Raw genomic sequence first — 144,179 nt, 5'->3', positions numbered from 1 at the left:
ACTTGAAAGTCCTCCTTTCTGGAGGCCCCTTGGGTGGGTACACTCATCTCCCTGCAGAACTCTTTTAGCTGTTTGAAAGTAATGTCTCCAACAGGGCTAGGTCAAAATCTACTGCTTGAGACCCAGCCAGAGACATGTTGAGTGAGGATTTAGGTTTAGAAAATTGTCAGGAAAAACAACTTTGCAAAAGAGATAAAAATCAAGTTGACCTTCGACTGTGGGTAGGTAGTGAAATACTTAGCTACTGTATGTCACTGCACAAATACAAGTCCTATCCTCACTGCTGATCACCAATGTTAGAAATGGGGTCTTTGGTTGGCAGTCAGGTTACCCCCTGTCCAAGCAAGGACCTTCACTCTAATCAGGATAAGTCACACACAATCCAAATTATCCTGTGCCCACCCTCTGGTAGCTTGGCACTGAGCAATCAGGATTAACTTAGAAGGCAATGTGTAAAGTATTTGTGCAATAAATCATACAATAACACAATATAGCACCACAAAAATACACCACACAGTGAATAGAAAAATATATAATATTTATCTGGATATTTGCAGGTCAAAACGATAAAAGATGCAATAAGAAATTGTAGAGATATCACATAAAAGTGATAAGAAGTGTCTTAAGTCTTTAAAAAGCAAACAAAGGGGGTTATTACAACTTTGGAGGAGGTGTTAATCTGTCCCAAAAGTGACGGTAAAGTGACGGATATACCACCAGCCGTATTACGAGTCCATTATATCCTATGGAACTCGCAATACGGCTGGTGGTATATCCGTCACTTTACCGTCACTTTTGGGACGGATTAACACCTCCTCCAAAAGTGTAATAACCCCCAAGGTCTCTTTCAAGCACAAAGTACCTGGTTTGGAGTGAAAAATCTCCACAGAGGGCCGCAGAGGACGAGATGCGTGGAAAATGGTGTGTGCGTCAGTTTTGCCCCTTCACACACGGACTTGCGTCGTTATTTTTCATGCGGGGATGACGTTGCATCGATTTCCGGCACGCGGACAGTCTCCTCTGTGGGTCACGGGGTTTTCAGACACCCTGGGGTCTATGTGTGGAATCCTGGGCTTGCTGTCCAGCTGCACGTCATTCCGGTGGGTTGTGCGTTGAATTTTTTCCTTCACAGCAGGCGCTGCGTCGATTTCCTCTCTGGAACTCGGGCGGAGTTGTCCAGGCGGGCCGTGCGTCGAAGTTCCGGTTGCACCGCAGGCGCCGCGTCGATCTTTTCCTTGCTAAGTCGAGCCGCGGCGTCCCGGGTCGGCGTTGTTCTGCCTTCCTACTTATCTCGTATCAGAGCTTACAGAACCTCTCTGGAATGCACTTATGAGTTCAAAGAAGACCTTTATTGTTGTTAATTCTTCCCCACCCACAAGTTCTTGAGAGACGAACTAATAGATTTCAAGCACACATTCAAAAGAGTAAAAGTAGTTGCAGCAATGAAAACAAAATATATCACAGTACTTCTCAGATGCAATGTACACAGCAGATTATATATCTTTATATGATTACATTAGCAAAGCAAAAAAATTTAATTCATCACCGTTTGAGCAAGGCGGCAGGGCCTAACTCAGCTTCATCTTTCTGGGGTCTGCAAGTTGATGACTCCGGTCAACTGCGAGAAAGAGATTATCTACCCAAACGGGAGACTGGCAACTGGCGCCTAGTTCCAGCCTGAAGTCAAGCAGATTTGAATCTAACTTACTGTAGCCCAGAGTCATCCTTACAAAAGCGTGCCCCCTCCTCTCAGACTTGGGAAAACTATGCAAGCCTTTGGAGACTGGCCAGATCTCATAGACTTCTCCTCTTCCCAAGCCTGTGCAGAAAGGAAAATACCAAATGTACTCTCTCTTATCAGGTCTAGTCTGGTGCGAAGAAAACAGCTTGGTTCATCTTGTGGAAAAACATAGCTTGGAAAAATACAGCTTGGATTCTCAACTGCAATGTCTAACACCACGTTAAAGGCAATAGGCAGCTAACCTAAATATCAAATGTAATGTCTAATGTCATGTCAAAGCCAATAGGCAGCTGAGCTGAATACAAAATGTAATGTCTAATATCATGTCAAAGCCAATAGGCAGCTGAGCTGAATACAAAATGTAATGTCTAATATCATGTCAAAGCCAATAGGCGGCTAGGCTGAACAGAACATACAATGTGCTACTGGTGAACATTGAGCAACTAATATGCGCAGTGGTGAAACACAAAGTCATTGGTCAAACACAATTAATAGCATCACATTCCACCCTATGACCAATGAATTTTTGTTTCACATATCTCTTGTTTCAAACAAAAACAAAAAACAAAACAGAAACATCAACACAAAAAAAAACATCAGCAAGTCAGATTTGAATGATCAAAGCAATCACTGTAAAGCAATGGAAGTGGATTAACATATAGATCTCATAACCTTTCACATCAGATACATCTACACAGAAAAGACTGAAACTTTTATACTCTGAATGAGATTATAGTGTCTCTAAAATAGCAATTTGATGTAGCATGAGTACTACTCATGTAAAGGTGCACGGTCCACCTGAAAGGTTTGCTGGAATGTAAGCGAAAGTCAGAGTTCCATACGAAAAAACACAGACAGTTAACTGTTAAGGTTGCTTAGTTCCAGTGGAAGAATGTAATCAAACAAGTTGAACTTGAACTGAAGGCGCCATTTGCGCAAAATAGATCCATGGTGCTTGCACTTTACTCAGTCAGGTTCAGGTTGGGGGTTCGGTCCCTTCCCCGACCCCACACGCACACACCCGAAGGGGGACCACACAGCACACTCAGGGTCAGTGGTGAAACGTGGTAGGATCTGCAAAAGAAAAAAGTATGACTTTTCTTGCAAATAACATTTGTCATTTGAAATGTACCCTTCCTCTTCCTTTCCCTGTTTTATAATCAGCAGGATGTTTTTGGGGCCCTTTGTTATCATTTCTGCAGATTCAGGAGGGTCACTTGGGGCTTTAACCCACACCTCAGCACAGAGGTTTTTATCTGCTGCACCACAGCTTCCCTTTTCTTGCACTGTCAGAAGGGCTGGGGCAGACTCCTTCTTTACCAAACCTCCATTCACTGCATTTTTGACAATTTGGGCCATTCTGTCTCCAATTTGTGTGAATGAATCAGATTATTTTCTAGTTATCAGCATCATTTTGATTTCTCCTTGGTAATCTGCAGCACTCACTCCCCCTAAAACCTGATCAATTTGCCATATCTGTCCTGGTAACTTTCCTCTCCCCAACTGCTCTGTGACGGCTTGTGGGACAAATTTCTCTTGTGCATGCTGCACAGTTTTTATCAAATCTAGGGGAATGTGCATCTCTCTCATCTCTGCCCACCTGTAAGTGGATTTTTCTCCCAGCTTTTCACATTTCTGGTGCACCCACTTAGCCATCCCCACTAAGTCAGAATTCTGGGTGAACACTTCTCTTTCTGAATTTTTCGCTTTAACATCTGCAAGGGAATTGAACCAGTTATGTACAAGCCATGTGAAAAACCAAACGGCTAAACCATTGGCAATGAACCAAGAATCAGTCTAAAAATGACACATCTCAAGCAGCTCTTGCTTTAAAGTCTGACACACATTGTACAATGCTGTTCCTTCTCCTGTGCTAGAAACCAACATTTCAGTCAATGAATCATTAGTCAAACAAAAATGCTTTTTATCTTCAGGGGACACGAATTCAAATGGTGCACTCAATTTCACTAGTGACTCTTTTACCTGTGGTACTCTAGCCCTGTCTTGCATGTACCAGATCCAGTGTATGATCCTAGCTAGGGGCACTCTTTTCTTCCCCTGTTCCTGATTTACATGTAAATCAGTGTTTCCCTCTTGCACTGCGCAAAAACCTAAAGTCTGAATTATTTCATGTGCCAAATCACAAGCGCGCAGCTGCTTATAATTTTTCCTAGTGACCATATACCAAAGTGTTAGGATTTCACTCAGATGAGGGCTATTCTGTTTCCAAAAATCAAACAAGCTAATGAAACTTGGTGTCTCCTGCTTAGTGAAAACAGAAAGAAACTCTAAAATATTTCGTTTTACTTGTGCATTTTGCGATGGTACCTCGTAAATCACATTCTGAGCTCCGTTCTCCGTGTTATCAGTTGAGGAATGCACTTCGACTGCCAAAAAACCTGGCTCACACAGAGGCTCAGACTGGCTCACAGCTGTCTTAACCCCCTCATTACTGGAATGGGAAAAGACAGATTCTTCTAAAACAGCATTTTCATACATTTCAGCATTATCTTGCATTAATGTATTCTGGCTAATTTGCTCACGTAAATTCTTATTTTCATGTTCCAACTGCCTACATTTCTCCTGCATTTTTCTGTAAGCAGATAACAGTATCCAAACCTTTCTGTCAAAAACAAAAGGAACTTCATTTCTTCCAAAAGGCACATTTTCTAAATATGCTTTATCACAGAAAGAAATCATGTTTCTCACAGCACCATCAGGCAGTTTAACTACAAATGCATTTTCAAACATGGTCTGCCGTGCTTCTGTAATTCTCCAAACAACAAACAACAATGCACTTTTAAATTGTGCATGTAGAAATCTATAATTCGGCCCCACTCCTGGTACCAAAATGTTCTGCCTTCCTACTTATCTCGTATCAGAGCTTACAGAACCTCTCTGGAATGCACTTCTGAGTTCAAAGAAGACCTTTATTGTTGTTAATTCTTCCCCACACACAAGTTCTTGAGAGACGAACTAATAGATTTCAAGCACACATTCAAAAGAGTAAAAGTAGTTGCAGCAATGAAAACAAAATATATCACAGTACTTCTCAGTTGCAATGTACACAGCAGATTATATATCTTTATATGATTACATTAGCAAAGCAAAAAAAAAAAAATTCATCACCGTTTGAGCAAGGCGTCAGGGCCTAACTCAGATTCATCTTTCTGGGGTCTGCAAGTTGATGACTCCGGTCAACTGCGAGAAAGAGATTATCTACCCAAACGGGAGACTGGCAACTGGCGCCTAGTTCCAGCCTGAAGTCTAGCAGATTCGAATCTAACTCACTGTAGCCCAGAGTCATCCTTACAAAAGCGTGCCCCCTCCTCTCAGACTCGGGAAAACTACGCAAGCCTTTGGAGACTGGCCAGATCTCATAGACTTCTCCTCTTCCCAAGCCTGAGAAGAAAGGAAAACACCAAATGTACTCTCTCTTATCAGGTCTAGTCTGGTGTGAAGAAAACAGCTTGGTTCATCTTGTGGAAAAACATAGCTTGGAAAAATACAGCTTGGATTCTCAACTGCAATGTCTAACTCCACGTTAAAGGCAATAGGCAGCTAACCTAAATATCAAATGTAATGTCTAATGTCATGTCAAAGCCAATAGGCAGCTGAGCTGAATACAAAATGTAATGTCTAATATCATGTCAAAGCCAATAGGCAGCTGAGCTGAATACAAAATGTAATGTCTAATATCATGTCAAAGCCAATAGGCGGCTAGGCTGAACAAAACATACAATGTGCTACTGGTGAACATTGAGCAACTAATATGCGCAGTGGTGAAACACAAAGTCATTGGTCAAACACAATTAATAGCATCACAGGCGTGCAGTGAATTGTTCACTGCGGAGCAAGTTGTGTGTCAAATTTTTCGCCGCACAAGGAGTCCAGTTGAAAGAGAGAAATCTTTTTGGTCCTGAGACTTCAGGGAACAGGAGGCAAGCTCTGTCCAAGCCCTTGGAGAGCACTTCTGCAGCAGCGCAAGAGTTCAGCAAGGCAGCAGGGCAACAGCAAGGCAGCAGTCCTCTGTAGAAAGCAGTCATGTGAGTCCTTTAGGCAGCCAGGCAGTTCTTCTTGTCAGGGTGCAGGTTCTGGTTCAGGTTTCTTCTCCAGCAAGTGTCTGAGGTGGCAGGGCAGAGGCCCTGTTTTATACCCAAATGTGCCTTTGAAGTGGGGGAGACTTCAAAGATTGGCTTAGAAGTGCACCAGGTCCCCTTTTAGTTCAATCCTGTCTGCCAGGGTCCCAGTAGGGGGTGTGGCAGTCCTTTGTGTCAGAGCAGGCCCTCCACCCTCCCAGGCCCAGGAAGACCCATTCAAAATGCAGATGTATGCAAGTGAGGCTGATTACCCTGTGTTTAAGGTGTGTCTGAGTGAATGCACAAGGTGCTGTCAACTAAACCCAGCCGGACGTGGATTGTAAGGCACAGAAAGATTTAAGTGCAGAGAAATGCTCACTTTCTAAAAGTGGCATTTCTAAAATAGTAATATTAAATCCAACTTCACCAGTCAGCAGGATTGTGTATTATCATTCTGGCCATACTAACTATGACCTTCCTACTCCTTTCAGATCAGCAGCTACCACTTCAACAATGTGTGAGGGCAGCCCCAATTTTAGCCTATGTAGGGAGCAGGCCTCACAGTAGTGTAAAAACGGATTTAGGAGTTTTACACTACTAGGACATGTAAACTACACAGGTACGTGTCCTGCCTTTTACCCACACAGCACCCTGCTCTAGGGGTTACCTAGGGCGCACATTAGAGGTGACTTATATGTAGAGAAGGGGGAGGTTTAGGCTTGGCAAGTACTTTTAAATGCCAAGTCGAAGTGGCAGTGAAACTGCACACACAGGCCTTGCAATGGCAGGCCTGCGACAAGGTAAAGGGGCTACTTAAGTGGGTGGCACAACCAGTGCTGCAGGCCCACTAGTAGCATTTAATCTACAGGCCCTAGGCACATACAGTGCACTTTACTAGGGACTTATAAGTAAATTAAATAGTCCAATTAGGTGTGATCCAAGGTTACCATGTTTAAAGGGAGAGAACATATGCACTATAGCACAGGTTAGCAGTGGTAAAGTGCGCAGAGTCTAGAAGCCAGCAAAAACAGTGTCTAAAAAAATGGAGGGAGGCAGGCAAAAGGTTAGGGGTGACCAGCGTAAGGCTGTCGGGTCTAACACCCAGGATACTTAGCATTGACATGGGAGATGTACTGGTCCGCCAGACACACTATCTGCACATTCATCGAGTGAAAGCTCTTTCGATTTCAGAACACCTGTTCGTTTCTACCAGGGGGGACAAATGCAATATGTGTACCATCAATAGCCCCAATAATGTTGGGGATATGTCCCATTGCATAGAAATCAGCTTTCACTGTGGCCAAATCCTCCACTTGGGGGAAAACAAAGTAGCTGCACATGTGTTTAATCAGGGTAGACAACACCCTGGTCAGCACTATTGAGAACATTGGCTGAGACATTCCTGCTGCCAAGCCCGCTGTCATTTGGAAGGAGCCAGTTGCCAAGAAATGGAGCACAGTTAGGACTTGCACAAGAAGAGTGACACCAGTGGGGTGACGGATATAAGATATCAGGTCAGACTCCAATTGGGCACACAGCTCTGTGACTGTGGCATGGCAAGTCCATAGGTGAGGATAACGTGCCTGTCCTACATTGTTGCCAAGTCCACCAGGGGTCTATACATGGGGGGATGTCTCCATCTCCTATTCATTCACAGCGGTTGTCATCTAGGGGGCAAAACGGTGAGCAGCTGGTCAGTATTCCACATTTCCAAACACTAAACTGCATTGCATGTTGAGACTGTAACAGTATGTTGTTGGATAGGCCCAAATGATGCCTAGGTGTACTGTGACGCAGTTCAGTGCCATGGCGTGCCCCCCCGAAATGGCATCCACCTGTCCTATGTGGAAGGACATGTGGAAATGAGGTAATGCTGCTGACATTGTGCGCCATTGAGGGAGGCGGTCGAGTACCACCGTGCAACTCCTCATTGGTTGTCATTGGGCCCTATCGGTTACAGTGGTCAATGGTGATGCACGCTGACGGTGACGGTACTCACCGCTGTGGACATGATCACCATTTTCTATCTGTTCACTCACTTGCTACCTGACCTTCAACAGGAGAGGACCTACACCGCAAGCGCTGCTGTGACCTGTGTCTGGAACTGACCGTGGCTCGTGACACTGGTGAAATTGCCCCTGCCTTCACAGCTGGGGAGTTGGAGTGATTGGTGGATGGGGTCCTACCCCAGTACCAAATGCTGTATGGGCCTCCAGACCAGCAGGTGAGTACACTGTGAGCACGATGCATAGGGCTTGCATGCATGGAGTGCTGCGTGTGAGGGCCTCGAGTAGAGCAGGTTGGTGGAAGGGCCCTGGGCAGCATGCTGCATGTATGGTTGGCAATATCTGTGCATAAGGGGATGTAAGGGCTATGGTGGGCCATGAGTGCAACAGGCAGGATGGTCTGACTGATACCTTTTCCTATGTGTATTTCTCTGCAGGTCAGCGCCCATAAAAAAAAGTGTATATGGCGTGCCATCGCCAAGGATGTGCGGACCCTGGGGGCCTACGGCAGGTGGATCACCCACTGTCACAAACGGTGGGAGGACCGAGACGCTGGGTAAGGAAGATGGCGGAGACCCAGCTGGGGATGGCATCCCAATGAGGAAGGTGCGCTTGTTGAACCCTGACCCCCCCTGATGGCCCACATACTGGTGGTGGCCTATCCGGAGCTAGATGGGTGCTTGAGGGCATCACAGCTGCCACAAGGAGGTGAATACAGTTTCCCAATATACTACTTACGTGTGGTGGGGTCGTCTCCAGGTGGGGGATGTGGGCCTGTGGGCTGTGGGTGCCCCTAGGCCAGGCCAGACATTGCAGAGTAGGTCCCATGTTGGACAGGGGCTGATGAACACCACCTGCTACCAAGCTAGTACGCATCCAGTACTGGGCAGGGGTCTGTGGGTCTCAGGTATGCTGCTAATGGCGTTAGGTATTCCTGTCCATGGCCTGGTGACTACCATTGTGACTGGTAGTGCTTTGCCTAGTGCGTAGGGCTGTTCCCTATGTGTGTGTGTGTGTGTGTGTGTGTGTCGTGTACGCCAATGGTGGTGTTGTTGCTGCCACTGACCAAGTGTATCCTTTGTCTCTGCCCCCCTTTTTGTTTTGTCACCCTGTCCTTATGTGCATTAGCATCATCTGGCGGAGGAGCAGAGGCACCGGCGACAGATGGAGCTGCATCCCACAGGGCCCAGGAGGCCAAATCCACTGACGGTGAGGGCACCAGTGGGACAGAGGGTGAGTGGAGCACTACGGCAGAGACAGGAGGGTACAGTTCGGACAGTGATACCTCCTCCGATGGGAGCTATCTGGTGGTAGTGGACACCTCTGTGCCCACCCCAACTATAGGTACAGCCGTCAACCCCCCTACCAGGACCGCCCTCCCAGCAGCCCCTCAGCGGGTTTCCCGTGCCCGCTCACCCCGGAGGGTGGGCATCTCCTTTGCCCCAGGCACCTCAGGCCCTGCCCCAGTTAGCCCTGCTGCCCTAAGTGAGGAGGCTATTGACCTCCTGCGATCCATCTCTGTTGGGCAATCAACCATAGTGAATGCTATCCAGGGGCTGGCAGGCCATTTGCATCAAACAAATACATTCCTGGAGGGCATTCACTCTGGCATGGTGGCCCAAGAGAGATCAATCCAGGCTCTGGCTTCCTCCCTGATGGCAGCCAGCCATTGTCCCTGTTTCTAGCCTGCCCCCTCCAACTTCCTCTACCCTGTCCCATTCCCCTCAACCCCAACCTATCCCAAGCACACATTCAGACCAGCATGCACCCAAGACAGCACACAGGAGTGGCTCAGGCAAACACAAGCACCACACATCGTCCCACAGGCACTCACACAAACACCATTCAGATGCAGACATACCAACATCCACTGCCTCCACTGTGTCCCCCTCCTCATCATCGTCCACCACCCTCCCAGTAGCGTCTCCACTCACACCTGCATGCACTACATCCTCATTCACTACCACCATCATGCCTATTACTACACACTCCTCACTGGCAGTCACTACCCCCACATCTATGCACACCTCCCATGTGTCCTCTCCCACTGTGTCAGTGCCCCATCCTCCCAAAGTACACAAACGCAAGAACTCAGACACCTAACAACAACATCCAGCGCATTCGCCTGCACCCAAACACAGTAGACAGATGCCTCCTACAACCACTCCCTCTTCCTCCACTACCAAACCTTCTCCCTCTTCCCTCCCCAGTGTCCCAAGAATGTTTTCCTCTCCACTGTTGACCTCTTCCCTACCCCTCCCCGTCCCTCACGTCGGGCCAGGGTGGTCAGAACCCAGCCGAGCACCTCAGCCACCCAGTCCACGGCCACAGCAATGTCGACCGCTACTGCAGGTGGGAGAGGCTCCAGGGAACCAGCCAACAGCACTGAAAGTGTGCCTGCACCAGCTGCCAAAGGGAGGGGCAAGGAGGCACCACCAGCTGCCAAGGGGAAGGTCAAGGCGGCACCACCAGCTGCCAAGGGAAAGGCCAAGGAGGCACCACCAGCTGCCAAGGGGAAGGCCAAGGAGGCACCACCAGCTGCCAACGGGAAGGGCAAGGGGCCTGCACCTGCAGGCAGGAAGGACAGGAGGCCTGGTGCTGGGACAGATTCTGACCCCCCACCACCAACCATGGCGGTTCAGCCGTCTGAGGCTGCAGGGGAAGGGCTGCATCCTTCCCCCACCACTGCCTGCACTGCCACCAGCACCACCACCAGCAGCAAAAGCCCCTGTGCGCAGCCATCCAAGGCTGTAGGGGATGGGCTAGAGCCTCCCCCACCACTGCCTGCATCGCCACCATCACCGTCACCAGCACCGCCAGCATCACCATTGCCAGCATCAGCATCCCCAGTGGGCAGCCGTCCGAGGCTGCAGGGGAAGGGCTGAAGCCTCCCCCCACCACTGCTTGCACCGCCACCAGCACTGCTACCAGTACCGCCAGCATCACCACTGCCAGCATGAGCAGCCCCATTGGGCAGCTGTCCAAAGCTGCAGGGGAAGGGCTGGACCCTCCCCCACTACTGCCTGCACCGCCACCAGCACCGCCAGAATCACCACTGCTAGCATCAGCAGCCCCAGGGGGCAGTCGTCTGAGGCTGCAGGGGATGGGCTGGAGCCTCCCCCCACCACTGCCAGCCCCGGCACCAGCCCCGCTACCACCACCACTGCCAGCGGGCAGTGTGTAGTCCTGCCTCCATGGGCTGTAGTGAGTCCTAGACCCTGCAAATCCTGTAGGTGTGACACCCAGGTGAGAGACGCACTCCCCAAGTGCTGCATCACAGGGCACAAGGCCCCCTCCAGAACCAGTGGAAGAAGCCATTCACTCACCCCCTTCTTGCCAGGATGAAGCACACTGGGCACAAGGCCCTCTTCTGAACCAGTGGAAGAAGCCATCCACTCACCCCCTCCTTGTCAGGATGAAGCACACTGGGCACAAGGCCCCCTCCAGAATCAGTGGAAGAAGCCATCCACTCACCCCCTCCTTGCCAGCATGAAGCACACTGGGTACAAGGCCCCCTCCAGAACCAGTGGAAGAAGCCATCCACTCACCCCTTCCTTGCCAGGATGAATCACACTGCGCACAAGGCCCCCTCTGGAACCAGTGGAAGTAGCCATCCACTCACCTCCTCCTTGCCAGGATGAAGCACACTGGGTACAAGGCCCCCTCCAGAACCAGTGGAAGAAGCCATCCACTCACCCCATCCAAGCACACTGGGCACAAGGCCCCCTCCAGAACCAGTGGAGAAGCCATCCACTAGAGAGACTGTGGCTTGCGCTCCCCAGGACAAAGCAGTGGGCAAACCCCCCACTTGAGAGACTGTGGCCTTGCACTCTCCAGGACCAAGCAGTGGGCAAACCACCCTCTTGAGAGACTTTGGCCTTGCACTCCCCAGGGCCAAGCAGGGGGCAAACCACCCACTTGAAAGACTGTGGCTTTGCACTCCCCAGGACCAAGCAGTGGGCAACCCACCCACTTGAAAGACTGTGGCTTTGCACTCCCCAGGACCAAACAGTGGGCAACACACCCACTTGAGCGTCTGTGGTCTTACACTCCCCAGGACAGCGTACATGGAATGTAGCCCCCTCCAGAACCAATGGCGTTGTACCATCTTCTGGCTGAGGTGCCCTCCCAATTCCCCGTCCCCCTGAGGTGCCTGTGTATTTTCAACCTGATGCCCCTGCAGTGTTCTCTCCGTGTTGTTGCAGGAGTGAGGTGGGGCCTTGGACTATGTGAGGTGGCCCTGTAGCCCACGGACATTGAGGACTGGGCAGTGTCCCTCCATTTGTATATATGTATATACTGTTTTGATTTTGAGCATGTATTTCTACTTATTTATCTTATTACACTCACTTTAATCAATTCCTTTTGTCCTTGCATTATTCCTGAGGGGAATGTGGTAGATATGTGATGTTATTGCATCTGTTTGTGTGTACCAATGATGGTTCAGCACAACCAGCTGTAGGTACTAAACATCAGTACTCAGCCATTTGCACAGCCATGAGCAGAGTGATGAAGGATGCTATATTTTACCCTCACAATACCTACACACAGCCCCTGTGATACTGCCCAGCTCCGCTGGCTGAAGTCAAAGCCCTTATCGTAGCAATGGAGCATACTAATCCAGGACAACTCACGTTGATTGTGTGTGATTCATATTATTGTGTCCAGCCTTACAATGTTTATCTTAATCATTGACAATTAAACAGGTTCAGAGACTCAAAGGGGAACACCATAAAACACAGAACTCTACGGGGGAGGGTGGCTGATCTTAAGGATAAGCAACCCAGTGCTCATGCAGTTCATACCTAGGGCCACCAACATGTAGGAGAACGTGTTATTGGCAACACTTTGGCTGATGTGCAGCCAATCCCACAGTAGCTAGAGCTTCTGTTGCTGCAGTGACTCGTTCTCAGACACGTTTCGATAACGAAATTCTGGCTGCCGTGAAAACTTCGGCTGAAGGCAAGCCTCTCCCAAAAGCATACCGTACAAAATATTCATACCACATCAGTGCACAGAATGTTGCCTATGCCACAATTACTGGGATCAGAGATTGAGTGATCTCCAAACAAGACTAGAGATTAGATCTAATCAAAGCAGCACATGCAAGTGTCACCTCTGCAAATGCTGGTGTTGCAGCCACAATAATATTCTTATAGAAATGTTTCTCGTGGCCCGGTCTGTATAACCAGACCAAGCAATATGTCCTTTGTTGTGTCATTTGCTGGCAGATAAAGGTCTCAAACATTTAGGGGGTCATTCTAACCCTGGCGGTAAAAACCGTCAGGGCGAATGACCGCGGTAGCACCGCCAACAGGCTGGCAGTGCACCGCTGGGCATTCTGACCGCGGCAGTTCAGCCGCGGCCAGAAACGGAAAGTCGGCGGTGTACCGCCGACTTTCCGCTGCCCCTGAGAATCCTCCATGGCGGCGGAGCGTGCTCCGCCGCCATGGGGATTCTGACACCCCCTACCGCCATCCTGTTCCTGGCGGGTCTCCCGCCAGGAACAGGATGGCGGTAGGGGGTGCCGTGGGGCCCCTGGGGGCCCCTGCAGTGCCCATGCCAATGGCATGGGCACTGCAGGGGCCCCCGTTAGAGGGCCCCAAAAAGAATTTCAGTGTCTGCCTAGCAGACACTGAAATTCGCGACGGGTGCTACTGTACCCGTCGCACTCCAGCAACTCCGCCGGCTCCATTTGGAGCCGGCTTCATCGTTGCTGGGTCTTTCCCGCTGTGCTGGCGGGCGGCCTTTTGGCGGTCACCCGCCAGCACAGCGGGAAAGCCAGAATGGTCGCCGCGGTCTTCTGACCGCGGTGCGGTCATCTGGCGGTAACCGCATGGCGGTTAGAATCACCGCCTTAATGCCTACCGCAGACATCCCTCTTAGTGTCCAATGGACCACTGCAATGTGTGTACCTGGACCACAGTGGTTCCCTTTAACCTGATGGTGCATACAAATACATCTTAGTCACTGTAGATTCTTGTTCTAGATTCCTGTGGTTATGGCCTCAGCGGTCAGCTGACACTCAAATTGTTATAAAAGACTTGCTGAACTTTATCGGTACATATGCGGTTGCAGCATTCCATTTGGACCAGGGCCTTGCCTCTGCCTCTAAGGCATTCAGGGCCACCATGAGAACGACGGGTGTTGAACGCCATTACTCCTCACCCTACCATCCCGAGGGAAATTTGGTTGTCGAGAGGAAGAAAGGAGATACAAAGCAGTCCTTACCAACTAGAGTATTAGGTTTTGGCCGCAGCTGGCTTCAACACCTATATGGGGTCAGGAGAGCAGTGAATAATCTGCCAAGACAGTCCTTGAGAGGGCGCACTCCTTATCAGGTTCTCTTTGGGGTACCTATGTATGTCCCAGATCTAGATGGCCCTGGTTTGGTGGCAGCAGATACACCTTTTGACATAAATGAACATCTCACTGTCTTACAGGAGCTTCAGCAATTTCATGATGATAATTCATCCACCAGTGCTGCCACCTTACGAATAAGGTATTTGCCAAACAACTTCTACAGGCTGGATTTCTAAAGTCGGGGATCTGGTTAGTGAGAAGATTGCTATGAAGAAGGTATTTGGCCCATCGTAAAGAGCATTGATACAAGTACTGGGAATACAAGGTACCAGAACTGTCATCCTACCACTGCTGCCTGGTCCCAAAGCAAACAGATAAGTCTCCATTGACAGCATCAAACTACAAACTACATCATGTGGCTGATCCTGCACAGTAGACCCAGAGGTCCCTTGTGTAGTTCCCGGTCTTCTCTTACTGCTCAACAGGACAAACCTCTTCAGAGAAGAAATAACTCATGTGACCACAACAGCATGTACAACAATGCTACAAATGCCTCCTTGAGCATGGGATGGCGTAAAATGAGCTTTTGCTGATTCATATTACCACTTCACTGAAAACAACAGTCGAAGATGTGTCTGACTTCTACTCCAACCCCACACAGACAGACAACATTGTCTACTATGAGCCACTATGCGAAGTGGATCCATCCACCAGTAATGCACTGGCTTCTGTGTTTGCAGAGACTGCTTCTGGTTATTTCATCAACCTTGATGAGTTTTCCTTGACTTCATCCGCACCTGCAACTGAAACTGTTTAAAAAACATGTAAGATGTACATATGGCTTAAAAATAACTATTTAATTTATCCATGGAACTATCTGTGGGATATTTCTGACATTGCTTGCCTTCCTATTATGGATTGGTTTTGTGACTGTTTTCTTTCTCCTTATAAATGGTCATTATCTTCCTGAATGTTCTTCTGTTGAGCCTGTGGATTAAGTTTTAACTCCATATCTTTCCTCACATAAGGGCTGAAGAGACTTGTCCCTTGTGAGCATTTCAGCAATACAAATTCCAAATGGCACTGTGAGGGATAAAGTTCCATTTTATATCTACAGGCCTACTGAGATCATTCATATTCCACATCTCATCAAAATTTCAGTGACTGATGTAATTACACCTGGTGTTGTTTCTGATGACAGGGATGGTCATACAGCTTATTCCATGCTAGCTGAATTGCAGGATTACACTGTATTTGAAAGTGATGATGTGTACACTAACACAATGAATTATGGGGAAATGTTCTGTTATAATAACTGGGGACATTACTACCTACACAGAGCAATTATACACAGTTCAGTATTTAATTACACACAGTGGGAACACTGTTCAACTCCACCTGTGGGGAGCCCAAAACATTATTCAGATAAATTCACATATTTTTCTTGGCATGATATTAAGAACGCAGAATCATATTATTTCAAGTTACTACCTTTTAAAATTAGGAAATTTTTGCTAACAAACACAAAATTTATCTATTTACATTCCTTTGTTTCCTGAGTTGAACTTGAAGGATATGAATACTGGAAGATCACTACTGATGTAAAGAGTGCAAGGGGAATGCAAGATTGCCAAATACGGAGTAGGGAAGTGTGGTTTAGAGTATGCCTTATTGCTGCTCAAATGATCTTTTTGAATGATACAATCCAACAGACATCCTGTCTAGGGTTACCAAAAATAAAAGAAATGAATGCACCCAGTATCCCCACACTGGCAAAATTCACCAGTTGATAGTCCTTCCTAAATATCACTGAGGAAGAATTAGATGCAAAGGTTCAGTCTGGTACCCATAATTATTAATTTCTAGTCCAGGCAGGTGGTTATTGTGGCCAATAGACGCAAATGGGTGTCAGGCACGTTTTGTGAATTCCTCAGGGGGTCTCAAGATTAGCCTGTTTGAACCTCGCTTTGTCTCGGGTCAACACTTGGCTATAGTTACTACATAAAGTGTGGGTAAACTGTGCCAATAATGGTTTCAGACTAACACCTTAGCAGCAGTTAAAGAACATCTTAATACTCTCTCTGAAGATATAGACTTTCAGGGCTTCTTGTTAGGTCCAAGAAAGCCACACTCTAAAAGATTAATCTATTCCATTTACAATGAGATTTGGAAGCTTTCTCAAATGGAAGCAGCTGCGTGTTGAAGGAAGATAAAGAAAATTTGGAAAAGGCATTAGCTGTTGTCGATAATGGCATGAACACTCTGTCCAACAGAATATACTCCCTTAATAACATAGTGTCATCTGCGATAAACATTATTCAGAATGACATGTCCTTTTTACACCATGAGCAAAGTCAACTGAGTTCCATCATGCAGTTAGGATGGACACTACAGATTCTGAAAAATGGCCGCGTTCCATGGAGATACATTAACAGTATTGACCTGTTTGCTGATTTTATTTTATCCATGGAACAACAGACAATGGCTAAAAGGGTTTCACCAAGCTTCACATAGAAAAGTTAGAAAAGTTGAGTTTCACGGTTGCAGAAAGTCCATCTTCAGTATAGTTCATGCATGTCTTTATAAATCCGCCCATTTCCACCTTTTGTTTTTTTAAATGCTTGAAACATCTTGCAGTAGGCAGATACGAGCGGCTAGGTGATAGCTATATTAAAGAAGAGTGGGACTTACCCTTTGAATATAACTGTCTGAATGGCGAATCAAAGGTCTTTCTCAGTGGAAGAGAATGTGAGACTACTGTTAGTCATTCAGTGATTTGCAAACAGGTGTCCCTTCATGGCCTTTGCAATGTGGGGTTCAATAATTTGGCCTGTTTTCTGAAGGTTACTCCTGTCCCTTTGATTCATCCAGCATTTCATATACTTTCAAATGGAAGTTATGTTTTTCTGAGTGAACAAAGCTGTTGCGGTATGATTCCAGGAATTGCTTATGCAATTTCAGTCTCTGAGATTGTGACATGTTGCAGACATGTTTTATCCCCCCAACATAAGAGATAAGAGTAGCAGAAATATGGCCTCACGTTGATACTACTAATGTAAATTATGACAAGCTGAGCAGACTGAAGGCACTACTGATCCAGAAAAAAATTGCATTGACATTGGCTAGAGAGATGTATGTTCTCCAGATAGTAAGATCATCAGCCAAGATACAACCATATTAGATACCAACTTCCCCAAGCACTTTGGATAGCTGGTATACGGAATATTTAACGCTTCGAGCAGTACATGGATTTTGCACTTCTTTAAGGCTCTCAGGTCTGGATGCATGACCATCTTCCAGAATGTCTTTGGAGTCATTCCTTCAGCCGTCCATTCACTCTTTTCAAGTGTGTTTGGCGGCTTCCCTGTGACTTCGGCATTGAGCGGTGAGATACTACTGCTGTTGTTCGTGATACATAGTGGTTGTGCCATCCCAGCTAAGTGGAGTGATGGAGACACTACCACCAACCCATCTGTGCTGTGATCGTATGGTGCAGTTCTTTGGTACTCCGTTGATTGAGGAATTGGAACATGATTGGTTACTGTCATTCTGACCAGTCTTATGGTGTGTGCAACCAGTCTTTCATTGCACCTGGTGCCTCTTTGAACATATACCTTTGTTGTGCCTTGCTGTTCCGCCAGTGCCTCCTGTGGACCAGGACCTGCTGGTGTTCCTGATGAAGGTTCATTCATGGTCGTGCTTCATGAGACTGATTCGCGAGGCCACTTACAAGCTGCCCTTGGAGGACTATCTGACTCCGTTAGGCACTTTGGGTGGTGCTGCCTTCACGGGTGATCCTGTGCACTACTGCTCCTTGGATCTGTCTGCAAAGCCTGTCATCGATCTGACATCTGACGATGTGGTTTCTTTCCTGGGTACCCTTCCTTTCAATGGCTTTGGAGACGTTCTTCAAGATCATGAATACTGCTAAATGAATTTGACCATTGGCTTATTCTAAAAGTTTCAAAGTTTTGCCAAGCATTGCCTTTAACTTTGGCTTGCTGGGCTTGTCATGGTCGACATTGTGTCACTTTGTATGTTTTAGCTATTTTTAACTAATTTTAATTAGATTTTAATAGTTTTTATTATTTTTAGCTTGTTTTAATCCAGAGCATTTTAACTTGGGTACATGCACCTTCTCTGGTGTCATAAGTACGGTGCCATACTTGTTCCAGCAATAGGGAGGGTGTAGCGGATCCTATTTGGTTTTTATAGGGAATCAGGAGTTTAGCTTAGCCTTCTGGCTTGCTGGCCTGAGCTCCCGTCACCTAGTGACTTTTAACCTACTTAGCCTGCTCTGTTTTAGAACATTTATTTATTTCTTCCAAGATGGCTGCTATGTTTATAGTTAGGAAGATGTTTTCATTTTACGTTGTCAGTTCCACTCTGTAAAGGCGTCACTATCAGCATCAAAGATAAGTTATATACGTAGATAGTCACATCATGTCCTATCCCACTTTCGTGTGACAGTAACATAATGTATGTTTTCAGGGAATTGTTTACATAATTGCCACCCAAGCATGCCTTCTTATTTATTGCTTGGGAACAAACCTGCGTCAGGAGTTCTACAATATTTGTATAAATATATCACACACATGAGATTATCAGAGCGATTCCTACCAGATGTCATCAATACTATCTATGCTACACATCTCCTTGATGCAGACCCAGCCTCCGTGTCCCCACAGAATCTGATCTAGAGACCTAATTTCGAGGTAATAAGGGTTGAGGGGCTCTTCTCATGGACATGGTACTGGCAGGGTAGGTTTAACACACCTAGCTCTCTTTAGGTTAGAGATTACGTTCATCTTTCTATGAAATTAGGGTCTATTTCACATTTCATGTTATTGAAAGATGGTGGGGTCTTTATATTCATGACTCTTATCTTTACAATTCTGCTTCTTGCATTGTTGATTATCTTACTCATTGCAGCCCATGCATTTTACAGTAAATTGCAGTCTTGTTAGTAAAACTTACTGAAAACTTTACTGCATCTTCCTCATTGCCTGTGCGTGACTGAGGCTTGTTGTTCATGTGAGAAAGGGGGAATCTCCATTTAACCATGACTCCCCTGAGATGTTGCACTCTTGAGTTCCTGTGTAAAAGCTGCCACAAATCAGCTTTTACGGTTTGGGTTTTTGGTGAGGTACTGCTTCTGAGCCAGGAGGGTTGGGCTGAAAGTTGCGAATTGTTGTAGGACTGGCCTTGTCACCTACAAACAAAAGTGCTGTCATCCCTAAATCAGCAGTCTTGCCTAGAACAAGAGTCCAGCTACAACAGTGCCACCTTAGCGCCACCACAGATTCATTTTTTGGCACTAAGGTTTTGCTAAAGTGGCTTTTCTGCCACGCCATATTTACAAAGTGGCACAGTGCATGCATTACACCACTTTGTAACCCTTTGCACTACATTATGCCTGCGCCAGGTATAAGGTATGCAAGGGGGCATTCCAGCACTAGGAGGCCTGCACAAATGGGGCAGTGAAATCTAAAAGATATCACTGCACCATTTGTGGCATCATTTTTAACACCTGCTCGAGGGCAGGCATTAAAATGTCACTCCCATAGAAACCTATGAGCCTCCTTACACTTTGCTGCACTAGCATCAACATTTTTTGTGCTAGTGTAGCAAAGCGCCACAATAGCATGAAAAATGTCAAAGCTATTGTGCTAACAACCGCCATGGCGTGCTGTATCATAAATACGGTGCAAACATGGTGTCGCTAGGTGCTGGTAAGGGTGGGACGCAGGAAAAGTGGAGCATCATAGCTGATGACCCACTTTTTCTTAAATATTGATCCACTCTCTGTGGTCTGACCATAGTGAATGGGTTCAGGTGGTGCTAGTCTGAGATGCTGCCTGGTTGTCCTGCAGCAGCTCAGAACGCTGGCCAGGCCTTCTCCCCTGTATCTCACTCAAGCAGTGCCATCTCCTCAGCCAAAGCCTACTTGGTTATGCACAAACTTGCAAAGAGCAAGCTTGCAGGTACTGGCACCTGGTATGAGTTGCTGTGCAACCATTTGACCCAGGAATTAATCACTGGCTTTTTCGGAAAACGCAATGCAGATTATCCGAAGGCGACTAGCAGCTTAGTTCAGAGATTGGTTATAAATCAATCTTTGAGAACAGCAAGCTTTAAAAGAATGTCAATTTTTCTAGATGGATGTCGTATTATACTCCTAAAGTCCTTCATAAAATGTTTGTCAGTTCTAGGTCAATGATTTGTTGTTAACACAAAGGTATGGGTGACTGGCTTCATGTATTTTATACATGTCCAAAATATTTTCTGTTTTGGGAGGGGCTATTTGCAGCTATTAGCAGAGGTGTAGAGATCAAGATAGCTCCTGAAGCGAATTTGCTGATATTGGGTGTTTCTAAGGAGATTCGGAAAATTAATGAGCATATATGGCGCCATTCAGAGCTCCTTGAAAACAGGTAGGGTATGAATTCTATTAATAGGGTAACTCTAAGTTTAATGTAAGTTCTCAATATATATTAGTTTTGCAAGGTTTTCACCCTTCCTGGGCAACAGGCCCCATGCTGCTTCTATACCGATTTTGTATCCTCCAGCCATTAGACTTTATCTTGCTACCTTGTGCAAATATATATATATATATATATATATATATATATATATATATATATATAACAGGAAGGGGTTTATTTTTAATGTATGCTCTATTTGCACTTTTTATGGGCTTGCAGCTCAAGATAAGGCCATAGGTTTACTTTGTCAAGGCTCATTGGGGTTATTAACTTTTATAGGCTGTGATACTTTTAGCATTACTTTAGGTGTGTTCTTCAGGTTTATCATTGCTTTAAATGATCATGATGAGCTACTGTGAATTCTCAGGAGGCAATTTATGAACTAATTGATACAACACTTTGCATTGACACTTTTTTAGGATTTCTTCATTAATTTCTCTTATGAATGATGAAAAATGTGTATATCAAGAAAGAATTACTTGATCAATTGGTATGCCAGGGATTTTGCTCACTGTATATGTTTTTCACACACTTTTATTACTTCTAAAAGAGATATGATGAGCAGCTTTCAATGTTTAGGTGGGCAATAGCAACGTTTATTATAACTACCCTCACACTTTCAATATTTTTTTAAAATTCTATTTGTCTTCACTTTGCCCAGATATGTATGCTTATGCTGCTTACCTGGATTATCAGGAACTAAGCACTGTGTCACTTTAAGGTTGTTATCTTCACTTAATGTACATTGTTATCTTTTATCTTGTCAGCCTACATTTAACAAATAGTGTTTGTTGGTTATTTCTGCTCAGTAAAAAGAAATTTTAAAAAGTAGTGCCTCAGCCTACCACTTCCTTCCATTGGCACATAGCAGGTTGGTCCCTTCAGTGCCTGTATGACTTCTCTGTACCTCCAGAACCCTACGGGCAAGCTGGGGCTCCCATAGCACGCTCCAGATGGTGCGATGGGCAGCCTGGGATGGTTATATGGCTCAGCCTTCCATCTAGCAGGTGCGGCTGCCTGGGTGATCCTGCCAGTAGCAGATGCTTGTCTCAAAGTTTAAGCAGTGCACATGAAAGTACAAAGAGCTGGTACGGTGAAACTGTGAAATGGCTTATTAAATCAGTTATGATTCCTTTGATCACTCCAGCTGTTACTTGGTGAACTGTGCTAACATTAGAGCAAATTCCGATGAGCGCTCATGCATGCATTTATCAGAACAAGACCAATCGAGGCTCACCAGGCCATTTTGGTGTCTCTCTGTAACCTACGGCTGATGTCTCGGTAATGGTGGTTACTTTCAGATGTCTACCCTATTACATTTCAGTGGATTCTGTGCCTATCAAGGTGACCATGGGTAACAGGAAATCAGAGTTCCATCTCGGAGAAAGAGCCTGAAAAATAACTACCACGTCCAAGGAAGGAAGCTGGTGTGCACATTAGCTATCCCTGACTCAGGTGGTAGTGTTGAAAAATAACAATACAGTAATCTTTCATAGCCCTGTAATTGGAAATAAGTACACTTTAAATCATTTAACCAGGATCCATTGCAGAGCACACCTGGTGCCAGCAGCCATGGTAATTCCAGCACCAGTAGCATATATTAAAGATGCTGCAGTTAAAAACTTGTAGTTGGATCTGGGGATTGAACTGCAGGTCTGCCTCAAGGTGAGCTACCTACTGTCCTAGCCCTGCCACTCAGCGCACTCTTGATTCCCTCGTGTCCTGTGGGCCCAAAGCATTTACTTTGAAAAAAATGAGTGTTCAACTAGGAATAATGGAATAGGACTCTGGCTCTCTTGTCAGTTTTCGCAACTGGGGCCATGAACTCAGTTTGTGAAAGGGATTGGGCACTGCAACTATTTCACATAAAGAAGGAATTCCTGGTAAGTGTGGATCATATGAGTTAATTAAGTTTTTGCCCCTTGTACACACCGCCCATTGCAATACTGATTGGATGATTTAGTGAGGTCGTTGAATAGAGACCATCAGGGTCAGCAATGGCTCGGTGGTGCACAAAAAAGACCATCAAACTTGACTATCTGTCTAGAATAGCGAGTGCTTGCTTCTGGATGGTCAGGATGGTTTTTAAAGTCCTACCTTTTGTACCTAAAGAGCTTAGGGTACTGGTGGTCCTAGCCCTCATTTTTTCGAGACTTGATTACTGTAATGCCATGTATTCAAACATCAACCAATCTTCCTTGAATAAGCTCCAGCTCATCCAGAATATGGCCGCACGCCTGGTTCTATGATTACCCAATTACTCCTCAGTCAGGGAGGGACTGAAACAACTTCATTGGTTACCAATGAGGAAACAAGTATATGTTAAACCACTGTGCCTGACGTATAAAGCTCTGCATTCTCAGGGATCTGGGTATCTACAGTCTGCCATGAACTGGTACATACCGAGCCAATCATTAAGATCTGCAGGTCACTTCAAGGTAGTTGTGCCTCACTGGAAAAAATGTAGGCGGCGTGACCGGGCTTTCACAGTTGTTGCAGCTAGGTTGTGAATTCCCTCCCGGAACACATTAGGAGTCTGAACTTGTATTTATGGGTCTGCAAGCAACTGAAAACTTGGCTCTTTGTACTTTAGTCGTGTTGTGGCTCTTTGTCCGGTTTCTGCTGGTCCCCAGCAATTTGATGCCTGTGAGTTTACCACGTTTAAGAAATGCCAGAAGTTAATGTATTATCTAGAGAAAGTAAAATTCATAGCAATAATTCTGTAGGTTACCCTGCAGAAAGATAATTAATGGCAGGGAGACCCGAGTGCCTGACTGCACCAGCCTACGACTTTCACCACTCCTAGATGGAAACAAAGCAGAGAGCCTGGCCTTCCACTTGCACACCCTGTCTGGCAGACCAGTCTGAGAAATCCAGGGACTTGGGTGAGGGCTTGGCACTTGGGCAGGCTCTTCCACCCAGAAGGACCCGACTGAAAGCGAGGAACTGATTTGGGTGATCCACTGGCACCTCCAGGAGGGGGACAATGTGATAGAATGTCCTCCTGAGAAGGAACCCATGCTCACCCTGCACACAGCCAAAGGGAACCGAATTGTAGTGTCCTCAGGCAGTGAAACCCCTTAAGGGGCCATGAACTCAATTCATGCCATAAACCTCGTTCATGATAGGAATTGGGGATTGCAATTATTTCCCCTGATGAAAGAATTCCTAGTAAATGTGGGCCAAATGCTCATGTTAATTAAGCACCTGCCCATTGTACACACCATCCATTGTTGCTACCAATTGGATTGTTTAGTAAGGTCCTCTAATAAGCCCCATCAGGGTTTGCAACTGCCCAGGCAGAGCACCAAGAAGACTATCAAAATTGATTATAAAGAAGTAAAAGTCATAACAAGATTTCCATATGTAACCATGTGAAAAGATCATTAATGGCAGAAAGTCCCCAGTGACTGATGGCTACAACCCAAACCCTTGGCCACCTCCCAGATGGAACCCAAAGCACAGGGTCTTGTCCTACACTCATTTGCCCTGGCCAACAGAGTGGTCTGCTTCATCCAGGTGCTTGGGCAAGGACTGGGTACTTGGGTGGCTCCTCCACCTGGAGGGCCCAGCTGAAATGCAAGTGACCATGCTGGGTGAACCCCCAGCCCCTGTGGGAGGGGCACAATGTGAGAGACTGCCCTCCCAAGATGGAACTCACGCGCACCCTCATGCACCCATGGGGAACTGAATTGCAGTGTCTTCTCGGCTCTGAACCCCTAAAGGCCTTGCCGCCTGGGCCCTCCTGTGCCACCTGGGTTTCAAGTGACCATGGAGTGGTTTAATTTGGGCAACCAAGCAGCCTGAATGAGAAGGAGCTGTGGCCATAAGAGAACTCCCACTCCACTTGGTGGAGATGCTGTGTCCCTCATAGCTGGTGCGAACTGCTTCAAGGGGCAAGAGAAGAATTTCCCCTGCTGCACAAGCTTCTACACATGTAGCCCCAGGAGAAAGTGGGTGAGTCACTTTGATTGCATGTGGGGAACCTGGCTCTATTTATCACAGTGCTTCTGACCAGGGCAAGTGGGCCCAGCCTGTCAGCATGGCTCTGGGCTGCCACTTAAGCTAGGTACTCTTGACATGTAGGGTTGAGCCTTGGCTTCCACATTTTCCAGTGGGTGGCAGATGGCTGATGTGCAAGAGGGGTGACCCTCCCTCATTGCCAGGGACATGTTAACCTGGTCCTGTGTGGCCAGGCTGAGGTTTCAAGACTTGTGCTGCCTTGTCCAGGATGGCCAGTGATGGAGGTGCCTGCCTCCACTGCTGCGGGAGTCTCTCACTTGCCCTTCTGCTGGGTGGACTTGGTGGGTCCTTCCAAAGGGGAAGGCTGATGGGGTGCTTGACTGTTATACTACACGAGCAGTGGGTGGCCAGAGCGCATTTTCTCCCACCTCACCTTCACACACAAGTGGGATAACATTATAAAAGTTGCCTGTAACTCTTGCCGGTTGATCACTCAGCTTGTGCATTGGTGAAAGACACAGCTAGATGAGAAAATTAGTGGAAACTGCAGGACATTTTGGTCATCGACACTCCAAACACACATTGTTGACCTAGGCTCCTCCAGGGTTTAGGCCTGCGGTTCTCCCAGGACAAAGCTTGGGCTCTGCCAGGACTTAGCTGGGACTGTCCTGAACATAAGCGGGCTGCTGAGGAGGCTCACCTCTCTTTCTTCTCCAAAAGTCAGACCCCAGATCCCACAGTGGAGTTATGCAACCAGCATGCCTGTCCTTACCCACCTTGATGAGGGACCCAGTCCACACTGGCAAAAATAAAGGGACATTGCCTGTCCGTGGGTACCAGTTTCCATTCTGGGCCCTACGGGATTCAGTCTTTGATGTGGGAAAGGTAGTGAAGGAGGGTACCCCCCCCTTCTGCAGCCCAGGGAGTTGGTCTGCCTCCCCCACCCTTCAGCATCTGCCTACACATAACTCACTTTCAGACTAATGTAGCATGTGAAGTAGTAAAGAGGCAGGTATCAGGCAACCTGAACATTGACATTTGGGAGGAAGCTTGAATCAGTGTTCGAAATTACAGTAGTATCAGTAGACTCATGTGTAAAAATAATTTTTATGAAGTTTAATAAAAAAAAAATTAATTCCCACCTAAATTAAAACATATATTTTTATTATGTTTTTAAATGATTAATAGTGATACACAGAATTCATTAAAATAATCTAATTTTAATAAAAACTAAAGTTACCTTCATTATAAAATTAAAAAGATGTTTTTATATATAAAATAATATATTTGATAACATGATTACATGTATTTAAATGTTTATAAACAGATTAAGTAATTTAATTTAATTTAATTTGACAGTACTTTCCATGGAGTTTTGTTTTTAAATCCCTACCACCATTATTTACTATTGGAGGGTGTTATAGTACCAGTGAATGGCTATGTGTGGTGCAAGGTTTACTCCAGTTTTCAGCTGGAGTACATCTACTACTGTTGTGGGTTCTTTTTGGCTGTAATAACCAGAGAAGTCAATAGCAATTAGCTTTCTATTTTGGATGCCTGTGGATGTACCACTCTAAATCCCTCCTTGCTTCTCCTGAAACTCCTCCCCTTTAGTTGTGAATATTTCCCTATTTCCAGCCACTCAACTCCCTTCCTCCCATATTTAGCACTAAAAGGTGTACTTACATGTGCAGGAATCTCCGTAGTCGGAGAAGAGATCTCGGCACATAAAAGAGACCTATAAGAGAGGTGGTATGGTATGTGAATAGCATTTTGTACTGTATTAGTACTACCTTTGTAGTAATACAAAATGTTTTAGAAAATGCAGTTTGTCAATAGGCCCCAAAACCTCTAAAAAGTGTTTTCTAATCAGTTTTACATTTGGCACAATTTATGACAAACATTTTTCTTTCATCCATGTGACAGACTAATGAACAGACTAATGAACATGTTTAAAAATGAGATTAGGTTAATCAGTTGTGCTGTAACTACAAGCCCAGGACTCAATACACCCAAAAAATATTTCCATGGGTGTCGGGAGCCTGTCCGAAAAATTAGATTTGTGGATTGAAAATAGAAGTGATGGTCACAGAACTGAATTTTCAAGCATAAATTAATTCAACGCTGAATAAAAGATTTTCATATAAAGTGTCTTTTCCGCCTCTAGGGTGTGTGAGAGAAGAGGATCATGAAAATATTAGGAACACTGACAAAGGCTAAACTTTGTGGTCATTTACTATCACTCACTATTTGTTTCCCATCCTGCTTTGCAAAGTTTTTGCTATGAGTAACTTATTCTTGGGGTACTTCTATCTTACTTCTGAATTTCAGCAGCAAGCCAGAAGGGCTCTCTTTTAAATGCTAGTTTACCACTCCAAACTAGGAGTAAGCCAAAAGTATTATATGATGATGTCATGGCAAATTCTTTATAAATCAGGCTATATACTTCACACCAGTATGTTTCACAATGGGAAATGCACAGTATGTGGGAATATTTTTAGGCAGTGCATATTTTTAGAAAAGGAGGAAGCACAATGTAACCTCAAGTGAAAATGATCACCTTTTTGACTGTAGACAATTTGACTAGCATAGGTTACCTGGAATGCTCCTAGAACTTGATATAGATTACCTGGATTAAAACCTGGCAACTAAGGAAACAATTTGCAAAGATTGTGCTGTGACTACAACTGATTTACTCTTGTAGTACTCTTAGCTTATTCCTAGAATACAAGACTAAGCTAGAAATGCCACAAGAATAAAATACACACACAAAAGATAGGAGGAATGATTGCAATAAATCTAGTCGCTTGGGTCAACGTTTCAAACCATCTTTCTTTTGTTCACCATGCCACCTCTTTTTCGACCCAGCCATGTGCAAATCAATCTTGACTGTTCTGCAATAGGAGCAGTCAGTTCTGATCTGCCAGGCCAGATCTTCCCTGAACCAGAACTAAAGCAACCCAAGAGTGGTTTTGCACTAATTGGGGCTCATCAGTCAGATGCAGAATAAATCAAAGCAAAAGCTTTGTGAATCTAACCCTTCGGATAGCAGTTCCCAACTTGTAGTCCACTGCCCCCAGGGATTTGTGACAAATTCCCAAGGGTCCCTCAGGCCTGGACCAGCTAGGGCCTCTGACAGACAAATGTGTGTGTTTTTATATGCATTACTTCCTTTGTGCACCAGTTTTAAAAGCACTGCAAAGTTCCTTGTACATCCAGCATCTTTTGGGCAAACATAAAAGCTTCCAGTTAACTCTGGTGATTAATGTACCTGCTGAAGAGAGATGAGAGTTTTATCTGGTGGCAGTTTTGATTCATCTAAGGTAGCACAGATTGTTAATTTGCCTGCTACAAAGAAATTGTATCATGCAAAGAACAATATTTTTGGTGCATAGCACAGTGGGTTACTGCTTTTGTCACAGAGATTATTTTTTTACTGTGCAGTTCATAAATTACAATTGTAATCTAGCATAGTGAACTATGAACTGCCATCAAAGAGCTCCATGCAAACTGCATAGCACAAATTAGAGTTATGATTTTTCCCAGTGTCTCATTTTTCTTATGCTGCTAAAAAACGTTTGCTTGCATTGAAATACATTCTTATTATTTATGTCAATACTAACCATTGTGTCATGATGTGAATACTGAGTTCATGTTTCTCCAGACCAAGCACTCTTGGAAAATGCATACCAGTGTGGATGACATGCGAATGCTACACCTTGTAGTTCCCTGTAAAGTGCTCCAACACCCTGCACTGGTATAAGAGGTGCTATAAAACAAATTAATTACATATGACAGAGAGGCTATGGAAGGATACCAGGAGCTTATGGCTTTACTTCCTTTCCTCACCACATATTTATGTAAAAAAGCTTTCTCAGATACTATGTACCTAAAAAATAAAAACAGAAATCACTTAGGAAATGTAGAATCTGACTTGAGGATTCAGCTTTCCTAAATGAAACCAAACATTGAAAAGTTAGTCGCAGAAATGAAGCGTCAACCTTCCCATTAAAATTTGTTGATTTTTGCATATTTGTTACACTATAAAATAATTATATCTTTAGTCCTTTGAGTATTTGTTTGGTATATACCTGTTTGTGTATTTTTGTGCATTACTGTTTTAATGTTTGAAAATTAAATCGTACAAATCGCTTGAGGGTCCCTGGCTTCCAGTAGACATTCAGTAGGGGTCTTTAGGAGTCAAAAGGTTAGGAACCACTACCTTAGGCAATAATTACAAACATCCAAAATTCCAGAAGAGTACATATGTCTGCATCAGTTAGGATTCCTCTCTTCTTTCCCAAGCAAAAGCGTAGATTGTGTTCCGTTTACTCGCAGGCATCTGAACGCTCAAGGTCACAAGTAGTGTCTACCATAACATCACATGCATCTAGCCCACGCTTAATGTCTCAGGACGCTTCCATCACTCTCTTAGCACAACGTGCAGGGGCACCTGTGCGCAGAAGCCTTATTTCAACACTATCATATCGTGTTTCCTGTTTTTATTCCCAGTCTAATAGACGGGTTCGGTCTTCAAAGGGGAATGGACTGCAAGAAACGGAAGGCATTGTCAGCAAATCCATTCCTACACACGGTGAACCATGATGCTCTACCGTGAAGCGTTGTTTTACAGTTACCCATTGCCCTTGACAGTGGAAAGAGCTTCTTTTGTAACGTCTACGGCTGGCAAGATCTGCTTCCCTCAGCAACTCGATACAAAGCAGTCCCTTGATTCCTCCTCTCTCCCTCCCCTGCGCTGTCAGTCGCCTTGCGATGGAATCATGTACTGAGGCCTACCACAGCACGCTGAAAAGAACCGTCTCAGCACGAGAATGCCCAATCGATAAGGTAATGGCAGAATCAATGGGAAAGATTTGGAGAGATTTTAATTAAAGAAACAGCTGCTGATACAAATTATGTTTCCAATGTATTGATAGAACAAAGGGCACGGGGTTGCGGTGGAGAAGAGGGTAGATCAATTCCTTAAAGTGATCACCATTTTTTCTTCAACAATGGCTTCAAACTGCAAAGTCTGTTCTTATAAATGCACACCTCTCAAATCAAATGGTTTGCTCCTTATCTGAGGAGATAACTGGATCTTTACGAAAAAGTAGGCTGCCTTCAGAAATAATAGCATTCAATGATTTGGACATTTGGCACACAGTTACACACTATGACATCCTCACTGAACTGACATTTTAAAGAGTTCCTGTCCTATTACTCAACATTTTTCGAATTTGGAAACAGCAACAAGCATTGTCTCCTCACAAAATGTGTGCTTCTGTGGGAGTTATTTTTTAATTCAGTATTTTCACTTTGGAATTATTATTGAGTATTACTGAATTTTTTGGTGCATTTCTGTCATAAACGATGAACTAACATATTTGCCGTTAAAATGAGTTTTATATAAGATTTAGAAGTGTGTTCATTAACATGTTTTGTTTAGGCCACCTTTTAGTTAAAACAGCCATATTAGTTAAATGGATGCTGTTTCTCTCTCACTGTGTCTTTGCTCTTGGATCTACCCCTCCCATCAGTGTTTTTTGCTTTTTTTATCTCTCCACACAAGCTTTGCAGAACAGGAAATAAAGAATAATTTAGTGTTTTCCCATTTGTTTTAATGTCATTGCAGAGTGAAATGCTGTTAAGGACCAAGGACTCGTTCACTGTAACTCTACTAGTAGATGAGCACACTTAACTTGTGTACGACCTATTTTTCTCTGAATGTTGCATTTTAGCTGAATGTCCTTTGACGATGTGTTGCTGAGGCTGCTCTGAGCTTACTCAGAAGTGGGATAGAGTTGAAATTATCCGTATGATGAAAAAAGTTTCAAACTTCCCATGTTGAAACTCTGCCTTAGCTAATTTGTTATGCAAAAATTGTGCACAGATCCTCTTGTTTTTGGGAGTGAGCCAGATTTTCCAAAGAGTTTTTTTAGAGTTTTCCTTTTTCACTAGAGATGCAGTCTGTGCTCTCTGTGAGCCTGACAGTGAGAAGATTTCGAACTTTCCTTTGTGCTACAAGGGTTGCTGTCTGCCTCTTAGTAATTGTAATGCTTATCTGAATCTTTAATTATTTATTGACTTTTAAATTATTCTTTATACCTCTTTAGTACATGTCTTCATGAAATTTATTCAATATTGCTATTTTCAAGACTTTTGTAAAACCCCTTTAACATTTTCCCCAATCTAGCACTCAGTTATTGAGTGGTCTTCATGACGTATTTGCAAAACTGATGGCAGTGGGTTATTCTCTAAAACAAGATCAGATCAGAAGCAGAGTTATTTCAGATATATGGTATTATTAGGACACTTTGGGTACCACAAATATTCACTGACAGTCCTGATATTGGGGTATGGGGTTCTGTGCTAACACTTGCATGTGGAGAGTTAAATTACAGGTGAAAGGTTTTGATTTTATTTGAATAATGTGCACACTTCCTTGCTGAAAACATGAGAAAATCTCTAAATGATTTCCCCGGCATGTTTTCTAAAAAGTGAGTTACATCAGGCACCCATTGGTACACCTATGGTAGAATTCCACAGTGGTTGTTTTTCTTCCTGTGACCGCGTTATGACTGTCGCATTTGAATTACGAGATCCACAGGAACAGAGCTGATTAGCGGTATTTAATCCAGAGACTTCAGCTGCTAATAGCATCTGAAATTTCCCAGTGAAAAATGGATAAAAAAATAGCGGCAATCAAGCTTAAAGTATATCCACCTTCTAACACCCCAGTCCCCACTAAGTTACCAGTTCCTTGGTTTTGTGAACATTTGGGGCATTTATTAGGCAGAAAAACAGCGACTTGTAATTAGCTGCATACAGAACACAAGAATATTGGTCAATCTAGTGCTACATTTTCAAAGACAAAAATGGAGAAATTGTCGGAGGCTGTGATATTTTGTGCTGAAAGTCAGGTATGTATAAAAGTACAGCGATTCATAGCCAATGCCGGCTGGTAATTTTAGCAGGGGTGGACGGGACACATACTCACTCATGCACACTCACTCACACCTATGTTTTCATACATACACGCACACACATCAAACATTCATTTAAAAAAAGTCAAACTGACCTGCAGCTTTGCTTCTGAAGTCCCAGGAGGGTTGGAAATGGTGCCTTCTGATGATCAGCCAGTGAGGGAAGACAGCAGTCTCTACTCATCACAGAGTGGATGACCTCACCTTGCTCTGGTTGAGGTGTCACTGATTGACACTCAGTGCTAGGAGCTTTAGGGCTTGAGACAGTCAGTGACACTCCCCCTTGTCATGTAGGGGAGAGCCTTGAGGACCTTTGCTGAGCTGAGTTGGTCACGCCCATAAGAGCTGTGACATCCTCAGCCGGGCAAAGCTCAGCTCAGGCAGCCAGGAGCCTGTGCAGTTAGCGCCTGTACAGCTCCTGGTTTCCTGACCTGAAAATGAAGAGTGCCTCTGAGGCTGCCCTTTGCTCAGCCTGACAGACACACATCTTGATGGCCAAAAGGTGAGGGGGTATTGCCACTCAGCCCTTATGGATGGTAGGCGGCTGGTCAAAGCAGTATGATCCCAGCCAGGCCATCAGATGCGTTAGCAATTTGTTAAATTAGAATGTTTGACAATTAACTTGTACAACATTTTACTGCTCATAGTACTCTTGAAAGATTTTTATAGAAGACCTTAGAATCAGAATCAGACTTCTGTACAGCTGAAATTAAATTGTCACTAGGATTGCACCTGTGGTCATGCCCAACTCACCCTGCAGCAGTTGCCTGAATGGGCCTGGCAATAACTGACGTGATTCCTCACAGAAAATGTGTGGCAGTGTTGCTCAGGGTCAAGCTTTGCACTGGGGAAGATCAACTTCTTTAACCACCATTGCACGTTTGTGAAACATTTATTCCCTCTAAAACAGACAAACAAAAAAAGGCAGAAGCCACATGCTGAACCCAAATTAATGACCTTTTTTGGTTGTACTCGTTGCATATTGATGTCCAGGAGCAGACTGTCTAGTACATGACAATCACAGACAAGCCTCTGACTGGTCTCACCTTAAGACAGTCAAAAGTATGACTGCCATTGAGATTAATGAGGAATATCCTCATTGTGGAGCCTACCTCCTTAAACCAGGGATTTAAAAGTGCAGGTACTGTCTGGTACTTAGTACCTGCATTTCTTTAATTTGAAAGCAAGAGTACCAGCATTTCTCAGCCCTGCCTCAAAACAGTTAATGAGAGGGAACAGATACTTCTCTGGAGCAAAGAGGTGCTACTTTTGTAGTGACTGCCAGCATTTCTGTATTTCCATTAAAAAAAATTCTACCTCATACTCAACATCCTTGCAAAATGTGTTTAAAAAGTGTTTAGTGTTTTCAACAAACCAGTTGTGGTGGATGGGCCTTTCACTTCTGGTGGTCAAGTGATTATTATTTTCTAGACATAATTTGTATAAGTTGTATTAATTGCATCTGCTATCCTTTTAATGTTTTTATTGAATATGCTATTAACTTGAACCTTAAAGTTTGATGCTCAAGTGTATGATATCAGGCCTTCTAGACTTGGACTTTGGAAACTCTTAAAACATCAGCTGTGTTGTTAAGATGACTCACCCTGCCCTCTCAAAATCTGAGTCTCTTCTGCATCAAGATGCCCTTTGGCAACAGTATTTTTCACAAGAGAAATTAATTCATCTATTCATTCTTTTCGCATCTATGCTACGTGATACAAAATTATGAATATGGGAAAGAAAAACACACATTTGTGTCCATAGGCTAAATATTAATGTGAGAAAACCCCTCTTTTTGTCATCACTCCTATTTTTCGCTGTGTGGGTTTGCTGTTTTTTAAACTCTGTACAGTGGGGCACTGTTGTTCAATCCCCAGTGAATGTGTTTTGACCCATATCAAATTGGCTAATTCTCAATTTCTATCTCTAATTTTCCAATACTGCAATAGTATATGGTGCAGTAAATATACCAATGGCATGGAAAATATACCAGTGGCATGTGCACTGCAGTACATGATGTACCATCTATTAGTCCATTAGTCTAAGAAAGAAAACCTGACTTCAGGCCTACCTGTGCAGCCTGACAGCTGCATATTTTAAACCTCCAGTCAAACTTTCCAAAATAACCCTTTTGACCGGCAAGAATCCAACTTTTAAATAGTAATTATGTCACCCCTAACTAGGCATTGTAACCCACAAAGTAGGGTACCTAGCATTTAAAACTGATGCATGCAAAAATTAATGTTATCATGTGCTACATTGACTACACCCCAAAATCTATTTTACATTAAAAAGACTCCAGTTGTCCCCATTGGGAAAATCAATGTTCAGAATAAAATACTGTTTCTGCTTACTTGGTGTTGAGATAAGCTACAGGAACGATTCATTAAAAAACAATTCCCTGGTGAAATCTGATTTTTGGAAAAATATTTATGAAAAACAACTTTTAAAAATGTATACTTTGGGCCTGATTTATATGTTGGAGGAGGGCAAACTCTGTTACAGAGATAATGAAGTTCCCTGCCCACCAACACAGTGGTCCGCCAAATTTATATTTGAGTAGACCTTAAGTTGGGCTATGGCAGTGACTACTCCATCACTGCCATAGCCAAACTTATCCAACGATCCAATGGGTGTGTGTCCACCCCCCCAATTAGGATGGGCAGCAATATAGCAGTTTTTGTTACTGCCCATTGCTGCCAGGCAAACCGTGGTGATGAGGGACAGTAAAAAACAGAAAATTCCCTGAAGGGGCCATTTTCTTTTTTCTTTTCAAAAAGAAAATCCAGTTTCAATATTTCCTTTTAGAAAAAAATGAAAACTGTTCAGTACAAGGTTCCATCATATTCAAGGAGTCCTGCACCAAACAGTGAAATTCATTGACAGAAACCGCTGTGACTGTGGTCCCTGCCAATGATTTATAAATGACTGCCAGGGTGGGGGCCACTTATAGGTCTGGCAGTTGAGACCATCACCAGGGTGATAGAGTAATTTACTTACAATTCTTTGTTTCTAGATAGTTTAGTATCATCGTTCTGCTCAATATCCCTAGTACTTAGAAGAAATACATTTCAAGAGATGAAGTACATTACATTCAGTTTTATGTCAAATTCTCAACACCATATTTTAATAAACATTTTTCTGCAAAGAAAGAATAAAGTTGGTACTATGTAAGCTTAAGGCAAACCATTATTGAAGCCCAGATCATAATGCTCCCTAAATCAGGTAGGGACCATTCGGGCCCTGGTTCTTATAAACCTCTCTTTATGTTGGAGGTTAGCACCACAAAACTTACAAAGGCACTAGCGGCAAGATTATGTGGGGTGATTACCCGCATAGTGCATGAAGATCAGTGTGGCTTTATGCCGGATAGCCGGACCCAGATGAATTTAAGGAGGTTGCCAAATATGATGCATTCTGTTGCTGTCAAGGAGTTGGATGCAGCGCTAATCACTTTAGATATCGAAAAGGTGTTCAATACCCTTAATTTGAAATACCTTTTGGAGGTCCTCTGGAGATTAGGGCTGGGTCTGGTGTTCCTATCCTGAATTAGACTGCTCTATACTGGGCCAGTCGCACAAGTATGTACTGGGCGGGTGGTGACAGACTGCTTCTCTATCATAAAAGGCACGAGAGTGGTACCCCTTTTACCACTCTTTCACTTTAGCAATGGAGCCATTTGGTGATTTGGCTTTGCTGCAATGTAGCTGAGTGGGGCATTGAAGTAGAGGGCATAACCCATGTTGTCTCACTATCTACAGACAATTCTCTCGTCTGTGTCACACACCCTAAGTGGTCAGTTGAGGCTTTACTGCAGATCATGACCAATTGGGTGGAATGTCTGTCCTTAGAGTTAACAAACAAAAAAACAATACTGTTCCCAATAGCCACGATGGTGGATGTGCAACAGACACCTTCAGGTGACTGAGCTTATTTGGGAAGGTAGTCGCTTCTGGTACCTGGGTGTGAAGGTGGCAAATACCTATAAGGCCTGTTACTGCCTTATTTATTGGCAGAGTCCTTGAAGGCCTGGAGGAATTAATTCGCTTTTGTGTTTGCATTTCCCTGTCACTGATGGGCAGAGTTGTGTTGAAATGGTTCTTTTTTCCTGCTGTTTGTATGCTCTCCAGAAAGCCAGGCATGATGTCCCAAAATCCACATTTGCTAAACTAAATAGTCCCCTGTTGTCCCTGGTATCAGCTGGTAAGTGAAACAGAGTAAAATTGGACATCATAAAACTGGACACTGAACTAGTGGGGCTCAGACTTCCATATATTCAATTATATTTTTTCACAGGTTTTTTGCAGTGTGCAGCACAGTGGTGTATACATGGCCCAAATATAGAGAGGAAATTCATTGGGGGGGGGGACTGATGTGGCTCTCCCACGCTACCTCATGCTAGGGGCAGGTATTCCAGGTGATCACCCCTTCAGTGTCAGCCAAGTGGCAGTGGCCTGGGAACACAGTTGTTTGAGTGTTACATCGGGCACCCTATTCTAGACTTTTGCCCCCGATGGCTGAACCCATTTGTGCTATACAGTCCCTGATGGATGCAGCTGCAGCACCGCAAGCAATCAATACCTTAATGGTACCTTCTTTATGTTAGGTGAGATATAAGATACCTTTGACCTTCAATAAGGCCAATTTTTGCAGTATGCCACATTATCCTGTGTGTTTTGCAAGATTTGGACTGGTTTTCCTGCTGAACCAGAGGAGTCCCAAACATTGAAGGTATTATTGGATCCCAGTCAACTCAGGGATTGAGTTCTTACATTTATTAGTCTCTTGAAGGAGATCACCACATTGATATGATGGGGTCCGAAACAGAGGGACTGAGAGCCTACCAGAACCACTTTCTGAAAGTGCCTGATAAAGAGTGTTTACCCAGGTTAAGGAGGTGGCTAGTCATGCGAGATTCAAGCTTACACAGTTTTATTACTTGTACCACGGCTATATGACCCCGCTTGATCCAAGGATTTCCCCAGGTGTGGGACTGCTCCAACCTCATTTCTCTATATGACACGGGACTGTAACAAATTACAAGGGTATTTGAGAGACGTCATACTGATCGTACAGGAGGTTACGCTGTTGCCACAGCTTATGCAGGTCACTCCCAACACCCAAGCGTAAGGCCAAAATGAACAGTCCTGGGGCTGGTACTGGCTAAGTGACAGATGGCCATCCATTAGCTGTAACCCGCTTCCTCGACAATTGAAAAATGGATGACGTATAGGCATGAATGGGACGTGGCTGAAAAAACTCTGTGCTGTATGTACTGGTGAGCATGCAGACTGTGACTTTGAAATATGGGGCAAAATGCTGGTCAGTTTTTTTAAGAGGTGAATCTGCCAGTGGATGGTTTCACCACCATCCCCAGGGTTTGAGGGGGACTGGAGGGGCAGGCTGGAGTGATGACATGGAGGCTGAGAGTCCCTGGGTCTTATTGTGATGTAGATAACTTATTGGAAGTGGTGGAGACCCTGTCTCCTGCCCACTTCCATCCCCCGGTCTTTAATGTTCTGTAAGTCCAAGACCCGCGCACTCCCCCTGTGAGGGGAGTAGCGATGCAGTTTCCAGCCTTCATGTGGTGCTGCGCTGACTGCTCACTGCTGCTATTGTTTATATATGCTTAATGTTTTTATTGATTCAATGTTTAAGACAATATCATGTAATTAGACAATCATTGCATTGTCTCCTTGCTGGGCATGTGAGACAAGATATGGCTCTGGATTCCTAGCATTAGCTGTACTGCCTTGTAATGCATTGTTTTTGTACCAATTGCAATAAAAACATGTTTTAAAAAAAGCTTAAGACAACATATGTTATTAAGGGTTAATCGGTGGATTAGTTTATCGTATCTCAACAATGTAAACTCAACAGCTCCAACCACAGAAATGACTGTTTTGGAGATCTCCTGTGAGGTTAGCTTGTGAACCTGGGTCCTTATAGATGGAGTTTCCAAATTATGTCCAGATCCAACAGCTAAGACTTATGCTCAGTTTATACTGTCAATCTATTTAAGTCATTATGACCGCAGATGCATTAGACAGACATACAGAAGCCTCTACGCCACAATTAAATATATCTGTAAATGTTTAATATTTTACCAAAAAAGAAAAGTTAGTGAAAGGACAAATGATGAGAAATAAAAAGCATAGGCTTCCAGACTTACCTGAAGGACTGATGATAGAGGGCCTAATTTATGCCACAAGGATATCTTCTGATGTACTAGTTGAGGATGTTTTGAAGGTTGACACTAGGAGCTTTTATATATCAGAAGCTGAGAGGAGAAATACAGGCATACATAGAAGAGTGAGTAGGTTATTTAAAATCAAAGAAGATGCTAGGTAAATGGTTTCACTACTCACTTTGATATGCACAGCAATTTAATTTCTATTGATTAAAAAGGCCTAGCATATCATAGTGCTACCCTTACATTGCCAAATGTCAGTGTCAATTTGTATGTCAATACAGATGTGAAAAACAATAGGCTGACATTTTCTACATGGTGCTAAGAGGGATTTGTGAGAAGAGATATACAACTATCCTGTTGGTAATAAATAAAGATATTAGATCCTTAGGCAAAAGATCAGAGATTGAATTTGCCAGTGTGTACCATTCATCTTCTGTGTGTTGCTGGCCCTGGTGTTGTAACACTGCTAGGAGCAAAAGTCAATGTTTTGGCAGGTCGTGAACGGGACAACTCCCTTGGGTGGTCTCAAAAGTAAGACATAAAAGCATTACTATATAAGATGAGATTTAAGTGCAATTAAAACTCATATTGACATTTCAGCATTGGAATAAAAAAATGTTTAGTGAGAACAATCTTCTATAGTGTGTTAGAATAGGGGTGTACATGTCTATGTAAGAGGTATCTATTTTAAGACTTGGCCTGTGTATTGACTTGCTACAGTTCCACTGACTTCTGCCTGAGCTGAGTCAATAAATCAGTCCATCAATGTGAAGAGTAGTAAATTAAACATTATCACAACATGTCTAAAGGTTTAGGGCTTGTGTTACAGGGCATTTAGGAATGCATACATGTGATGTGTAACTAGCTGTGCAGTATGATTGAAGGCTAGATATCGCTGAATTTTTGAATGTTTGTTAAATAGAGATGGAGGAAGTAATAGTTTTCAGGCTTTTGTGGTCCATGAGTGACTAGGTTGTCCAGGGCCAGAATTTTTGTTAGAATTCTGGGACCTGTAGTCTTATAAAACAAGGACTATACCTCTCATGATTGAAAGAAAAAAACAGTATTGGCTTACTTAGGAATTAATGAACCTGTGAAACTTGGCAGCTACGGAAAGTGGGGTGCAGGTGTGTTGAAGATCTTACCTGGCATGACGTTAGTGTTGTTCTAAAGTGTCAGCCCATATATCAGGTGAGGCACATTTTGTAGAGGACGTCCTTCTTGAGGGGGTGAGATGGAAATAGGTCCAGTTGGTCCTCCAGGAAGAACTTGAGCCAACTGAATCCTGGAGAGCTTCTCCCTCACCCGCCTCCTATCATCTTATTTCATTTCCCTTATATCACCCACAGTTCCAAACCTTCTCTCCCAATGCATTCACAGAGTCTGTGGCTACCTGCCTCTAGGTTGCCTTCTTGGTTCCACTGAGAGAGAATAAAGGTAGCCCACATAGTTTCTTGTAATATTTAGCCACAAATTTACCTACAAGTGCCGCCCCTTCCTTTATTCCTCATTAAAGCAGGCAGCAACCCGGAGTAAGAATGTTGCAGCAGCACTCAAAAGTTGGAAAGAAAAGAAAAAGATCCTATGGTGGGGACAGTATTTGTGTCGTTTTAAGGTAATGTGTGTTAATTTCTGATTTATTTGAGATGTATATCACTTTCCTTTTCACTGCCCTGCAGAGATCTGCTATGCACTGCTCTGCAGAGCTCTCCACACCTTAAGTGGAGATTGTGCATGTTGTCCGGAGGTCTCCAATTCATTAGCATACCAAGACTCCACCTCAATGGCAGAGTCAATGCTTCTAGTTCATAAAATATGGTTGTAAATTACATGTAGCAACTATGTGTTCATAAATTATGATTATTGTGACTCCACCCCCTATACTGAGGGAGTGTAGACATGTATGTCTACACTTTTGAGTAAACTTACAATCAGATTTTGTGAATATCCAAAGCAAAACGAGTGAGAGTTAATTACATGTGTGAATTGCTCAGAAGTGTAAGTTACCTTTGTGGAAAGTCCTAATTTTGTTTATTTCTTTCCACATAGTAACCAGATTGTATGTTATAATTTCTTCCAGAACCAGATGTTTGTGATATTTAAGCACAGAAAGTCAAAGTGTGCTTGCATTAATGGTAGACATCACAGGATGTGGTTTCATCTCTCATTTCGGAAACCTAAGCACTAAGTTCAATCAGAACAAGTTTTAGTAACGTATTTAGAGTTTGACAAATAGGATACATAATCAAAAGTGACAGTCCTGTGACCCACATTAAAAGCACCTTAGGCAGTATGTACTTCAAAAAGGATGAATGCAAATCTGTCATGTTGGTGCTAGAAGATCCAAAACCCTATCTATCACAAAGCTCTAAATAAGGCCCTTAGCTTTTGTCGTGGCATGATTCAAATACTGAACTATTTTTACATGGGCATCATGTTTTCCTACTCTGAATAAAAACAAGGTGCTTTATGCTGGCAATGTGGCTTGTTTTATACATTTGTAGCAGATATCCCCCACTTTAGTTAACTGATCTGCATAAACTATTTAAAGGCCTTGGGCTTTAAACAACTATGTGAACAATTAATATGTGGCTTTAGCTCAGCCAAGGCACCCACGATGAAAAGTAAAAAGTATTTATTTAACTAAACAACTATATCTAAGTTTTGGTTTTACTTTCACCTCTATTATTCCAGTGACATCCATATGCAGGTGAATAAATGTTGGGATCTGGAAGTCAGTTTCAATTTAATTAAGAATTAAAGAATTCCAGTTCAGACTTTATGACCAGTGACAAATATATAAATTCATTCAACCTCCCCACTGAAGAGTCAAACTCAGATTCAGCTCTGCAAGGCGAGAGGCATTTCATGTGATCTTAAATAAAGAGATGAGCAATAACTTCTGTAAAACTTGGGGGAGATGTGGAGACTGCAGAAGATCCTAGGTACACTCCCATGCACCCAAAATTTGTACATGAGATAGGAATCTTTTTATAAGCTGGACTATGAGAGGAGAATCAGGACTCCTAAAATGAAAACCACAAGAATGCATCCTCCAAGATCAGTTGGAAACTATTTCAGCTCTTTTCATTTTAGAGCCAAAGAAGAAATGAACTGCCTCTACACAAAAGCAATTTGTTTGCTTTCCCACAACGTACTCACTAGAAAGGATACTTGTTGCCCTGCAAATACATAAAATAAAAAGGGAAGAAACAACAAATGATGTAATACACATCATGCAGGAAAGTGCCCCTTTTGGCATGGTTACACCCCACTTTTTGCCTGATATTGACGCTGACTTCACTCAGAGTGTACTGAGATCCTACTAACCATACCCAAGCACCAGTGTTTGTTCCCAAAAACTGTACCATTGTTCCCACAATTGGCACACCCCTGGCACACAGTTAATCCCTTGTAAACGGTACCCATGGTACCAAGGGCCCTGTGGTCAGGGAAGATCCCAAGGGCTCCAGCATGTATTATGCCACTCTAGGGGACCCCTCATGAAGCACATGCACACTTGCATTGCGGATTGTGTGTGTTAGTGGGGATAAAAAGACAGAGTCGACATGGCACCCATCTCAGGGCCATGCCCACAAACCACAGCCTGTGACGTAGGTAAGTCACCCCTGTAGCAGGCCCACCAGCCCTAAGGCAGGGTGCACTATACCACAGGTGAAGGCATAGTAGCATGAGCAATATGCTCCTACCGTCTTTAAGTCCATTCTTAGACATTGTAAGTGCAGTGTGGCCATACTTAGACGGTCATTACAAACTCCACAGCTCCATAAAGGCTTCACTGAAGTCTCAGAGGTTTGGTATCAAACTTCTCAGCACAATAAACCCACACAGATTCCAGTGTTGGATTTATTGAAAAGTGCACCCAGAGGGCATCTTAGTGATGTCCCCTGTATTTTAGCCAAACTTCTAGTGCAGAACTGAGTGGTTGGTGCCAGCCTGCCTATTCCAGACAGGTTTTTGACCACATGGGCTAAGAGTCTGTGCTTTCTGTGGCCAGAAACAAAGCCTGCACTGGGTGGAGGTGCTTCACACCTCCCCCTGTAGGAACTGTAACACCTGGCAGTGAGCATCAAAGGCTCACGCCTCTTGTTACAGTGCCCTAGGGCACTCCAGCTAGTGGAGATGCCTATTGAGATGCCTACCCCCCGAAGACAAAGCCCAAATTTTGGCAGCAAGTCTGGCGGGAAAGTTAGGGAAAAAAAGGAGGAGTGACCACTTTAGCTAGGACCACCCCTAGGGTGTCCAGAGCTGAAATTACCCCCTCCTTGCAGGATCTTCCATCTTGGTTTGGTAGACAGGGACCAATAGGGTTAGGTTTGTGTTCCTCTCCCTAAAGGGAGTTGACACTGGAAGGGTGTAGTCACCCTCAGGGACAGTAGCCATTGGCTTCTGACCCCTGTAATACCCCTAAATCAATGATTTAAGGGCTGCCCTGAACCTAGCTTGTCAGATTCCTGGTGACCTCAAGTAGACAACAAGAAGAAAGAAGAAGGACTGCTAAGTTGACCCCTAGCAGACACCAAGAGCCTAATTTAAGGAAAGTGGTGCTGCACCAAGTGCAGTGCCGCTATCCTTGTACCCCGTAGCGCCCCCCTAATGCCACCATGTGTGTGCCCTATTTAACATACGGCACCCCATGTCAGTAGCTAGGGAACTAGCATCAGTAATTTTGAAGCTATTTCAGAGCTTTGCTGGATTAGCATGAAAAATGTTGACGCTAGCCCTGCAAAGCCCATTGCGGCCCATTGAAAACAGTGGTGTGCCTCCTTTTAATGCCTGCACTGAGCAGGCTTTAAAAATGCAGCAAAAAATGACACAAAAAAATTTCTTAGATTTCTTTGCACCATTTTTTCGGCCCCCCTCTAATGGGGGAACGTCTCCTTTGCATACATTATGCCTGGCTCGGGCATAATGTAGCGCAAAGGGTTTAAAGTGGCGCAATGCATGCATTGAGCCACTTTGTAAACCTGGCATGGTGATTTTGCCCTGATTGGGCCACATTAACGTAACAAAAATGACACTAATGTGGCTCAAGGAGGCGCTAGGAGCTCTTAAATAAGCCCCCAATTGTTTTGTCCCCAGTCCTACCACCCTGTCTCCAGCTTCTGAAGCCCCTCGTACAAAAAAGGCGATGCATCCTGCAGGGCCAGTGATCTCTTAAAAGCCTCAAGAGGATTGTCTGCACCCCAGAGGACCAAGCTCTCCCAAGGTCAGCGGCCCTGTCCAGAAAGAAGCTCCAGCAAGGGACTTCAGAAACCCCCCGAGTCCACGAGTCCTGCCCACTCTGCACCCTACTCCCATGGCCCATGTCCAGGTGGCCCAATGGAATAGAGTTGGTCCCTAGGTGATTCTGACCTAGTGTCCACCCTGGGTTGACCCCTCCTGTCCAACTCAATGATTCCTGCAGACTAAATTCAGAGGACCCCCTGCCTGTGACAAATCCGGACGAAGATACCTGATGCCAAAAGGTACCCTGCACCCTCAGCCCCCTGGCCTTGGGGGACTCGACATCTGGTACAGCAACATGCAGCAGGCAGACCTCCTCTTTGTCCAGCCTATGGTTTTTCAGAACCGACCCCCTGGACCCAGCCTGCCACCGACATGTGACTCCCATGCACCCCCTATTGAAAAGCATTGTGAGACGGATTCTAAGTTTGCACCCCCTCACAGGCTGCATATTTGGTGCTGTCCTGTGGCCCCCTGGTGCTCTCCTAAACCTCCCATTTCTGCCCTCAGAAGACGTGGGTACTTACCTGCAGGCAGGCTGATTCCAAGTGTCCCTAGTCTTCATCGGATTCCATTTTAAATCTGACAGCAACTTTGACCTCTGCACCTGGCCAGCCCTGTGATGCTGGTGGTAGGTGTTTGGGTGAACTTGAACCTCAACCTTTGGACATCAAAATCCCCGGAGACTGGAACTATAAGTCTGGTACTTACCTCAAAAACTGTACTAACTTTTCTTCCCCCTAGAACTATCTTTGAAAATTGCACTGTGTCAACTTTTAAAACAGATATTTGCTATTTTATTGAAAACCATTTAACTTGCCAAATTGAAACATAGTGGTGTTGATACATATGCTTGCTACTTACTCGCAAATGTACTTACCTGCAAACTGAATCTTGTGGTTCTAGAAATAAAGCTACAAAATATATTTTTGCTATATAAAAACCACTGACCTGGAGTTAGTCATTGAGTATGTGCTCCAATTATTGCCTGTGTGTGTACAACAAATGCTCTGCACTACCCTCTGATAAGCCTAACTACTCGACCACACTACCACAAAAGAAAGCTTTAGTATTATCTTCTTTAGCTTCTGTTAAACTTTTGGGGAACCCCTGGACTCTGTGCACACTATATATCATTTTGATGTAGTGTATTCAGAGTCAGCTTCCTACACATAATATTTACAATCTACACCAAAACACATTAGGAAATAGAAGCTGGAATATGCATAAAATGGTCTGATATCAAAACCGTCAAGACTAGTATGAGCACATATAACATTGCTTTTGCCATGCTACTTGTGCAAATTCAGTCCTACCAGTGATGATGAACTTGGTACAGCTGTTACTTCTGATGTCACAATGCCGCAGTAAATTTACGATAGAATGGTTTTCATAGTAACTATTCCAACATTTTGCATACAAATACGTATTATTATTGTTAGAAATTGGGTTTCTGGTTGGCTAGGGTATGCACCTCAGCCAGGCAGAACTTACCCACTCTAGTCAGGGCTAGGGAGTTACATGTCCAAGATAACCCCTGCTCACCCCCTTGGTAGCTTGGCATGAGCAGTCAGGCTTAACCCGGAGGCAATGTGTAAAGCGTTTGCACAACACACACAACACACGTGACGCAAAATGTACACCACAAAGTAAACACAACACTGAGCTATGTAAAAATAATCTGTATTGCACAAAACATAATTAGACCAACATTACATGTGAATAATACCCTGCTACCTTAGCAGTTGTCAGAATGTTACACAAGTTACTAATATGCAGTTTTCACATTAGAACACGTAGATACGCAGGATTCTGCAACATAAGCAGTAGTCAGGAATTATAGAAAAAGATATATGCACTTGGCATGAACAATCCCTAAATAAATGGAACATTAGAGAATATATCACAAGTCTTATAATCATATATCAGCTAGACATACCCATAAAAGGAACATTAGCACGTATATGTAGAAACTATAAACAGGTATGAAATAGAAAACATCTGCAAGTCTGTATTAGGCTCCTAGAGCCTAGATTTCCTAAAGAGTACCTGGTTTCTAGTTAGTCTAGGCACTTCCAGTGCCTAAAGGTGAGTACTGGGGCCCCCGGCGCTCCTATGCGCAAAACAGGGGGGGTTCCTGGAGAGAGGGGCGGTCTGCACCCCCTCTACAATGAAAGACTGGGCCCCTCTGGGGACCCGTGATCCTTGGGGGGCCCCCCGGGCCCTTTAATGGCCCTCTTTGAGGAGGGGGGCCCAAAAGCCAAAAGGTTAAGAGTAGTCGGGGTGATCGCGCCCCTAGCGCAGTGACTGGGGAAATGGAACTCCCTTTGTCCCCCACGTCCTGCTGGCAGAGAGGCAGCCGCCCTTGTCCGCGGTGCAGCTGCCTAATGGGGAAGCGGGGGAAGCAGGGGCCTCTGATGAGGCTCCTCACCTGTTTCACCACGTGGCCACAACCGTTCAGGTGCGCGAGCCGCGTTTCTGCTTTCCCTCGTCCGCGAGGGAAGCAGCTTTGGAGAAGGGGAGACGAGGTGTGCCCCGGGGGCGCTCTGAAAAGGGCGCCTCACCCGGGGACATGGTAGGAGCAGCTCGCTCCTTCCAGTGAGTTTGTTGGTGCCCTGGGGGCACCAGGGGCAGCGCGTCTCCGGCGCAAACAGCACAAGGGAAGCCGGGCTGCGGCGGTGATTCCGGGAAAAAAGAAAAGCGCTTTTTATAGCGCTGAAGCCAAGCCTGGGCTGCGGCGGTGATCTTTTTCAGCAGTTTCAAGAGAGCGCTCTTTACAGAGCTTAGTGAGAGCCTTCAGAGATCGGTGCAGGGGTCAGGGGCACAGCATTCTGCCCCTGGGAGCAACCCGGAGACAAAGGAGCACAGGGCTGGTGGGCCCAGCTACAGGCCAGCACAAAGGGTGCAGATGGTGGCAGTTCCTCTAGTGACTAGGTGGGTCACAGAGCAGCACAGCAACAGCAGTCCAAGGTGGTTTCCTGGTGAGTCCATTCATCAGCGTTCTGTGTCCAGTTTTAAGTTCTAAGAATGTTCAAATTGTGGGGGAAATTCCCCTGTACTTATAGTCAGTTCTTACAGTGTTTTACAATCGTAGGGAGAGGAGGTTCCAGCCAGTTACAACTGGTTCTGGGAGTGCCCCCTCTCTCCTTTCAGCACAGGCTCCAAACCTCAGTGGGGGGTTTAACGACCCTATTGTGTGAGGCCAGGCCACAGTCTTTACAAATGCAGGTGTGCCCCGCCTCTCCCTTCTCTCAGCCCAGGAAGGCTTTACAATATGTAGATGCACCTCTGTGTCACCTCCACCCTCCCTGTGTTCAGGCTGTCTGAGAAGTATGCACAAAGCCCCAACTGTCAGTCTGCCCAGACGTTGATTGGAGACAAGCTGCAAAACACCCAAGTTATAAGCACAGATAAATGCGCACTTTCTAGAAGTGGCATTTCTGTCATAATATTAAAAAATACACCTACACCAGTAAGCAGCCTTTCTCACCACTATCACAACCATACCAAACATGCCTATGCTACCCCTCATAAATCAGACAATAGCCCTTACACATAAAGCAGGGCATCTCCAATGCAACCCTATGAGGAGGCAGCACTCACAGCAGTGAGACACCAAGTTAGGCTGCTTGTCACTACCAGGACAGGCCACGCAACATGGCACATGTCCTGCCTTCTACTTACATGGCACCCTGCCCAAAGGGCTAGCTAGGGCGTACCTTAGGGGTGACTATAATGTAATAAAAGGGGAGGTCTGGGCCTGGCAAGTACATTTAGATGCCAGGTACCTGTACCAGGAAACTGCGCACACAGGCTCTGCGCTAGCAGGCCTTAGATAGGTTTGACAGGCTACTTCAGTGGGTGGTGCAAGCAGCGCTGCAGGCCCACTAGTAGCATTTAATTTACAGGCCCTGGGTATAGGGACACCACTTTACAAGGGACTTATAGGTAAATTAAATATGCCAATCAGGTATAATCCAATCATAACAAATTTGTAAGAGAGAGCACATGCACTTTAGCACAGGTTAGCAGTGAAAAAGTGCTCAGAGTCAAAATGTCAGCCAACAAAGGTCAGAAAAATAAGGAGGGAAAAAGCAAAAAGTCTGGGGAATGACCCTGTAAAAAGGCCAGGTCCCACAATCAGTATTATTACCCTATTACTACAATCTAAGTATTTGTAGCATCACAGGTAGTTTCACAAGGGTCAGTTGGAAAGGAGCAGAACATAGAAACAATATCATTTCTTGAAGATCATATTTGTTAAGAGGCTGCTGCCCTTTTTTTATTCAAATGCTTGTGATAAGTGTTTAATTTTTCTTTAAATAAATTGTGACTGTCAATCTGCTCCCTTTGTGCAGAAACCTCCTTAAATTGGATCGCATAATTGTACAGTTTTGATATGTTTAACATATTGTTGGTATGGGTAAGAGATCAGCTATCATTCCAGTTAACCCAAAGTCTAAGCATTTGTCCTGTCAACTTTCACACCATTGATGGATCAGAACATCCTTAAATTAAAGGGTTAAAATCAGATTTTTTTCTCTTAGACCTGAAACACTGCCTCAAAAAACTTTACATGTTGTCCTTCTGCAAATTATTTGGAGATAGTTTCCCATCTAAGAGAAGGTCATAACCCCAGTCATGTGGATTGTAGACCTCAGTCAAAACTCACTAGCAGCAGAAGTCACCTCAACCATATTACCTTCCCATCTTGTTATGCATCTAAAGGATACCTAGCTTAGTTAGCACTGTAGTGAACTCTCTATTTATTTATGCCAACATCCTCTATGCTGGCAGGCTAACATACAAATATAAGTGAATTCACTTCTGCCAAGGAGACCAAATCAGCAATCCACTATGTCTGGTTCATTGCTTCAAAAATAAAGACAGAAAGATGCATTCCAATGCTGGTGTTGGGTCTTTGTGGGGGTCAGTAAGCATGAAGTAACTGTACCAATTCCTGATTGTTAGAAATTAGGTCTTTGGTTGGCAGTCAGGTTACCCCCTGTCCAAGCAAGGACACTCACTCTAGTCAGGGTAAGTCACACACAACCCAAATTATCATGTGCCCACCCTCGGGTATCTTGGCACTGAGCAGTCAGGCTTAACTTAGAAGGCAATATGTAACGTATTTGTGCAGTAAATCATACAATAACACAATATAGCACCACAAAAACACCACACAGTGTTTAGAAAATACATAATATTTATCTGGATAAAAGCAGGTAAAAATGATTGAAGATTCAATAAGTAAATGTTGAGATATCACTGAAAAGTGATATAAAGTGTCTTAAGTCTTTTAAAAGCAAACAAAGAGATGGTTGGAAACAAAGGGGTGTGTGTTGATTTTCTCAGGCCGCACACGGTGATGCTTGTTTAGTTTTCATGCAGGGATGGCTGTGCGTCGATTTCTGGAGCTCGGTCGTGGATCCTCTTCGTGTTGTGGGGTTTTCAGTTGCCCAGGGAACAGTGCGTCGATTTCCTGCGCTGGCAGGATGAAGTCACAGGGGCTGCGTCGATCCGGTGGGTGTTGCATTGAATTTTTTACCACACTTCAGGCACTGCATTGATTCCTCTCTAGAAGTTGGGCTGCTGTTCCGAGTCAGCTGTGCGTTGATCCTTTGGGCCATGCGTCGAACTTCCGGTCGCTACACTGGCGCTGTGCCAATCTTCTCATTGCGAAGTCGGGCTGCGTCATTCCGGTTCGGCATGCGGTGCAGGCTGTGCGTCGTGTCTGGCAGGCTGTGCATCGAATTGTGCCACACAAGGAGTCTTTCGTGAAGAGATTAAGTCTTTTTGGTCCTGAGACTTCAGGGAACAGGAGGCAAGCTCTATCCAAGCCCTTGGAGAGCACTTCTTCACCTCAGCCGGAGAGCAGTAAGGCAGCAGGGCAACAGCAAGGCAGCAGTCCTTCACAGAAAGCAGTCAGGTGAGTCCTTTGGGCAGCCAGGCAGTTCTTCTTGGCAGGATGCAGGTTCTGGTTACAAGTTCCTTCTCCTAGAATTGTCTGAGTTGGTAGGGGCAGAGGCCCTGTTTATATATTCAAATGTGCCTTTGAAGTGGAGGAGACTTCAAAGAGTGATGTAGAAGTGCACCAGGTCCCCTTTCAGTTCAATCCTGTCTGCCAGGGTCCCAGTAGGGGGTGTGGAAGTCCTTTGTGTGAGGGCAGGCCCTCCACCCTCCCAGCCCAGGAAGACCCATTCAAGATGCAGGTGTATGCAAATGAGGCTGAGTATCCTGGGTTTGGGGTGTGTCTGAGTGAATACACACGGAGTTGTCAACTAAACCCAGCCAGACGTGGATTGTAAGGCACAGGAAGATTTAAGTGCAGAGAAATGCTCACTTTCTAAAAATGGCATTTCTAAAATAGTAATATTAAATCCAACTTCTCCAGTCAGCAGGATTTTATATCACCATTCTGGCTACTAAATATGACCTTCCTACCCCTTTCAGGTCAGCAGCTACCACTCAAACAATGTATGAGGGCAGCCCCAATGTTAGCCTATGAAGGGGGTAGGCCTCACAGCAGTGTAAAAACGAATTTAGGAGCTCTACACCATCAGGACATGTAAACTACACAGGTACATGTCCTGCCTTTTCCCTACAGAGCACCCTGCCCTATGGCATACCTTGAGGGTCTCTTATATGTAGAAAAAGGGGAGTTTTAGGCTTGGCAATTACTTTTAAATGCCAAGTCGAATTGGCAGTGAAACTGCACATACAGGCAGGCCTGAGACTATGCTAAGGGGCTACTGAAGTGGGTGTCACAATCAGTGCTGCAGGCCCACTAGTAGCATTTAATCTACATGCCCCGGGCACATATAGTGCCTTTTAGTAGGGACCTATAAGTAAATTAAATATTCCATTTGGGAATGATCCAATGTTACCATGTTTAAAGGGAGAGAACATAAGCACTTTAGCACTAGTTAGCAGTGGTAAAGTGCACAGAGTCTTAAAACCAGCAAAACCAGTATCTAAAAAGTGGAGGGAGGCAGGCAAAAAGTTAGGGGTGACCACCCTAAGGCGGTCTGGTCTAACACTGATAAAGTTCCAAATAAATACAATCACAAACATCATGCAAAAAATAATAAAATATAATAATTTACAAATTCCGTGCTGGGGTTCAAACCAGGGGCTTGGTAGTATGTAAGGTATGGGCTCTCTCAGTGTATTAAAACACATGCCTTATGTCACAGGAATAAAGAGATGTTTCATGCATGTGTATCAAAACAAATAAAGCTAGTTGGGTATGTGTTACATAGGCAATTACATAGTCCCATAGTCAAATACTACCAATGTGGACTATATAACAGGGAAAAAAACAAATAAATTCCTGCAATTAACATCTTAGACATGGGCTACATGAAACCCAAAAAATACAGTCAAGATCTAACATCCATGTGAAAGTAATGAGAAATGTACAGTAATGTCTTAGTGGGGTAGTCGAAAATCAATGTTATCTCACAATTTATCGCTGTAAATAGGTTTCAAAAACAGAGAGCTGCAAACAAAATGATGGGGAAATCATTAAATGCATTGACATAATAAGATGCTTCACACACTATCCATAAATGATCTGCAAATATGAAAGAGGAGAAAAACATCAAAACATTTGCAAAGAAAAGGGGAGTCATACCCATAAATGCATCGCGATCTCCTCATTAGTGCCGAAACTGTTAGGATTTCATGTATCCAATGTGATTGCCATGAATTAAGTTGTCATAATTTCAATTCACTGTTTACACTTTTTGTGAGATTATTTTAACTAATCTTTAATTAATCTTAACTGGTCACAATTAATACTATGCAATTCCTGAAAGTGTCTTGGTACATGATAACTTTGTTTTTATTTTTAATCACTCTGCGATATTCTGAGGTTCATTTGTTATTGGAAATATGGTGCTCTCTAGTACACCTTTTGCAACAAAGACATTATAATATGCCCACCACATATACAGTGGCACAACTATGTAGTTTAATAATAATTAACATTCCTAAATCCCTCCAGTATGAAAATGGGGTGCAGGTCGGCCAAGTTCTGGCCCATCAGATTTCAGATAAGAGAGCTAGTTGTATGATTGAGGGTATTGTTGATTTGAACGGAGGTGTATACATCTCACCCCAAGCTATCATTGAGCACTTTTCTCTATTTTACCAAGAGTTGTATAACCAGTCTCAAACATCGCATACATCAGAGCTCATGGCATATCTTCAGGCTAGTGGGGTGCCAAAACTGGGGGCTATACAGGCAACAGCTCTGCAGATAGATTTCATTACAAGAGAATAGAAGCTACTCTTATGTTCTGCTGTCAGGGAAGGCAGCAAGGGAGGGCTCCATTCTACTCAAGTTTTATAAAATATTTAAAGACATTATAATTCCCCCCTTTCTAAGTGTGGTGCAGTGTATTGCTAAAGTTAGGAAGGCCCCAGATTCCTGGAATATGACACAAATCATAGTCTTTTCTGAAAAGGGTAAGCCACTTTAAGAAATGAGTTTATATCAGGGAGTACCTTCCTTCACAAAAACAATCTTTAGAGGGATTTTCCTCTTTTTATGTGCTCTGCAGAATGCAGCACGTGTTGAAAGAGAAAAAACAAGGAGAAATAAAGATATTTCTCCTCATTACACCTCCCCTGGTAAGGCATAGACTTTTGACACATTCCAAGGACTACCACTCATGGTAAATCTGGGAAGGCACCCGAAATCCATGAGTGGGTGCATTGCAATACCCACGTGCCACCCATGGAACACCTCCCTGGGGCAGTGTAATACAAGGCAGAGACGTACTTGCGTTACTCCAGATTTTTCAAGCCATGCAGCCCCACGCAAGGTGGCCTTGTGTGGCTTCATAAATCTGACGTTAGTGTTGCATTGCCCTTGTCCTACCTTGCGTGATGCAAAGGTAACCCAACACTTTGATAAATCTGGCCCTAAGTGTTTGTGAGGATACATTAATTACAGTTCAAGCATTAGTACTTATCACTAAAGCTTCTCTGCTCTTATTTGTCACTTTTGCTGACCTCCCTTTTTCCCACTTTGTCTTTTCTTGAGTCTCTTTCTCTGTCATGTTTTTGCTCTTCCTTTTCTGCCCTTCTCCCCTGTTTACCTCATCACACAGTATTTGTTTGAAAAGTCTTGGGACAAACACTTCCTTCACCTTTGTTTATTGAGTCCCTGGAATATACGTCAGAAATGCTTGTACTTTGTTCAGACATACTAGTAGTTGAAAGGGCAACAAATTTGAGCTGTTTGTTAATTCTTGCTGTCTGTGTTCTATCAGTGTCAAATTTCTTGCTGAAAGTCAAGATCCTTCCTTTTGCGCAATCCTGTCTATCCCTCATAAATTTCTTTCCTTTTCTATCCTTGATTTCCTGTTCATATTCATGAAGATGTAGTTTCTGTAAACACAGGTCTCGTTGCTTGTTCTTCCTCTTTTGCAAGTTTGTGTAACAATTATTGTTTTCCAATATTTACCTTCTATCAATGATAGCAAATTTGATCATTGTACACATCTACTAGAATAAGAATCCATTACTGCTGAACACCAACTCTTCAATGAGTTCTTGATGTGGGTCCTCCTAGGTGGGTACCATGTAGAAGAATAATCCTCTTGGTATATGTGATATCTCTAAGTACTTTTCTAAAGAACCTACCTCCCAAAATATGTTCAGCTGTTTCCTCAGGAGCTTTTCCAATGTATTTATTTTATTTTTTAGTGACGTTATCTTAATTGGTCCTCCCACTGTTGCTACTTCTGGATTACCAGCAAGTGCTCCTTCTTTGTAAAAAAAATACATTTTATTCCACATTAAGTGCAGTTTAGCAGTTGAACACAGACCGTCCAACTCATCTTCTCTCTAGCCCACGGTCTGCACGCCTTCCGACAGTAGTTTCCTGATAATGGAACACACTTGATTTGGGTTTGGATTAACTTCAAACGTGCAGCGGGTTTTTCTTCCCAGCGCCTTCACCTTCATTCCACATGCAGATACTCTGGATATGGGGGACTCACAGCTCCACTGAGAACACAAAAATCCGAATAAATTGGCATACAACTTATTTCCACTGGGTGCTCGACAGCAGTCAGACAAGCACTGCAAATATCCACAAATTCCCTCTTCCCATGGTGACAAAGTCAGCATGCCACACTGTGCTTAGAACAAGTCGCTTGTTTATTGCAGAAAAATAAAGGCAGACCTACGCTTTTCAAACCTTGTACTGGGTCTTTGTCACGGTCAATAAACTGTTAAAAAGCCGTACTACTTACTGATATAATTAAATAGATGTACTAAGAAAAATAGTATTACCATGCAAAAAATAATAAAAGTTCAGAATTTACAAAGTTCCATGGTGGGGTTTCGAACTGTTTCGTCGCATTATTTTAATGACCATTATTTCAACCTCATCTGCGATTATTGCTTGTAGCAATGTTTTTTTGCCAGTTAGAAGTCACTGTGTGATGTGGCAGTTCCAAACTTGTATTAGGATATGTAGTCAAAACATGCAATATCAATCCTTCCTCGGTTTGCTAATCAAGGGGCAACGTAACTGACATCTAGATCTACACATGACTGTCATCAAGATGCTCTCCCTGCTGTAGATCCGAGAAGTTGTTAAGTACTGTGATTATCCCCTTAAAAATAAATGAAAAGAAATAATTAGACAAACCTGTGACTTCCAAATTCAACCCCAAGACTCCTCTGTCCTGTCTCCCTCTATCGAGTAATCAATCAATACGTTTTTGCAGGGTAGGGTAGCAGATTTTCATAACTCCCACACAAAGTGTCAAAGTGTGTACTTAACATATTTTACACAAAATATCGAGCCTCTGGGTTAATAGTAAACAAGGTACACTGATAGAGCGTTCCGTCCTAATAAATTACTTGTATTTGGACGCTCTTGGGTCGATAAATCTTTTGACCAAGTGGGGCTCTCTTCACCCGAGATTAGTCAATTTAATCAAATCAATAATCAATAACGAACATAAGCAATGCCCTGATCAACATAACACTTCACAATTAATCCAGAAAACATTTCGGCGAACCATGACCTTTCGGCCATGAATAACCACACCAGTTCATTCAAAGTTAATGAATTTATTTCCCTATATTAACAAAGCTAGCACGATATAAATGTGTCTCAACACCAAATGATATATGTAAATGAACATTAATAGCTGTCTATAACGGCGAAAAAGATGCAATCTATGCAGCATTTGAATAACAATGCATTCGATAATAGCAACGCAAACCACTAAAACTATAATCTGTAATGGGCTAATTGCATACATTAGTCAGCATAACAAGGTCTCAAATTGCATCGTGCAACAAATGAATCCTCATCTAACCTCAAATTAGCATCTGCATGTGGGACTTCATGCAAAAACAATTTAGCAACATTGATTTGGAAAACTCCTAACTAGGGCTCTTATCAAAAATCAGCAGTTGGTTACCTAAAAAGAAACACAATGCAATTGTACATTTTCCTTTCATATTTACCAAATTCAATCAGCATTCAAGGAAGTCTTCGTCTCACAGGTACCGGTTTCGATCAGCATGGGACGGGGCAAAGGGGGCAGGGTGGACGGGGCAATTGCCTCACAGCGGCAAGATAAAAGGACAAAACTACTACTTTATGCAAAGGGGCAGATCAAAGTTAAAGTCTCTAGAGCGAGAATTACTTAAAGTCTCTTTCTCTCGATTAGAGAAAGCATCAAAGTCTCATTCAAAATGGCGTCGAACATCAATTGGCATCGTAGAAGATGGCAAAATGACGAGGTCGGCAAGATGGGCCATAATGGCTGCAATGGGCAATAATGTCCTCAATGGGTGCAGTGGGTAATGGCCAATGGCTGCTTTCTTCTTGTGCACCAGGTTTAAATAAACAACAGTTCAAATCCAGTAGGGTCTTCCATTGGAGGGTTCATAGATTGGCTTCAAATTGTCCTATCAAAAACAACAATTCACAAGCTTCTACCTAGGCATACATTATCCTTGGAGTCGGGAACGTAAGTTGCAACATATTTTACCAATTAACTCACTTTCAGAGCTTCCATTGTCTGCACCTGCAGATTGACCTTGGAGCAAAGAAGAAGATGCCAGGCTGGCACGAAACCTTAAAGATAAGCATGTGAACCGATCTCACTGGAAAAGTACAGCTTCAAGCAGGAATACACGTTTTATTAGCACATTAGAAAAACACGAGCATCTAAACCGTGAGACAAGGCAACTAGGCCGAAGCCTCCACTAAAGTTATGCTAAGTTAAAACATTTAAAACAAGCAAATCATGGCACACGTTTACGGTTATGTCAGATTAGTACAATTCTAATACATCACGTTATATAAAGCACGCTTATAAATGTTGGCGAACTACTCTGAGGGCACATTTGTCCCCGTACAATCTTTATTAGTTCGGTTAAAGTCACACTTGATTATTGCGGCACTACGTTTATGCGCTAATAAATGTAAAACCTTCGTTTCTGCGTCATCAATCCCTCCTCTGATGACTATTTGTCATCACACAAAACTATTCCCACAAATTTTATTCCATTAAAATTCTGTCAGTTCTCTTTGCCTTTTAGTTCCCCTTGTTCTTGCCTTGTATTCTTCTGCCATTCTTTTCATCATTTTCTCTTCCTTCCTTCTCTTAATTCTTGCCATGATCATTAGTATTCCCCTCTTTATTCCCCAAATCCCATAGATGCAAATTAGTACTATTAGTATTCCCTGTATTATTTTTAGTAATATTCCATTCCAAATGCCACCAAGCCAATTTCCCACTGAAGCAACTCCCTTTCCAACCTTCTCCCAAACTCCTGGTTCTTTCAATTCCTTCAAGTCTGCACTCTCTTTTGTTAGATTTGCAAGCATTGTTTTAATCTTCACACTGTTGTCTGGTATATACATGCAACAGTGACGCGCACCAAGCATTTTGCAAACGCCGCCATCCTTTGCTAAAAGAATGTCTAGGGCAAGCCTGTTTTGAAGAGTCATAGCTCTTTCTGCTGCAAGTTCAGCATCCATCAGGATTATAGCACCTGAAAACTTTGTCAACATGTTATCCACTATAGTAGACAACTTTCTTATTTTGATGGAATTCAACACAACTCCCAATGAAGGAATCATGGCTCCAAATATATATCCTACCACAGCAGCTGCAGTCTCTCTTTTCTGGATACGATGAGATCCAGACGTCTTTGGAATCACCGATAGGTCATCCAGTTGATAAACCTTTGGGAACACTATACCCAAATAACATCTCCCCCACCATCCCTTTGGAAGACGATAATAGGCATTATGCCCACAAATGTAATATACACCAGGTATGACAGGGTCAAGTCCGTTCAGCATGAATGTCCATTTGGCCTTAAAGATAAACGTATGTTTACATTCACTCGCTCCCACGAAAATGTTATCATAATAAGATTCACCACGATATATACAAAATTTCCCTACATGCCAAGCGTCTAAAGCTATTTTTCCTTGTGTTTTTATTGCGGCAAAAGCATAATTATCTACTGAAGTCCTCTTACTTAGCTCTTTTTCTAATTTCGCATTCATTTGTGCCCTTCTATCATCTGTGCGATCTAAAAAGCTTATTTCTACTGCAGAGAGCAAGCAGGTAAGGTTTTCCCTATGAGCGTGAGCTGTTTCAAAAGGTTGCATTGGCTCGAAAAATTCCCTCATTATTTTAGCATCCCAATCTTTAGCAATCTGGCTTAGTTGCGTTATTATAGGAACATATGCAAAGGTAACATCATAATTTGAATAAAAATACTGTATGTTAGTTTGACCATAAAATCTAGAAGTTACTAAACTACATGTAATCCCATATGTAAGAGGCATGTGGTGATAAGTCACCCCTTCCGTTACCGATGTCGGTATCTGTGTACACACATAACAATCTTTCGCATCCATAGTCTCAACATATTCTGTTAGTAGGCGATAGAAAACATTATACGAAAGTTCCTTCTTATCATGCAAGTGTCTCTCATCTAATTCTAGTCTTTTCAATGCGGTTAGTTCAGTGACAGTAACAGGAGCAGAAGTAGAAGCATCAATTTTCTCATTCTCACCCTTACCACGCGTTGCCAGCACTATTGCCATTATTATTAGTACACATGCAGTTATCAAGCCTATACACGCATATTTACAATATTTCACCCTACTGTTTTGTGTAGCGTACTTAGTCATGATCTGTATAGAATCAGAGAGCTAGAAGCACCTATAAAGAAACGATTTAGCAATTAGTTACAAAGCTGAACAAGCGCAATGTTCACACAGTTTTCTTCAGGAGCCCAGTCACTTATCGGTTAGCAGCATTTGTCTCAATTCGGCAATAACTCAGTCTTTTATCAGTTAGCAACGTTGTCTCAAATCGGGTTTAAGAGTCAATCAGGTTATCAAAGTCTTATCAAGTTAGCAAATGTCTCATCCGGTTTAGCAATGTCTCAGCTGGTTGTATCACGTTAGATTATAGCAAGCAATGTCATTTATCACCCTTTCAATCAATAGTGTCCATAAAACTTTTCTTTTCTATTGGTATCTCTTCTTCTTCGTTCTCGAGGCTAAGAGATACAAATTCGTCGGTCCAATCGTCATTGACTACATATGCCCATTCTGGACCGGAATATCTCCTGTTTGGTATCCTTTTCCTTTTCAATTTTGCATCTCTCTTCGATTCTGCCTCACTGGTACTTTCCTCTTTGGCCAAGTCTTTTTCTTCACTTGATGTTGGTACCACGACAGACACTTCCTTTCTTTTCTCTTTCACTCTTGGCCCTTCACTGTCGTTCAACGTTTCTCTAGTTCTTAGTTTTACTGGTGATATACTTGGTCTTCTCTTTGCACTGTGTCCACTTGATGGACCTGCGATCTCTTCTGAGGAAGTTTGAACAGTTTCGTTCTGTTCTGCCTTGTCCCCTCCTTCTGGGGAGTCAATCAGGTTTTTCTTTTCTTTTTCTGTACCGTCTGCTTCTGGGAAAGCCCTCCTCTGATCAGGCTCTCCTGCTTCTTCACCTCTTTCGAGCCCTTTGTCACCGTTACTTTCTTCAGGCTCTTTGTTACCTTCAGCTGCTTCAGGCTCTTTGTTACCTTCAGCTGCTTCGTCGCTGTCTGAGGTTTCTCCTTGGTCTTCCCCAAGTGAATCGGTTGTTTCGTCCTCAGAGAATATTTCTCTCTCTTCTATTTCTGCCTGTTCGCTCCTAGTTCTGTTTTGCTCTGTCTCAGCGCTCGGCACTTTGTTATCAGGTACTGGCAGTTTCAGCGCTTCAACTTCCTCATCTGTGGGACACAACACCTTCTTTGTATGACTGGCGTGAATCCAGTTGGGAACTCCCGCACACTTCACAGCGGTAGTGGTCGTCAGGATCACTTGGAAAGGGCCTTTCCAACGGGGTTCCAGACACGACTTCCTCATGTGCTTCTTTATCACGACCCAGTCACCTGCTTTCAGTGTGTGTCCTGGACCTTGGATCGGTGACAAGGTGGTTGCTTCCACCTGGTGAGAGAAAGAGCGAACCACGTCAGCCAGACCTTTGCAGTAGTCTAACACCATATCATCTGTAATATTCAAAAGCGCGTTTGCGGGAACTGCAGGAAGTCTCATGGCCCTGCCCATGAGAATTTTGTGCGGGGACAATCCAGTCTTTCTGTCAGGGGTGTTTCTCATTGACATTAACACCAAAGGCAATGCGTCAGGCCATTTCAAATTTGTCGATGCACATATTTTCCCCATTCTTGATTTCAGTGTACCATTCATCTGTTCCATCAGTCCTGAGGCTTCAGGGCGATAGCTACAATGCAGTAGCTACAATGCAGTTTTTGCTCAATGTTCAGCGCTGCGCAAAGTAACTTTATCACCTCGTTATTGAAGTGACTTCCTCTATCTGATTCTAAAGAGATCGGGAATCCGAAACGTGGTATCAACTCCCTCAACAATAGTTTTGCAACTGTAAGGCTGTCATTTCTACGTGTGGGGTATGCTTCAATCCAGTGACTAAAAATGCACACAATCACCAACACATACTTCAGACCTCCATGCACAGGCATCTCAATAAAGTCCATCTGCATTCTGCTGAACGGGCCACCCGCCCTGCCAATGTGGCTCACGTTCACAACCGTTCCCTTTCCTGGGTTCATCTGCTGACAAATGACACAACGATGGCAAACTGCTTCTGCAACTTGACGGAATCTGGGGTTAAACCAATCAGTTTTGAACAATCTTATCATGGCATCTCTCCCTAGGTGAGCCTGCCCATGATAGAACCGCGCTAGCTGCGATAAGAGACTATTTGGTAAAACAAATTTTCCCTCATTTGAAACCCTTAACTCATCTGGTCTCCTTGTACATTGTGACTTAATCCAGGAAACTCTTTCATCCTCCCTGACGCTATTCTGTAATGCTTTTAGTTCATCCATTGTATCCACGACCTTCAAGGCAAATGCTTCAGCTGGTTCGAGTTCTGGTTCACTTATCAAATTCCATTCATCCCTGAGCAATATACAGTTCAAGGCACAAAATCTTGCGACTTGATCCGCATATGCGTTTCCCAGGGAAACATAGTCCTGTCCTTTTGTATGAGCACTACACTTTACCACTGCAATTTCGGCTGACATCTGAATGGCGTGTAACAATTCCCTTATTCTCTCCCCGTTTTTCACTGGGGACCCTGAAGAGGTCAGGAAACCTCTCTGTGACCATAGTTGCCCAAAGTCGTGCACAATTCCAAACCCGTACTGACTGTCAGTGTAAATGGTAACCTTCATCAATGTAGACAGTTGGCATGCTCTTGTAAGGGCTACAAGCTCTGCTACTTGTGCGGAATAGACTCCTTGAAGCCAGGATGCTTCCAAGACACCTGTTACAGTACATACAGTATATCCTGCTTTCAAAATTCCCAACCCATCTCTTAGACATGAACCATCAACAAAAATAATATGGTCATTTTCATCAAGCTTAGTATCCCTAATATCAGGTCGGGGTTTTGTGCAAAATTCAGTCACCTGAAGGCAGTCGTGCTCGACGTCTTCAGCGTTCTCAATTTCAGCATTTTCACCGGGAAGCAAGGTTGCTGGATTCAACGTAGTGCACCTTTTCAGCTGCACATTCGGTGAGCCCAGAATTATTGTTTCATACCTTGTGAGTCTTGCTCCAGTCATGTGTTGCGTTCGGGAGCGGGTCAAAAGTATCTCAACTGAGTGAGGGACCATGACTGTTAATGGGTGTCCCATCACTATTCCTTCACTCTGAGTGAGGCTGATACCAACTGCTGCTACGGCGCGCAAACACCCTGGCAGTGCTGCTGCGACCGGATCCAAAGTAGCTGAAAAATACGCTACTGGTCTGTTTATGCCACCATGGGCTTGGGTCAAGACAGACAAAGAACATACATCACGTTCATGACAAAACAATGTGAAAGGCTTTGTGTAATCAGGCATACCTAAAGCTGGAGCCCTGCACATGCATTCTTTCAATTCAATAAAAGCATCCATCTCATCTCCTTTCAGCTCAATTTCATCCAAGGCATCCTTCTGGGTCAGTTTCAGTAAAGGCTTTGCTAAAGTTGAAAAGTTGGGAATCCACTGGCGACAGTAGCTCACCATCCCCAAAAACTTCCTCACCTCCCTCCTCGTCTTTGGTGGACTCATTTGAAGTACACTTGTTATTCTTTCCTTCATTATTCTCCGTGACCCTTTCTCTATTTGATGACCCAAGTATTTTACTTTCTTCTGACAGAACTGCAACTTTGAAGGAGACACCTTGTGTCCATTCCTTCCCAAATGGTTCAGTAGAGCAATGGTGTCGGCTGTGCAGCCACTTTCTGTCTTAGATGCAATCAGTAAGTCATCGATGTACTGTACTAGGGTTGACTCGAATGGCAATTCTAACGCTTCCAAGTCTTTCTTTAGAATCTGATTGAAAATTGACGGTGACTCCGAAAACCCTTGAGGAATTCGACACCAACTGTAAACTCTGTCTAAGAATTTGAAACAAAAGAGAAATTGGCTGTCCTCATGAAGAGGCACCGAAAAGAATGCTTGTGACAAGTCAATGACTGAGAACCACTCGGCATCGCAAGGGACTTGAAACATTATCACAGCTGGATTCGGTACTACAGGGCAGCATTTAATTATGATGTCATTTATTTTCCTCAAATCCTGCACGATTCGGACCTTTCCACTCGGCTTTATTAGTCCCATGATTGGTGAATTACATGGTCTGCTTAACACTTCTTTCAGTACTCCCTGTTTTACAAACTCGTCAATGAGTTGGGCGACTTTCATGAGGGTGTCTTGTGCCATGTGGTATTGTGGGGTCTGGGGAAAGGTTACATTGGGTTTTACGGTCACTTTCACTGGTTCCACTCCTTTCACCAATCCCACCTCTTTTCCTGTCATATCCCACACTTCCTTTCCGACTGTTTCCCGTAATTCAGCTGGAATATCTTCTTCAGTTATCATCGGAAAAAGGTTAATCAGAGGATATTCTTCATCGACAGTTTCCATCTCATCCCCTTCTACACTGTCCTCTTCTTCCCCATCACTGCTCGTCTGAATTCTAATTCCATCGTTCGAACACATAATCGAACATCCCAATTTGCACAATAGGTCTCTCCCTAACAGTGCTATCGGGCTTGAGTCACATACCACAAAATTATGTGATCCTTGATAGTTACCAATTCTGACTTGTACTGGATCTGTGATTGGGTTCGTCAGGTGCCTGTTTGCTACTCCCACTACTTGAACTGTTCTCCCTGAGAGTGGCAAATTTGGTACTTCAATGCTCCTAACAGTTGAACGTGTGGCTCCTGTGTCAACCAAGAATGAAACACGATGACCCATAACTCTTCCCTCCACATATGGACCCTTTTGATCAACTTCCAAGGATGCTGCAAGCACACAATTTCCCTCCTCATCTGAACTTTCACTCTCCCATATATTGTTTATTCCATTCTCACTGTGTAATGGGAACTGTTGTACGGTGCCATTTGTATTCATCACCTGACCCGAGACCTGTGGAGGAACCATCACTTGCTGCTGACTCACTGGTGCCAAAGGTATTTGCATTTGCTGATTAGGTACCATGGGAAACTGCTGTTGCATTGGCTGCATTTGCGTCATCTGCATACGGGGCATCTGCATCTGCTGCGGCTGCATGGGCTGTAATCCCTGCAGCTGATTTATGGTCGGAAAATTTGGGTTTGGACCTCTCATTTTCGGTCCCCTCATTGTCTGGAATGCATTGACATCATTGTTTTGCTGACCAACACCTGCACCTTCCTGCATCACTATCGGGCACTCGCGTTTCCAATGCCCGACGATTCCGCACACGTGACACGGCATCACCCTTTTCATTGCCTGCACACCATTCGGAATTGCAACAGTGTTCAAATCCAGACCATTACTCCCAAAGCCTCCTCTGCCTCTGCCTCTTGCCTGTGGCTGAAACACCATATTTCCCTGCAGCTGCGGCTGCGGTATCTGCTGTTGGAACCCTTGCAACCCTTGCAGACCTGTCTGAGCTGCTTTAAGTTGCATCACCATCACTTTCTCTTTCAACCTTTTCTGTTTCACTTCAATTTCGGCGCTACAGTATTTCGCATAATTCAACACCTCATCAATAGGTTTCGACTGCCAACAAATCAAATGCGTCTTTATCATCTGACTTATCTCTGGTCTCAGCCCTTCCACAAATCTAAACACAAAATGAAGCATGTCCTTCGCCTCTATTGTTTCCGTGCCACTGTAGTTCTTGAACGCCTTCAACAACCTCTCATAGTAACCATGAATCGACTCTTTAGCCTCTTGGGCAGTTCGATCAATCTTCTGCCAATCCACATTTTTTGCGGCAACCTTCGTCTTCAAATGCTCAATCACCTTATAGTACAAGCTCATTACCATAGGTGATGGTGCACCCGTATCCCTGTCTCTCTCTGGTTCACTTGTCGGCCAACCTACAGCCCTTTTGCAGTCTTCCCACAAATCTGCCGGAACCACAATCTCAAAGAGGGTGTTCAGGTCTTCCCAAAGACATTTTTCAAGCTTCACAAACCTATCAGTCTGTTGATACCATTCAATCGGTTTCTCTCTCAGTTTGGGAAAATCATCCGTAAAAGACTGAATGTCGCTTCTGTGCCACGGTACATGTATTAATTTTCCCCCTGCTGTCTCCCTCATTGGTAACATGGTTATTGCATCACTACTCTGCGGTCTTTTCTCCTTATGCTCTGGGACACTATTTTTCTTCTTTTCCTTTTTCTTTGCCCATCTACTTTCCCATTTGTCTAAGCACCTCCACACTTGTGCACTCTGCAGCAATTCTCTAAGGTGCGTTTTCATGCCTGCTGACCTCATGTGTTCAAAGTCTGTGATCCCGAAATCCAATCTATAGCTCCTGCTCAAGTGTTTTGTCTTGTCTATCTCAACCCCGTTTTTGTCAGCTATTTCTTGCAACCTTCTATGTACCTTGTTCACTTCTCTCGTAATCCTAGGACATAGATACCTCAGCTCTTCTTCCGAGTAGGACTCTAACCTATTCAAACCCATAGTCCCTTCCACCAATTCTTCTGCTTCCATGTTCAACCTGACCCTATTCAGACAGTCTTCTCCCTTCCCACTGGCTGAGCTTTGTGTGGAATTCAGACTGTTGAACCACTGTGTCAGCTGTTGCGCATTCAACCCCATCAGTGTAGCATTCACATCGACTGCCATTGATGGTTGCGGCAACTTTTCAGTGTTCGATGATAGCGGTATCATCAGTGGGGGACTCGACCTCACCACTGTTGACTGAGCACATATGGGACTAAACTCCATCAAGGACCCAGATCCAGTTGGCAGAGCCGCTATCGGGGTTGTCTCTGGAGTGTTTTCTATGCACCTCCTTTCCGTCCCACTCTGCACCATTGATCCTTGACCGCTCATACCTGAGTTAGGCTGAATGTACAAAGGTACCGGTGGACCTACAGTAATGGGTAGGGATATCGCATCTGGGTTCTGTCCATTCCCCAGGTTCTGAGGCATGTTCATTCCCACACTATGGGTCATCATTGCCGGCATGCCCGTCTGACTCCCCGTCATCTGAGCATGTGCGGTTCCCCCCTGCATCTGCTTTTGAGGCATCAAAAACTGGGTTGATTCAGCTTGTGCCAATGTTGGGTTGCGACCATTCTGTACTCCCATTACGGTTGGGTCTAGAATCATTCCCGTACTGTTGTCACTGCTGTAGTACCTTGGGACCTGCGGCTGATAATTTTCTGCTGTTTTCAATATAGGCACATCTGGATATATTCTCCTAACCTGCGGTATCTGCGGGGTGAACAGTAAACTCGGGTCCTTAGATCCCGATGGCGTTTCTGAACTCGGAGTTTCATTATTCTGTACCGGTGCCGGAGGGGTAGAACTGGTACTTGGACCTTGTTCACTCTCTGCATAAGGTGGTGGACGGTCGTTCAGCAATTGCATGATGAACTCCTCATCCTCTGACTCGTCTTCTCTCCTTAACTTTTCCTCGTCCTCTCTATCTTTGGAACACCTCCTGTTTGTCTTACAGGTAGCTTTCTTGCCTGTCGCCTCTTCTTCCTTAGCAATTGCGGGAAACAATTTTATCCCCTGCAATATATCTGACCTCCACACCTTCTGTGCATTATCCCACCTAGCGTCCGCTAGTGCCTTTTCTACCTTTCTTATCCTGGTCTCGAACTTCTTTTGCTGTTGCTGTCTAGCCATTAGTTCCCAAATCGCTAGAGCCTCAAACTGTGCTGGCCTTGGAGGTACCTTCATGTCGTACATCGCGAATCTCAAATTCTCTAGGATCCTTATATTGAATGTCCCATGGATCGGGAACGCTACGCTCCCATGTCTCTCTGTCAGCTTGTGCCATTGCTTTAGCCAAAGGCACGGAGCTACCCCCTTTTCCTCCATTACAATGTAAGCTGGTGTACCTTCGGGTGGCGTCTCCTCTCCTACGCTCGCTTTAATGTAAGACTCCCCCTTCATCGCACTCTTTAATGCTTTAAAAAATTTCATTTTCTCGTCTTTTATTTCACAAAGTTTGTAATCAATAAGTGACTTTAATTCCCGGAATACTCTTCGCTTGCCTTTCCCCTTCCAATCGAGCCCCACGGACTGCGTCCAATCCGTGCGCGGCCCTTCTTTGCAACCAACCTATCCCAGCGCGGCTCCTAGTGACGTCACACTCACACACACTGCGGCTGACAAAGCCTCGCGGCTTGTCCTCCTTCACTCCGCTCCTCTCGTAACAACTTCTGGCATGTATCGCGAGCAACCAAATAATAATAAAACAGATCTGTCGGTTTACTACAGGAAGGGTAACATAATCGCTTCAGGACCTTAGGGATTTTTCACTAGCCTCAGCAGTTATTCCATCTTTCTCAGTCCCCACTTTCGCAAGCAAATCCTGACCCGCAGACTCTGCTCTCAACTTGTCAATGATCTATTCTAGTGCACTTAGAATTTGTCAAAGCCCGAAGTCGAAGTTTTCTTTCACTCCCTTAACACACGTACCGACTCGTTGACCACGCCCGGTCAACCTATTAAACCGACCAGACCACAACATAAAACAAGTGTCTCATACACTTTTCAACATACTCCGGAGTCTCTTGACCTCGCAGGGCCCGTCTCAACAACAACAACCACGTGGACCTTTTTCTGCACAAAGCGCCACATGCACATGAAGTTCGACGACTTCCCTACTCTCACACTCGGAGTCGCACCTCCGCTATTCTCTAAAATCCTCGCAACCTTTTCAAACAATCTGCGGCAATAAGCTGTGCAAGCGCAAAACCCTGACTTCACTCATACCGTCACTAGTACCGCCAACGCCGATTTCACACCTCCATTCTCTCCATTCGCAAGCTCCGAGATCCCGGGAAAGTCGCGGGGGACTTAGGGCATCATCATTCTCTCTCAATCTGTTTTACCCAAGAAAAATCTAATTCAACACCATATACCTCTCGAGTGGGGTCTCAAAGAGCGCAACCGTTACCTCTTGAGCGGGGTCCCAAAGGGCGCAACCGTTACCTCTCGAGTGGGGTCCCAAAGGGCGAAACCGTTACCTCTCGAGTGGGGTCCCAAAGGGCGAAACCGTTACCTCTCGAGTGGGGTCCCAAAGGGCGAAACCGTCCTCTGCTACCATCTACTGATAGAGCGTTCCGTCCTAATAAATTACTTATATTTGGACGCTCTTGGGTCGATGAATCTTTTGACCAAGTGGGGCTCTCTTCACCCGAGATTAGTCAATTTAATCAAATCAATAATCAATAACGAACATAAGCAATGCCCTGATCAACATAACACTTCACAATTAATCCAGAAAACATTTCGGCGAACCATGACCTTTCGGCCATGAATAACCACACCAGTTCATTCAAAGTTAATGAATTTATTTCCCTATATTAACAAAGCTAGCACGATATAAATGTGTCTCAACACCAAATGATATATGTAAATGAACATTAATAGCTGTCCATAACGGCGAAAAAGATGCAATCTATGCAGCATTTGAATAACAATGCATTCGATAATAGCAACGCAAACCACTAAAACTATAATCTGTAATGGGCTAATTGCATACATTAGTCAGCATAACAAGGTCTCAAATTGCATTGTGCAACAAATGAATCCTCATCTAACCTCAAATTAGCATCTGCATGTGGGACTTCATGCAAAAACAATTTAGCAACATTGATTTGGAAAACTCCTAACTAGGGCTCTTATCAAAAATCAGCAGTTGGTTACCTAAAAAGAAACACAATGCAATTGTACATTTTCCTTTCATATTTACCAAATTCAATCAGCATTCAAGGAAGTCTTCGTCTCACAGGTACCGGTTTCGATCAGCATGGGACGGGGCAAAGGGGGCAGGGTGGACGGGGCAATTGCCTCACAGCGGCAAGATAAAAGGACAAACTACTACTTTATGCAAAGGGGCAGATCAAAGTTAAAGTCTCTAGAGCGAGAATTACTTAAAGTCTTTTTCTCTCGATTAGAGAAAGCATCAAAGTCTCATTCAAAATGGCGTCGAACATCAATTGGCATCGTAGAAGATGGCAAAATGACGAGGTCGGCAAGATGGGCCATAATGGCTGCAATGGGCAATAATGTCCTCAATGGGTGCAGTGGGTAATGGCCAATGGCTACTTTCTTCTTGTGCACCAGGTTTAAATAAACAACAGTTCAAATCCAGTAGGGTCTTCCATTGGAGGGTTCATAGGTTGGCTTCAAATTGTCCAATCAAAAACAACAATTCACAAGCTTCTACCTAGGCATTCATTATCCTTGGAGTCTGGAACGTAAGTTGCAACATATTTTACCAATTAACTCACTTTCAGAGCTTGCATTGTCTGCACCTGCAGATTGACCTTGGAGCAAAGAAGAAGATGCCAGGCTGGCACGAAACCTTAAAGATAAGCATGTGAACCGATCTCACTGGAAAAGTACAGCTTCAAGCAGGAATACACGTTTTATTAGCACATTAGAAAAACACGAGCATCTAAACCGTGAGACAAGGCAACTAGGCCGAAGCCTCCACTAAAGTTATGCTAAGTTAAAACATTTCAAACAAGCAAATCATGGCACACGTTTACGGTTATGTCAGATTAGTACAATTCTAATACATCACGTTATATAAAGCACGCTTATAAATGTTGGCGAACTACTCTGAGGGCACATTTGTCCCCGTACAATCTTTATTAGTTCGGTTAAAGTCACACTTGATTATTGCGGCACTACGTTTATGCGCTAATAAATGTAAAACCTTTGTTTCTGCGTCATCAACACCCAATGGGACGATAGCTTTGTAAACGATATTTAGGATATGACATTTCTCCCAGAGGATATTCTTGCTAAAGACATTCTTGCATACAACCTGAGATAGCGCACAAGAGCAAAACATGGTTATAAAGCACTGTGAATTGATCGATAAAGTCACATATACCATCAGTTTGAACAGCTCTCATGTGGTCTGATACAAGTTTCACTTCTCCCGCTCTGTCTCACGTGGAGAAAAAACTCCCAAACGTCAATGATCACGGGACAATGAAATCCACAGTTCGATACTGGTGCTTGAAAGTACAGGCCCAATGAAGTTTGCGACCGCACATTTTGCCAGCCTAAAAAATGAAAAAAATCGGAATAAATCCGAAATTAAGTTTGCATCTACGCCCATTTTCGGATTTGGAACAGACTAAGGTGAACTAATACATGAAAAATGATTATAAAGCAACTTCTGCGCAAACGCCAACAACAGAGCCAGTGGCGTAACAAAGGCCCCCGCGGTGCGGGGGGTGGGGGTGATGGTTGGGAGAGGGCTGGCGAGCTGCAGGCCAACGCCCTCCCCCCTCCCGCCAGCACAGTACACTGCGCAAGGGCGGCAGGCCTGTGACTAAGTCCAGGTCTCCAGGTACTTTGCACGAGGCGGGGGGAGGCTCTGGTTTCGTTATGCCTCTAAACCAAGCATAGAATCATGTTTCACAAGTCTCTCCCCCAGTATTTTTGTTTGTGAATAGGTAATATTGCGTACTTGGCGGCCTAAAGCAACCGCATTTGTTCACAATTGGTAGTCCTATATTTCTTTTGAATTTAGTAAAATAAAACAGTAAAAAACGAAGTCGGTAATATTAATCTCTGGTATGAGACTGAACGTAGGGATGAACAGTATGCAGTGGGCTACAGACGGGAGAGCGAGAGGGCGAAAAAATGTATTTAACGAGGAGTCAGATAAAAAAAGTAGAAAATGATAGAGAAATGTGTTATTCGGTGGCTGCACAGTGCACACATCTTGAGTCAATAATTGGATTTCCCTAGTACTTCAGACTGATACCTAGTTTAAAGAGACATCAATCTGTGATGTCAGCATCCAGCTAATGGAGCTTCGAAGAATCAATATCCAAAACCAACCTTAAAAACCACACAACTGTGACATCTTCTGCCTGATGCACAGAAAAGTGTGACTGATTAGGTCGGTACAAAAAACACCATTGTGAAAAAGTAATACAAGTGTATAACAGGGCAACCAAAAGCTGCAATTTGTCAGTATGCCAGACAATTATATACAAAATCTCAACAATATGTGTCTCTAAATGATTTTGCTTGTTTGCTATGTTACCTTTGCTCGGTTCGGATAAGAGTGGGGTTATGGTCAGAATATTTTGGTACAGTTCTTCAGTTCTCTGTATTTTTAATGTACGTAATGCAAATGATTTATGTTAATTGATGCGGAGATTAATTTTGCTTGCCTAAATCAAAAACCTGAAATATCCGATTGTCTCATTTAGACACTGAATTAAAATGTGCCAAAGACATTTGCACAGGAAGTTCAATCAGGACATTGCATACGGTGCAATGTCACATTCTAGACAGCCACAGCATTGACTACCACATATAGCCAGCCACTCGAAGAGCACCTCTACAGCACACTTCCCACTTCCACATGCTATCCAGCCTCCTTCAACTATCCAACCTCGTCCACTTACCCACTTTCCTCCCCTCTCTTGCCCCTTGCTTCACATCGGGCATTCGTGACCACCATCTCACCCTTCCCTTCTAGAGACTGCCATGCTTTCCCCTCTCCGTTTATTCACCTTCTTACCTACGGTGCCCCTCCGATTGTTTTGTAGTTATTTGTTTGCGCTGGGCAAATACCACAGACCTCTATATCTTCTTGTAAGCTTTTCACACCTAGTTCACTTTAGGCTATCTGAGGATCATGGAATCCAATTGCTTTTCTCTGAATACCACACTCATGTCAAACATTGGATAGGCCTCACCTGGCTCCGTCTCAATATAACAAAAAAACAGGGATCCCACTTCTCAGTCCATGGTACACACATATTGCAGAATATAATGGACAGAAAGATTTTTTGACATAAATACCATTGCGAAAATACAATTATGAATGTATTGTTCCATGAGTACATTTCAGATGCAAAATACACTAAGTTAACGGTGTTTCGATCAATAACAAATAAAACAAGTATACCAAGTATTTAATTAATTACCAGTTGTAAATAGTGACAATGAACTTGTCTTTATAAGATAAATTTAAAAAACACAGCCACATAACCATGGGACAAGACACACAAGGTGTACTATATTGACAAACAGACCTCTTTGTTTCTGTCAGGAAGGCAACAATGACTGCGTGTTTTCTATATTGACAAAGCATTTTCAGCACATAATTAATCCAAACTACCCCAAATCACATTACACTGGTTGGATGCATGCTGCCATGACAAAGCCACTTTTTGTGATTCATGAAATTAAATTGGGCATATCTACAATCCATTCTTCAACAGTAGGATCGTAGTTGGATTTGCTGTGTCCTAAAATACTTTTTTCAGCCACGAACATGGCCTGGTTACCAAGAATATTTTGCACGATTTACTTAGGATTGACAGGAGAAGAGTGGCAGTTTAAGAATGGCAACGTACTGGTACTCTATTATGATTCAACAATTCAAAGATATTATACCAAACATCTGAGTTGTAGAACATTCCTATGGTAAATGAACAACCCAGCTACCTTTGTCATTATCATGTAATCCAAAGTTTTTGATGTATATATATATATATATATACATATATATATATATATATACATATATATATATATATATATATATATATATATATATATATATATATATGTATATATATATATATATATATCTGCAAAGATTTATATGAATCACTTTATGCTGAACATGTACAGAATAGATTTTACCACCTCACATGCTATTTTTCAACACTATTCTAGTCTTCCATTTTTATTTGTATCCATTTAATTTAAAGATATATTTAAATCATAGGGTCTCCTGATATTTTCTAATTACATATTATCTTATATTATTGCTTTATACACACTAAACTGACAGCCTCTTCTTGATATACTTAATCCAGTTTATTCATATAGATCTTCCATGTTAGAGCTGGGGACCATCCAATATCAAACACTTTAATATAATATAAAATCATTTCCACTGTTATCCAAACTCAACTTCTAAAAGTATTTGTCCCTGTTGACACTCTAAAACATGTTTGATTTTAATATATAATGTGATAAACAAATCCACCTCCACCGCTTGCGGTCCCTAATCCTGGGTTGAATGCTGAGCAATGCTTATTCAGCTGAGTTCACACTGATACAAATGTGTTTAATGGCTTATTATTTGAGCTACACATTCAAACAAATATACATGTCCGCTGTTATTTAAGAAAATATGCATTCATACACAGTCCTCTTCATTATATTGCTAATTCTATTTTACCCAAATGGAAATTACTACCAATGCATTTTATGATGTGAACTCAGTCCTTTGTAAGGGTGCTTGCCATAGAAATTTATATTTTGAAGTAAATATACCTAAAAAGCCATTCATATAGATGTTCTTACATAGAAAATGAAGTGACATTCAGTTTTTTATAAACTTCATGAGCAAAAAAATATCACACATATGTGAAATGCCAGTAATTTGCCATGCTTGAATTGCTCCCACATTCAGAAACTGTACCCATACATTTTAGATAAATAACAAAAACACAATAACTGTTGTAAGGCTTTTTAACTTTTCAGCATTAGTTAATGTCAGAGAACTTCCTCCCTGTCGTTACTTACTTGTCCTTGCTAGAGATTATCACTAAATGTTCCATATCTTTACTCAACTCACCTGTGCCTTGACATAGTCAATTCAGGATCTAAAAGTCATCCCCCGTCACACCATACCAAATAGTATTTATCAATCATCTGATACCTATGTCAAGACCTAACTTCCCTTGATTGCAGGACTACATGTAGCTAATATTGAAGACACCGTAGCATCATATAGATATGATGAACCTTTCATCACAGATACCTGGCTCTCTACAGCCTCAACCTACATCTTCAGTGTTTTTGTGCTAGCATTGTACAGCATCAAACACGTTAACTGTCCACACAAAACATGAGGTTCCATGAATCCTATAAGAATAGCCCGTTTTCCAGTAACTGGAACACTTCATATGCAATTTCCCACGAACAGCTGCCTAAACAGTCATGTTTCGCCTCTTCTACAGATCCCCTGAAGCCGACTAGATCAAAAGCATTGTAAAATACATCTTCTATTAACTACTCAAACATGCTAAATACATTAAAGTTGCACCCCTGGCCACTTAAATACAGCTGATATCAAACAAAACATCTCACTTCAGATTGACATCAAAGTCTATGATCTTAACTTTGCAATCTCTGTTATGCCCACTTTCATCAGCTAATCACCATTACTTCTTAATGAAAGAAAAAACACCCTTAGCACTGTCAACTCTATTGTACACAATATCATTGTATCAGGGCTAGACACATCCATGAAAGCACCGTTCCAAGGACCACTTTATTGACACTCCCCTCAAAGCCAGGCCTTCTAAGCCGGAAAATTATACATGTCTATAGGTATCTTTGCTCAACTTAAAGCTTTGAATCACAAACACATTGTAGGAAAGTACCATCTTGCCTGGCATGTTACCCCCATATTTCACTGTATATATGTTGTTTTAGTGTATGTGTCACTGGGACCCTGCCAGCCAGGGCCCCAGTGCTCATAAGTGTGCCCTGTATGTGTTCCCTGTGTGATGACTAACTGTCTCACTGAGGCTCTGCTAACCAGAACCTCAGTGGTTATTCTCTCTCTGCTTTCCAAATTGTCACTAACAGGCTAGTGACCAATTTCACCAATTCACATTGGCATACTGGAACACCCTTATAATTCCCTAGTATATGGTACTGAGGTACCCAGGGTATTGGGGTTCCAGGAGATCCCTATGGGCTGCAGCATACGTCCACGTTATTTCACAGCCATTTACCACTGCACTTAAGTAACTTATAAGTCACCTATATGTCTAACCTTCACCTGGTGAAGGTTGGGTGCAAAGTTACATAGTGTGTGGGCACCCTGGCACTAGCCAAGGTGCCCCCACATCGTTCAGGGCAAATTCCCCAGACTTTGTGAGTGCCGGGACACCATTTCACATGTGCACTATACATAGGTCACTACCTATGTATAGCGTCAAAATGGTAACTCCAAACATGGCCATGTAACATGTCTAAGATCATGGAATTGTCACCCCAATTCCATTCTGGCATTGGGGAGACAATTCCATGATCCCCCGGGGCTCTAGCACAGAACCCGGGTACTGCCAAACTGCCTTTCCCCGGGTTTCACTGCAGCTGCTGCTGCTGCCAACCCCTCAGACAGGTTTCTGCCCTCCTGGGGTCCAGCCAGGCCTGGCCCAGGAAGGCAGAACAAAGGACTTCCTCAGAGAGAGGGTGTTACACCCTCTCCCTTTGGGAATAGGTGTCAGGGCTGGGAAGGAGTAGCCTCCCCCAGCCTCTGGAAATGCTTTGATGGGCACAGATGGTGCCCATCTCTGCATAAGCCAGTCTACACCGGTTCAGGGAACCCCCAGCCCTGCTCTGGCGCGAAACCTGACAAAGGAAAGGGGAGTGACCACTCCCCTGACCTGCACCTCCCAGGGGAGCTGCCCAGAGCTCCTCCAGCGTGCCCCAGACCTCTGCCATCTTGGATTCAGAGGTGTGCTGGCACACTGGACTGCTTTGAGTGGCCAGGGCCAGCAGGTGATGTCAGAGACTCCTTCTGATAGGCTCTTACCTTTCTTACTAGCCTATCCTCCTTCCTAGGTAGCCAAACCTCCTTTTCTGGCTATTTAGGGTCTCTGCTTTGGGGAATTCTTCTGATACCGAATGCAAGAGCTCACCAGAGTTCCTCTGCATCTCCCTCTTCACCTTCTGCCAAAGGATCGACCGCTGACTGCTCAGGACGCCTGCAAAACCGCAACAAAGTAGCAAAGACGACTACTGCAACCTTGTATCGCTTCATCCTGCCAGCTTTCTCGCCTGTTTCTTGGTGGTGCATGCTCTGGGGGTAGCCTGCCTCCTTCTTGCACCAGGATCTCTGAAGAAATCTCCTGTGGGTCGACAGAATCTTCCCCCTGCAACAGCAGGCAACAAAAGACTGCATCACCGGTCATCTGGGTCCCCTTTCAGTACGACGAGCGTGGTCCCTGGAACTCAGCAACTCTGTCCAAGGCACTCTCACAGTCCAGTGACTCTTCAGTTCAAGTTTGGTGGAGGTAAGTTCTTGCCTCCCCACGCTAGACTGCATTGCTGGGTACCGCGTGATTTGCAGCTGCTCCGGCTCCTGTGCACTCTTCCAGGATTTCCTTCATGCACAGCCAAGCCTGGGTCCCCGACACTCTAACCTGCAGTGCACAACCTTCTGAGTTGTCCTCCGGCGTCGTGGGACTCCCTTTTCTGACTTCGGGTGGACTCCGGTTCACTCCTCTTCCAAGTGCCTGATCTGGTACTTCTGAGGGTGCTGCCTGCTTCTGTGAGGGCTCCCTTACTTGCTGGACACCCCCTCTGTCTCCTCATCCAAGTGGCGACATCCTGGTTCCTCCTGGGCCGCAGCAGCATCCAAAAACTCTAACCGCGACCCTTGCAGCTAGCAAGGCTTGTTTGCGGTCTTTCTGCGTGGGAACACCTCTGCAAGCTTCTTCACGACGTGAGACATCCATCCTCCAAAGGGGAAGTTCCTAGTCCTCTTCGTTCTTGCAGCACACCAAGCTTCTTCCATCCAGTGGCAGCTCCTTTGCACCCTCAGCTTGCATTTCCTGGGCATCTGCCCACTCTCGACACTGTTGCGACTCTTGGACTTGGTCCCCTTGTTTCACAGGTACTCAGGTCCGGAAATCCACTGTTGTTGCTTTGCTGGTGTTGGTTTTCCTTGCAGAATCCCCCTATCACGACTTCTGGGCTCTCTGGGGGTTGTAGGTGCACTTTACACCTACCTTACAGGGTCTTGGTTGGCTATTTTTCTAACCCTCACTGTTTTCTTACAGTCCCAGTGACCCTCTATAAGCTCACATAGGTTTGGGGTCCATTTGTGGTTCGCATTCCACTTTTGGAGTATATGGTTTGTGTTGCCCCTATACCTATGTGCTCCTATTGCAATCTATTGTAACTTTACACTGCTTGCATTACTTCCTTTTGCTATTACTGCATATTTTTGGTATTGCGTACATATATCTTGTCTATATTTGGCATCCTCATACTGAGGGTACTCACTGAGATACTTTTGGCATATTGTCATAAAAATAAAGTACCTTTATTTTTTGTATATCTATGTATTGTGTTTTCTTATGATATTGTTCATATGACACCAGTGGTATAGTAGGAGCTTTGCATGTCTCCTAGTTCAGCCTAAGCTGCTCTGCTATAGCTACCTTCTATCAGCCTAAGCTGCTAGAAACACCTCTTCTACATTAATAATGGATAACTGGACCTGGTACCCCTTGGTACCCACTACAAGCCAGGCCAGCCTCCTACACACATGTTCTCTAAGCAATCATGGGCAACACACTCATAAAATCAACCCATCAAAACCAAGACCCTCAAACCCCTAGGCAAACAGCTGAAGGCATCACAAGGACAATCTACTGGGTAACCAGTGTACTTGAAAGCCAAGTCCAGATGAGACTATACTAGGTGGGCCTAAGGCCAAACTTTCAGGAGCTTGTGTAGGGCTACTGCACTAATTCCCCAACACTGCTTTCCTACTACCCCTATCTGTTGTAACACACAGGTATATATCTGTGTTATGTAAGAGGCTTTTTGAGATGTCTGGCTGTAAGCACCATGAAGAAAGGGGAAAGAGGCAGGCTTCACACTTCCATTGGTTTTGTCTCTGGCCAGCCATAATATCTCAATCATAGGAACATGAAATGTCTGGCACCTTCTCATGCTGTTCCCCAAACATTCTACCCTGTTCTCCAGCTTTTCTTCCAGTGTAAAAAACATTTTTACTACGGTATACCATGTTCAATTACAACAGAACAAATCAGATAGATCATATCTCAGATATTCAACATAGCACATATATGCCAGGTAGTCGACTATCACATGGCCAACAACAGCATGTACAATTAGATTATCTGTTAGAAATAGGGTCTTTGGTTGACAGTCAGGTTATCCCCTGTTCAAGCAAGGACCCTCACTCTAGTCAGGGTAAGGGAAAATCACCCTCAGCTAACCCCTGCTTACCCCCTTGGTAGCTTGGCAGAGCAGTAGTCTTAACGTCAGAGTGCTAGGTGTAAAGCATTTGTACCAGCACACACAGTGACTTAATGAAAACACTGCCAAAGGACACAACACATGTTTAGAAAAATAGAGAATGTTTATTTAAACAAAACAAGACCAAAATGACAAAAATCCACAATAACACAAGTCAAGTTATCAATTAAAAAGCAAAAAGAGTCTTTATGTAGTTTAAAACACACACTAACACTGTTAGCGTGAAAATGTACCTTGGGTGCGATGTGTCGATTTCACTCACGAGTCAGACCTTGCGTCGTTTCACCTTTCGTTGGGTCGGGGTGCATCATTTCTTCTCTCTCCAGGAGAGCGATGCGACGAACTGGTCAGCACTCTCGGGTCCGGGCAGGCCTTGCGTTGTTTTTACACGCCCAGTGGTACTTGCGAAGGAAATCCAGCCACACAATGATTTCAAAACCACACAGCGTGGGTTTTGATCTCCCAACCTCCGTCAGCGATGCTGCGTGTCGTTTCTCCAGATCCGTGCATCGATTCTTCAGTCGCGTTGCAGTGAGCGTCGATTTTCAGCCGCAGATCGGAGTTGGTTCGATCTTTTCCCCACACGGCGTTCTGTGCATGGATTTCTTCTTTTTAGGCTGCCAGCTTCTCCTTTCAGGGTCCCAGGAACTGGATGGGCACCACAGGGCAGAGTAGGAGTCTCTCCAGAGACTCCAGGTGCTGGCAGAGAGAAGTCTTTGCTGTCCCTGAGACCTCAAACAACAGGAGGCAAGCTCTAAATCAAGCCCTCGACAATTTCTTCTCAAGATGGAAGGCACACAAAGTCCAGTCTTTGCCCTCTTACTCTGGCAGAAGCAGCAACTGCAGGATAGCTCCAAAAAGCACAGTCACAGAAAGGGCAGCTCTTCTTCCTCAGCTCTTCAGCTCTTCTCCAGGCAGAGGTTCCTCTTGGTTTCCAAAAGTGTTCTTAAATCTGTGGTTTTGGGTGCCCTTCTTATACCCAATTTCTCCTTTGAATTAGGCCTACTTCAAAGTAAAGTCTCTTTTCAATGTGAAATCCTGACTTGCCCAGGCCAGGCCCCAGACACTCAACAGGGGTTTGGAGACTGCATTGTGTGAGGGCAGGCACAGCTCTTTCAGGTGTGAGTGACCACTCCTCCCCTCCCTCCTAGCACAGATGGCTCAGCAGGCTACACCCCAGCTCCCTTTGTGTCACTGTCTAGTGTGAGGTGCAGCCAGCCCAACTGTCAAACTGACAGGGAATCCACTAACTGGCAGAGTCACAGAAATGGTATAAGCAAGAAAATGTTCACTTTCTAAAAGTGGCATTTTCAAACACACAATCTTAAAATCAACTTTACTAAAAGATGTATTTTTAAATTGTGAGCTCAGAGAACCCAAACTCCACATGTCCATCCGCTCCCAAATGTAGCCCCCAAGTTAACCTATGAGAGGGACAGGTCTTGCAACAGAGAAAAACGGATTTAGCAATATTTCACTGTCAGGACATATAAAACACATTACTATGGGGGTCATTCTGACCCCGGCGGGCGGCGGGAGCCGCCCGCCTGGAGGGAAGCGGCAGAATACCGCTGCGCGGTCAAAAGACCGCCGCAGGTATTCTGGGTTTCCCACTGGGCTGGCGGGCGACCGCCAAAAGGCCGCCCGCCAGCCCAGTGGGAAACACCCCTCCATGAGGATGCCGGCTCCGAATGGAGCCGGCGGAGTGGAGGATGTGCGACGGGTGCAGTGGCACCTGTCGCGTATTTCAGTGTCTGCAGAGCAGACACTGAAATACAAAGTGGGGCCCTCTTACGGGGGCCCCATGACACCCCTCACTGCCATCCTGTTCCTGGCGGTCGGAACCGCAGGAACAGGATGGCGGTGAGGGGGTCGGAATCCCCCATGGCGGCGCAGCAAGCTGCGCCGCCATGGGGGATTCCCAGGGCAGCGGAAAACCGGCGGGACACCGCCGGTTTTCCTGTTCTGACCGCGGCCGAACCACCGCGGTCAGAATGCCCTGCGGGGCACCGCCAGCCTGTTGGCGGTGCTCCCGCCGACCCCGGCGGTCCTTGACCGCCGGGGTCGGAATGACCACCTATATGTCCTACCTTAACCATGCACTGCACCCAGCCCTTGGCGCTACCTAGGGCCTACCTTAGGGGTGACTTACATGTAAGAAAAGGGAAGGTTTAGGCCTGGCAAGTGGGTACACTTGCCAAGTCGAATTTACAGTTAAACTGCACACACACACTGCAATGGCAGGTCTGAGACATGATTACAGAGCTACCTACGTGGGCGGCACAACCATTGATGAAGGCCCACTAGTAGCATTTCATTTACAGGCCCTGGCACCTCTATCGCACTTTACTAGGAACATACTAGTAAATCAAATATGCCAGTCATGGATAAGCCAATTACATACACATTTTGTAAAGGAGCACTTGCACTTTAGCACTAGTTAGCAGTGGTAAAGTGCCCAGAGTAACAAAAACCGCAAAATCAGAGTCCAGCACACATCAACAACCTGGGGAACAGAGGCAAAAAGTTAAGGGAGACCACGCCAAGGATGAAAAGTCTAACACTATCTCAACCAGGCACCGGCAAGTTCTCAACCTAGTAAATGTATGATCAACTGGGGAAGCCCTCTAGTCACATTTCTCAACAAAAGATTTGTAGGCCACATTATTTTGCACTGTATACAATTGGTGATGGCACTGGCTGAAATGTGGAAATAAAGACAACATAAGGAATATTGTTGTCTGCTGTGACTCCTGTCCGAGTCTGGTGCCACTTTGGTGTGGGTTGGCTAAGTGACCTGGTGAAGTGGCTGGAGCGTCACGTCAGAGTAGTGCACCACCAATTCAATTTAAAACACTATTAACCTGTGAAGGACACTCGCTCATTGCACTACTTGCAGGAAAATAAGTTTATTGTGCAAACCAAACAACAAATTTCAAACATAAAACAACCTTTGATGACATGACCAGTTCCTGGAAGCCAGTTGTTATAAAATAAAGAAACATTAACAAAGGACAAGTGTAAAAGTGAAAGCACCCAGCACCCTCTTTGACTATGCAAAATAAACTATCAAATGTGTCTTTTAGCTTATGTATACAAAAATTATAATAGGCACAGCAAATATAACTGCCACAAATAATAATCATAGATCAGTAAATGTTGCGTAATATCTGTTTAAGTCATAATACAAATACTATTGAAGGTAAACTATCATACTGATCTGTTACTATAGCTCTGGGTAGTCACAACCAAAATGGAAGTACACATAGATGCTCCCGAAGTCGAATACCAATAGTATAAAGAATGTCACCCGCTAAATGTCCCTAGGTCATGCCGATGGGTATGCTATGGTTAGTGAAAGGGCAGCTGTATGCCGAGTAACAACACTGAAAAAGGCCATCTTGTAAAATTATTCATAAGCCCGTGAATACAAATTTGTGATCAGCTGAATTAGTGCTCCGTCCTCCAAGTATGTCAATACTAGGGAGTGGCCATCTTGTAACTATTTACAGGCTCCACTAGATAAATAAATCACAAAAATAACTCATGATTATGCATAAACAATTATGAGTATAGTACTATACATGGACCTCCCTGTAACAAAGTGCATGCTCAAATAAATTAGTAAGGAAAATAAATTAACAAAATTAAGGAAGAAAGCAAAACTACAGGCACTAGTGAGTATACTGCATATTTCTAAAGTCACAATTTTGATATTCTAAAGTTTAGTGTAGCGCTAGTCCAATGATGTACCATGTCAACATAGGCAGACAGTGAATAGTGCACATACAGAACAGAGATAGATGTGTACACAGTACACAGGTGTTTCCAATTGTTAGACCTGACAGCCTTAGGGTGGTCACCCCTAATGTTTTGCCTGCCTCCCTCCACTTCTTAGATACTGCTTTTGCTGGTTTTAAGAATGCACACTTCACCACTGCTAACCAGTGCTAAAGTGCATATGCTGTCTCCCTTGAAACATAGTAACATTGGATCAATCCCAATTGGACTATTTAATTTATTTATAAGTCCCTAGTAGAGTGCACTATATGTGCCCAGGGCCTGTAGATTATATGCTACTAGTGGGCCTTCAGCACTGATTGTGCCACCCACTTAAGTAGCCCCTTAAACCTTGTCTCAGGCCTGCCATTGCAAGGCCTGTATGTGCAGCTTCACTGCCAATTCCACTTGGCCTTTAAAAGTACTTGCCAAGCCTAAAACTCCCCCTTGTCTACATATAAGACACCCCTAAGGTATGCCCTAGGTAACCCATAGGGCGGGGTGCTGTGTAGGCAAAAGGCAGGACATATACCTGTGTAGTTTACATGTCCTGGTAGTGTAAAACTCCTAAATTCGTTTTTACACTGCTGTGAGGCCTGCTCCCTTCATAGGCTAACATTGGGTCTTCCCTCATACATTGTTTGAGTGGAAGCTGAATCTGAAAGGAGTAGGAAGGTCATATTTAGTATGGCCAGAATGGTGACACAAAATCCTGCTGACTGGTGAAGTTAGATTTAATATTACTATTTTAGAAATGCCACTTTTCGAAAGTGAGCATTTCTCTGCACTTAAAGCTTTCTGTGCCTTACAATCCATGTGTGGTTGGGTTTAGTTGACAGCTCCCTTGTGCATTCACTCAGACACACCCCAAACGCAGGATACTCAGCCACACTTGCATACATCTGCATTTTGAACCGGTCTTCCTGGGGCTGGAAGGGTGGAGGGCCTGACACTTGCATGTCAAAGGATAGTAGCTTGCCCTATCACAAAGGACTGCCACGCCCCCTACTGGGACCCTGGCAGACAGGAATGAACTGAAAGGGGACCTTGTGCACTTCTAAGCTACTCTTTAAAGTCTCCCCCACTTCGAAGGCACATTTAGGTATTTAAACAGGGCCTCTACCCCTACCAACTGCGACAATTCCTGGAGAAGAAACTGGAACCAGAACCTGCATCCTGCCAAGAAGAACTGCCTGGCTGCCCAAAGGATTAACCTCTCTGCTTTATGTGAAGGACTGCTGCCCTGCTGTTGCCCTGCTGCCTTGCTGCTCTCTGGCTGTGGTGAAGAAGTGCTCTCCAAGGGCTTGGATAGAGCTTGCCTCCTGTTCCCTGAAGTCTCTGGACCAAAAAGACTTCATCTCTACAAAAAGGACTCCTTGTGCGGCGAAATTTGACGCACAGCCTGCCAGAAATGATGCGCAGCCTGCAGCGCAGTGAAAAATTCCCCACATGCCGAACTGGAATGGCGCGGCCTGACTTTGCATCGAGAAGATCTACGCAGTGCAAGCGTAGCGAACGGAAATTCGACGCACTGCCCACCGGATTGACCCACAGCCGAGCTGGGATGACGCAGCCGACTTCCAGAGAGGAATCGACGCAGCGTCTGCTGTGCGGTAGAATATTTGACATAACGCCCACCGAATCGATGCAGCTCCTGTGACTTCATCCTCTAGAAATACACGTACTAAATGTTTTAAAATGGGGGGGAACACCCTAACAAAGGTGAAAGATTTTTGCTACCTAGGCCTGTACCTAAGTTCCTCTTTGTCATGGAAACCCCATCTGAATTTTAAGCTTTTACAAATGGAAAGAAATGTTGAATCAGTTTTCCGTTTTGCTCGCAGACTAGGGCATAGACCAGTTCATCAGATCATTACACTCTATAAATCCAAATGTGTGTCGGCGGCGATTTATGGGGGGGCCTTTGGGGATATACCAGTTCAATTACTCTACAACGGGCGGAGTATACGTTTCTCCATTGACTACTTATGGTACCCAAGAATGTAGCGAATATTATATGCCATGAGGAGCTGGGAATTGGTTACATTACTGATCTGATAAATATTGCCCCCCTTTTGTTATGGATAAAAGTACGGTTAACCCCTGTGGCCACTTTAACACAGGACTGTGTAAAAGACTGTTCTTCGTTAGCAAACCATAACAAAATTCCATGATTAAATTTTATTCAAACTTGTTTCCGAAATTTGGACTTGGAGTTCATGTATCTTAATCCGGAGCTTATGTCTGCTAACGCAAAGAAAATTGTGAAATCCCGCTATAAGGAGTATGTTATGAATCTTAGATATCAAGCGGCAAAGAAATTGAGATCATTTGAGCTATATGTACAAATTCATTTTCAAACTCGTTAGAACCCTATTTTGTTTGGTTTCCGTTTCCCTCCTTATATTCCTTACTTTTACTGTTAAGATTCAATATGATTCATTTTAGAGTGGCGTTTCCAACAAAATGCGTGTGGGTAAAAACATTACCACCATGCCCTTGTGATAACATCTCGAAACAAAGCACTTGCAACTTTATTCTATTTTGTTCACTTTACTCAGTTCATAGGAAAATGTTTATATTACCAATTTTGCGCAACTTACACACTCTTTCTCATAAGGAAGGTCTGATTGGTATTCAAAGCCTCTCATCCAAACAAATGTGTAGTTCCATTTTAAGCTTTATCAAATCAGCTATCGCTATTAGAAATCGATATGAATTAGTTGATGTGACCACTTGTTAATGCAGTTTTAAATACTGTTTTATTGATGCATATGATTTTATGAGTATTAACTATTATATTTTGATTTAGAAGAGCTAATGGACATGTTGCGATTTTATAATCCTTGTAAATCAGCAGATTGAAGATATGTGCTTTTATAATTATGTAATAAGTATTGTATTCTTATGGTGATACATATATATGCACGTGCACTTTTATGGCATTATGCCGAATAAAGTTTTCTGACTGACTGACTGACTTCATCCTGCCAGCACAGGAAATCCATGCATCGTCCCCGTGGCATATAAAAACCCTGCACCCCGAAGAGGATCCACGATCGAGCGCCCGAAATCGAGGCATAGCCATCCCTGTGTGAAAACTAAACGACGCGTGGCCATGTGCAGCCTGAGAAATCGACGCACACCCCTTCTGTTTCCACGCATCTCCTCCTCTGTGTTCTTTGCCGAGATTTTGCACGCGAACCAGTTACTTTGTTTGCTTTTAAAAGACTTAAGACACTTTGGCGGTCATTCTGACCGCGGCGGTCGGCGGTCGCCGCCCGCCAAGCGGTTCCCGCCGAAAGACCGCGGCAGCCATTCCGGCTTTCCCGCTGGGCCGGCGGGCGACCACCAGAAGACCGCCGGCCGGCCCAGCGGGACAGCCTCTTCAACAATGAAGCCGGCTCGGAATGGAGCCGGCGGAGTTGAAGGGGTGCGACGGGTGCAGTGGCACCCGTCGCGATTTTCACTGTCTGCACAGAAGACAGTGAAAATCTTTGTGGGGCCCTGTTAGGGGGCCCCTGCACTGCCCATGCCAGTGGCATGGGCAGTGCAGGGGCCCCCAGGGGCCCCACGGCAGCCGTTCCCGCCATCCTGGTTCCGGCGGTGGACACCGCCAGAAACAGGCTGGCGGGAAGGTGCTCGGAATCCCCATGGCGGTGCTGCAAGCATCGCCACCATGGCGGATTCCCTGGGCCAGCGGGAAACCGGCGGGAAACCGCCGGCTCCCCTTTTCTGACCGCGGCTTTACCGCTGCAGTCAGAATCGCCCAGGAAGCACCGCCAGCCTGTTGGCAGTGCTTCCGCCGCCCTCCACCATGGCGGTCATGGACCGCCAAGGTCAGAATGACCCCCTTTATGTCACTTTTACAATGATATCTGAACATATACTTATTGCATTTTAATTGTTTTGACCTGCATCTTATCAGATAAATATTATATTTTTCTAAACACTGTGTGGTGTTTTTTTGTTATGCTATATAGTGTTATTATATGATTTATTGTGCAAATACTTTACACATTGCCTTCTAAGTTAAGCCTGACTGCTCAGTGCCAAGCTACCAGAGGGTGGGCACAGGATCATTTGGATTGTGTGTCACTTACCCTGACTATAGTGAGGGTCCTTGCTTGGACAGAGGGTAACCTGACTGCCAACCAAAGACCCCATTTCTAACACCAATGACATGAAACAAATATTCCATGTTTAATGCAAATGGCGCTCTAACCCAAAAATCAAACCATATATTACGCAATTGTAATCATTGCATAATCATGACCACAGTCAGGAAGGCGCAACATCTTATCTGTGAGGTGTGCACTCAGTGCACTCCTGTGCAGTCTAGAAGAAAAGGGTAGGGGATTCCAAAGTTTCCCCTTCCTTTCCTCCTACAATAAAAAAGAAGAACATATATGTGCCGAAGACCCCCGCCCCAGCAACATTAAAAAATGTATATAAAACCATGACCTCAGGAGAGCTTATCATATTTTTTTTTAAACACTCTTAGCTTCAGCTTTATGCTCTTTAGCTGGAAATCAGAGCGCCCTTGTGGTGTGTTCTGCGACTGCACTTTGTAGCTTAAAAAAATTAAAAAAAAGACTAAAAGATATGTTGATGCTTTTACGTTTTTTATGACAATCACTTTTCTTAAACATTACACTATGTGAATTATTGTAATATACATTTCATTATAATTATTGTTAATTTCTTAGCAAAGACAATACATTTGCTTTTTATATGTTGACAGCCTGACCCTTTCATAAATAGACCCACTTTTCATATTTTGGTGTTCTAATCCTTTGACAAATTCAATAGGTCTGCCTTACCTAAAAGAGCACTCAGCCACCGTGCTCATCTCTTCTGTCTGGGAGGTGGGGGTGTGTGCACCAGCATAGGTTGGATATGGGTCCTGGCAGCAAGCAAGGCCTTTGCGCCAACCTCATTTTGTGATCAGCTGAAGGCTGTGAAGGGATTTGGGTGGGCTTGGATGCAAGACCTGGTCAAAGGCCTGGCCCGAGCCTACCCTACAAGTGTGGTTGGAGTTATGTACATTAATAAAGTATTACTTAACTTTTTTTTAAACTAGAAATTCACCAAAAAACCCACAGGTTACAGTGACGTTATAGTTAGCTATGGTAATACTATCTTACTTTGCATTAAAAAGAAACCTTGGAAATGAACTGACAAATCCAAAGGTCAAAGGACAATATAGTTAGGTGAACTGTCAATTAAAATATACCATTTTAAACAAACAAAACCATTGAGGTTCATCAGTTATAATTATCTTAATTAACTGTAACTAAAGAATCTATAATGTGGACACCAACATGAACAATGTTATCTTTAATGATGTCACTTCAAATGCTGCAGACATGTTATCAATTGTGTCATTGAACATGCCACAAGTAATGTTATATGGGAGGTAATTAGCAGTGCATGGCGTGAGCTTGAATTATATTACTTTAGGGCAGGTCTATGATGTTGATGCCTCAGCTAAATATAAAGCCCAATACTCATTTATAACCTCAGCATTAATTTCTACATCTCCAGTTTTTAACAGGCTGTCTAGAACAAGGTCTGAGTCCTTAACATGGTTTTATAAACTTTAGAGAATCCTATAATTATTACCAAAAGATACGAATGCACCAGCGATGCCTGCTTAGAAATGTGTAAATCTGACTTTTCACAGATACACTTATACATAGAAAGTCAGATGTGAGCATGTTAATCAAACATCTAGGCATGAGGATTGCCACAAAAACTTACTAGCAACTAAATGTGTATGAACAAATAGCTCAGTGACAAGGTATAGCGTCTAGCTTTTTTTTATGTTGCCCCTTAGCACATTTGGCAACTGTGGTAGTGGGGCAGGGCAAATGAAGCTGAGGCAGGGGCCCCGTCCCCCTCTCCCCCACCCCAAACGTCCCAGTGATGCCACTGTCTACTTGTCTTTCTCTGTCTTTCCTTGTAATTTTCTCTTCCTGGCTTTCCCTGTTTTTCTGTGTCTGTCCCTGCCTTTCTCTTGATCTTTCCACGCCTATTTCTCCCAATTACTGTATTATTCTTTCTCTTTTCCACATCTTCCTATTCTTGTCTTTCGCTCTCTCTCTGGCCTCTCTTTGCCTCTCCATGTATCTTTCTCTCTGTGTTTGTCCTACTTTGCCTATTTCGTTTCTTTCTGTCGTTGTAGCTTACTAGTTCCCTCTCACTATGTCTCCCCATGTTAGTCTCCCAGTCTCTCAATGTTTCCCTTCCCTGGATTGTTGGTGCTATATTTTTGTGAGTCATGGGAGAAGAAAACCTTCAGCTATAAAATGTTGTGAATGACATGGAGTTTGGAACAGCAAAGGTTTGGTGCGGAGTTTTATTTTCTTGTTACGTGTAAATTGCAAAGCATCTGCTGTCAAATGCTCTGAATGACCTCTGCGATTCTTAATGATGCCTGCTGTGTAAAGGTATCGGCCGGATCTGCGGGGGATGGGGTCTTTTAGTTGTGGGGGTTTTCCCGTATCAGAGGGGACAGGAGTCTTTTCGTTTACGTAAATGTAATTCAGACAATGTTTCTCAAACAATTCAAAAGGCCAGGCCATATATGCTAATTTGTTTCATTATGTTGTGATAGTAGACGTTTGTTTTGCAGTAAATAAAATCAATGCTCGAAATGTGTCTATGTAGACAAATAATATCCAATAACAACACGTGAATGTACCCCTGAAAGCGGATCTAAATTCCACGTCTTTAAAAGCACACTGAGGCTAAATAGCACTGAAAGAAACTTGTAATGCAAGACGATCTACCCATGTTTCCAATAATTCCTGCAGAAGTGAGCTCTCAAAACAACTGTAAAATGTTGACGGCCGCAGGTAAATGCTTGACATATAACGCTATGTAAATGATAGTGACACTTTCAAAGCTCTTTCCAAACACCAGTGGGAACTAGGCACTTAGTGAAAAAATCCCCCACTCACATCTACTTTCGCTCAAGAGTGACAAACCAAGTCAATGGAGCTGTTGAACTGCTTAACGATTTCATATATTTTCGCGGGCGATTTAGACCTGAAGGGGAACACTTTTTCATCTTCATGGCAGAGAACAACGTGACCTTCCGGGTCACGGAAGATTATCACCGTGTCGTCCCACCTCCACCCGGCGTTATTAGTTTACGCTTACAAATGAGACACTGATGTCAGGAATATGCCAAATGTTATTTATAAATATTGAAGCACCCCAGGGTGCTGCTTGATGCATAAGGCTTAGAGGTTAAAGTGCCAAAGGCTTCACCAGTCGTTAGCGGGTTGGCCTGTGATGTGCAAGGACGCATGGATTTGGTCTTCTTTTGAATTGCAAATATTTTCTTTAATAGTAAAGCACGTGAATGCGCAACCATATCTAATGGACCCTGCAGATCTATTTGCATATAGACATGCCAGATGCCAGGGGATGTCCCATTTGTAAATAATTGTATTTTTGCATGTACCTCGTGCACACACAAAACCCAGATTCCCCAATACTTCTTTCGTACATAGTTGCTTTATTTTCGAAAATGATTGCAATAAGTAAAAAAAAAATTGCAACAAAATATGAATTCATGTAAGCAATGAGAATTCGCTATGCAGACTGGCAAAATATTATCAGTCTTAAATGTTTATTTCCACCTCTCATTAAAAGTAATTTCCATGACTGTTTCAGCGCAGGATACAATGCATTTCATTTCACAGTTTTATAAGACGGACTTCTCAAAGCGCTTTACTGACACTTGACGTCAAAAGTTGCAAAGTATATTTTATAGAACCATAAATTATATTATTGTGCATACTACTCAGGTATTAGAGTCATTGCATTTAAAACGTGCTGCTAGTATAATACAATAATACAACGATGGGGTATTTTCTTTGAAATTTCATTCACTCTCATGCAATGACACTTTGATAAAGTGCTTAAAATCTTAACTCATAAATGTAATTATTTGTCCATTTCAAGAAGGTTTCCTGCAGTATGTTTAGCTTTCTCGACGCAAATTATGAATGAATGATAGCACACTTGTCAACCATTGAATAAAGAGTAATGGCAGCCTGGTTATCCTGACAATGGTGATATTTATTTGCTATTGAAGGGGAGCAAATTGGTCCAATAATATGGACAGTTATAATTCAAGATGTCTGGTGGTTTAAACCACAGTGTATATTGTCCTTTACAGTGCTTAATTTGTGCCGGTGGTTCCGGGTGGGTGGCACCGGTGCTTATTTTTAGGTTATGTGACTTATTTTTCATCATCAGACATTGACCCAGATTCAAGATAGAGAAAGCAGACACAAAATAGGAAGATAACAATAGGAAAACAGTGACGAAGGGCGAATACAGGGATGATAGATAACCAGAAAGAATGCAATAAAGAGACCAGAAAGTAAGATGGTAGAAGGAGGCGTGAGATGACCTGAAGAAAATGCATCCTTTATATTTAACAATCCCCACTGTGTGGCAGGGATTCTAAAAATTATCAGGGCGTGCACTTATTTTTTCCACAAATTAAGCTGTGGTCAGATAGATATGGAGGGGAGGGCAACAGAGAGGCCAACATTTACAGTAAGGTTATTTCTTACTACTTGGAAGCCACTCACCCCCCTAAAAAAACATATATTTTTGCTATGGTAAACATATCATATAAGGTAGCGAGAGTAAATTAACTAATACTAGAAATGTGAACGCAGAGTATGTGTGATTTTGAATACATCTATGTGGAGTCTTCATACTATGGAGCTTTCGTGTGCAAGACAGTTAGAATTATGCATGGTCAGAGATTCAAAGGCATCATATAATGCTCTTTTTGCACTGTGCCTGTCTTACAAGTACAATTCAGAAGGGAAGAAAGGGGTATATACATGGAGATGCATCAGTGGTTCGTGGCTGCATGTTATTGCTCGTTGCTGGGAAGATATGGGCAAGTGAGCTGCCATTTTATCTCCTTTCCATTGCTCAGAAAACACACAAAAATACACAATTGTTCACAATTGTGATGAGAGGATCAAGGGAACATTTATTGGTCTCAGAAGATGAGCGTCTATTGCTATGTGCCTATGTATTTACTCACTAGGGGCTCCATTTACAAAACTTGTACCATGAGTAGATGTGACTCATACCTCAAAGTTCAGAATAAAATCAGGAGTAAGTCAATCCTACCAACAAAAAAAGTATTTGTGAATACTCACAAAGTAGATGCTGAAACCAAGAACAGCTGCTGCTTTGTCAGAGATTTCTATATTTTAGATACACTCAAAGAACCCCTGTGATTTTAAGGCAATAAAAAAACATTTGTACACACTTTACTTTTTTCATTCAATAAAAGGTTAAATATGTCCTCAGTTGGTGATTGGGTGCATGACATGAAATCTATCACTTTGCGAATTACAAATCATTTTTCAACTCACAAAAACATTTCCAGAAAGCAAGCGTGAATTTTGATACCATACAGCACATAGTTTTGGATAATCAAGTTGAATCGCATTTTAATGTTAGTGTTTCATACTGTAACATTTTAGCACAGCTGGCGTGTTTTATTGACACAATTTTGCACTTGTTACAAGTAATCATGCAGCAGAGATACCTGCTTTTGTACAGTGACTGTTGAGATGTCTACATACTGTCTCGCTTCAAAGCTGTTCGTGCAACATAGTGGTCAGGGTCAAGGACTCCTGTACCTGGTCACTTGCTCCAGTCACATTAGCAGAAGACTCAAGACAAAAAGGTAGGTTGTCATTTTTCAGCAAGTGAGGTCTGTTTTGCCATCTGTTTTTGTCCCTTTCCTAGAGACGGGATGCTGGCATGAAATCTGAAAGTATATCAAAGTGTCTTGTGTGAGGAAGTTGGCAGGGCAAGGTTGAGGTACTGGTAGGATATCGTGAAATAGAAAGGAGGTGGAGGTACTCACTAATCATCTCCTCCACACAAATCGCACTTTTAAAAACATATTGATTAATGGAGAGCCATGTTATTGAAGGGACACAGTTTTAATGTGCCAAATTGATGTGTCACCCACAGTTACTCCGTTCTTCTATCTCCAGTAAAATAAGGAGGTCACCTTCCAAAGAAAACAAGAAAGGGCTACTTGGGTTCCTCAAAATTGTTGGTCGGGATATCAGAGAAGACTTTGAAATCTCCCATCTAGTTCCTATCCTCGGGATCACTAGGTGATACCATACTTCTGTTTCCCCATTGGTAGAAATGTTATTTCTATCATCTAACCTCACATCTTATTGAGGACACAGTGGGGATGGACAAAGTGTTGTTGTGTCTCACTATCAATCTGGGGGATCCTTATCTGTATCCCAAATACGTATCTTGAGTTATCCTCCTGCATCGATCTTTATGAGAAATATACCACCCTATTTTATTTGGGATAGAAGCATAGGGCATCAGTGGGCAGCCGGTGAATTTGGGTGTACAAGAAAAAAAGTGATTCTTTACCAGCAACAAATAAAGGGCCAGATGTACGTAGATTCTGTATTGCGACCTGAGAGACTCGCAATTTGTGAGTCGCAATTTAGAATGTAGGATGGTGTCCCTGACACAAGGGGGTCACAAAGGCCCACCTCATTAATATTAATGAGATGGGTCCAAATTTGCGACCACATTGAGACTCGCGGCACTCACAGGGATGGTGGTCTGCTGGAGACAGCAGACCACCATGTCTGTGACTGCTTTTAAATAAAGCATTTTTTTTTTTTTTGTAACGCAGCCCATTTTCCTTAAAGGAAAAGGAGATTCATTACAAAACTAAAAAATGAAACATTTCCATTTCAATTTTTCAGAGCAGCCAGTGGTCCATAGGACCACTGCCTGCTCTGGAAAAATGTTTTTCATGCCAGTCACAAAGGGGAAGGGGTCCCATGGGGATCCCTTCCTTTTGCGAATGGGTTAGCTTCCATTTGAAATGGGTGCTAATTGCGATTGCTTTGTGACCGCGTTCGTGGTCACAAAGCAATCTGGCATTGCACTGCGACTCGCAATTAGGAAGGGGACAATTAGGAAGGGGACTCCCCTTCCTAATTGCGACTCGCAAACCCATTTTGCGATTCAGTAACCAGGTTAACGAATCGCAAAAGGGGTTTTGTGCATTGCCAAGTGCAGTTTGCACGTCACAAACAGCGAAATTCGCTGTTTGAGACGTGCAAACTGTGTGCTACCTCTGTCCCAAAGCGTAGACTGGGAATATTTAAAGAGTGTCTCTGCATCGAAAGCATGGATTTCTACTAATCATTATGTATATTAATGTACTGGCAAGAGGTGTCTTATTTTGCACTGAAACAGTAGCTATTTTTTCCAAGTGATAAAAGGTGTGGAGTTGTACACACTGTTTCTCTTTCTATTCACTTATCTCTTACCCTGCATACTTCTAGTTTCATAAGTCTACACAAATGCATCATCTTGTACAATTCTTCATCCAAGACCTAAGAGTTAGAAGTGAAAGAATTGGCACATGGGACTGACATCTTAATTTGGTATTTTATGACACTAGGGAGCGGATTTATGAAAAGGGGCGCTGCACCTTGTGCAGCACCATGCCTCTAGCGCCCCTTAGCGCCCCCCTAGCACCGCCATCTCTGCGCCATATTTAATATACGGCGCACCATTGTGGTAGTTCAAGGACTAGTGTCAGAATTTTTGACGCTACTTCAGAGCTTTGCAGGATTAGCATCAAAAACTTTGATGCTAATCCTGCAAAGCTCATGTTGGCCATTGTAAACTATGGTGTGCCTCCTTTTAACACCTGTCCGGGCAGGCATTAAAAGTGCTGAAAAACATTATGCAAAGAAATCTCTTAGATTTTGCTGGCGCACCTTGTCCTTAGAAAGTAAACTTACAAGGGGACGCGTATAGGTCGATTAATCTTTTGGATCGCATAGAGTATCCTAGCCAAGTGGTGACAGTGGAAAACATCAACATACAATTCCAACCAACATATAATACCAAAAACTAGTCTGATAACAAAAACCTTTATTCAATTAATCCATGATTAATTTAACTTTTAACATCACAAGCAAAAATTCATCAAGATTTATTAGTAAGCAAGTCAACATCAATCTAAGATTAGCAATTTCATATACATTGAAAAAATCACCAATGTCAGTCAGTCAGTCTAAGTCAAAGTCACCATTAGTCACCCTTGTCAGCCTACCTATCTCAGATTAGCATCAGCATGTGGATCTTCATGCGAAAACAATTTAGCCAAAAAACAATAATTTGGAAAAATCTAACTAAAAGAGAAAAACATTTCTAAGCAGCGCAGTTGGTACCTAGAAGGAAAAAGCACACATTAATCAATCAAGTTATAGCAACCTATCCAAGATAGACCAGCAACGAGTCAGTCTTCATCTCCAGGTCATCAGTCATCAGTAAGGCTCGGCTCACAGGGTGCAAGCCCGAATGTCAGCACTTCAGACAGCGTCTCCTGATGTCATCTACTTTCGCCTCTCCGTCTAATTTTTCCTCTCATGTCATGACTTTTTATTAGGGTCTCTCAGTCCATCCCACATTTTGCCAATTGGTCAACCTTATCAGGGGTTATGACCCTAACCTATAATTTTTGTTTACCACTTGTCTACATTATTTTGAGAGTCAAGTTCCGTTAACATGATTGGTCCTTCTGTCGATGAGAACATCATCCAGCTCTTCAGGTAACAAAATTGTTGCCCCCAGCTCTTAGTCAGTAGCTCCATTGTTCAAGTTATGGGAAAGTACATTTAGCCTACTCTACACATAATTGTATCAATTTGTTCTGATCATCTCATGTCCGCTGGTGAGTTTGCAAATTTCTCTAGCAGAGCTCGTCACTGAACTCTGTACAGTTCAAGGTTCCTTTCTTCAGTTCCAGTCCTCGGCAGCTCATCGCATCTCCACGTTTAAGCAAGCAAGGCCCAGTGCCGACCAGGCCTCTAATTTGGCTAAGTTAAGAACACGAAGCATCATAAACATAGATTATCTAATTAATTATGACATATTAATACAAGAATTTTATAAATTCCACATTATTTTAGTTCTGTTAACACTCATGGTGACCACTCCCCGTGGGCACATTTTACACATTACACATTATTTTCGATTACTAGCTTAAATTGTCATTATTTCTCATTAGTATGTATACGCAAATCATTAAGATATTCTCATATTAGCATATCTACTGCAACTATTTCTTTGCACCATTGTTTTGCGCCCTCCTAACGGGGGAATGTGCCCTTTGCATACATTTTGTCTGGCACAGGCATAATGTAGAGCAAAGGGTTACAAAGAGGCGCAATGCATGTATTGCTGCACTTTGTAAATTTGGCACTGAGATTTTGGCCTCTTTGGGCCACATTAGCGTAAGAAAAATGATGCTAATGTGGCACAAGGAGACGTTAGGGGCTCTAAAATCTGCCCCTAAGGGTCTAATTTACGAGGCCCGAGGACCAGGGTGGCCAGAAAGTGCCTTGCTGCGTTGCCCACTGCCACCGGGAAAGGGCAGAAATGTGCTGTATCTACTAGATACTGCGCATTTCTGTCCTCTCCCCTGTGCTGATGCACAAACTGATGCTTAGCACCAATGCAGCTACCCTTGCACCGTGGTGCAAGGATTCCTGCATTGCAGGGATGATTATTTTTGTGTAGGAAGGGACACCAGAGGTGTTTTCTTCTTTCTATGTGTACTGCAGAATGCGAAAAAAAGAGGAAAAACAGGAGAAATAAAGATATTTCTCCCCACTGTGCCATTGTTATGCCACCCCTGTGGTGGCGTAGGAATCTGATGCATTCCTAGGCTTCTAAATTTGGGAATGCATCAGAATCCTTCAGGTTTCATGGGTGTTGCATGGGAACACCCCACGCAACACCCATGGAATGTTCTTTTCACACCGTGCTATGCGTGAAAGGGGTCCATATTTACAAGGTCATGAAAAAACACGCAAGGTGACTTTGCATGACCTTCTAAATACTAAGAGCTCACACACTGCACCAGAACGTAAAAAAACAGACGCTCCGTTGGCGCAGTGTGCCACTAGGGTCTCGTAAATGAGGCCCTAAATTTGCTTCTCTGCAAATATAGGACCTTTGAGTGATGTCAGGAAATATGTTTGCATGCATCTATAGTTTTGTCTAGGATATTTTTAATTTAATTTTGTCTATTATTGTATCTCTGTACAATTTATTTTCTGATTTAATGCGTGCCAGGTACAGGCTTTGAGCTACTCACTTTAGTAATGCCATCTTAAAGAACACCACTGGTTATCAACACAGAACTGTTGTCTACATTCGAGGCTGTTGCCCAGTGAACTTTCATGGTGGTCATGGGAGTGCATCTAATTATGTTTACAGCGTGGATGACCTTATAGGCATTGCCTGAGCATTTTGCTAATTTAGACCCATATTTATACTTTTTTAACGCTGCATTTGTGTCATTTTTTGACGCAAAATCAGTGCAAACGTACAAAATACAATTGTATTTTGTAAGTTTGCACCGTTTTTGCATAAAAAAATGACTGAAATGCAGCACTAAAAAAGTATAAATATGGGCCTTAGATTTTTGCATGTCTGACCGAGACAGGTATTTAAAGCAACAACTTGTCTGTGCCCTGGTATGTCTAATAGTGACATCATTTAGGGTTGAGGTTTTATTATCATCCACTGTGCCTGCACAGATATAGCCATCGTAGATATCTGTTGGCACAGCAAAGCTCTGTCCATAAGTGTCAACTTATGGCAATTAGGCAAGTGTAGAAGACGGCAAAGGGTGACGAGTATCTAAAAGAGAAAATAAATGGGGTCCTAGGACAGGAAGCAGTGCCTGACAGGAGATGGGAAGGGTCGCACAAGACGGAATGCAACCAAATTTCCCCTCCTGTTGAGAAATATAAAGGACTTGTATTGCTGCACCCACTGTAGAGGTGTCAATGGAGTATAACTAGAGACACATGTTTTAAATATCTAGTGCAATCCTTAGAAACAAGAAGGCAGATTATAGCATGTCAATATTAAGAAAAAGAAAGTATATACATCCCTTTCCTAAATTGAAGCAGGGTGGTGGTAGCATTGCTGGATAATGTGATGTTGTTCCAGATGCTGGGTGTTTACACAGAGAAGGAATGTTGCTTTCTTTTTTTTTGTTTATTACACATCTTCATCTTCAGTCCGATGGCATCCTAGCTGTATGCATGCCAAGCATCACAGAAGGTAGTGAGCATATCACCCATTAAGTGGGGGAGCAGGTCATGATGGAATTGTAGATCATTCAGCTCTCTTTGAGTATGTTGTGGGGGCAGTAGGATTCCTTAAATATGGATGTGATGCTTATTTCTTCAAGCTAGTGTTTTACTTACAGCAGCATGTAGGATGCTCTTAACGGAGACCAATGTGGAATTTGGAAGCTGTGCAGGAGGATGTTGCCACTATCCACATTCAAGAATATAACCACTTGAACTGTATTTCTGCAACTGCTTTCTGAGAGAAATAGTTGTACTTTCAACAGTAGTGATATCTGGTATTAGGCTGTGTTGGTTTCTTTGGAGGCTGTAGGTTGAATGTGCCTATTGTGTCCAGGGTGAATCCAAAGTGACTTGGTGTTCAGAGAATGTCAGGATTCAAACCTATCCAGGTTCATGTAGTTGAGCTAGGTTTGGACAAGTTGTTACTTATTGTGAAAAAGGGATTCTGTATTGGTAGAGCTGAGCTTCAGCTAGGTGATGGACATCAAGTTCTGGATGATGCATAACAGTGTTTGAGGTGTTGGATGCCTGAAGCTGAGGTGACTTCAATGTAGAACTGCGTGTTGTTGGAATATTGGTGAATTTTGATGCTATCATCAATGAGTAGGGTTGCAAGAGGCTCCATGTAGGGGCTGATGATGAAGATGAAATCCCAGTGGAATCTGCAAGTTATAGGGATTTTCTGGGACCTGAAGGTACCCAGGTGAGCCAACTGGTGTCAGATAAGTAGAAGGAGAACCAATGATAGGCGTCACCAGTGAATTTCACTCAAGATCTCAAAATACGGATGAGTGTGGTATGATCAGTGACAGTGCCTTTATCTGTGGTCTTAGGGGCATTATTTGTCATTTGTAATATAGCTGACTCTGTGAGAGAGCTTCTCCTGAAAGGGCTTTGATGTAGGAAGAGGGTAAAACATGTACATTGTAGGAAATTACTTTGAAAGAGATGAAGATATTAGGGAGACCATCAAAAGACAAGAATTTGAAGGATTTTGGAATGCAACAGAGAGGAGTCTGTATAAGAAGAACAGTGAGCTTGGTGCTGTCACTGTGCTGTTGAGTCTTCTGTATTTATTCAATAAAGAGGAGGTTGAAGCCACATTCTTGTCTTGGTTTAGAGGATATGTCAGGTGGTTGACGAACTACTTGATTGTCTACAAGAGTATCCTGCTTATGTTGGCATCTTCATTGATGGTATTTGTGTATCACCTGGTTTTAGTGTATTTGATTCTTTCCTGTCTGCAGATGGTGCATTTGTTGTTGGTGTGACCTCTGGATTGGCAAGATGTTGAAGGCCTTGTTTTTACCTTGTGTGTTGTTGTTTTGGTGTTGGTGTTTACATTGTCTTCAAAAAAAGTGTTGCAGTTGTTTAGAAGAGTTTGATGTCAAATACAAAGGTGATATTTTCAAGTATAAAATTCTGGTGCCTTTTAATAGAGAATTTAATTATCTGTGACTTGCGATCTAAACCCTGATTAGATTTTTACAAGAAAAGTAAGTTGAATTTCACAAGTAGACTTAAAGTGTATAGGGATGAGAGAGAGCTTCAAGGAGACCTTTTAGTAAGGCACTATGGGGCATATTTTCAAGAAAGTGGCTCATCGTTCCTGACGCACCACTTTTCTTGTGTAGCCCCTCCCCCACCTAATTACACCACAGTTGTGCCGTATTTACAATACAGTGCACCATGGCAATCATTAGGAAAATAGTGTCAACATTTTTTACTCTATTGTGGTGCTTTGCTGCACTAGTGTAAAATATTTTGACGCTAGTGCAACATAGCACAGGGAGGTCCATAGATTAAAATGGGTGTGTCATTTTAACACCTGCTCCAAGCAGGTGTTAAAAATGTCAGAACAAATGACGCAGTAAAATGTTCTAAATTTAATTGTGCAACTTTTTCGGTCCTCCATGCTTCGGAATGCCCCCCTTGCCTACTCAGGCATAATGTAGGGGTTGCAAAGTGGTGTAATGCAAGCATTGCGCCCCTTTGTGAATACAGCGTGGGGGAAAAGCCACTTTAGCATAACAAAAATTATGCTATGGCAGTGCAAAGTGGTGCCAGGGGCTTGTAAATATGGCCGTATGTGCAGCGGACACAATTGTTTTCTTTCTTTGCAAGGGCATCCCTCCTGGGCAATGTATTCTTGACATGTGAAATGATTCTATCCTTAAAGTGCATTGCTCTTATTTGTTAGACATTCCTCAGGTTTGTTTGAAGACATTTAAGAGGGTGAAGATGGTGGGGATTTTACACCAGTCTTGATGTACATGACTGTATGCTTAATAGTCATAATACACTGTAGCTCCAAAGGGTTAATTGCCTGTACAGAGTGTGAACCACCATAAGACAAGTTCATGGTTATTTTCATTGCTTATTCTAATTGTATAGTCACATTTTCTTCATGACTACTTCATTTCTTGCTGTACTATATGTCACAGGGCTGATACCATCTGGTACTCCACCTGGGCCCACATTCAAACATATGGCTATGCTTGGTGAACAAGGTAACAGTCCATCTAACTTTACACTAGTTCTATCTGTTTTACTTCCATTGCTAGTGAAGATAATATGATGTCATAGTGACATACTGGTCCTACTGACCTGCACCATTCCTTTGAACAACATATATTGAGTCAGATATACGGGTCTAAAGAACCACCTCACTTTGCATCATAATTGTATGAAAACATTTGATTTCTTCTAATGTTATAAAATTAGCAAGTCACATTAAAAGACACTGTTTCATTAGTTGTGGATTATATATTGTGGTGGATGGTTGTCCACCACAAGTAATAATTTCACTATTATTCTTGGGTCCAGTAAAGGTTTCACTAATTTAAACCAGAGCTCAGCTCCTGGTAGCTATGGCACAGATAGGACAGGCTTAACATAAGAACATAGTGTAAAGTAGTTAGAAGTACCAAAACAGTAGAAAAGTCTAAGAATAAAAGAATAAAAATCCCACTCGAATTCATAGAAATAGAGAATAATTTACTGAACAAATGACACCAAAATGATACAAATCCGGTAAGGGGAACTGGAATATGATTTTTTAAGGTTTTAAATTAATATAGCATCAAAAAGTGTTACGAGCCAACCACAGTCATATGGTTGTGCCTGACATGGACTTAAGCATGATTTAAGGCTGACTGTTATGGAGGACAGGTCGGACACAAAAACAGGTTTGTCCTGGTTGGAGGTTTTATCTTCTGAGTTAATCTCAGAAATGGAAGTCAATAATCCTCAGTGTGACAAGGCAGCGGGCTGTGGCCGAGATGAACTCCACGAATCTCAATAGTCCCTGTATGAGGTCCTGGTGAAACTGTTGACTGTTAGAAGGGAAGGTTAGAGTGGAAGAAATTCAAAATGTGCAATGTAGGAAGGTCCCCTGCCAGCTGAGTTCTTTTGGTGCCTTCTCCTGGGAAAGATTTCTATGTTCAGACTTAGTCACTTTTTTGGAGCTCAGTTTACCCCACCAGGGCAAGGCTGCAAGCTATAGTTGAACAGAGTTCCACAAGGCCCGATAGCCTCTGTGTGACATCCTACTGAAAATGATTTGTTGCTGCAGAAAAGCTCTGAGCAGGAGCAACCTTCATCGGGTTGATCGGGCAGGTTTATCCTGATCTTCTGCAGGTCTTTGGAGCCATAACAAGAAACAGGTCTGCACAATATTTCAGCATAAATAAAATCCCACAACCAAACTTCCATAAAATCCTACTATGGCTTAACTAATGCAAGGTCACCCCAAAGCATTCAATAGTTCTTCAAGACACCATAACACTTAGTTCCTCTTGGCACCTCTCCAGCCGAGTAGATGCAAACTACGACCCATAAAAATATTGGGGAGCTTTGGAGAATAGATGATAATTGACAGCTTTCCCACCACTTGCATAGTCCCCGGGTGAGGGAGAGCAGAGGGGGAAGAAATATATGTGAAATAAAAGTAACTCCTGGCTCGTGAGATACATTTAATTGGATCCCCAGTGGCAGAATAAAAAGAACAGAAAATAATTCTACCCATAAAAAAGGTCAACAAGTTTCTTCTCATTTCAACCTTCAAAAGAGATCTCAGCAACATTCATCAGGAGGCATATGGCTCTCTCTGTGTGACCTGGATCAAAATAATTGTTAGAAAATCGATTATTCGATATACTACTCACATCTGTAGTAGTGTGCGAGATGTCATATAATCACCTCAGTAATCCGAAATGTAGGCCTGTAAATATAATAATATGCTGACAATGCCTATAGGTATAATAATAACAAACACATACATGTAACTCACTCGTGTGTAATTTGGTGGTCAATAGATTCACATGCAAAAAATCAAACCACATGTGCCACAGATACACGCTGGTGTACCTATCTCACCAGAATGATTTATGACTGTAGCTGCATCTTCAAATTTGGAGTCACAGTCAAGTATAGGATGCATCAACATATATACAAACAATTCATTTTCTAAATATAAAACTCAGCAAGCTTTGTGCATCTGCCTGTATTTGTCTCATTGTGAGCACTAACATCATGACATAAAAGAGATATTACCACTAACCTAGCTGCTGTGACAAAAATAAAGCTTCAATGGATAACAGCAAACACATAAATGGAACCTTAGTTGTATGAAAACAATGTAAAACCTGCTGTGCAACCACCCTTAAACCTGATCTCAACAGACAGGCACTATGCGTAATCTGCGCAATTTAAGAAATATATAAGAAAGAGGGCAATTAAATGCTTTACATGTGGAAACATTCTGTTTGCTTCTGATAATATTCCTGATAATTATAGTCAAAATAGGTTTATCAATCTAGAATTTTATGGTGGGTTTTCCTATTAATGTCAAGACCCTGGCACCATAGTGTCTCCTACCAGCAAAGGAAGCTTGAGTTAAAAATTCACAAACTAGAAACATGAATGACGTATCAAGATGACACCATAGTGCTGCTATGTACATGGGAAATGTAGAATAAAAAAACACTTATATGTGACAGCTAGATGGATTGCCCTGATTCTAAGAATAGTAAAAAAAGAAATAGAAAGACGGAATCATAGAAAAGGAAGGAAAGAAATCCAACTTCTAATAAACAGTTGGAACACCTGATATAGAGTTACAATATTCAAATATCAGGAAGAGGAGGGAACGCTACTCTGACCACATATGACTGACACAATATACAAGTGGGGAATACCCATATCTGATATTTCTTTTTTTTTAAGGTAAATCAGCTTTATTAAAATCAAAATACATATGGGTCTCATAATACCAATACAAGATATCTATCACAATGATAATGATATAATTTTGAAAGGAATTGTAAAAGCTGTTTAACATTTTAAAGTGTAAAAAGGGGGAAACCAATAAAAACGGAACAAGACCAATTAAAATAAGCAAGATACAATGGGTATTAAAAAGCTAAAAATAGTGATATTCAGTAAAGCATAAAGTTGAGCTAAAATTAAATTCAATCAAGAACAGAGAAAAACAATCAATTTATGGTGGTTTAAAATTCTCATATAATGTTCAATTAGTAGAATTGCAAGCAACAACATTAAGATAATCAGTCAAAGGTAATCAATACAGCTCTCTATTTATGGAGGGGCAGTATAAAGAGGTAAAAGCAATATCTAGTCTATGGTAGTGACAAACATTATACCACCAAGCCTTATAGGAAATGTTGGATATTTGTTTTCCAATTAAGAGTAATTTGCTGAAAGGCTAAAGCTAACATAAGATCCAACAACTTTGAATTATCATCATCTGAAACAATGTCAGCAGAGAGGCTACCTGGAAAAAGCATTGAAGGAGATAATTGGGATCGTAAATGAAAAATGGAGGTAAGCTGGCGCCAAACTTTTCTCCAGAAAGAGACAGTGGGAGAACATTCAAAGAGGATATGCATGAGGTCTCCCTTTGGGTTGTCGCAGGACCAACAGTTTGAAGTTGAGGATACAGAAAATGTAACTATAGTAGAAGGGGTAAAATAAAGTCTGTGATAAAAAAAGAAAAGTGACTGTGTGGTAGAAGCTGATCTAGATATGTTATAAGATTGATGCCATATCTTATTCCAGAAGGGAACAGACCAGGTACATCCCAAATCCAATTCCCATTGAGATTCAATTTTAGATTTAGGTTGTGTCAAAACACGAGATTGAAAAAATTTATAAATATTTGATGCCTTAGGAAATGAGGTAAGAAAGGAAGACAAAGAAAGGGGAAGGCAAGGAAAAAAGTACATCAAAAATAATATTCATAAGATATTTAGGCATAAATGAATTGGGACAATGAAATAGAAGTTGGAATTGTGAAAAGGAAAGTGGAGTACCATTGGAAAATAAATCTTTGACCCACGATATATTTCTTGTCGGCAGCATTTCCAAATTAAAGGTTTTTTATTGATAGTGATGAGATGATTATGCCAAATAGAGGAATTCAGAATAGAGGAATAAGTAACAGTTGAAGGTAAATAGTGAGAACGTAGAAGAGCACAGGTTTGTTTAAAAGTGGGGAGGAGATAATCGGAATATTATAAGAAAGGAGTACCACCTCACAAGGAGAAAAAGGCAGAAGAAAAGAACATTCAATATCCAACCATAAGGGAGTAAACACAGAGCTTGACAAAGAGATCCATCTAGAAGCTTGACGCAAACAAAAAAGATTTGTGATACAGTCTGAAATCAGGAAAATTGGCTCCCCCCGCCTGCTTGGAATGACAAAGATGACTAAGAGAAATTCTAGATTTCTTATTGTTCCAAAGGAATTTAGTCAATCTGGAGTCCAGTTGTTTAAAAAAAGTAACAGGTAGAGGAATAGGAATCATGGATAGGATATATAAAATGTTAGGAGAAATCATCATTTTGATAGAGTCGAGGCGACCCCACCAAGATAAAAATAAGGGATTCCATAACAAAAGGGATCTATCAACCTTCTCTAAAGCATCAGAGATATTTGCTTCAATTGACTTTTTAAAGGAGTAGGTGAACCAGATACCTAAATATTGGATCTTGGAAGAATTCCAATGAAAGCCAGTAATATCGAACAATGATCTAAAACAACATTTTGTTAGAGGAAGGATTTCAGTTTTATCCGAATTGATTTTATAACCTGAAATCAAAGCAAAATCTTCAATCTCCTGAAGTAGAGATGGAATTGAGAGTTCAGGATTTGAGATAAATAAAAGTATATCATCTGCATATGCCGTTAATTTTAAGTGTTTCTCACCATATTGGAAATCCTCAATTTTAATGTTATTTCTAATACAGGATAGAAAGGGTTCCAGAGCTAGAATAAATAGGAGTGGAGAGAGCGGATACCCTTGACGAACACCTCGACGTAATGCAAAGTATCTGGACTACTTCCCATTCACCAATATCTATTTCCCTATTGGATGAAGAGAAATCCTTCCGCTTCAAGCCATCAGAGTGGATGAATTCCACTCTTATAACCAAATTGTTTGACTTTGTATATATTCAACTATGAATGTTTTAAGGGATGAACCGTTTTGTTCTTGACCTAAATATAGAAATTGTTAAATTTCTGTTGAACATTTCTATGTAACAATAGGTTGTTTGGTATATGACTTTAGCTGTATTGTAATTTTTGGAAATTCTTTTGTGTATTAAATTTAATGATCAATAATATTTTTTTCTCAAATTATCACTTATCCCACTGATGCCATATTTGGGCATATTGATATCACTATAGTTCTCTTACATAATTTAGGGATTCATGAATACTTTAGAACTGATAATATATTGATACTTTTGCATGTGTGCTCCATTCACATTTTTGGATATAAATTTAGTCTGCTGGTACAAGTTTTCTTGTTCCGACACACATGCTCGACAACAGGCATGTTTTGAATGTATTGAGCACCTATACAACACTCGATATTATAGGAAAGTGCGGCCATGAATAGGTTTTCTGTTGTCCATAAGTTCCCTAAATGAAACCAATATGAATGCCATTGGGGATTGATAAAGCGGAGAGATAAATGAAGTGAGATGAGGCCCTAAACCATGCAAGGCTAAAGCTTTTAATAGAAAAAAACAGTCTAACCGATCAAACGCTTTCTCCGCATCTATGGAAATTGCTGCTAAAGAGTACGAAGGAGCGGGAACCTTGCTGAGTACATTGAAGAATGTTCTAGAGCTGTCAGAAGCAAGTCTACCTTTGACAAAACCAGTTTGTTCCTTACTTATCAACGCCGGTAAAAGGGGATCAAGACGTAAGGCTAACAATTTAGCAAAGATTTTATGATCTTTATTGAGGAGAGAAATTGGCCTATAATTTTTACAGAAAGTATGATCCTTACCTTCCTTTGGAATTAAACAAATTGAGGCTTATTGAAATGTTCCCCCTGTAGATCTAGAACCCGTGGAGAATTGAAAAAACTGTAAAAGTTTGGGAAGTAAAATGTCAGAAAAATTTAGAAAACATTCTACTGTAAATCCTTCCGGACCAGGAGTTTTACGGTTTTTTAGAGACTGAAGAGCTTCAAAAATTTTTGATGAAGAAATATCTACTTCAAGTGAAGAAACATCAAAGAGCGTCTTATTAGGGTTTCGAATGTTCTTTAAATAATCATCAATCTGTATGGAGGTCGGGACTGACTCAGGAGTATAAAGTGTCTGGTAATAATTAACAAATTCAGCTAAAATATCATCATCTTTAAAAAGGGACTCATCAGTATCTGTAACTATAGACTTCACTGTATGGCATTGCTTTCGTACTATTAAATAATTAGCCAGAAGTTTCCCCGATCTACTACGACCTCCATAATAGCAGGCGCTCCTACGTAGAAGAAAAGAGGAGGCATTATCCAATGAGATTTTGTTAAATTGCAATTTTGCTTGAATAAATTCTTGTAGATTAAAATTAGAAGAGGAAGAATAATATTGATGTTCTAACCATTTAATTTTGAGAAGTAGAGTTTGATGATGTGCATTAAAAGTTTTCTTTTTACTAGAGCCAAAATTGATTATGTGTCCACGAGCTGCAGCCTTAAACAAATCCCATAACAATTATAGGGAAACATGAGAGTCATCATTAAATCAGAAAAATTCCTCCGCAAAACAACAAAGGATGTGGAAAATTTTGAATCAAGCAACAAAGAAATATTAAATCGTCACCTATTGGATTTGGGATGCACCGGGAGGAAATCAAACTCTGTGATGACTGAAGAATGATCAGATTTTGCCATAAATTCAATGGAAGAATTAATAAGATTTTGGGATAGTGATTTTGAAACAAAAATATGGTTGAGTCTAGGTAAGGAGCCATGTGGTGGAGAATAAAATGAGAAATCCCTACTATCAGGATTATAGGTTCTCCATGAATCAATTAAATTACATTGTGAGAGAAATGCCTTAAATTGTTTATGCATTTTATGAGGAGAAAATTTAATTACACATTGCATATCTATAAAAGGATCAATAATTTGATTGCAATCCCCTCCAAGAAGAAAAAATCATCATTATAATGCAAAGATTGTTGAGTAACGTTAGGCCAAAAAAGATAATTTGAGTGATTAGGACCATAAATATTGCCAATAGTCATTGTAATCCCATTAATACTTAGCTTCACAAAAAGCCATCTGCCTTCGGAATCTGAGTCCTGCGAAATAACATTAACTGATAACTGATTTTTTATGGCAGAGCACAATTACACCATTTTCCTTTGTAGATGTAGGAAAAGTAAAAACATTGCCCACCCAACCTCTTTAAAGTTTCAATGCTTCAGAATCTGTCAGATGGGTCTCTTGTAAAAGAACCAAGTCTGGATTATATTTAGCTAAATGAGATAACATTCTCTGTCTTTGTATTGGGTTAATAAATCCTTTGACATTCCAAGAAATAACTCACATTTTTACGTTACATAACCACATATATACACGAAAGGTCTTGTACCATAAATACCTGAAAATACATATAGGATATAGAAAAACAAGAAAAATAAAGAGAGAAAAGAGTAAAGGGGAAACAAGAAGAAAAAAGATGGAAAAATTCAAGAAAAAAAGAAGAGACAGTACATGTCAAACAAAGACGACTGCAGAAACATACCTGAAATGAATTGACAATGAGAGAGGGGTGGTGACAGCACAGAATGAAGACGGCACATCAACAAAATGGAACGCATCAACGGACAAATGATACAAGCAAGAATAAAGATTTATAGAACACCATGAACCTGTAGAAAGAAAACAGTACATTAACAAAAAGGACCTATAGTCAATATAATATAATGTATAGACTGCATATGAAGGACCATCAACTGTATCGTAATAGTAATGAAGAAGGTTATAATAGATTAAGAAACACATATAGTCAACGTGTAGAAGGAACAACCGTTTCCATAGGGTTGGTTGAGTGTAATCTTAGAAAATCGCAAAGAGCTGCAGGAGAGGTATATGAAGTGGTCTTAATTTGATAAGTCACTTTGAACAAACACGGATGGAATAATCCAAAGCGAGCTCCCAATTCACTGAGCTGTGGACAAAGATCCAAAAATTATTTCCTTCTGTTTGCTGTAACTTAGGACATATCTTGTGAGATGAAGATTTTACTTCCTTGCCAAGAGATTTGTTTTTTAGCTTTCGCAGCATTTAGAACTTTCAATAAATCAGTAAATTCAAGAAAGAAAATAATCACGCCTCTTGGTTTAGATATGGGGGAATGCGGAGGACAATGACCAATGCGGTGTGCCCTTTGGGTGTTCAATACTGTAGAAGATGGTAGGTCCACCAACTGGAAAGAATGATGCAAAAAATGAAATTGGGGCACTCCCTTCAAGACCCTCTGGCAATACATAAAGACGAAGATTATTGCATCTGTTTCTGTTTTCCAAATCCTCCGCAAGTATCTTCAAAGTTGCCACTTCCTTCTCCAAACTATTATTTTTATATGTTTCATCTTGCACGTTGCTGACTCTTTGCTCCAAAACTGAGACTCTCACTTCCACTTGGGACCATTTATCAAAATTTTGTATCCGAGAATTTGTTTCTTCAATAAAAGGACGCAATGCACATATTCCATCAAGCACATGTTCAAGAGAGATTTTACTGGTGAAGGTGGGTCTTGTTTGACCCTTTTATGAGTAGTTGTAGAAATATTCTGAGAGATTTTAGGCGAAAAAAGAAGAAGAGGAAGACATCTTTGACATGGAAGAAGAAGACGCTGCAGCAGAAGTTTCCAATTGTAAAAACTGTGAGTTGAGGAGAGCTGATATGACAGAGATTTTATTTTCTTTAGTTTGCCCATATAAAAATAGAAGACTTCAATAAGGAAACGAGGGATGCAGGAACTCCAAATATATGTTGATGAGACAGCAAAAATAAATTACATGGCTTGTGCAAAAACTGCAAGCGAAGCCATCAAAGATTCAAAGAACAAATAAATAAGCACATCTTGTTGGCGAGCAATAATTATTCAAGATGGCCACCTTCATGAGGAGAAATGTAAAAACATATTTTATAAGTCAAAAAATAAGTTAGGCGGCATTTCAAACAATAAAAATGCTCACCAAAACATCCAGCAGCTAATAGGATCAAAGCGCCATTAAATATGAAGAATAAATAGCTCTGGTGGTGAAAAAACCTCAGACAATGCATGGAGCGCCGATATCAGGTGGCCATCTTGTCTGGTAGCTTGCGTGCCTCCTCCCATATCTGATATTTCTTAAACATTCAATATCATAAACATTCGGACTATAACCCCTCAAAAAAATAGAGTAAAGAGTTAAATTGTACAATTGTGTGAGGTCAGTGAGCATAGTAGGGTAGTCCAGTCTTTATTAATCTGAGACAGAGACATTAATTGAATATCGTCATTCAATCGATCACAGACAGGGAGCAAGCATTGGACCAAGCTTTGTTTTCTAAGGAGAAATGATTATGTTTAATTGATCGATTCACTCTTCAAAGTCAGTTTGTCTACGACCATCCAGAGCAAATCATCTGCAGTATGTCGCATACTGACAAAATGGTTGATCAATTTGGTTGTACCTCTTCTGCATTGTATATTACTACTGTGTTGGCAAAGTAAACTTGTACCTTTCTGGTTGTTATTCCTATGTAACGTAATGAGCATGGGCAGGTTATATGATAAATAACCCCCTCACTATTACACTTAGGGCCATATTTATACTTTTTGACGCCAAACTGCGCTAACGCAGTTTTGCGGCAAAAAAATTAGCGCCGGCTAACGCCATTCTGAAGTGCCATGCGGGCGCCGTATTTATTCAATGACGTTAGCCGGCGTTAGCCGCCGGCGGTGTCTGGTATGAGTTAAAAAAAACGACGTACACCAGGCAGCGCCGGCGTACGGGGAAAATGGCGTATGGGCGTCCACAAATGGTGCAAGTCAGGCTGAGGCAAAAAAATCGCCACAACCCGATTTGCGCCATTTTTTTACGACGCCCATCCCCCATTTAAATGACTCCTGTCTTAGCAAAGACAGGAGTCATGCCCCCTTGCCCAATGGCCATGCCCAGGGGACTTCTGTCCCCTGGGCATGGTCATTGGGCATAGTGGCATGTAGGGGGGCACAAATCAGGCTCCCCTATGCCACCAAAAAAAAAAAAAAACTTACCTGGACTTACCTTAATGTCCCCTGGGGTGGGTCCCTCCATCCTTGGGTGTCCTCCTGGGGTGGGCAAGGGTGGCAGGGGGTGTCCCTGGGGGCAGGGGAGGGCACCTCTGGGCTCATTCTGAGCCCACAGGTCCCTTAACGCCTGCCCTGACCCAGGCGCTAAAATCCGGCGCTAATGCGGGTTTTTTAGACCCGCCCACTCCCGGGCGTCATTTTTGCCCGGGAGTATAAATACGACGCATTTGCATCGGAGTCATTTTTTAAGACGGGAACGCCTACCTTGCATATCATTAACGCAAGGAAGGTGTTCATGCAAAAAAATGACGCTAACTCCATGAACTTTGGCGCTAGACGCGTCTAACGCCAAAGTATAAATATGGAGTTAGTTTTGCGTCGAATTTGCGTCGAAAAAAACGACGCAAATTCGGCACAAACGGAGTATAAATATGCCCCCTAATATAATAATCTCTTAATTCCCACATGATTGTAAGGTAACACTCTGAGCATGATCCACAAGGAAGGTGTCCGCTCGCTTTGGGGAGACTCCAAAGTTCTGTTTGTGTGGTAGTTTCCTTTTTCCTAGGTCGTGTATGAAAATGTAAGTCCAGCTAGTTGTTACTGCACATAAAAGCTAATAGAGTTTTTTCAAAACTATGTCTGCCTGTGTTGAAGATATGCCAATTTTCAGTAATCAAGCTCCCGGTAGTGTTAGAGTACCAAAGTATGTGAACACATAAATCAGCCTTTCTATGGGAAGTTTGAGAGTTTTAGAGTCCAACAACGCTTCCCTTTGTTCCAAATTTATGTTGATTTTAAGTGTGATCTCCTACCTCCATTCAGTAGAGGAGCAAAGATACCACTGGTGCAAGCAAAGAAAATGCCCCCTTTGTTGTCTGATGGAATAGTAAAATACATCAATTTTTTGGGCTCAATAGGCCTCTTAGGGCTCTGGGATCGGTACCCGTGCATCTGCTGCACCAGTTCCTTGACTCGTTATATATCATTACCAACCATTATTGCTTGTTGCTTCTAGTTCACTGCTAGTATAATTTCCACCCACTACAGTGATGCCCTGTTTGCTCAATTGATATGATGAGAGACAATCCAGTCATCTGATGTATGTAGTTCTATAACTAAGAATGGCGACTGCCTTCACAGGTCTGCAAATTTCTCTAAGGCCAGAGGTACTCCACAACTATTAACTGTTTTGTTACTCGACATCCAAACCTCACCTGTCTGCTCTCTTTCAACAAAAATGAATTCATCAAGACCCGGGACAACCCCAGGAGCATTCTGAAAAGCTCAGGTTGCACAAGATGACCCCCACCCTATGTGTACCCATGAGCATCATAATATAATCCACTATTGCTGAAGACCTATACAAGTCCTGAACTGCTCTCTCACAGTGACGTAGCTATCAAACGTTCACCAGATACAGTCGCACCAGAACACAGGACCTGAAGGAGTCCATTTAGTGGCTTTGTAACTTCCAAACCAGGTGATGGGGGGGTCGCTTTCCTTGCTTGCATTATGGCCGATGCCCGTGCTACGCCACTGGTCTCAAAGTCTTGCACCAAGGGCAGGGTAGGAACAGAAATGTGGCACTGACTGCTTTGGTAGTGGAATAACAGATATGTAGACATTGTTTCAGGGCTCGACAATGTTTAGGATAGAACCTAATATTCGTTAACTGGCTTGAAAGTATAAACAGTTTTTGCCCAGCTCCAGCGTACAAAATCCTTGCCCTGAAATTCTTAGTTTTTCAGGTTTTTTACAGAAAACAGTTGCAGTCATAAAAATCGAGAAAGTGGAAATAATTATACATGAAACTTCCAAATGTAACAACCAATAACCTTCCAAATAATGAGACTCCCCTGAACACTCTAAGTGAAATGAGGTTTGCCACTCGGAGTTTCATGCTTACAGAATCTTCTAGTTAATGAACTGAAAAAGATAGTTACTGCGGCAGATAAAAAACATAAAAGTCAGAGCAACTTTGCTTACCAGTACAAAATTTCGTTCTAGTTTATTATTGTAACAATGTTTTCACAAACCCCAGCCATAAAGTGATCATATATTGGCTCCAGTTAAAGTTAAAGAGGAAATAAATAGGTCATTTCTCTACACAAAACAAAGCACCCAAGTAGAGAATTCTGCATAATCGTGCATCGCACTGGTAGCAAACTGCCAGTATGAAGGCAATAAATTCCGCTTTGTTCTTATCACAAGTTACTCCGGCTAGATGCATCTGATAAATACGTTATGTTGTTTACGTGATATTGCCCCTTAGCTATATTAGTCTAATAAATCATGAAGCATGAAGGTCACAACATTTTAATACAGGCACCGCCGTGTGTACCACATCTTTCTTTTTAAGCCAGCCTGTAATGAAGTTAGAAGTTAATGAATTGCTGTGACACGCAGAGGGCACCGACAACAGCCTCGAAGATTAATGCAAATGTACTAAAGGGAGCGTCACTTCCACTGTCTTTATTAATGCAGTAGAGTTCTACAGTCTGGTTTTATTTCCAATGCTACATCATCGAGCGACATAGGGAAATACATGCTTTTCTCCTTCGTATACAATATGCAAAGAGGCAGTGGCTTGATCTGAATGATTTATCTCAGACTATCCCACTGCTCATAACCAGGCAGTAGCCTAGGAAGGATGGGCCCTGATGCAACGAAGACAATTGCTCTTTTGACTTCTGTTAGGGGAATGAAACAGCAGTTATCGGAGTTTAATTGGCCCCTCAGGACTCTGACCTATGCACCTTCTGCACCGGTAGTAGGTACACCCAGGCAACTAGTAGATAAGGCTGGCAGTGGACACCTCAGTAGCAACACTCGTTTTTGAAAGTATGAGCCTGCATAATGAGAAGTTTTTTTTTTTTGCTAATGGCCTTAAACAATTTGTAGGCTTAAGTGCCTCCAGTAATGGGGGTATTGGTGCCTCAGAGGCAGTAGGGAATTAGCAGCCAACTACAAGATGTACTCTGAGTGGCCACTGAGAATGGAGGAATTTTGGGGGAAATTGGTAATTATGGTTCTTATTCGCCAGGATTAAGCTCATTTGCAATCTAATTTAGCACCTGGATTCTCTGAGTAAATTGTAATGGATTTGTGGTGCTCGAGTAAAAGTCATAGGGGCAAGATGTATCTAACTTTTTTGCATTCACAAAAGGTGTGAATCGCAAAAATCGTCCGTTTACGAATGCACAAATGTCTTTCATGATGTATGAAAGGCATTCGCAGTGCAAATATAAGGAATTGCTAAAATAGCAATTCCTTGCAACTGCAACATGAATTTGCTTGTCGCAATCTGCGTATCGCAAATAGCGACATGATTTAGCGAATCGCTATCAGCGTAATGCACATTGCGACCTAGATTTGCGAATCGCAGATAGCGATCCACAAATTCATGTCGCTATTTGCGATACGCAGATAGCGACACGCAAATTCCATCTCGCAATGCTATGCATCAAAAAATCGCAAATAGCAAATATTCGCAGACTAGCCTTTTGCACATGCAATTTACCACAAATTGAAATCAGGTGGTAACCAAGTGCAACCTATATGAAGAGGCCCAGAATGATTCAGCCTCTTTTCCACAATGTCCGCACTCTACGTGATGGTAAGGAGGATGAGGATCCTGGCAGGTTTGAGGAGAGGTAGGAGGAGACAGGAGCGCATTTTTAGAGTGGGTAGAACCTTTTTTGACCAGACAGAAGAGGAGATATATGAGAGGTACAAGTTAAGCCCAGCCATGGTACTTGATCTGATAGCTGATCTACAATCCATATTGCAGCGCACCACACACAGGACCAATAGTATACCCACCCATGTGCAGGTATTATGCTCCCTGCTCCTATTAGCCTCAGGGATCTATCAAGGGGTTATAGCAGCAGCAGGAGGGGTCTCACAGAGTGCCCTCTCACGAATTTTCAATGCATTTCTCAATGCCATGCTGAGCAAAATTCAACAGCACATAAGATTCCCCAACAACCCACTGGAATTACAACAGACAAAAATCGATTTCTACCAGATTGCCCAATTCCCACAGGTCATAGGTGCCATCCATGGGACACATGTAGCTATCTGTCCACCATCGGCCACAGAGTATGTTTATCGGAACCGTAGAAATTCACATTACCTGAACATCCAAGTAACTAGCAATTCCTCCAGCATCATAACCAGTCTCGTGGCCAGATATCCAGGTAGCACACATGATTCCTACATCTTTTGCTGCAGTGGAATTTACACAAGACTACTAGCTGGGGAGTTTGGCAAAGGATATCTACTGGTTAATGTAATAGTTGACAATTTTGCATTGATGTAAACGCGACGTAAGGTATAACAAGTTCTCATTTTACTCATTTCATTCCAGGAGACAGTGCCTACGCAGTGCGGTCCTTTATACTGACGCCCTACCTGAGTCCTGCAACGCCAGCCGAGAGGAGGTACAATGCTGCTTACAGGACAACCCATAGTGTTGTGGAGAGGACCTTCTGACTGCTGAAGAGCCGCTTCAGATGCATCCATAAGAGTGGTGGTGCACTACAATACAGTCCTGAAACAACCTGGAAAATCGTGGCTACATGTGCTTTGTTGCACAATACTGCAACAACAAGGCGTATACCTGTTGAACCCACCGAACCGGAATCAGATGAGGATGGTGATCCGTTACCACCCCTTCACCCATTATACAGGAGCAGTGCAGCAGAGGGCAGACAAAGACGTGCTGACATCACGCACAACCTTTTCTGATGTAAGTAATGACAATACCATGTCTATTTTATGTATTGCTGTAGGTATCATCTTTATTACTTTGACTTCAAGTAACGTATGTGTGAATAGGACATAGCTATGCACTATAGACAAACAGATGCGAGTAACATTGTCACACAATTAGCATCATAGTATAACTGTATTGCTACATGTCAAGCTAGTCCCCTGTACCCCTCAACGTTACTTCCTACGTCCACGCACTCCACTTGAGTGCTCAGTGACCTCGCTTGCACCTCTTGTAGCGGGTTCAAAGACAGTACTGTGTCTGGTACTGCGATGCCTAGGATCCATCACAGGGGCTGTGAGACTGCTAAGGCTAGAGAGCTCCTCACTATCCCCACCACCCAGTTTGCTGTTTGTAGCACTCTGTGCTGTCTGCATTGCATCCAGAACATTGGTGATTTGCACCAATCCCTGAGCAATGTCCCGACTGCAATGTGCCATCTCCACCTGTATGCCCACAACACGTCAAGATAGCAATGCAGTTGAGCTAGCGAACCGATTGACCGATCTGCAGAATCCATCCAACCGGCCCATAAATTGATTATGGCCCCTACGGTGGCTTACACGCTCCTGCTGAATCTCAGTACGTAGTTCCGTAATGGCGTTCCAAGTATTCTTCCATCCTTCCCAAAGTTTTTTCTTTTGATCTTAGTTATTAACGACGTTACTGACAAAGAAGTAATATCAATACATTTTTTACCATGTTGTAAAAGGAAAAAGTCATACACACAGTCCGTTTCTTCACTCATCACCAATTGTTAAGTTGCTTTTTTCCATGAAATCCACTCAGCACAAGTATATGACTCATGTCTTCTTTTTTAAGCTCCCATAACAAGATAAAAAAAACAAAATCCCACAACCAACCTTCCATAAAATCCTACTATGTCATAACTAATACAATGTCATCCCTAAGCATTCTATAGTTCTACAAGACTCCATAACACTCAGGTTCTTCTTGGGACCTCTCCAGCCGAGTAGATGCAAACTACGACCCATAAAAATGTTGGTCATCTCCTTTGTATTTTCTGCTGCTGTTTGCTGTCCCTCATGCAGCTTGCACATGTTTTCATTCAGAGACGCCAACTGCTTGTGCTTTGATATCATGTTTTCATTGAGTGCATCCAACTGCTTGTGCAGTTCTCCCATATTGTCATTGTGAGACACCAACTGCCTGTGCATTGACCTCATTTGTTTGCTTTGCAGTCACTGCACTTTCAGCATGGGAGCTTCAAGGCCCCCAAAGAGTGATGGGCCCTCTCCCTCATCAGTGTACTGTCTGCCTGCATTGTGATGCCTCCTGAGGGGAGTGGACTGATGCTGGGGCAGGGACTGCTGTCTTCCTGTGAATCTAGCCTGTGGGGGTGATGTGGGTCCTTCATCCGGCATTTCATCTGAGTCCAGGTTATACTCTGGGAGAGGTAACGCTCTTGCCCTGCATCTACTTGGTGCAATAATGAAGGACTCACTGGTGCTTGAGTCGGACTGTGGCTGTGTTTCGCTATCCCCCACATTTCCAACTTCTGCTGCGGCAGGGCCCGGGACATCTACAACGACAATGTGCAGCACGTCATTTTTTACTATTTCACAAAATGTTGCATAATAGTTATAAATGTACACTAACATCATATCACTATGAGTGGTTTGTGTTGTTTCTCTATGTGACTGAACACTAACTTGCTATTTATGTGGTTTTTGCACTTTAGGGGTGTGGACTACCACTCCAATAAGGCATTGTTGCGTTGTATGTAAGATGTGGCATGGACTACTTATCACACTGCATCAAGCTTATAGCTATTTCCTAGGGGGCATTTGTATCTGCACATATGGGGATACACATCATTACTACCCTTACCTTTGATGGTGCTGGTTGTCCCTGAGGTGTCAATGTCAGTGACACTACTGACAGCTTCAGGAATCAGTGTGGACTCCACCATGTCTTCTATTGGTGTGGACGGTGTCTGGGTGGGTGATCCTCCTCCAGTGCTCCTTGCCTCCTTTAACCTGCTGGCTACCCTCTCTTTGGCACAGGAATGCAAGTCGTACCATCGCTTGCGTATCTCCTCAACAGAGCGCTGCGCAACACCCACTGAACGTATTTTGGTCTGGATGTCTGACCACAGTTTCCTCTTCTCACTTTCAGGTACCTGGAGTGAGTTCTTCCCAAAAAGTTTGTTGTGGTTCCTGACCAACTCTTCAGTGAGCACCTCCAATTCCTGCTCACTGAATTTGAGCTTGCGCTTCCTGTCTCCTTTCTCCTTTACATTCCCATCATTGGCCATGTTGCTGTTTGGTCCTGGCTGGCTCACAAGGGCGCCTCCCTGGTGCTGGGCTGTGTCTCTCTGCCTGCTCCTGTGAGTGTGCTCCTGGAAACAGCATGGGCTGACTCACTTCCTGGTTGTGATGTCATCAGCCTGTTCCGGTTTGCCATTTTCGCAATTTGCGATTTTCAAATACCGATTTGCTATTTTTTTTGTGATTCGGCATTTGCAAAGCGCAAATTGCATTTGCAAATTTTAAGAAATCCCTATTACCGACTCGCAATTTTGATACATCCCATTTTACATTTCGTAAATAGCGATTTCTTAAAATGCGCTATTTAAGAAATGAAAACCAGGAGCTTGATACATCTGGCCCATAATTCGAATGCAGCTAGTCTCCCGGATTGGCCCCTAAAAACTTTAGAGGGCACTCACAAATGAGGTATAAGGTGTTGCAGCTAAAGGTGTGGGAACATTTCGCCATGGAATCAGAAACAGCTTGTAAAAGTTTCTTGTCTGAATTACTACTTGTAGAAAAGCATTTCACTTCTGGTTTATGCTCAACGCTCTTTAACTCTCTCCTAATGTGTGTTACTGAGTAGTCAATACATATTAATTAAAAAGACAAATCTGTGTATTTTGAAATACTCTGAAGTGCAAAGTTCAAAGTCTTTTCAGACAGCTATGCATGGGGGGCCCAGATACAATCAAGCTGCTCAGTGCAGGTTGAAACTGCATCTCCTAAAATCTGAAGGGGCATGGGGTTCACAATTGAGCTGCTACACCACTTGCATCCAATTAGCAAGTGGAATAATATGCATATATTGCCGGTAATTTGCCAGTCCTGCATGCTCAAACAGTACATTGGTAGAATTTTCACCTTCGATCATTTTCAACTCTTCCCTGCAGCAAATCCTGTGTGCCTCATAATTTGACTCCTGAGATGCAACATAGTATACTTAGCCATCTTTAAAAATCCCAATATGTGTACACAGTTTGGGTGAGCTAATGGACTGTGCCCAGGAAATACCTTCCAGGTATGGATGGGTAATGCAACCTCTTTGGATATGGGTTAACACCAAGTTTATAGGACTCTCTACCTCCACTTTTAAACCCTTGCACAGGTGGGGCAGAGACTTTGGGGAAAGCAATGGGCCACAAATGGGGCAGAATGGGCCAGCTTGTCAATTATCCTTAGCCCAGAGCAAACTCTAAGCTCATACTTCAAGGACTCTGTTGGTGTCAGTCCCCGGAACAAGTTTTCTGCAAAATAGGCTTTGCCCATTTAAATGCCCAGATTTTTTGATTTTTTGATTTTTTGACTTCCTGGTTTTGGACTTTTTACTGTGGGTGAATCTTACTACATGTCTCTTACTTTATGGATATTCCAGAATTGCTACATTTCTCTGGCTTAGCTCATGATCAGAACCCAGACCTTTTGTAACCTGGTGGGTCAATTTAATTACTTTTCTCACCAGAAAGCGAAACAAAGGACACCCGCATAAAAAGAGTAATTAACAGTGCTTCACCCAACTCCTAAGGTTGAAAGGATGAGGAAAAAAGTTTGCATCAGTTAACTACCTGTCACACTGTACCAGGGCTGGAGGAAGCCCAGGTCCACTAATAAAAGGAGGAAGCCCAGACAACTGCAGCCAACATAGGAGGGGGCTCGTCTTTGAAGTTTTGGTGAGTACGGCCCTGGCAGTGACATCAGCAAGGGGTGGAGCTGAGATACCAAGAGCCCATTTGACTGTCCCGGCATGCTCAGCAGGAGAGTTGGGAATGTCACTCCACTTACCTGAAGTACTTGTCTCCGGAGACGAAGCTGGAGCACCACTGAATCCTGGTGCAGCGTCCAATCAAAGGGAATGATAACCTGAATCGATCAATGTTCCAGAAGGGAAGGGGGTTGGTTTTAAATAAAAAACAGAGACTTGCATTTTCGGGTCTGATACGCGCCCTCTAGGAAGCTCTGTGTCTGCTTAACGAGCTACCTCAGCTCCGAATCAGTGTCTTTTGTGGGGCTGTGATTTGAATGATATGCCCTAAAAAAGCAAACAAGAATGCATCACTACCACATGTGGTTCAATCCACTTGTGTTCAAACATAACATAAAATACAATGCGCACTTACACGAGTGAGATATTATTACAGCATAGACTTCAGTTTAAATGTACAGTGCCCTGGGAGGCATCTTGCTCCTTTTTGGTCCAGATTTATAGTTGTATTCACTCTTGTACAATAGTGTCATAGTATTATCACCATAATGCCAATAAGAGTCTTGGCGCAGGATAACATATAGATCATCACACATTCAAAGTCATTACTTGCCCCTTGAGAGGGTGCTAGCTGTAGCAGTGCTAAGTGTACACAACTATAGCACATTGTTCAAACGCATCTCAAGGAGGTCTTGCAATGTGCCAGACAGAATACTTTCTAGAAACTTGTCCTTTACTTTCAAACATGTGTCCGAGTAATTATGCCTGTCTTTCTTAGTCTTATAGTTAGTGCACTAACCTCTTGCTTGATGTCTTCTTCTTTAACCTTTTAATCTCTTTTGTCTTTTTAATCTCTTAATGTCTGAAGTCGCTGTGGTCCGGTATAAAGTTGTTTTGGTCCAAGGAGCAAGAACTCGAAGGTGGATCACAGAGGGACCTTCCTGATCTGACAAGTAAGCAGTATCTGCTGGGCTGGGTCCAATGTAATGCTGAGGCTAGGCCTCCAAGGGAGTGGGAAGTTAGAGAGATGAGTTCTCTCTAAGCAGGTGTGAAGCCAAGCACAGGCTGGCTGTTTGGACATGGTATTTACACTGCTCCTGTAACCAAGATGGCTTTGGCATGTGTACCTTCGAAATCTCACAAGATTTCAGGAGGCAAGACGTGGAAACAGTGATCTAAGCACCTTGGCCCCAGGGGAGGCACATGGGAAGCACATGGGAAGCACATTGATGTTAACAATGTATAGAAACATATTCAGCAACCAGAAAAGGCCCTGGGGGAATCCTCTGCACAATTAGAATCACCTCTGGGGAATTCAATAGTAAGCAATACTGATGGCAGCTAAAGACCACCAAGACGCCTATGGGCCCCTGCAGATACACAAGAAACCATAGGAATATCTTAGAGCATAAGAGGAAACCGGCCATTAGGGATAGTAATATGGTTTGTTGAGCTGTAGCCCAATGTACAGATGGTGAAGGAAGATAAATGGGAACTCAGAGTCATGACAGTTACCCACTCAAGGAATGGCCCACAGGGAGGGTTTGTTGAGATGTTGTGTGTGAAAGAGTCACACAAGACCGGAGCGAATGAAGTTGGCAGCAGGTTCCCAAGATTGATCATCTGGCCCATATCCTTTCCAATCCAGTAAATAGAACACTGGGCCTTTGACTCTATTTGCATCCAGAATGTGCCATACTTTGAAATCTAAATGACCATCTATTTTCACAGGTGGTGTGGTGGCATTGGTCCAGTTTAAGTACAACAGGCTTGCAGCAGGGACACATAAAACACAGGATGGATAGGTAGATCATGGGGCAGTTGCAATTTTATGGACACTGGATTGATCACTTGTATGACAGGAAAGGGTCCCAAATACTGGGGTTGCAATTTGAGTGGGTCGTAAAGCCGAAGGTGCTTAGTAAATAGCCACACTTGATCTCCCACCCTGAAATCAGGTTGCAGCACATGATGTTTGTTGGTATGCTTTTCCATGTCCCTTTTTGTTTGTTGGAGTTGTGTCTGCACAGTTTGTTGGAGCTTATGATTAACATCTCTTCTGGTAACATGGGGATTCTTACCAGTTATACCATAACAGGATAATACTCTTGTAGTAGAGTGGTCAGACTTACATGCCAATTCCTCTAGTGATAACAACGTTTCTCATTCTGAGGAGTAGGATATTAACAAACATCATAATATTTGGCCATCACTTGATTTACCCACTCAGTGTACCCATCAGTTTGCGCGTGGTAGATGAGAGGCGGGTGTCAAAGTCCAAGGAGGTGTACAAAATACGTCAGAACCTGGAAATAAATTGAGGGTCTCTGTCTGAGATCATGATCAGTGGGATATCATGTAATTGCAAAATATGTTGGTTAAAAAGGGAGCTAGAAGCTTAGCAGTTGGAACTTTTTTAAAGGAACAAAATGTGCCATTTTGAAAAATGAGTCCGCAGCTGCCCATATTGTGGCGTGACCATTGGAATTAGGCAAATCAGTAATAAAATCCATGCTGATGGTATGCCTTGGATGAAGATGTACTGGCAAGGAATGCAGTAAACCTGCTGGTGCAGAGTGGGAAGATTTGTTTTGAACACAAATTGGGCAGTCTTGGATGTAGTCATATACATCATTGATAGATTGGGTAACCAGAGTCAACACTTACAAATGGCCATGGTTTCTGCATTCCAGGGTGCCCTGTGAGTGGTTAATCATGGCACCAATTTAGGACTTCTTGTCTGAGCTCATCATTAGATACATACAGGTTGTCACCTTGATATGGGAGTCTATCACACATCTGGTTTTCTTCATCTGTTAAGGATTCACTCATGTTCAACTGATAGGTGTTTTGTTTGACTTTGCCTAAAAATGACTGTTTATCACACACTCCTGTCACTTGGTCACGGGATTCTGATGTTTTGTGGTGGTGCCTGTGTTCTGTCCTGAGTGTTGTGACCCTATCAGGACAGTATGTCTGCCTTGGCCTATTACGCTCAGGGACGATAAGTGATTAGAAAATTAAATTCGCTGAAAAAAACAGCCATCTAATCTGCTTGGGGTCAAGGCCTTAGAAAACGTAAAAAAAAGGTAGGTTGTCTTCTGTGTATATTGTGATGGTGTGCATGGCATCAAGTAAATAATGTCACCACTGCTGAAAACATACTTTGATGGCAAGCAGTTCTCGCTCGGCAACTGTTGGACCTGGCCCTTTTTACAGGGATGTCCCCAAACTTTTTGCCTTCCTCCTGACCTCTTTTTGTTGGCTCTAGGATTCAGGGCACTTTATCACTGCTGATCAGTGCTAAAGTGCATGTGTTCATGCGTGTCCCCCTCTCCCTGGTTTCTCACTTGCTAGTGCATGGTGAGAGCATTCTTTGCAGCTTCAGCACCAGTAGCCCAGGGCGTGAGAAGTGATTTGCTTACCCTGGAATTAGCGTGTGGTAAAGCACTGCAGCCTATTTTCCTGGGAGTGCATGGGAAGCATTCCTGTTCCTTGCAAGTTGGTCCCTACCTCCCCATGAAGAGGGGTCAGATAAAGAGGAGGACTGGACTACAGGCAAACACGGCCCATCCTATGCCCCGGGGGCACAAGCAGGCACCTATTTTGGTGCACAAATCACTACCAAAAGGAGCACTATTCAGAAGAGGACTGGGGTCTTAGGGGAAGTGGGGGAGTCTATTGCCAGGGTGGTCCGATCTCAACAGAGAGGTCACTCTATGCATGGCCCGCCCAGCAGTAGAGGCAGACCTCCCCGATGGAGCCCAGAGTTGCAGCCTCTGTGTTAGGGATGATTTCCTGAGGCTCGTCCAGTCGATCCACATTTCTCCTAGTAGGAGCACCTGTGCTTTTATATTTTATGCAGCGGTTAGCTGCATTGCCCTGGATGTCACATACGGGAACCATGAAGTAAGGAGCATATGCTTCCTGGATCTTCACCGGTCCCAGATGGGACAGGGGATGCACGGTATTATCTGTGTCACGACCCCCATGAGAGGAGGGGGTTGCTTCTCTTTGTACAAAGAAGGTACCTCATTAAGTGTAATATACACATAGGAGTATTGGAATCCCCTGTTTGCTACGAATACAAGATCAGGTGTTTCTGTCGTCGTGATTGGTTATTGTGAGATAGGGGTTCCTCTGCTATATGTCGTGCTCTAACATCCTGGTAATCTATAACTCAGATATTTTTGAGGGTGTGCAATTCATTATCTGATGCATTTTTCTGTGTTCTGGGATTGATATATATACAAATACTGTTGCAGGGGATCCTGTGATATTTGCAGTAATGTTTGTTCTATGCTGTTTTTATCTAGACATGTGCAAAATGGAAATGTTTCTCCTTATTTTGCATTCATGATGATGAAGTTGTGACAAGTGCCTGTTTGGTACGGTATTACTGACTTATGTTGTCTTGCTTTATGTTTATGCATTACAGTTTATTTTTAAATAGCTTATTGTGAAGTCTCTTTTGTGGTGTACATATTGTGTCACTGGGTTGTGTGTGTTGTACAAATGTTTTCACATTGCCTCTGGTATAAGCCTGACTGCTCTGGCCAAAGCTACCAAGGGGGTGAGCAGGGGTTATCTTAGGTGTGTAACTCCCTTGCCCTGCCTACAGTGGTGGTTTCTGTCTGGCTTAGGTGCCTTACCCTAGCCATCCAGGAACACCATTTTTAACAGCAACCATGTAGGTCTTCTTCATGGATAGTAATTTTTTGAAATATAAGCTGTCGGATGCATATGCCTTGTGGTGTGGTTGCGATGGAAAGGAATCCCCCTGCCTGCCACTTGCAAAGCATACATCTTTACAAAGAACGCCTGAGTGGGCACCAGGGGGCAAGTGAACTTCTGTAGAAGGCATCTTTGGTTTCATAAGAGCAAGAAGAGGGTACCTTTCTCCTTAGCAGTTAAGTAATGGGGCTCACAATATCTGAAAAAATGTGTGATAAACCTCTTACCGAAGTTCGCAAACCCCAGGAAACTCTGCACCTCCTTGATGGTGGTGGATGCTGGCCAATCTGGGATTGCTTGAACATTTTTTTGTGCATAGTTATTTCCCCAGGGGACACGATATAGCCAAAGATAGCCCCAAATGTGGGAGTGTCTATTAAGTCAAGGGACAAGGTCTCTGTATGTCCATTTTTACAAACCAAGGATAATGGGATAGTCTGATATGTAGTCAATGCAGATGAAAGCTCTGAGCCATCAACAGCTCTAACAAGTTCAGGTTCATTCTTTCTAACTTTTAGAATGTCGAATGAAATAGCTAGAGTCAGGTCTAGAAAGTTCCCTGTGGCTCCTGAGTCCAAGAGCATAGGTTAGACTTTTCTCTGCTGTGGGGAAATTATCAGGGTACACAGGTTGGTCAAATGGCATGGGATCCTACCCACGGTTTTGGCCAAATATTGTGAGGTCTGTTCAGAGGGCCCACTCAACCAGTCAACTTCCATGCTAGTCAGGCTCACTAGTTTTCCTGGGGATCTTCAGTAACTGCTTCGACCATCTGTCGTACTCCCTTGAGTTTAGCTATGCAGTCTTGAGCGAAGTGCCCACAGTAAAGGCATAAATATAACTTTCTTTGTGATTCTTTCTCTTCACTAGAGAAGAGGCCTGAGTGCCCTGATTTGCATTGGTTCTACAGTGTCAAGGTACCTAACCTCTGCTTCCTTATGTTCAGACCAAACTATTAAACATTTGGGGACAACCCAAGATAGCTCACCCCTGCAGTCATTTAAACAATGGTCAAGCTTGACAACTAAGTCTAATAATTCAGAACAGGCTATTGGGGGGGTCAACAATATGGGCCAAAGAGCCTTTCAACGTGTCCTACAATCCTCTGTAAAAAAGGAAGGTTAATTTTTCTTCAGGTCACTGAGTTTCTGTGACAAGTTTACAGAATATTGTGATGTAAGAAAGTAAATCCTTTCTGTGCTGTGAATGTAAAAGCTCATTGTCACTGGCCTGGGCAAAGGTATGTTTAGCAAATAAGAGATGCATCACTTCTCCGAATCTTGTGAAGTCATGCAACAAAGGATTGTTGATCTCTATGAGGGGTATTGCCCAATTCACAGCATTGCCACCTAGATAGGTAATCACAAAGGCAATTTTAGCAGTTTCTGAGGTGAAAGCTCCAGGCTTACATAGAAATTGCAGTTCAGATTGACTCCAAAATTCATAAAATTTTCTACTCTCCCCCAAAAAACTGTCAGATGGGGCTAGTGGAGTGGGTAGCGGCTGTCACAGTAATGTTGAATGGGTGTGTTCCCCCATATCCCGGGATTGTCCTTAGTTCTGGTTCCCTAAAATGTGGAGGTTGAAGAATAGGGCGCTTGTCCTTGGGACAAGTCCGATAACCCAGGGGAATGACGAGGACAATACCTCATCAGCTCATTCTTAAGGTACTGTCTCTCCTGGCGCAAGAACGGTACCTCCTGCTCCATATCGACTAGAGCCCTAGCTAGATCTAATGCACGTAGGGCCACATTTACAAGACCCTAGCGGCACACTGCACCACCAGAGCATCAAGTTTTTGCTGCTCAGGTGGCACAGTGTGTTAGCCCATATTTATAAGGCCACGCAAAGCCACCTTGCATGGCTTTTCATGGCCTTGTAAATATGGATCCCTTTCACGCATAGCACTGCATGAAAGGGGCATTCCATGGGTTTTGCTTAGGGTAACCTTACACAACACCCATGGAAACCAAAGGAATCTGACACATTCCCAGATTTAGAAGATGTGTCAGATTCCTATGCCACCTCAGGGGAGGCGAAGGAATGATGCAACAGGGAGAAATATCTTCATTTCTCACCGTTGTTTCCTCTTTCCATGTGTGCTGCATTGTGCCTCACACATAGAAAGAGGAAATCACCTCTTCTGACTGTTTTTGGGCAGGAAGGTGTCCATTCCTGCACAAACACAATCATCCCCACCATGCAGGCACCCTTGCACATAGTGTAAGGGTGCCTGCGTTTGTGCTAGGCTGCAATTTGGGCACCAGCACAGTGAAAAAAGGTCAGGAATGTGCAGTATCTTGTCCATATGGCATATTTCTGCCCTTTCCTATTGGCACAGGTCAGCGCAGCAAGGCACTTACTGCGTCACCCTGCACCACAGGCCTAGTAAATGAGGTCCTAAGGGTTTCTTCAGTTACATCTGTTAAGTCCTGAGCCAGGTCTTAGGTGTTTATCAAGTCATGAGGATCCATACCAACTGAGCCGAGAAGGAAGTGTAGTGGCTTGGCTTTCTGTCACGCCATTCACCCTGAGTTCGTGGAGGCGGAGCTGGACCTACACTCACTCCTGGTGCAGTGTTTGATCGAGGGAATGATAACCCCAAATTGTATGATGTTCCAGAAGGGAAGGGGGTTGGGATTATGTAAAAGACAGAGGCCCTCATTACAACCCTGGCGGTTGGTGATAAAGTGGCGGTAAGACCGCCAACAGGCTGGCGGTAACTACCGCCACATTATGACCATGCGAAAAAATCTCCGAAAGACAGCCAATGTACCACACCGACCCCCAGGGCAGAAACAACAGCCACCACACCGGAAGCCCCCTACAGCCAGGCAGAAGTCAATGTAAGTCACCATAATAAGCCCTGCAAACCACCACCTTTTCCGGGGCAGTACCAATGACATCAAAAGCCCGGTGGAAACTGAGCTCAGAAGTGAAAGGACTCACCATTGGAGACAAGGGAAGAACCACTCGGCCATGGAAGCAGAACTGCATGTTTTTCCTATGATATTCTGCGTTCTGCTCCACCACGAACACCAACGCCAGCGAAGACGACGACGGTGAGCACAGCTGCCTGGCACACAAGAGAGGGTTGGAGGAAAAAGAGAGTGACACACACACACACAAAAACACCCCCCCACACACACACCTTACACACAACCATATGCATTAAAAAACAATATGACCCTGTAACTCGGCTGAATAATGCAAGGACAAAACTATTTCACAAAAGTGTTTGTAATGAGATCAACACAGTAAAAATAATAAGTTAGGCAAGATAATAGATATATACATATTTACAGAAAAAGGGACACAGTCCACTCCTCAGTATGCGTGGGCCACATGACCACAGGCCAAAATCCAAGGCCATGCATCTCACCTGCTCCAACACGGAGAGAACACTGCAGGGGCATCAGTAGGTAAATAGGGAGGCACCTCAGGGGGATGGAGACAGGGGAGCACCTCAGCCAGGAGATGTAACAAGACCACTGGTTCTGGAGGGGGCAACATGCCGTTCTTGGTCCTGGGGAGTGATGGGCCACAGTCTCTCAGGTGGGTGCATTACCCACTGGTTCAGGAGGAGGCAACATGCCCTGTGCATGATTCTGGGGAGTGATGGGCCACAGTCTCTCAGGGGGGTGTCTTACCCACTGATTCTGGAGGGGGCAACATGCCCTGTACTTGATCCTGGGGAGTGATAGGCCACAGTCTCTCAGGTGGGTGTCTTACCCACTGATTGTGGAGGAGGGCAAAGTGCCCTGTGCTTGATCCTGGGGAGGGATGGGCCACAGTCTCTCAGGTGGGTGCTTACCCACTGGTTCTGGAGGGGGCAACATGCCCTGTGCTTGCTCCTGGGGAGTGATGGGCCACAATCTCTCAGGTGGGTGTCTTACCAACTGGTTCTGGAGGGGGCAACATGCCCTGTGCTTGATCCTGGGAAGTGCAAGGTCACAGTCTCTCAGGTGGGTGTCATACCCACTGGTTGTGGAGGGGGCAAAGTGCCCTGTGCTTGATCCTGGGGAGTGATGGGCCATAGTCTCTCATGTGGGTGTCTTACCCACTGGCTCTGGAGTGGACAGGCTGCACAGCAGCCCATGGAGGCAGGATTACATACCATCCGCCGCTGGTGATGGCTGCACAGTGGTGGTGGTGCTGCAGGTGTGGGGAGGCTCCTGCCCATCCCCTGGAACCTCAGACTGCTGCACAGTGGTGGTGCTGCTGGTGGGGGGAGGCTCCTACCCATCCCCTGTACCATCAGATGGATGCACAACCATGGTTGGTGGTGGGGGCTCCATCACAGTTCCTGGTCCAGGCTCCTTGCCCTTCCTGCCTGCTGGCACAGACTCCTTGCTCTTCCTGCCTGCTGGTGCCGGCTCCTTCCTCTTCCTGCCTGCTGGGGCAGTCTCCCTCCCCTTTAGGCTGGCTTGTCCAGGCTCCTTCCCTTTTAGTACATGTGGCCTTGATCCCTTTCCACCACCAGGGGGTGCGGTTAGGACTGGGGCCGTGGACTGTGTGGCTGAGGTGCTTGGCTGGGTTCATGATACCCCGCCCATACGTGCAGGACAGGGGGCCCAGGGAGGGAAGAGGTCAATAGTGGATAGGAACAGTTGTTTGGGGACATTGGGGCGGTAAGAGGGAGAAGGAATGGGAGTGGAGGATGAGGGAGTAGTTGTTGGATGTGTCTGTCTGCTGCTTTTTGTTGCAGGTGCATGGCATGTATGCTGTTGTGAGGTGGATGTCTGTTGGGTGTCTGAGTGCTTGCATTTGTGTACTTTAGGAGGGGAAAACAGACACAGTGGGAGAGGACACAGGGGACGTGTGCATGGCTGTTGTGGAGGTGTCTGCCAGTGAGGTGTGTGTTCTGCTTGGTGTGGTGATGATGCTGGTAGTGGATGATGATGTAGTGCATGCAGGTGTGAGTGAAGACGTAGCTGGGAGGGAGGTGGTGGAGGGCAGGAGGGTGAGACAGTGGAAATAGTGGATGTTGTTGTGTCTGTAACTAGATGGTGTTTGTGTGAGTGCCTGTGGGATGAAGTGTGGTGAGTGTGTTTGCCTGTGACACTCTTGGGTGTTGTCTTGTTTGCATGCTTGTATGTAGGTGTGCTTGGGATAGGTTGAGGTTGAGGGGAATGGGACTGGGCAGTGGAAGTTGGAGGAGGGACGGTAGAAACAGGGACAATGGCTGCAATCAGAGAGGAGGCCAGAGCCTGAATCGTTCTCTGTTGGGCCACCAATCAAGGGGGAATGCCCTCCAGGAATTCATTAGACTGTCGCATCTGGGCTGCCAGCCCCTGGATGGCATTCACAATGGTTGACTGCCCTACAGAGATGGATCTCAGGAGGTCAATAGCCTCCTCACTCAGGGCAGCAGGGCTAACTGGGGCAGGGCCTGAGGTACCTGGGGCAAAGGAGATGCCCACCCCCCTGGGCGAGCGGGTACAGGAAATTCGCTGAGGGGCTGCAGGGAGGGCAGTGCTGGTACGGGGTGGCAGCTGTACCTGTAGCTGGGGTGGTCACAGAAGTGTACACCACCACCACAGAGCTTCCATCGGAGGAGGTTCTGTATCAAAAATGTCCCCTCTAGTCTCCACCGTGGTGCTCCCCTCACCCTCCGTCCCACTGGTGCCCACCCTCACACACAGGGAACAGGCCTACGAAATATGCATTGCACTACCAGAGAAATAGTTAGCCACCAAGGCATGGGAAGGGGCACACAACAGCTAATGCAGCACACCTGGGACCCCACACAGCCCTGACCAGTAGTGGATGCCTACGAGCTAGGTAGCAAAATTTTCCCTTCTGACCCGTAGCCACCAGGAGACCTATGCTGCAATGTCAGGCCTGGCATAGGGGCATGCACTGACACACATCCCCCACCCGGATACCACCCTACCATGCGTAAGTTGTAATGATGGGCACTGTACTCACCCCCATGTGGCTGCTGTGATGCCCTCAAGCTCAGATCAAGGGGGTCAGGGTTTGACGGGCACCCCTTCCTCGTTGGGTGGCCATCCCCAGCTGGGCCTCCGCTGTCTTCTGTGCCCAGCATCTCAGGTCCTCCCACCGTTTGTGACAGTGGGTGCTCTGCCTGCCATAGACCCCCACGGTCCACACGTCCTTGGCGATGGCACACCATATACCCTTCTTTTGATGGGCACTGACCTGCAGAGGCAACAGACACAGGAAAATAGAATTAGACAAACAGTCCTGCCTGTTACACATATGGCCCACCATCCCCCTTCACATCACAATTTACACACACATTGCCCAGCACACAACATGTACGCCGCCAAGAGGACATCCACCCACCTCCCTTACACGAGGCCTTCACACACAGCACTCCATGCATACATGCCTCATGCATCGTGCTCACAGTGTACTCACCTGTTGGTCTGGAGGCCCATACAGCAGTCCATACTGGGGTAGGACCTCATCCACCAATCTCTCCAACTCCTCCGATGTGAAGGATGGGGCCCTTTCTCCAGTCACACAGGCCATGGTAGGTTCCAGACACAGGTCACAGCAGAACATGCAGTGTAGGTCCTCTCCTATGGAAGGTCAGGTAACAAGTGAGGAATCATATAGAAAATGGCAGTCATGTCTGCGCCGATACATACCGTCACCGCCAACGTAGATCACCATTGGCCACTGTAACCCATAGGGCCCAATGATAGCCAATGAGGAGTTGCACTGCGGTTCCCGACCGCCTCCCGCAACGGCGCACAACGTCATTTCAGTGTGAGGGGGCAGGCCCTGGAATAATGCTGCATCACAGGAGATATTAGCACATACTGGACAAATCACAATGACCCATTTCATGTTTACAGGATGCAAAATTCTGTTGTAGTTCCATTGTTCAGTTTGTGACCATATCCTCACTCCTTTGTCCCTTAGATTCCTAATGCTGAGGATGAATAGGAGATGGAGACATACCCCTGTGTACAGACCCCTGGTGGACTTGGCAACACTGGAGGACAGCCACATTATCCTCACCTATAGACTTGACAGAGCCACAATCACAGAGCTGTGTGCCCAATTGAAGCCTGATCTGATATCTGCTATCCGTCACCCCACTGGGATCCCCCATCTGGTGCAAGTGCTATCTGTACTCCATTTCCTGGCAACTGGTTCTTTCCAAGTCACAGTGGGCTTGGCAGCAGGAATGTCACAGCCAATGTTATCAATAGTGCTGACAAGAGTGCTGTCTGCCCTGATCAAACACGTGCAAATACATTGTTTCCCCCAGGTTGAAGATTTGGCCACAGTGAGGGCCGCGTTTTATGCAATGGAACATATCCCCAACATAATTGGGGCGATTGATGGAATTGCATTTGTCCCTACCTGTCAGAATGAACAGGTGTTCAGGAATCGTCAGAGTTTCCACTCTATGAATGTTCAGATGGTGTGCTTGGTGGACTAGTACATCTCCCACATCAACGCTAAGTATCCAGGGTCGGTGCAAGATGCCTTTGTCCTGAGGAATAGCAGCATCCCAAATGTGATGGCCCAACTACAGAGGCACAGGGTGTGGCTAATAGGTGAGCCCCGGGTTCCCACTCAGTATATGTTGGTGTATGGGTATGGTGTGGGCCATATAGGATAGTGTGTGGCTAAATATTGTCCATCAATATTTGCAGGTGGCTCAGGTTACCCAAACCTATCATGGCTGCTGACCCCTGAGAGGAATGCCAGGACAAGGGCAGAAGAACGTTATAATGAGGCACACCAGCGAACCAGAAGGATAAATGAAAGGACCTTTGGCCTCCTGAAGGCCATGGTCCGGTGCCTCCATCTAACAAGTGGATCCCTGTGCTACTCACCAAAGAAGGTCTGCTAGATAGTGGTGGCATGCTGCGTGTAGCATAACCTGGCCCTCAGATGCCATGTCCCATTCCTGCAGGAGGAGGAGACTGAAGATGCCCATGTGTGGCAGCAGTACACCGCGTGGACAGTGAGGATGAGGAGGCAGAGGATGAGGATGAGGACGACAGAACATATGTGATCCAGCAGTACTTCCAATGACACACAGGTAGGACAGTGTTATTTCACATTTCAATGACATTTGTTTTAATTTGTGTGGCAATGGCATGCTGATATTTTCAACTTCCATGCCCATTTACTGTTCCCTCTGGCAATTCATTTTGCAAATGTTGGTGACCTGACATATACTCCTGGTGTGATTGCTACAGCCAGTTACATGTCAGTAATCTATGCTCATTCTCTGTACAGTTGATTTGCAAAGTCTGTACCTATTACAATGAATACATATTTGATATACATGACATACTCCAAAATTGTTTTTTTTTCAAAGGGTGTTTATTGAAGTGCTAAAATATGGATGGGCAATTGCAGTGGGATGGGGTGATGATGGAGGAAAGTCCAGGGTATTGTTCTAGTCTGTTTGTAGCACAGGTGCATTGTCCATCGGGGATTAGGAAGGGGAGCAATGGCAGTTCAAGGTGGACAGGGTGACAGAGTGGGGCACAAGGATGACAATCAGGAGAATCTCATTTCCTGCCAGGGGTCTTGGCAGGTGTCTCTGGCTTCTGTCTGGATCGCAGGAAACATTTGCGGGGTGGTTCACCTTCTGCAGGGGGAGGGGTGCTGGTGGCCTGTGAGTCCTGTTGCGGGGCCTCCTGTGACTAGCGGAAGATGTCTGGCTAGTGGCAGGGGCCCGCTGGTGTGAGACTGCCTCCTTCATAATGTTGGCCATGTCTGCCAGCACCCCTGCAATGGAGATCAGGGTGTTGTTAATGGCGTACAAGTCCTCCCTGATCCCATGGTACTGTCCATCCTGCAGCCGTTCGTTCTCCTGCACATTGTCCACAATCTGGCTCATAGTGTCCTGGGAATGTTGATAAGCTCCCAGGATCTCTGTGAGAGCCTCCTGGAGAGTCGGTTACCTGGGCCTGTCCTTCCCCTGACACACAGCAGTCCTCTCAGTGTCCATGTTGGCATGTGCCTCTTTCCCCTGAACTGTGTGCCCACTGCCACTGACCCCAGGTCCCGGATTGTCTTGTGGGCAAAGTGTGACCTGGGGTCCCTGTAGAGGTGGACACACTGCTGATTGACATGTCCTGGGGACAGAGGTATGGGTACGTTGGGTGGGTGCTACAGTGATGTTTCCTGATGGGGGAGGCTCTGTGGTAGTGTGTGACTGGGCCTGGGTAACCAGCTGTCCAGTGGTCCCTAATGGGCCAGGTAGGTCATCCAGATCCTGAAGACCAGAGTGTTGTCATCACTGGGGACCTCTTCTGTTGGAGGAGTGGATATTGCTTGCACCTCCTCTCCGCTGACATTGACTGGGGTACCTGTGGGGATGTAAATAAATTATGTGTTATGGTTTCTGTGTCTGACATATTGTACATCCGTGGCTTCCCCTCTTTGTTTGGATTTGCCCTGGCAGCTTTCACTTGTGTATGTTAGTGTACTTTGGGATTGTTAGTTCTCTGTGGTGTGCATGCTTTAGTTATGGGTGTCCAAGCATGGCTGTGAGGTGGTGTCCATGCATTGGTACAGCATGCAGGGCTTGGCATTGGGATGAGTGAGATGTGATGGTGGGGTGTGTGGGAAGTAGTAGAGTGATGGGAATGAGGGTATGTGATGGCATGCAGGTAGGGGGGTGATAGTATTAGAGAGTAGACTTACCAGAGTCCAGTCCTCCTCTGACTCCGGCCAGGCCTTCAGGATGCAGTATTGCCAAGACTTGCTCCTCCCATGCTGTGAGTTGTGGGGGAGTAGGTAGAGGTCCACCGCCAGTCCTCTGGATCGCGAGCTAGTGTCTTGCTGCAATGGAACGTACCTTCCTCTGTAGGTCGTTCCTCCCCTTCCTGATGTCATCCCTAGTTCTTGCATGCTGTCCCACGGTGTTGACCCTGTCCATGATTCTCCGCCATAGCTCCATCTTCCTAGCTATAGATATCTGCTGCACCTGTGCTCCAAACAGCTGTGGCTCTACCCTGACAATTTCCTCTACCATGACTCTTAGCTCCTCCTCTGTGAAACGGGGGTGACTTTGTGGTGCCATGGGTGTTATGAGAGATGTGTTGGTCAGGGTGTGTTGGGTAATTTGTTGGGGTGTGTGATGTGTAGTGTGTGAGTGGTGTATAGGTGTGAATAGTGTGTGGCTCGAGTAGTGTCAGTGGTCTTGGTGTCTTTCTGGTGGCAATGCTTTTTAGTCATAAAGAGTTGTGGGTAATGTGTGTGCATGTTTTATAGTGGTGTGGGTGTGGTGCGTGTATGGGTGTCAGGTGTGTGTTGTTTTGCATATGGGTGTCCATTGTGAGGGCGGCAGTATGTATCACCAATGGTTTACTGCTGTTGAATGTCCACGTGGTGATTCATGGGTCATAATGTGGTGGGCGTAGTTCTGTTTGGTGGAACAGTGTGGGTTTTGATACCGACAGTTTATCACTGACCTTTGATGTTGCGGATTTGTGTATGCGGCTGAATACTGATGGATTGGTGTGTGTGTGTCATAATATGGTGAACAGATATCCGCCACGGTGGTGGTAAGTTGGCAGCCGTCAATGTGGCGATAAGTGTGATTTAGCGCCAATGTCATATTGAGGGCCCGAGTCTTGTGTCTTTGGTCTGGTACAGGACCTCTACGAAGCTCTGTGTCTGCTTAAAGAGATCTCAGGGGATCCTGGGCAATGTCTCCTGGAGTGCTGTGATGTGAATATCAACCCTAAAACAGCAAACAAGAATGCATCACCACCACATGTGGTTCAATCAACATGTGTTCAAACATATAAATTATAATGCTCACTCACACAAGTGAGATTCTATAACAGCATAGACTTCAAAATAAATGTACAGTGTCCTGGAAGGTATCTTTCTCCTTTTTAGTCCAGCGTTATAATTGTATTCACTCTTATACAACAGTATCATAGTATCATCATCATATTACCAGTAAGTAATTGTCACACAATAATATTCAGATCTTCAAACATTAAAAGTAATTGATTGCTCCTCAAAAAGGATGCTATCTGTAGCAGTACCAAGTGTGTCCAACTACAGTTCAAACATGTTGTTCAAGCACTCCTCAATGAGATCTTGCAATGCGCGAGACTCAACAATTTCTAGAAACTTGTCTGATACTTTCAAACGTGTTCCGAGAGTAGAACCTCTTGCTTGATGTCTTATTTATCTCCTTTGTTGCAGGTTGATCCAAAGTCGCTGTGATACGGTCCAAAATCAATGTGATCTGAGGAGTGTGAACTCAAAGGTGGATCACCAAGGGACCTTGCTGAGCTCAGAGGTAAGCAGGATCTGCTGGGTGGACTCCAATGCAATGCTAACAGTTGGCCTCAAGGGAAATGGGAAGTCAGAGAGACCTGTTTTTTCCAAGCAGGTGTGTAGCCAAGTACCAGCTGACTGTTTGGGCCTAGTTTTTATACAGCTCCCGAAACCAAGATGGCTGTGACATATGAACCTTTAAAAACTCACAGGTTTTTGGGAGACACCAGGTGGAAACAGTTATCTGAGAACCTGGCCCTGGGGGAGGCACATGGGAAACACATGAATATCAACAATTAATAGGAAACATATTCCATAACCAGAAAAGGCCCGGGGGAATCCTGCACATAATAGGAGTCGGCCCCTGGAATTCTGTAGTAAATATTAATACTGATGGCAGCTAAAGAGCACCAACCGCTGGATACACAAGAGACAATTGGAACATCTTAGGGCATAAGAGAAAATGGGGAACAAGGTATAGCAATAGGGCTCCTTGAACAGTAACCCAATGCACAAATGATGCAGGAAGATAAATGGGAACCCAGGGTCAAGACATGGGGAGGGTTGGAGAGGTGATGTGACACCATAGGATTAGACAGGTGTGCCTGGCTTCTAGAACCTTCTTCCCCTGTTCAAAAACTCTTGCACAAGGGAGAGAAATGGCTGTTTGGGCTGTTTCTGCTTTTCAATGCTGGACTCTGGAGCTGTCACAGCCATAGACAACTGGAAGGAAAAAGGACCAAGGACTCTTTCTCAGCTTACCTGAAGACCAGTGGGCCTTTCCAAGGCCCAGTGAGGCTGGCCCCCTCTCAAGACAAGCTGGGGGAAGGATCTGAACCTTTGTGCTAAAAGATCAGGATTCACAAATTCTAATGTGCTGGAAATGGCACCAGGTGCCGCAACACAAGTACTCCTTATGTCATACTAAAAGCTGATTTTCGTGCTGCAAGTCAGTATTGAATGATGCTGGAATACTTTGCTTTGCTGGAACAAATGAAAAAGTGAGCATTCTACCCAGCAATACTTCACAATACTGACCCTCATAGAAGGAGCCTCAGGGAGCCAGGAGGGCTAACAGTCTCAATCCTTAAGACTTGCTACCATCCCTGGGGAAAAGGATGATGATGTCCAACTTCACTGAGAAAGAAAACCAGATATTAATAAGTGAGGTGACAAAAAATTAACATCTCCTTTTTGCCATTAGGGAGGAATGAGGCCATTCCATGGTGAACAAAATCAATTGCGCTGAACAAGCAAAGAGGCTATTGTGTTTCGTCCCATAAGAGACTTCATCAGGGTGTGCACAATAATTTGAATAATCTGTATAATTCAGGGTGATCAGAAGATATGTGGTTATCAAAACTACTATTTATCGAGCAATCAATATAGAAGTTATAGATCCAAAATATTTGTGTGTGGCCAATGGATTTCAGGTATGCAACAAATATCCACTCCCAAGTGGGATATATAAAATTAAATATTCCATGTCAGTGTCCTCACCCACGTCACTACTGGGTGAGAATGCTGACACACAGGTTATTTTATTGCAATCACTTATGTCATAATCATTAATGAAAGCCTCTAAACATATCAATATATCTTTCCAGAGGGAGTGACTCCACCACCTGGAGATAAGCCTGTCAGTGATGGCCAAACTGTTGAGGATACCACCATGTCCCCAAGGAAGATTACACCTTCGAACAGCTCCTGGAGTCTTTTGACAATTCTCCTCAAGAAATGGCAAGGGTAGACGATGTTGTGTCTCCAGCTGAATCAACACACATAGACCATGTGCCATCAACAGATGACATTATTGCTTTGGACTCTGAGGACCCACAAGTTGCTTTTCAATGGCGAGTTTAGGAGTTCATCAGAAGATGGCTGATGATGTCCAGGGAGGGCTGGGGACCATAGTGGGCACTCTTGATGGAATCTGTAGGTGTCACAGCCCTATTAAGGCCATCACAGACACCTTCTCTTGGCTCCATGGGATTGATGAGTCCCTAGCTCACATTGCTGGTGTCATGATGCAGAAGGAACAACACCAGCCTTCTACATCTGACACCAGTGAAGTTGTCAGGCAGATGGGGGCATTTATACCTCCATCCAGTCCATTGAGGCCAAGATTGACTCCTTCATAGCAACAGTGAGTGCCTTCAACAGCAATGTTGTTGCTTTGTAGGCAATCCAGCAATCCCCTGACAGAGGCTATCATGCTGTCTCACTGGCATGCACACATTTTTTTGGGAACATGGGAGTCATATCTTCTGCCTCTGATGTGAGTGTGTCTCCCATTCAACCCCCACAACATCCACAGGAGGGCGAACATGCATCAGAGGAGGAAGGTGTTGATTTCCCCTGTTTTCGAAGAAGAATATCCCAATGAACATATGTGACTGCCCCTGGCCAGTTTTCAAATCTGTCCAGTATCGGACATCAGGACACCCTTTTGTGAACTCCAAACAGTGCTCATTCTTTGTTCATCAGTGTTTTTGTCCAAATCCAAAGCAACACACCCAACAGTCACGTTCTCCACATTGAAGTCATGAGACAAATGTAGATCTTTTATTTCATGACTAAAATTAATTGTAACCAGACCCAATAAGTGTTGTTTTCAACTATGTGTATAGCTACTCGATTAGGCAAACCTACTCGCATGATGTAATGTAAGGCTAGGAAACTCTAGAAGAACAGAAATTGGTCGGAGGGTGTTAGCAGCAGTTGGGACAGAAGAATTGGTGCTGACAGGTATCATTGCTGCACCTAGGGACTTTTTGGTGTGGTTGGTGACTGGAGGAGCAGTGTGTTGCTGAAAGGATCATCAGCAGCACTTAAAAAGATGACTGGCTTGCAGAACATACTAGAGGCAGGCAGAGTGAGTGCTGTGACTACCAGCTTGGCTGGAACGGCTGGAATGGGAGGATAAAGGGTGAGCCTAGCAGAAACTGACTCCAGCAAAATAAACAATAGGTTAACCTTTATGCGTCCCTAATTTCCCAGAGCTGTTTAAAAGCCATGAGCACATCCCAAAGAAAGACATTACCTGACGCTGATTATTAGAGGGTTTGGATATTTGGTCTGCCCCAGAGTTACAATGTTCGGACTCTAGTCCTACCCAGAGGTTGAGTCAAGTTCTCTCTGGTTAATCCTTCCTTCCAACTTCATTTGGCACTTGGTGTACTTTTGGATATATCTTCATGCCCGCTCCACTCGCCCCAACTGGCAGGTGCGTGAAGAACAAGCCCTTTATGAATAAAAACAAAGCCAACAAAGCCAAATCAAGCTGGATCCCTTTCCAGAGTGAAAAATTTAATTTTGCTGGCATTATGTAATTTAGGCAAACAGTCTTCAGGGCATGCAGCAGACACGATATTGCAACCTTTTGAGGGGTTGGAGACCAGGGATACGTATCCAGCTCGGGGGAGAAAGAGAGAGACAAACTACCATAAAGGACTCTAGCATTCGACAACTGGCACAAATAGATCTGATGGTTCTCATCTTGGGAGTTTCCTTGCCTGTATCTCAGGATTCAGCACAGCTCAGGTGGGACTCGGTACCTCAGCCACCAGTGCAACCAGTGGGTGAGGCTAAGCACTAACTTTAGAGTACATTCTGGAGCTAGCTGCCTGGGTTCCCATTTCAGCGGTTTCCCTGCCGGCATCTCAGAATTCAGCATCCCTGGGGACCGAGTCCCAGCCACCAGTGCAACCAGTGGGTGGGGCAATGCACTGACTTTAAAGAGCCTTCTGAAGCCCTCAGCGGGGGTTCTCATCTCAGCCGTTTCCCTCCCACCATCTCAGGATTCAGCACAGCTGGGGTGAGACTTGGTCCCCTAACACTAACTTTAAAGCACCTTCTGGAGCCCGTAGCATGGGTTCCCACATTATCATTTTCCTTGCTAGCATCTCAAGAGTCAGCACAGCTGGGCTCGGACTCATTCCCCCAGCCGCTAGTGCAACCAGTGGGTAGGGCCAAACACTGACTTTAAAGAGCATTCTGGAGCCTGCAGCATGGCCCCGTCTCAGCCTGCCATGGCCCAGAAGAGGCTGGGCTGGGCCACCACTCTTGATCTTGTATTACATTAGCTGGCTCTGTGTACAAGATTTTGTCTTGTTGAACTAAGGTACTGTTTGAGTCCAAGCAATGTCTAGGTGTTTATTTGTTGGCTCGAGTTGACTCAGCTATTTGTACTTAGGTGCTCAGAGACAAGAGTCTGTTAGCTGGTTGGTACCTGCACTATGGGGAAAATGAAAGCTGAGGCTAAGAACTCCATCAACAAATGCCTGAGAACAAACAGTTCTATTTTAACTTTCTTAAATAATGCTGTAGTAGTTCTTGCCAATGAAATCTCATCTGTCGAGGAACAAATAACTCCTTCAAGACAGGTTCTGGGTTCATTGGTTGTTAATGTGCCTTCTGTCTCTCATGCCTCAAATACTGCTGTGGCCTGCACTAATTAAGATTCTCTTTGTGATGGGAGCTGAGGGGCTGGTCTGAATTCTGCAGCCTCAGCTGCCCCGTTGGGCACTCAAGATAGAGGGTACATGAGGGGAGCACCACATATAGTGGCACTAGAGTCAAAGGCAAAAGTGATAGGGAGATGTCTTTGTTCCCTCCTCATTCCTTCACTAACAACCTAAGAAAATCCAAGAGGGCTCAATCAGCTGATGTAAATGAACATGCAGAGTACCCTTAGTATCAATGAAGCAAGAATCCTATTGGCCATAGAAAATCTAACTCATAGGTTTGATAAGTTGGAAGATAGGGTGGTCTCTTCGGCATGTTCTGTTGGATCCTTGAGAGATCAGATAAAAAAATTCTCCAGTAGCTCTACACATACCTCACATACACCTACTATGATTGCACAGGCAAAATAACTTACTTCAGATATACCCTCTAGTCTGAACCAGTGTATGCTAATTTTAAATAGTACTCTACCTCAGACAGACACTGTGAATATTCCATCTGCTGATAGTGCCAACACACGGAAATCCTCAGATAACCATCTTGACGCATAGGCCTCTCATGTAGGGAGTGTTGTATATGCAATCTCAGGGGGCGATCCCATGCTGGTCCCTCCCACATCTAACTTGGTGCAAAGGGGTACTCCAACTTTCCAGATATCTCAAACAGGGAACCTTCCTGCTATTCTGCATCTTGCCCCGCCAGTGCTCCGTGTGTCCTGATTTTGTCCAACCTCCCACCTGTGGTGCAACCTGCAAGAGAAGATTACCAATTACTTAAAAATAAGGCCTTTCCCTGGCTTGCAGGGAGGATACCCCCCAATAACAGATCAAACTTATATGATGAAATAATTATGGTTTCTACGGGGGATGAATAGGCTGTACTTCCAAATCTATTGGGGGGCTGTATTGTTATCATTTTTTGTAACAATTTTAGGGCCAGTTGCCTGATAGGGTAATTCATGCTTGGTCTAGTAACCCCGTGTCATCACAGACTTACCCCTGGTTTAATTTTATAAATCTACAACCCAGAGGTGGCCCCTTATGGAGGCTCCCTCCGAAGACTCTCGTAGTGCTCGCAGTGGAATTGTTAGAAGTCATGTTGGCAATGTAGGCCCAAATCTCACTCTGTCCAACCACTTTGAATCCCTTTGCAGTCAAAATGACCAAGACGGACTGGGGCGGGATTTTAATCCAGTGTCTCTACCACTGTGTTAACATCTTCCAGGGCCCTTCAAGTTATGTCCTGGAATGTTGCAGGCATGCAGGGAAAATTAGATGAGCCTGATTGCATGAAGTCCCTTATTTCCCACAACATCATATGGTTTCAGGATACCTGGGCTTATGAGAGGGGTTTCATTTGGACAGCTTTGCTTCCTTTTCAATTAACGCTTCACCCTCGCCTAGTGGGAGGGCCAGTGGGGGTTTGGTGACTCTGGGTAAGTTAGATTTAGCACACAATGTGAAAAGATTGCAGACATCTCTTCTCATTTTTTTTGGGTGCTTCTCACCCTAAAGAATGTAATCAGGATTTTATGTATCAATGTCTATAATGCAGTACATGGGAATGTGTCGAAGGATGTGATGGTTTCACTTCGTTTTTTTCTCCACACCTTTTTATTCCAGCCATCCTAACTCTCATACGGTTATGCTGATCCTTGGTGATTGTAACGTGCACCCCTGTAAATGTTGTTATCTATATAAAGGAGCTAGACAAAAGGTGGGGAACTTCCAGGAAAAAGTCCATCTTAAGCACACTACTCAATTTGTTGTTTGAATATAATTTGGTCAATCTTTTGAGCCTAGAAAGTTTACTAGTGAGTCATAATGCCCCCACCTTCAACGGTCATGGGAGCACTCTCACTGATCACAACCCTCATGTTGCTAGACTCCACTGGGAATTTGAGCCAGTGGAATCGTGTCATCCTTCCAAATCCCAAGTTAGGGACCAGGGGCACAGACTAACATGGTATTAAATTATTCCTGACCAGTTTATCACTAAGTTAGTCATGGCTTGCCCCTCGGCATTTCAGACTTGTTTGAATACAGAGGCCTCCCACCATAGTAATTTGCTGGCATATCACATGATATGTTTTAATAATAATGAAGTCCTCTCAAGGAGAGCCGGGTATGATTCCCTGACTCCTTGTTGATGGTCGATAATAGTTGCATGCAGGCCTGCACTATAAAAACAACCCCTAGGATAGGGGGAAGTAAAAGAGTTTAAAGCTACATTTGGAGCTAAAGTAAAGCACAGGAAGGTGGAGTTAAAAAGAGCTGTGGGAGGTCTTGCTCCTACCTAGCAGCCAGAAAGCTAGTACATTGTTTTGGAAAGTGATTACCCACCCTTTTTTTTAAAGTTGGATAAGGTGGCAGATCAGGCTGCATTAGACCCTACTCAGGCTTGGGAGTCCAATTTTTCAGCTTTTTATCAGGGGGGTGAATCTATTTCCCCTCCCCCCTATGACTCTGGGTTCTAAAATAATGTTGTTTTGGGACGAGGTTAGAGATGCTATGATATCCTTCCTTTTGGGGAAGGCTCCCAGGGCAAATGGTGTCCCTGGAAACCTGTGTAAGCCCCTTGTAGACCTCTGGGCCACCCTTCTTACTCTTGACATCAACACTGCCATTATTTGCTCAACCCCTGCATCATGGCATGATTCTGTCATTGCACCTGTGTTAAAGAAGGGAAACAGAAACAACCATTTCCTTAATTGAGGTCAAGTTTAAGAACATAGGCATGGTCATATTGAATAGACTAACTCATTGGGTGGAGGAAAGTAACACTCTGATATTCAATAAGGGTTCTGATCAGGATGGGGCAAGGTGGAGCAGAATCCTAATCTCCATCTTGTTCTCAATAATTATATCCAGCTAAAGAAGGGTTCCCTACATCTCGTTTTCATGGACCTCAACTCTCCCTTAAATAAGGTTAAAAGAGAGAAGCTCTGGACAGAGCTGGGCACCAGGGGGGTAGATATGAGTTTGGTTAATTTCTTAAGGGATCTTCATTGTTGACGGCTTCAGTTTACTATAATAGAATGGAGAATGCACTAGGCACTTTCCCCTTGGAAGTGGGTCCCATTGGGGATGCATTTTGGCTACCTTTCTTTTTAGAATTGATATTATTCACCTGGGGAATGTTCTTTTGGAAACGGGCAACAATGTACCCAAAGCCGGGGTCAGATCGCTCCGGCTCTCTTATATGCAGACAATGCTTTCCTAATTGCCTGTACTGCCAGAAGTTTGCAGCTTCTCATAGATCTTTTTGTTGGCTTTATGGCCAGTTTGGATTTATTCACAAATTTAAAAAATCTTGTGTGATGGTTCTGGGGCCAAAAAACATGAAAAGTGCAACCTTTTCAGTCCAACATCAGACCTTAAGCAAGGTATAAAATTTCACCTATTTAGGAATCTTTATAGATTCTAGACTCATCTGGCAACCCCTAATAAAGAAGAATATTGGCAACCTAAAAAGGGCTTATGTGGTTGTTAGTGACTTTTCTTCTTGTTTGGGTCAAAGGCCCCTGAGATCTATAAAGCCAGGAGCATACCTATTTCAACTTTTGGTAGTGAGATTTAGACTCTACACATGTAGAGTTAGGAATGAGTTACATTGTAGATTACATCTGGCTGCAAACTCTTCTGTTGTGGTGTGCTATCTGGCTGAAGGAAGAACTGAGCCTTAACAGGCTAGTTATCCAAGACTGTATGTGGCTAGATAATGTCTAATATAGCGTGGTTGGTTTAAATCAAGGAGAACTTCAGAGCTCTTGGGAGACCAGAGCTATTTATTAACACTAAGAGCATCATCAAATAGGATGAGGTTAATGGAGACCTTTCCTCATAAAAGGGCAGCTAAGAGGGAAGTCTTAGCTCTGGTAAAGTCATCATTTCATAAATTTGCCATGGTACAAACTGCTCCTGGGATAGAGCTATTCCTACTCCTTGAATCGCATATCCATCAGTGTTGTTTACTTACCTATTTCAGGTTAGATTTGTTCCATCAGGTGGTCTATCCTAAGGGCACCTGACACAAGTTCTCTGAACCACCAACATGCAGCTGTGACTCGATCTTTATACGCAATACTTTGCACATTTTGTTGATATGCTCTTTTTAAACTTCTCTTCAGCTCTTGTTTTTAAAACCTCTTAGTTTAACCAAGGATTTTTTAATCAGGCTAGACCTGCCTTTTTTTAACTGCAACTTTCAGCAACAGATACAGTTTGTTTTATGTATCAAAGCTTCTCATGGTGGTATTTAGTGCTGCACAATAGAAAATGTATGAACGGTCTCGTTCTCTGATGCTATTTGTTATGCCAACTCTACTGGATACTTTTATGTCAGGGGCTTAGCTTATGACATTAGATTGTGTAATTGCCTATATGGTATCATTTAGAGCACCAATAAGCTTTGTTAATGTTGCTCTTTCTATTTTGCCCCTTGTTGGTAGTAGTACATCAGAAATGAGCACTTACATCTGATTTAATGGGGAGGCGAGATATAAAAATCATGCACTTATGACTAGCAATTTGCACTTCCATTGTTATTAAGATGCAAGAGCGATGTCCTGCTTCTGAATTTTACTCCATTGCAATGATGTTTTGCATTTACTATCTGAACCAGAATGGCATTAGTCTCATGATTATTTCAAGCCATATTGCACTGTACTGCACTCATTGCATTTTAACTGTTGAGTTTTATTTATTTTTGTTCTTTATTGTCCTGTGTGACTTTTCTGGCTCAAATTATCTAAATAAAGTTTTAATGAATACAAAATAAATAAATACTTCTGTTGTGTTTTTCAAAACCATATTGAGTTTGTCTGGGTGTGCCTCAAAGATCTACAAACATATTGGAAATATAAACAACCATTTGAGTTTTGTTAATATAAAGAAAATTTAGCTAAACTAATTTTGACCTTGTGCCTTTGTATGTGTGCAGATCTAAATCCACCAATTGCAATGTCCTGTTTAGCAATGTGCATTTTAACAATATCATGTCAGAATGTATTAACAACATGGAGTTACTTAGTAGACACAGACCAAAACTACTGACAAAATACACACAATATTTTCAAATGTATGTGGGATGTATGAGGCATGTGAGTTTAAAACAATGTAACTAATGTCAACAATAATGTACCAATTTAAAGAGTACTACATTATTTACCAACTAGTAAGCATCACTGGTCTACAAAGTGATGCTAAACAACACCAACATCTTGATTGTTGTACCTATACCTCCCAGATTGCTATATATATCATTGACATGTCTTTGCATTGTTCTTGTGCCACAGAAGGAAGCACAAGGGCAAGGTAATACTGCAAATTAGGTTGCCCTAAAAATGCAAGTGCACCATTCATCCCCTGTATATACTCATAAGTGTTGAGTAATTGATCCCAGGCTAAAATATACGTCTGCTGCTACTCTCCCACAGAGAGGTCTTACATGTCTTGAGTGTGAGTGCATTACATATCTGATCATTTCACCATGCAATTTTTCCTTAACTGGGACACCAGTGAGTCTGACTGAATGATACACCTCTCCAGGTGAGGGTAAATGTGAGACATGCTAATAATTAAATTAGGGTTGTTTTTTTATATGTGGAATGCATGAGGTAGTACACAAAGCACACATGGAAATTGAACTGAGATGGACGTTGTCCAGGCATGTGTAGCTTCGTGACCAAGTAAATTCCACACTACAATACAGACATCCTTGTTCAATGCTAGTGCTAGGCAGCAGTTGATGTTACTATGCAGGCAGTAAGCACCATTCTTAGTCATAAAGTCCAACCAAACACTTACATAAAAACTCAATTTCTCAAAGGGTGCTTCAGTAGGTGAATACCTATGCTGTGCAGTGTGTTAGATCAATTTCTGAGTCACATTTATTGTGTCTCAAGTATGGAAATGTTTCCCTATAGAAATCAAATCTGAGGACAAACTACAGTTGTCCATAGGCCTCTGTGAAAGCAACATATACCTACTAATACATCAGGTCAATTGGTACATCATGTATCCAAATACCCTAATGCACTGGTAACAAATCTAATGTAAATGACAGCCAACTAGAGAACAATGAAATAAATTTAAAGTTTATATAACCATTACATATGAAAACTATCAAAGCCTCCCTATCTTACCCTAGCTAACCTTAAGACTATTGCATATTAACATAACTAATCTAAACTTAGCTTAAGTGCTATACACACATGTTCTATATATTTTTTGTTTTTGTTTTAGATGTTTTTATACACACAAAACCTTAAATCCCCCACCCATTTAAAAGCATAACATTATAAAAGCAGACTTAAAAACTACAACCCACAAAAATATTGATTAACTAACACTTAACTACACTAAACGTACACCTATACTAAACCCTAACTTACTATGTCCTTACTAACTCTAACAAATAACACAAAAGAACAACTGGGAAAGTGCATGGTAAGAGGGAGAGAGTCATTTTGGCTTGCAGTCCGTTCAAGGGCCTCCTGGTCCGCTAACACAATTCCTCTAGTGCTGGTCTGTTCCGTCTCAATTCCAGCCATCCTCCTGTTTAACCTCCCCATCTGTTTGACCTAGAGAAAACACAATGCAGATGATCCTGCATGAATTGGCATTTTTGGCTGTGTGTGTGTGGCATGTATGATACACTTGAGGGTCCTGCTGTGGTCTGTGTGCTGACATGGGGCTGCTGTCTGGCACCCTCAAATTGTGGTTGTGCTGCTGGTGTTTTTAGTTGCGATCTGCTCCCACTATTCCAGATTGCTCTGCCCTTTGCCCTTTGATATGTGGTAGCCATCTTCTTATAGACTTTGGTCATTTTTCTGATGTGCCTGTACTGTCCCATCTGTACTAAAAGGTCCTTGCCATATCCTCTGTGATGTTATCTAGGGAGTAAAAGTAAACACATATTACATCATGTTGCAAATGTATATTATGTTTCAAAAATTTGCTTGACATTGTCATGCTGTCAAAAGTCCAGACCTACACCAAATAATGAGATAGAAATATGGACAATAAACCATCAGTACAAAGACATCTCCTAATACAGCATGTGAAATTGACACAAATGAGGTCAGTGTAGGTGTACAATATGTAAAGTTGGTCACAATATGATAACACGCATATCATTGATAACAGTGATTCTCATTTATGACAATGTGTTTGATAGGAAACTGTAGACATGGTCCAGATATGTACACTTTTGGTGTTGGTCTAG

Source organism: Pleurodeles waltl, chromosome 2_2 (assembly GCF_031143425.1).
Source record: "Pleurodeles waltl isolate 20211129_DDA chromosome 2_2, aPleWal1.hap1.20221129, whole genome shotgun sequence".
In the NCBI taxonomy this organism is placed as follows: domain Eukaryota; kingdom Metazoa; phylum Chordata; class Amphibia; order Caudata; family Salamandridae; genus Pleurodeles; species Pleurodeles waltl.
Note: the sequence above shows the minus strand (reverse complement) of the source record.